We start from the raw sequence: 144,179 nt of genomic DNA on the forward strand, positions 1-144,179 counted from the left end.
AGTGGTGAGACCGAGCCAACAGCGTAGCAAAAGAGGGAGCAGTGGGCAAAAGCAGAACACCCGCCGCCAAGAGACTCCGCCTGCTACTGACCGCCGCCATCTGGGACCGAGCACCCCAAAGGCAGCTTCAAGGAGTTCCCTGGCATGGCACTTCTTCAAACAATGTGCTGACGACAAGACCCGAGTGGTTTGCACGCTGTGCCATCAGAGCCTGAAGCGAGGCATTAACGTTCTGAACCTGAGCACAACCTGCATGACCAGGCACCTGCATGCAAAGCATGAACTGCAGTGGAGTAAACACCTTAAAACCAAGGAAGTCACTCAGGCTCCCCCTGCTACCTCTTCTGCTGCTGCCGCCTCGGCCTATTCTGCTGCTGCCGCCTCGGCCTCTTCCTCCGCCTCTGGAGGAACGTTGGCACCTGCCGCCCAGCAAACAGGGGATGTACCACCAACACCACCACCACCACCTCCGTCACCAAGCGTCTCAACCATGTCACACGCCAGCGTTCAGCTCTCCATCTCACAAACATTTGATAGAAAGCGTAAATTCCCACCTAGCCACCCTCGATCCCTGGCCCTGAATGCCAGCATTTCTAAACTACTGGCCTATGAAATGCTGTCATTTAGGCTGGTGGACACAGACAGCTTCAAACAGCTCATGTCGCTTGCTGTCCCACAGTATGTTGTTCCCAGCCGGCACTACTTCTCCAAGAGAGCCGTGCCTTCCCTGCACAACCAAGTATCCGATAAAATCAAGTGTGCACTGCGCAACGCCATCTGTAGCAAGGTCCACCTAACCACAGATACGTGGACCAGTAAGCACGGCCAGGGACGCTATATCTCCCTAACTGCACACTGGGTAAATGTAGTGGCAGCTGGGCCCCAGGCGGAGAGCTGTTTGGCGCACGTCCTGCCGCCGCCAAGGATCGCAGGGCAACATTCTTTGCCTCCTGTTGCCACCTCCTCCTTCTCGGCTTCCTCCTCCTCTTCTTCCACCTGCTCATCCAGTCAGCCACACACCTTCACCACCAACTTCAGCACAGCCCGGGGTAAACGTCAGCAGGCCATTCTGAAACTCATATGTTTGGGGGACAGGCCCCACACCGCACAGGAGTTGTGGCGGGGTATTGAACAACAGACCGACGAGTGGTTGCTGCCGGTGAGCCTCAAGCCCGGCCTGGTGGTGTGTGATAATGGGCGAAATCTCGTTGCAGCTCTGGGACTAGCCAATTTGACGCACATCCCTTGCTTGGCGCATGTGCTGAATTTGGTGGTGCAGAAGTTCATTCACAACTACCCCGACATGTCAGAGCTGCTGCATAAAGTGCGGGCCGTCTGTTCGCGCTTCCGGCGTTCACATCCTGCCGCTGCTCGCCTGTCTGCGCTACAGCGTAACTTCGGCCTTCCCGCTCACCGCCTCATATGCGACGTGCCCACCAGGTGGAACTCCACCTTGCACATGCTGGACAGACTGTGCGAGCAGCAGCAGGCCATAGTGGAGTTTCAGCTGCAGCACGCACGGGTCAGTCGCACTACAGAACAGCACCACTTCACCACCAATGACTGGGCCTCCATGCGAGACCTGTGTGCCCTGTTGCGCTGTTTCGAGTACTCCACCAACATGGCCAGTGGCGATGACACCGTTATCAGCGTTACAATACCACTTCTATGTCTCCTTGAGAAAACACTTAGGGCGATGATGGAACAGGAGGTGGCCCAGGAGGAGGAGGAGGAGGATGAGGAAGAGGGGTCATTTTTAGCACTTTCAGGCCAGTCTCTTCGAAGTGACTCAGAGGGAGGTTTTTTGCAACAGCAGAGGCCAGGTACAAATGTGGCCAGCCAGGGCCCACTACTGGAGGACGAGGAGGACGAGGATGAGGAGGAGGTGGAGGAGGATGAGGATGAAGCATGGTCACAGCGGGGTGGCACCCAACGCAGCTCGGGTCCATCACTGGTGCGTGGCTGGGGGGAAAGGCAGGACGATGACGATACGCCTCCCACAGAGGACAGCTTGTCCTTACCCCTGGGCAGCCTGGCACACATGAGCGACTACATGCTGCAGTGCCTGCGCAACGACAGCAGAGTTGCCCACATTTTAACCTGTGCGGACTACTGGGTTGCCACCCTGCTGGATCCACGCTACAAAGACAATGTGCCCACCTTACTTCCTGCACTGGAGCGTGATAGGAAGATGCGCGAGTACAAGCGCACGTTGGTAGACGCGCTACTGAGAGCATTCCCAAATGTCACAGGGGAACAAGTGGAAGCCCAAGGCCAAGGCAGAGGAGGAGCAAGAGGTCGCCAAGGCAGCTGTGTCACGGCCAGCTCCTCTGAGGGCAGGGTTAGCATGGCAGAGATGTGGAAAACTTTTGTCAACACGCCACAGCTAACTGCACCACCACCTGATACGCAACGTGTTAGCAGGAGGCAACATTTCACTAACATGGTGGAACAGTACGTGTGCACACCCCTCCACGTACTGACTGATGGTTCGGCCCCATTCAACTTCTGGGTCTCTAAATTGTCCACGTGGCCAGAGCTAGCCTTTTATGCCTTGGAGGTGCTGGCCTGCCCGGCAGCCAGCGTTTTGTCTGAACGTGTATTCAGCACGGCAGGGGGCGTCATTACAGACAAACGCAGCCGCCTGTCTACAGCCAATGTGGACAAGCTGACGTTCATAAAAATGAACCAGGCATGGATCCCACAGGACCTGTCCGTCCCTTGTCCAGATTAGACATTAACTACCTCCCCATAACCATATATTATTGGACTCCAGGGCACTTCCTCATTCAATCCTATTTTTATTTTCATTTTACCATTATATTGCGATGCTACCCAAAGTTGAATGAACCTCTCCTCTGCCTGTGTGCTAGGCCTAAATATATGCCAATGGACTGTTGCAGTGGTGGCTGACATGAAGCCTGATTCTCTGCTATGACATGCAGACTAATTCTCTGCTGACATGAAGCCAGATTGTCTGTTACGGGACCTCTCTCCTCTGCCTGGGTGCTGGGCCTAAATTTATGACAATGGACTGTTGCAGTGGTGGCTGACGTGAAGCCTGATTCTCTGCTATGACATGCAGACTGATTCTCTGCTGACATGAAGCCAGATCCTCTGTTACGGGACCTCTCTCCTCTGCCTGGGTGCTGGGCCTAAATTTATGACAATGGACTGTTGCAGTGGTGGCTGACGTGAAGCCTGATTCTCTGCTATGACATGCAGACTGATTCTCTGCTGACATGAAGCCAGATCCTCTTTTACGGGACCTCTCTCCTCTGCCTGGGTGCTGGGCCTAAATTTATGACAATGGACTGTTGCAGTGGTGGCTGACGTGAAGCCTGATTCTCTGCTATGACATGCAGACTGATTCTCTGCTGTCATGAAGCCAGATTGTCTGTTACGGGACCTTTCTCCTCTACCTGGGTTCTGGGCCTAAATTTATGAAAATTGACTCTTACAGTGGTGGGTGACGTGAAGCCTGATTCTCTGCTATGATATGAAGACTGATTCTCTGCTGACATGAAGCCAGATTGTCTGTTACGGGACCTTTCTCCTCTGCCTGGGTTCTGGGCCTAAATTTATGAAAATTGACTCTTACAGTGGTGGGTGACGTGAAGCCTGATTCTCTGCTATGATATGAAGACTGATTCTCTGCTGACATGAAGCCAGATTGTCTGTTACGGGACCTTTCTCCTCTGCCTGGGTTCTGGGCCTAAATTTATGAAAATTGACTCTTACAGTGGTGGGTGACGTGAAGCCTGATTCTCTGCTATGATATGAAGACTGATTCTCTGCTGACATGAAGCCAGATTGTCTGTTACGGGACCTTTCTCCTCTGCCTGGGTTCTGGGCCTAAATTTATGAAAATTGACTCTTACAGTGGTGGGTGACGTGAAGCCTGATTCTCTGCTATGATATGAAGACTGATTCTCTGCTGACATGAAGCCAGATTGTCTGTTACGGGACCTTTCTCCTCTGCCTGGGTTCTGGGCCTAAATTTATGAAAATTGACTCTTACAGTGGTGGGTGACGTGAAGCCTGATTCTCTGCTATGATATGAAGACTGATTCTCTGCTGACATGAAGCCAGATTCTCTGTTACGGGACCTCTCTCCTCTGCCTGGGTGCTGGGCCTAAATTTATGACAATGGACTGTTGCAGTGGTGGCTGACGTGAAGCCTGATTCTCTGCTATGACATGCAGACTGATTCTCTGCTGACATGAAGCCAGATTCTCTGTTACGGGACCTCTCTCCTCTGCCTGTGTGTGTGCTGGGCCTAAATATATGCCAATGGACTGTTGCAGTGGTGGCTGACGTGAAGCCTCATTCTCTGCTATGACATGCAGACTAATTCTCTGCTGACATGAAGACAGATTCTCTGTTACGGGACCTCTCTCCTCTGCCTGGGTGCCGGGGCCTAAATATCTGAGAATGGACTGTTCCAGTGGTGGGTGACGGGAAGCCAGATTCTCTGCTATGGAACCTCTCTCCAATTGATTTTGGTTAATTTTTATTTATTTAATTTTTATTTTAATTCATTTCCCTATCCACATTTGTTTGCAGGGGATTTACCTACATGTTGCTGCCTTTTGCAGCCCTCTAGCTCTTTCCTGGGCTGTTTTACAGCCTTTTTAGTGCCGAAAAGTTCGGGTCCCCATTGACTTCAATGGGGTTCGGGTTCGGGACGAAGTTCGGATCGGGTTCGGATCCCGAACCCGAACATTTCCGGGATGTTCGGCCGAACTTCTCGAACCCGAACATCCAGGTGTTCGCTCAACTCTAATGGTGCATTATCCTGCTGGAAGTAGCCATCAGAGGATGGGTACATGGTGGTCATGAAGGGATGGATATGGTCAGAAACAATGCTCAGGTAGCCCGTGACCCCCCACACCATTACACCACCACCACCAGCCTGCACAATGGTAACAAGGCATGATGGATACATGTTCTCATTCTGTTTACGCCAAATTTGGACTCTACCATTTGAATAACAGAAATCGAGACTCATCAGACCAGGCAACATTTTTCCAGTCTTCAACAGTCCAATTTTGGTGAGCTCATGTAAATTGTAGCCTCTTTTTCCTATTTGTAGTGGAGATGAGTGGTACCCAGTGGGGTCTTCTGCTGTTGTAGCCCATCCACCTCAAGGTTGTGCGTGTTGTGGCTTCACAAATGCTTTGCTGCATACCTCGGTTGTAACGAGTGGTTATTTCAGTCAACGTTGCTCTTCTATCAGCTTGAATCAGTCGGCCCATTCTCCTCTGATCTCTAGCATCAACAAGGCATTTTTGCCCACAGGACTGCCGCATACTGGATGTTTTTCCCTTTTAACACCATTCTTTGTACACCCTAGAAATGGTTGTGCGTGTAAATCCCAGTAACTGAGCAGATTGTTAAATACTCAGACCGGCCCGTCTGGCACCAACAACCATGCCACGCTCAAAATTGCTTAAATCACCTTTCTTTCCCATTCTGACATTCAGTTTGGAGTTCAGGAGATTGTCTTGACCAGGACCACAACCCTAAATGCACTGAAGCAACTGCCATGTGATTGGTTGACTAGATAATCGCATTAATGAGAAATAGAACAGGTGTTCCTAATAATTCTTTAGGTGAGGGTATATTGAACCATATAAATGACTAGAACTGAAATCAGTTCTTCAGAGATGATACTGTGATATGTAAATATATATCAACAGTATATATTATCTATCTCCCTAGACTAAAGAGAGTACCATTGATACCCTAATTCAGTCTAGATCCTAAACACTGGATGTGATTGATTGATATATATATATATATGTATATATATATACAGTACAGACCAAAAGTTTGGACACACCTTCTCATTCAATGAGTTTTCTTTATTTTCATGACTATGAAAATTGTAGATTCACACTGAAGGCATGAAAACTATGAATTAACACATGTGGAATTATATACATAACAAAAAAGTGTGAAACAACTGAAAATATGTCGTATTCTAGGTTCTTCAAAGTAGCCATCTTTTGCTTTGATTACTGCTTTGCACACTCTTGGCATTCTCTTGATGAGCTTCAAGAGGTAGTCACCTGAAATGGTCTTCCAACAGTCTTGAAGGAGTTCCCAGAGATGCTTAGCACTTGTTGGCCCTTTTGCCTTCACTCTGCGGTCCAGCTCACCCCAAACCATCTCGATTGGGTTCAGGTCCGGTGACTGTGGAGGCCAGGTCATCTAGGGCAGCACCCCATCACTCTCCTTCATGGTCAAATAGCCCTTACATAGCCTGGAGGTGTGTTTGGGGTCATTATCCTGTTGAAAAATAAATGATGGTCCAACTAAACGCAAACAGGATGGAATAGCATGCCGCTGCAAGATGCTGTGGCAGCCATTCTGGTTCAGTATGCCTTTAATTTTGAATAAATCTCCAACAGTGTCACCAGCAAAGCACCCCCACACCATCACACCTCCTCCTCCATGCTTCACGGTGGGAACCAGGCATGTAGAGTCCATCCGTTCACCTTTTCTGCGTCGCACAAAGACACGGTGGTTGGAACCAAAGATCTCAAATTTGGAGTCATCAGACCAAAGCACAGATTTCCACTGGTCTAATGTCCATTCCTTGTGTTCTTTAGACCAAACAAGTCTCTTCTGCTTGTTGCCTGTCCTTAGCAGTGGTTTCCTAGCAGATATTCTACCATGAAGGCCTGATTCACACAGTCTCCTCTTAACAGTTGTTCTAGAGATGTGTCTGCTGCTAGAACTCTGTGTGGCATTGACCTGGTCTCTAATCTGAGCTGCTGTTAACCTGCGATTTCTGAGGCTGGTGACTCGGATGAACTTATCCTCTGCAGCAGAGGTAACCCTTGGTCTTCCTTTCCTGGGGCGGTCCGCATGTGAGCCAGTTTCTTTGTAGCGCTTGATGGTTTTTGTGACTGCACTTGGGGACACTTTCAAAGTTTTCCCAATTTTTCGGACTGACTGACCTTCATTTCTTAAAGTAATGATGGCCACTCGTTTTTATTTACTTAGCTGCTTTTTTCTTGCCATAATACAAATTCTAACAGTCTATTCAGTAGGACTATCAGCTGTGTATCCACCTGTCTTCTCCACAATGCAACTGATGGTCCCAACCCCATTTATAAGGCAAGAAATCCCACTTATTAAACCTGACAGGGCACACCTGTGAAGTGAAAACCATTTCAGGTGACTACCTCTTGAAGCTCATCAAGAGAATGCCAAGAGTGTGCAAACAGTAATCAAAGCAAAAGGTGGCTACTTTGCAGAACCTAGAATATGACATATTTTCAGTTGTTTCACACTTTTTTGTTATGTATATAACTGAAGGCATCAAAACTATGAATTAACACATGTGGTGTTAATTCATAGTTTTGATGCCTTCAGTGTGAATCTACAATTTTCATAGTCATGAAAATAAAGAAAACTCTTTGAATGAGAAGGTGTGTCCAAACTTTTGGTCTGTACTGTATATATATATATCTATATAATTTCCTAATTATATATAAATAATCGCAGCATGCTCTATATTGTGCGTTTATCACGCAACGCAAGCCCCATAGAAGTGAATGGGGCTGAGTGAAAATCGCAAGCATCCGCAAGCAAGTGTGGATGCGGTGCGATTTTCACGCATGGTTGCTAGGTGACAGTCTATTCACTGTGGTGATGGACCATGTGATTGGAGCATGTGATCTGACGTCACCACAGGTCATTTAGTTGGCAGCTCATCATTAAAGAAGTAAAGAAGAGACCGGCAACTACGTGATCAAGAGAAGAAGGTGAGTTAATTATTTTTATTTTTTTAACCCTCAATTGACCACCTACTAAGCATTCTGTATTCAGAATGCTATTATTTTCCCTTATAACCATGTTATAAGGGAAAATAATAATATCTACACAACACCGAACCCAAACCTGAACTTCTGTGAAGAAGTTCGGGTCTGGGTACCACAGTCGGTTTTTTATCACGCGCGTGCAAAACACATTGCACCTGCGCGATAAAAACTTAACATCGGAACGCAAACGCAGTCAAAACTGACTGCAATTGCGTACCTACTTGCGCGGGTTTGCCGCAATACACCGGGACGCATCCGGACCTAATACGGACACGCTCGTGTGAACCCAGCCTAAAGCTCCTGCTCTGTTCATTGGAATAAAAACTGATTTCTGTGACACTTTACTCATCTCTGTGAAGATACCTTATTTGCTTATAACACCTTATGTCTGCAATCCCCCTGAAGTAACACCTGAGAATGTGTACTTAATTACCTTTACACCATTCTACGACACTCTGCAACTACAGTGGAAATTCAACTTATTCTAACCCTAAATTAATATAATATAATTACCACAGTTCTAGTTATTTAAAACATAGAATTTTAGGACATATCATATAAAAACCAAAATCCATTCACATGATGAGTAATATGAACAGAAAAATTAGATCCTCTTTCTATTCACTGAGAATAAACTAAAACTCAGCACATTTCTACTTGGTTACCTATCTACAGACAGCATTTTATGATGCGTCTCTGTAAAGGCATGAAGACTTTTATGATATGTGTTAAACCCCCTTCTCTCAAGAGAATACATTTCTGCATAGATCCTTAACCTCGGAGTCAGTGATTTTAAGTCTCAAAAAATTTGAACTCATCTTGCCATTCTAAAGACCAGACAAGATGGCTCCCATACAGCACATATATCAGTCCATATTGTAATCTCTATACGCCTTCATAAGATGGATTCCTTTTAGATCCAATAGTTCTGACAATAGGTCATCAGTATAAAAATCTCAGAAAACCCCTTTGAATTCAGGTGTTTCATTTAGAGATGTATAATATCCAGTATGTAGCCATGCAATCTGCTTTACAAACATTTGTGAAGAATGGCTCATTTTAAAGAACTCACAGAATTTTAGTGTGGTACTGAAAAATGATGCCAACATTGTAAAAAGTCAATTGGTGAAATTTCTTCCTCCCTAGGTATTATTGCAAGGTGGAATCATTTGCAAGAGCAGGCCTGAGGTGCTGAAGTGCATAGTCCATAAACATTGCCAATGCTCTTCTGAATCAGTAACTACAGACTTTTAAACCTCTTCTGCATTATCATTAGCACAAATGGTGTGGGCGACCGCGCAGCTGCATACAAGCCTTACATCACCAAGCACAATGCAAAGTGTGGGATGGTGTGGTGGAAAGCACACCGCCACTGGACTCTGGAGCAATGAAAAAGTGTTCTGTGGAGTGATGAATCATATGGAGTGTGGCTTAACTTGTCCAGTATTTATTGTTGGGAAAGGTGGCAACCCTAGCTACCAGTGCAGAGGAGAAGACAAGGTAAGGGAAGGGCCTTTGAACATGTCATCAACATGTGACCAGTGCAGAGGAATGGTGAAAGACCTGTGGGACGTGGATGTGAGGGGGCGAAGCTCCTGTGCTGTGCATGGAGGAGATCCATCACCCAAACCACCTCCATCCCAGACTAAAATCAACCCTGAATCCAACAGTGGACTCCTGAAATTTAAGTTAAAAGCTGGAGTGCTAAGCCTGCTACATCTGTACACAAAGTGACAAATGCAATTGGAAAAAATTATTATAGCTGGTGTGATATACCAGTTGCCCACCCCCAAAAAACTGATAGAAGCGGGTTGTTATATACCAATTATATACTTTCTGTATAGTGTATTTGGGTAGTGCAGCATTTGTTTGCTGTTTTGCTGCGTTCCCTCTGCTACACACAGTGACAAACGGTATTGGAAAAAAAAATTATAACTGGTGTGCACATGTGCCTACGCGAAAATTATATTGCCGATATTTCGCATTGAAAAAAATAATGAATGGAGATCGCAAATTTGAATAATACATCTGGTATGTCACTGTCCATGTTGTGGGACTATTTGTGCACTTCTAGTAATTATATTTTGGCTGCAAATATGAGCTGAAAGTTTTTCAGGTTCGCCTGCCATTAAAATAAATGGGGCCCACTGCGAACTTGCGGTTTGCGAACATTTGATTGCGTTCGTGCGATCGTGTTCGCGAATCGTCCCGGCAGATGTTCGTACATCACTGGCCACTAGCACACCCAAACTTTGCACCAGTTTCTCAGAGGCTCTCTGTACTATTACAACCTAATTTTTTCCTGTTTTTACCGTATCTGATTCAACAAACCATAATTGTACATAAAATGCTTATTCATCTTATTTATCTTCACCCTTATTCACCCTGTGTCCTGCTTAGCACTTGCAGCATGCATATGTTCTGCAAAGAGTCCCCTATGATAGGTCTGCGGCATTAGTCATTGCCCATTGCCCCCTATAAACCTTTATGCCAGTCTTACTCATGTGTGTTAATTTTCTCACAATGCATCATTTTTCTGGCATATGCCCTAGCAGTCAAGGATCTCATTTACTTGTATCGCAGCCAGGTCTGGAAAGAAGGAAAATGTCAGAGAGCAAGCAAGCACGCTCTGCCAGCCTTACTTCATAATTTAGCTCATAGCCTGATCAGAGGCTTGTTGTCCACATACAGACAAAGGCATTTTAGGGCACTTGTACATGCTGTGTAATGACGCAGCACATACTGTAGCTGCACCAGCCCCGAATTGTGAAAACTGCGGCAAAAACTACTTGTAGAAATTTGCATTGTGCGTCATGGTCCATCAGAGGTTCTAAGATGATGCTTCTAGAATGATCTTCATGTAAAACATCATTGCACAACCACACCATAATATTTAAAGGGGTTATCTGCATTTTTCTTTTTTTTATGTTTCCACCCGATCGATCCGCCTCTTCATGTGATTAAGCTGTTTGCCAGTGATAAGGTTGAATTTATTCCTAGTGGGCCAGCGCTGATCACCCTGCGCTCCCTGATGTATGCAGACTGTGCAGACGCAACCCACATATATTGCGGGTTGTAACCGGTCTAGGATCACGTGTCGAATGTCTATGCTCTCATGACGTCAACAATAAACCAGTATCCGGCTAATTTCTTATCTGAATATCTGTGGTGCAAACTCTCAAGTAAAGATGTGTTCCGAATTTTAAAACAAGGTAGGAAAGTTACTACATTAGTGTAGCACCTGCCAATGTCAGCCAGTCAGAAAAATTTATAGCAAGAAAGAAGGGTGGAAAATGACCGTCCGATCAAAAATCTATTGAGTTCAATATTATCCTAGTGTCTACCCATAGGGCATATAATCCCCAATAAGGTAGCTGCCAATTTCCTCCTTTTAAAGGAAAGTCACTGACTCTGGAACATCAGTAATGCTACCCATTCAGTGGTGGATTTGGAATTCTTGGGCCCCCTCCCCCACTAGGACCTTGGGCAGCTGAATCAACAGCAGGGAAGGTAGTTGTTTTTTGTTTTCAGCCAACTACTTGCAGTCAGTAGGGAGTCTCTACATCTTTGTAACCCAAAACATTTGTGCCTATTACTGGGTTAAGTGGCCAGTGTGAAAACTGCAGGATTTTATGTTTTTTGTTTCAATATAGATACTGACATGGAAAAAAATCCATTAAAAAATGATTTACAAAATACGCTAAACATAAAAACCTGATTTAAAATGGGACATTTTTGGATGAAACGTTTGCTTTAAAGTGCATGTCTCCCTCTTAGTGCACAATCCATACCACACTAGATACTGTGCTACCGGTTAGCAATTCGAATACCAGGATTGCCCTCAGGACTTCTGCCATATCTGCATCACTTGTACAGTTGTATGTCCATTTACATACACTAAATTGTGGACTTTTTAGATGTGTCCATACAGCTCCAAAATAAACACAGTTCAAGTTATTTTAGGCTGTATTATATTTCACATAGCCAACTTGCTGGACCATGAAAAAACACGAGAAGCCCCTGAAAATGACCAAATGTGAAATAGTGCTTGATGAAAATAATACAAAATCTCATAAGCAGTGCTGGGTGTCATTTCCTGGACAAACTTTTGTCATGGTCTTACCTTCTTGCTGTTCTCCTTCGTTTGACATGTGCTGGCGGCCATCTTGGTTTCTGGGTTTCTTGTAGCCTCCCACCCTGCGGCTTCTCCTTCCCACTGGGAGGAGCTGGATGCCTAGCTCATATATATAGGAGGTCTGTGGCTTCAGTTCCTTGCTTGGTCCTCCTGTGTTCACATGCTTCTAAGACTGCTGCTGCTTCTGGTTCCTGATCCTGGCTTCGTCTGACTACCCTGCTGGTTCCTGATCCTGGCTTCATCTGACTACCCTTCTGGTTCCTGACCTCTGGCTTCGCAAGACCCTGCTTCGGTTTAGCCATCCGTTTGGACTTTTGCCTTACAGCTTGATTGTCAATAAAGCCTTCTTATTTCCACTTATCTCTTGTTGTACGTCTGGTTCATGGTTCCATGACATTAGGACCAAGCCATGAATTCTGACGGTACAGGGCCATCCTCGCTACCTACGCTGGTTGCCAGACTTGATCAGCAGGATCACCTGTTGGGTCGGTTCGCTGTGGCGTTGCAAACCCTGCTTGAACGCACGGCTCATTTAGCTTCCGTTGCCGATGGGTCGGTTGTCGCTCCTGGGCCCGCTCCTACTGCCGCTCCGGTTGTTGCGCCAGAGTCTACCCCGACACCTGTTGCTGCGCCTGCGGTGTTTCGGGGTATGACCGGTTCTGCCCCCCTTCCACAGCGCTTTGGGGGAGAGCCAACTCAGTGCCGAGGTTTCCTTAACCAGGTGGGCATTTATTTCGAGTTGCTGCCAAATGCCTTTCCTACTGAGAGATCAAAGGTGGGCTTCTTGATCTCGCTGCTCTTGGACAAGGCCTTGGCCTGGGCCAGCCCTTTATGGGAGAACAACAATCCGGTGGTTGCCGAGTTTTCCGGTTTTGTTGCTTCTCTTCGGAAGGTATTCGATGTGCCGGCTCGTGCTGCCTCTGCTGCGAAGCTCCTTATGTCCATCAGACAGGGTTCACGATCCGTAGCTGAATACGCCATTGAGTTTCGTACCCTGGCAGCAGAGGTGGGCTGGAATAATGAGGCTCTGGTCGCTGCTTTCTCTCATGGTCTCTCGGATGCCTTGAAGGATGAGGTTGCAGCTAAGGACCTACCAGTGGAGCTCGAGTCTCTTATTTCTTTCCTGATTTTGATTGACACCAGACTCAGGGAGAGACCTTCCTTTAAGGAGAGCCTGCGGAGGTCTTCTAACAGATTGGCGCCTACGTTTGCTGTCCCACCCGTGCCTCCCTCTCCTCCCACGCCTCCTGGGGATGACTTGTCTGGGGGTGAACCCATGCAGCTGGGGTTTGCTCGCCTGTCCGAGGGGGAGAGGGTACTCCGGAGACGCGAGGGCCGATGCATGTACTGTGGTCTTGGTGGGCATTTTCGGTTGGCATGCCCGAACCGTCCGGGAAACGCTCGCACCTGAGGTCCTGTCGGGGGCAGATCTTGGGTGGAGTCTCCTCGTCCCCGGTTTCCCGTGTTGACAAACCACTGATTACTGTTGTCCTCTCCTGGGTCGGGGGCTCGGTGACGACCCAGGCGTTGGTGGACTCTGGTGCTGGTGGTTTGTTCATTGATAGTGTGTTCGCTGCCGCCAATTCCATTCCTCTGCAGCCTCGAGGTTCCCCACTGGCTCTTGAGGCGATAGACGGCAGACCCCTTCTGCCGCCACACGTGACTCATGAGACCCTTCCAGTGGGGATGGCCATTGGTGCCGTTCACAGAGAGTCGGTCTGTCTCCAGGTTATTTCGTCTCCACACTACTCGGTGGTCTTGGGGTACCCCTGGCTCCAGAAGCATAATCCGACTTTCGATTGGAGATCGGCCGAGATCCTCTCGTGGTCACCGCAGTGTGGGGCTAGTTGCATCCATGGGCCTGTCAAGTTGCTGTGTACTTCCTCGGACTCTCTGTTGCCTCCTGAATACGAGGAGTACCGGGATGTATTCGATAAGGTGCGTGCGGTTGCCCTACCTCCGCACCGCCCATACGATTGTGCCATAGAGTTACAATCTGGTGCCGTTCCTCCTCGTGGCAAAGTCTATCCACTGTCGGTAGCGGAGAATGAGGCCATGGAGGAGTACGTGAGGGAGGCGCTTTCACGCGGACACATTCGCAAATCCTCGTCCCCGGCAGGGGCTGGATTTTTCTTTGTGAAAAAGAAGGGCGGTGAGTTGAGGCCTTGCATCGATTACAGGGGTCTCAATCGCATCACGATCAAGAACGCTTACCCGATACCCTTGATTTCCAAGCTGTTCGATCGCCTCAAAGGGGCCACGGTCTTTACCAAACTCGACCTGAGGGCGGCATATAACCTGGTAAGGATCAAGGCGGGCGATGAGTGGAAGACCGCGTTTAACACCAGGACCGGTCATTATGAATCCTTGGTTATGCCCTTTGGGTTGTGCAATGCGCCCGCAGTCTTCCAGGAATTCATCAACGATGTTTTCCGTGACCTGTTGCAGCAGTGTGTGGTGGTCTATTTGGATGACATCTTGGTATATTCTGAATCCATGGAGGCCCACATTCTGGATGTCAGACGAGTGTTGCAACGGTTACGAGAGAACAAGCTGTTCGGTAAGCTTGAGAAATGCGAATTTCACCGATCCCAGGTAACCTTCTTAGGTTACATCATTTCCGCTGAGGGGTTCTCCATGGATCCTGAGAAGGGTTCGGCTGTCTTACAGTGGCCCCAGCCCAGTGGTCTTCGTGCCCTGCAGCGCTTTTTGGGCTTCGCCAATTATTATCGGAAGTTCATCAGGAACTTTTCCATGCTAGCCAAGCCTCTCACGGATCTGACCAGGAAGGGCAGTAATCCCCAGGTCTGGCCGCTCGAGGCCATCCGAGCTTTTGAGGCTCTAAAGTCCGCCTTTGTGTCGGCTCCGATTCTGTCGCATCCCAACCCTGGATTGCCTTTTGTCCTCGAGGTGGACGCGTCTGAGACGGGAGTAGGCGCCCTTCTGTCTCAGCGTAGAACACCAGAAGGCCCTCTGCTTCCTTGTGGGTTTTACTCCCGGAAACTGTCTTCCGCGGAGTGCAACTATCAGATTGGTGACAGGGAGTTATTGGCCATCGTGCAGGCCCTTAAAGAATGGAGGCACTTGCTCGAGGGCTCGGTGGTTCCGGTTCTCATCCTGACGGACCACAAGAATCTGACCTACCTCTCTGAGGCCAAGAGATTGACACCACGTCAGGCCAGATGGGCTCTGTTCTTGTCACGTTTTAATTACGTGGTCTCCTACCTACCCGGTTCCAAGAACATCAGAGCGGATGCCTTATCACGGCAGTACTCCGAGCTGTCCGGGGAGGAGTCGATTCCGACTTCGGTCATACCTCCGAATCAGATCCTGGCCACCATTTGCACCAGCCTGACCTCTCCCCTGGGTGAGCAGATTTTGGCGGCTCAATCTGGTGCTCCCTCTGGGAGACCCAACGGCAGATGTTTTGTGCCTGAGGAGTTGCGCACTCGGTTGTTGCGAACCTACCATAACTCCAAGGCCGCGGGGCATCCTGGAAAGAATCAGCTGTCCTGGGCTGTTTCACGTCTGTTCTGGTGGCCTTCTCTACGTTCCGACATCGCCGCATATGTAGCGGCATGCTCCGTTTGTGCCCAGAGTAAGTCCCCTCGGCACCTTCCGTTGGGCCTTTTGCAACCCATAGCCACCGGGGAGCGTCCATGGTCACACCTGGGGATGGATTTCATTGTGGACCTCCCTGCATCCCGAGGCCATACGGTCATTCTCATGATTGTGGATCGGTTTTCCAAAATGTGCCACTGTGTTCCTCTCAAGAAGTTACCCTCTGCACAAGAGTTGGCCACGATTTTTGCCAGGGAGGTCTTCCGGTTGCACGGTTTGCCCAAGGAGATTGTGTCGGATCGGGGGAGTCAGTTTGTGTCCAGGTTCTGGCGCGCCTTTTGCTCCCAGTTGGGGATTCATCTCTCTTTCTCCTCGGCCTACCACCCTCAGTCCAATGGGGCCGCAGAACGATCCAATCAGGCCTTGGAGCAATTCCTTCATTGCTATGTCTCCGATCACCAAGACAATTGGGTTGACCTCCTGCCTTGGGCTGAGTTTGCCAGGAACACGGCGGTGAACTCTTCCTCTGGGACGTCTCCCTTCATGGCCAATTATGGGTTCCAACCTGCCGTGTTACCGGAGGTATTCTCTCCCCAGGATATTCCGGCTGTGGAGGATCACCTTTCCGTCCTACGTGCTTCTTGGGTACAGATCCAGAGGTCCCTTGAGGTCTCTGCGCAGCGCCAGAGACTCCAGGCTGATCGCAGACGAGCGCCCGCTCCTTCCTACCAGGTCGGAGACCGCGTATGGTTGTCCACCCGCAACCTCAACCTTCGAGTGCCCACTCCCAAGCTGGCGCCTCGCTTTGTTGGTCCCTTCCGAGTGCTTCGCAGGGTAAACCCGGTAGCCTATGCCCTTGCGCTTCCTCCTGGCATGCGGATCTCCAACGTGTTTCATGTCTCCCTGTTGAAGCCACTGGTGTGTAATCGTTTCACTTCCTCGGTTCCTCGGCCTCGTCCGGTCCAAGTGGGCAATCGTGAGGAGTATGAGGTGAGCAATATCCTGGACTCACGCCTGGTCCGCGGTCGGGTGCAGTTTTTGGTCCATTGGCGTGGTTATGGTCCAGAGGAGCGTTCCTGGGTTCCCTCCGCAGATGTCCATGCTCCTGCCTTGCTCCGAGCCTTCCACGCACGCTTCCCTCAGAAACCGTTCTTTACTCCGCGGAGGAGGGGCCCTTGAGGGGGAGGTACTGTCATGGTCTTACCTTCTTGCTGTTCTCCTTCGTTTGACATGTGCTGGCGGCCATCTTGGTTTCTGGGTTTCTTGTAGCCTCCCACCCTGCGGCTTCTCCTTCCCACTGGGAGGAGCTGGATGCCTAGCTCATATATATAGGAGGTCTGTGGCTTCAGTTCCTTGCTTGGTCCTCCTGTGTTCACATGCTTCTAAGACTGCTGCTGCTTCTGGTTCCTGATCCTGGCTTCGTCTGACTACCCTGCTGGTTCCTGATCCAGGCTTCGTCTGACTACCCTGCTGGTTCCTGATCCTGGCTTCATCTGACTACCCTTCTGGTTCCTGACCTCTGGCTTCGCAAGACCCTGTTTCGGTTTAGCCATCCGTTTGGACTTTTGCCTTACAGCTTGATTGTCAATAAAGCCTTCTTATTTCCACTTATCTCTTGTTGTACGTCTGGTTCATGGTTCCATGACAACTTTACATTGGATTCAAGTCTTTATTTGCATTACATGGCTTGAGAAGGTATGAAAAATATATTTAGTGCCATGCGTTCTGCTAGGTACCTGTGGTGTAACTATTGTAGGCATTTGCTCTGGTAGGCAGGGTAAGCGGACGCAATGCAGAGGCAAGATCACAGTTGAAAAAACAAAAGTCCAGTGTTTATTCACACAGAAAGGCAGAAAAGAAAAAACAATGCTTTACAGAGTCCTGGTGTTAGTTCACAGACCAAGAGCTCCCAAAAATAACATAAATCACCTGTCAGACCACAGCAGGCTTTAGGGCGCCTGACTCCCAGCAGGCGGCTCTCATGCAGCTCCCAAAAACACAGAGCTTTCACAGCTCCACTATCACCTGGAGGAACATTCCACACCCAGCTGAGCTGCTGGCTGGGCTTTTTAAACCCCATCCCAAAACCTGGCCAGGACATGGGGAACAGCCACCCACCCTGCTGCTCCCAATAAGAACCGGCCCGGATTGGCTTTACAGCCACACTAAGTAAAACAGTGTCAGCGAGCACTAGCTGCCGCCGACACACAAAACTACCGGTTCTTATCTCACCGAAGCCAGGAACCTCGGTGACACGTACCTTCCGTCAATGACGGACCCTTGCGCCCTCCTACACTATAGGGGTCACAGCAGTCACAATTGCAGTGGTGCACTGCAAATTACTGTATTATTCGCGTTATAGGATGCAGTGTATTCATTATTAAAGCACTCACTAGTATGCAGGATGCAGAGGGAATAAAGCACTATATTCACCCTCCCTGGTCTTCCATGTGCCTGTGCTGCACTGTCCTGACTGCGTACAGCATCAGGACGTAGTACGCGCACTATGACCTGTCACTGCATGCAGTCAGGTCACAGTGCAGGGCGGGCCTGGAGAAGACTAGGGAGCGTAACTGCAGGGGAGACCACCAAGCTGTAGAGTGGCAGCAGTGCAGGAGAGGTAAGTTAAATAAGTTATTTTGGGTCTGATTTGGGTTCTGATGGGGGTCTGATCTGAGGTCTGATATGGATGGTCTAATATGGAGGTCTAAAGGGGGTCTGCTCTAAAGTCCGATGTGGAGGTCTAACATAGAGGTCTGATGGGGTCAGATCTGAGGTTTGATATGGGAGTCTGATCAGAGGTCTGACATGGGGGTCTGATCTTAGGATCTGATATGGTGGTTTGATCTGAGGATCTGATATGGGGGTCTGATTTGAGGTCTGATATGGGAGTCTTATCCTGATCCTTGACCTGAGGAGAAGTCATCAATATCTCAAATCTCATCAATATCTCGAATCTTAATTATTTAATCTTTTTTTTATCCCTGAAACATGTTTTCTGTCACAATCTTTATGCCATTTATTAATCTTTGCAGTTAATTTGGAATTATTAGCTATGACTTTACAGCTTTGGCAAATTCAGATTGATTTTTGTTAATCATGTGCTTATTATCTTTGTTTTCACATTGCTTCAAGCATTTACTCAGTAGGATGGGGTTCACTGGTTCAACATATGATCCATGTTTAATATGAAAATTAGGAGTATGAAAATGCAAATTTGTTTGTACAAAATGCAAAGCATGACAATTGTTAGAGAAAAATGACTGCTGATTACAGCACAGCTGTGCATAAGAATAAGACGCCTCAAGAGATGGAAGCAGAGATGGAAAAATCTAGGTTATCGCCCAAGTCATAGGAGCCAAAATTTGCATTGCCATCTCCAGTAGGAAAGCCACATTTATCATGAGTTAAACTAATTATAGCCATTATTCTGGTTGATGTAGCAATCCGTCAAGAATGCCCATACTATTATTGAACTAAACAATGGTCCTTGAGAGTTGATACTATTTCATTCTGATACAGTAAGTGCAGTAGAACAGTACTCTCAGAGTGCCAGGAGTATATAGATGGCAAAACTTGTGAACTAATATAAAAAGACAATGGAGTATATACGCGCCATTCTTTGGTGGACTCAATGAAAAATTATTTCCATGGTGAGAGATTATTGCAGTATACAGCTACCAATAACCCACTGACTAGACTATATTGTTTAACCGTGAAGTCCCTGGGAGCTCAATAGCTATCTCTTAATAGAGATTACATTTTTTAATGGGGGGTCATAAATTAAATCAGAATAAAATTAGACCAGAGGAATTTATCCCAGTGGCCCACGCTCTGTGGTACATTTGTCACATCATGCTAGAAATGACAGGCACTTGTTTAGGGTTGCCAACCATCTGGAAATTCCTGTACAGTCTGTAAAAACAGGCAACTTTTTTCCTGTGTCCGTGAAAAAAAATAAACGTGTCCCTAATTTTTTATTTTTTTAGGCTGGTGGTACTTGAGCAGGTTATTTTAGTGGTGATTATTATTTCACATTATTTCCCATTTTACAGTTAATGCTGGTAATGACGTCTTATCAATATATTGACCCATAGACATATATTATATTGACCCATAGACATATATTATTTTTAATAATTATTCATTATGGTTTTCGAATTTGTCCGTAAAAAATGTCTGTCTGTGATTGTTCAATAACATTTCCAGTAAAATTAAATATTCTAGTTGGCATCCCTGTACCTCTTGGCTGTATTACTGTCCAACAGTATACTTCACCAAAAAAAAGCTGTCACGCTCATGTGTGGGAGGAAAACGCCACATCGCGCATAGAAGGGAAAGGGGATACCGGAATAAGGCTTGGAAACTAGGGAAGGAAGATGGACACCTCCTAGAGAAGACCCTAACTCCAGTCCTGACAGACTATTAGTATGAACAGGCCTCAAAGGTAAGCAAGTTCATACACCGGATACCTAGAATCCTATCTCACCCTATAGGACCCTGGAACTAATGTCAGGACTGAGTCTACCTGTTCCTCCAAAGGGAAGGGCGAACAGGAATCTCCCTCAGGCCTAATGACAAACAACAGGGAAAAGCAACAAATATATATATATATACATATATATATATATATATATATATATATAGTATAAACAAAATACAAATGGGGAAGGAAACACTTATCTTCAATTCTTCAATGAAGCTTTGGTAGCACCAGGAACTCAGCGAAGAACCAAACACAAGCTAACCACAAGTCCAACAGAAGCCATAAACCGCATAGCATAGTGGGAGAAACAACAATAAATAGAGAAGGTAAAATAACAAAAATAGCCACACCAGGGGGAAAGAAGGTGTGGCAAGCACCAGAAACAACACAGATGTAATTTGATCCAAAAGGAAAACATGTCAGATCAAACCACGTGTTGCCAGTCTCACAGATCTTCTGCCACCTGTCGCGGGAACGTCCATATGTCTCGGTACGTCTGTGACAATAACACGTGCTAGTAATAAATTGGATGCATTTTATGACACTTCTTAGCCACACACGTTTTTAGACTATTGCCTAATAAGGCATGAAAAGTGCTGAACCCCTTCCCGCATTATCGCGTACATGTACGTGAGCGAATGTGGATCCTTGCCACATCCTCACGTGCATGCTGCATGCAGCTGCACCCGCCCGATCTGCAGCACGGGCCCTGCTCTTACTGACAGCCAGGCCCCTGCTGCATCTGCCGGCATGTGCAGCAGTCAGCGCTGACCACGGCACGTGCAGGGTATACAGAGGGAGGGGGCTCCCTCTGACTCCATCGCCCCCCCCTCATGCTGGCAGGGAATCGATGGTTGCGATGGAACTGTCGGAGCTGTCAGCCTACGGGAGCTGGGTCTCCTAGGCAACTGTCAGCATCTCACTGTGTGAGACACTGACAGTTCAATTCAGTACAATACAGAATGTATTGTACTGAATTGAAACAGGGATCAAACCCTGAAAAGATGAAGTCCCACATTGGGACAAATATAAATAGTAAAATCAAGTTAAAAAAAAGTGTTTTTTATAATAAAAAAAATTAAGTTTTAAGTAAAAAAAGCATCCTTTTTCCAAAATAAAGTAAAAAAAAAAAGGGAAAAAATAGGGAAAAAAAGAAAAGTAGACATATTACATATCGCCGAGTCCAGACTGGCTCTATGAAAATATTACATGACCTAACCCCTCAGGTGAACACTGTCAAAAAAGTAAAATAAAAACTGTGCTAAAAAAAAACATTTTTTGTCACCTTACATCACTATAAGTGCAACATCAAGCGATCAAAAAGACGTATGCCCCCCCCCCCCCAAAATAGTACCAATCTAACCATCAGCTCATCCCGCAAAAAATTACACCCTACCTAAAACAATCGCCTAAAAAATAAAAAAAACTATGGCTCTTAGACTATGGAGACACTAAAACATGATTTATTTATTTTTTTGTTTTGTTTCAAAAATATTAGTGTATAAAAGTATAATAAAAAAAGTAGACATATTAGGTATTACCACGTCTGTAACAACCTGCTCTATAAAAATATCACATGATTTAACCTCTCAGATGAACACCGTAAAAATGGTGTAAAAAAAAAGCTATTTTTTGTCTCCTTACATCACAAAAAGTGTAATACCAAGCGATCAAAAAGTCATACGCACCCAAAATTATACCAATCAAACCATCATCTCATCCCGCAAAAAATTTGACCCTACCTAAGCCAATCGCCGAAAAAATAAAAAAAAACTATGACTGAGAATATGGAGACACTAAAACATGATTCTTTGTTTCAAAAATGCTGTTATTTAATTTTTATTTAAGAAATAAAAAAAGTATATATATTAGGTATCGCCTAATCCATAATCACCTGCTGTATAAAAATTTCACATGACCTAACCCCTCAGATGAACACAGTTAATAAAATAAAATAAAAACGGGGTCAAAAAAGCAATTTTTTGTCACCTTACATCACAAAAAGTGCAATACCAAGCGATCAAGAAGTCATACACACTCCAAAATTGTACTAATAAAGCAGTCATCTCATCCCGCAAACAAAGAGACCCTATATAAGACAGTCACCCAAAAATAAAAATAAAACTATGGCTTTTTAGAATATGGAGACACAAAAAAATTATTCTTCATCATGCTTTATTTTGTGAAACTGAAACAGACAACCAAAAAAGTAGTCGTATTTGGTATTGTCGCGTCGTAACAACCTGCTCTATAAAAATACCACATGATCTAACCTGTCATATGAACATTGTAAATGACAAAAATAAAAATGGTGCCAAAACAGCTATTTTTTGTTACCTTGCCTCAAAAAAAGTGTAATATAGACCAGTGTTTCCCAACCAGTGTGCCTCCAGGTGTTGCAAAACTACAACTCCCAGCATGCCTGCACAGCCAAAGGCTGTCCGGGCATGCTGGGAGTTGTAGTTTTGCAACAGCTGGAGGCACGCTGGTTGGGAAACACTGATATAGACCAACCAAAAATCATATGTACCCTAAAATAGTACCAATAAAACTGCCACCTTATCCTGGAGTTCCAAAATTGGGTCTTTTTTGGAGTTTCTACTGTAGGGGTGCATCAGGGGGTCTTCAAATGTGACATGGCCCTCTAAAAACCATATGGCATTATTTTTCTTCTGCACCCTGCTGTGTGCCCGTACAGCGGTTTACGATCACAAATGGGATGTTTCTGTAATCTAGAGAATCAGGGTAATAAATATTGAGTTTTGTTTGCTTTTAAGGCTACTTTCACACTAGCGTTCGGGCGGATCCGTTCTGAACGGATCCGCTCATAATAATGCAGACGGAGGCTCCGTTCAGAACGGATCCGTCTGCATTATATTAGCAAAAAAAAGCTAAGTGTGAAAATAGCCTGGGACGGATCCGTCCAGACTTTCAATGTAAAGTCAATGGGGGACGGATCCGCTTGAAGATTGAGCCACATTGTGGCATCTTCAAACGGATCCGTCCCCATTGACTTACATTGAAAGTCTGGACGGATCCGCACGGATCCGCACGCCTCCGAACGGCCAGGCGGACACCCGAACGCTGCAAGCAGCGTTCAGCTGTCCGCCTGTCCGTGCGGAGGCGAGCGGAGCGGAGGCTGAACGCCGCCAGACTGATGCAGTCTGAGCGGATCCGCCTCCATTCAGACTGCATCAGGGCTGGACGGCTGCGTTCGGGTCCGCTCGTGAGCTCCTTCAAACGGAGCTCACGAACGGAAACCCGAACGCTAGTGTGAAAGTAGCCTTACCCTTGCTTTGTTATTGGAAAAAATGGATTAAAATGGAAAATCTGCCAAAAGTGAAATTCTGAAATTTCATCTCCATTTTCCTTTAATGCTTGTGGAACACCTAAGGCCCCTTTCACACGAGCGAGTTTTCCGCGCGGGTGCAATGCGTGACGTGAACGCATAGCACCCGCACTGAATCCTGACCCATTCATTTCAATGGCTCTGTGTACATGAGCGTTGTTTTTCAAGCATCAGTTCTGCATTGCGTGAAAATCGCAGCATGTTCTATATCCTGCGTTTTTCACGCAGCCCTGGCCCCATAGAAGCTAATGGGGCTGCGTGAAAAACGCATTGCATCCGCAAGCAAGTGCGGGTGCGATGCGTTTTTCACTGATGGTTGCTAAGAGATGTTGTTTGTAAACCTTCAGTTTTTTATCACGCGCGTGAAAAACGCATCAAAACGCATTGCACCCGCGCGGAAAAAACTGAACAACCAAATGCAATCGCAGACAAAACTGACTGAACTTTCTTGCAAAATAGTGCGAGTTTCACTGAACGCACCCTGAACGCATCCGGACCTAATCCGTCACGCTCGTGTGAAAGAGACCTAAAGGGTTTTTGTAAAATCAGTTTTGAATACCTTGAGGGGTGTAGTTTCTAAAATGGGGTGGTTTCTATTATGTAAGCCTCCCAAACTGACTTCAGACCTGAACTGGTCCTTAAAAAGTGGGTTTTGGAAATTTTCTGAAAAATTTCAAGATTTGCTTCTAAACTTTTAAGCCTTCTAACGTCCCCAAAAAATAAATGTGCCAGAGTACCATTGCATTTGTGTTTTTGGCATTCACAAAATGATCCAAACATGAAGTAGACATATGGGGAATGTAAAGTAGTAACTATTTTTGGAAGTATTACTGTCTATTATAAAAGTAGAGAAATAGAAATTTGGAAATTTGCTAATTTTTCCAAATTTTGGGTAAATTTGGTATTTTTTTATAAATAAAAATTACATTTTTTTTACTCAATTTTACCACTGTCATGAAGTACAATATGTGACGAGAAAACTATCTCAGAACGGCCTGGATAAGTAAAAGTGTTTTAAAGTTATTACCACATAAAGTGACAAATGTCAGATTTGCTAAAAATGGCCTTGTGATGAAGGTACAAACTAGCTTGGTCTTGAAGGGGTTAAAGGGGTTGTCTCACTTCAGCAAGTGGCATTTATCATGTAGACAAAGTTAATACAAGGCACTTACTAAGTATTGTGATTGTCCATATTGCCTCCTTTGTTGGCTTGATTTCTTTTCCCATCACATTATACACTGCTTTTTTCAATGGTTACAGCCACCTTGTAATCGAGCAGCGGTGGCCGTGTGTAACGGTCATGAACACACACACACAGACAGGGGGGAGGGAGTGACCACTGCTCTCCACCCTCACCCCTGACCCTGCCTACTTGCCTTGCAAGTACTAATGACAAGGGACAACTGGACTAAAGTCCCTAAATTGGTGTAAGTGCAGGGAGGACAAACAGGCAACAAACAGAACGAATACGGACCAAGTCAAAACCAGGAAGGCAGCACAGTACAAAGGAACAAGCAGACAATGGTCAGGAGAAAGCCGAGTTTGTTTACCAGAAGCAGCTAGAAGTACCAAAGGAGTAACCAGGGATCATTTGGAGCAGGCCGGGATCAGGAGCCAGGAAAGCAGTACAGCACAGCAGGAACAGACAGGGAGACGTCGGATAAACAGGAGGTAAATACACCAGGAATCCAAGGAGACACAGGTGGAACCTAAATAACAGGCAATCTGTGGTCAGCAGATTGCCTGTTTAACTAGGGAGTCATAGGGGTCATGTGACGTGGCCAGCATCACATGACTCCACACAGACTACACAGCCGAGCGATTAGCTTGGCGCGAAGCCTTTAAACCATTTGCATAAATGCGCATAGACGTGCGGGGGGCGCACATAGTATTATCAGGAGCGCAGGCGACGCTGTATGCGCTGATGATGCGCGCGCTCCGGACATGCCCGCCTCCTATACCGCGCCGTGACACTGTGCGTGCACACTATAGGAAAAAGTGCCGTCTTCTCTGGTGGCAGGGAGCGTGGAAGCTCACATAGGCTAGTGCTTTTTACTATATTGTGCAAGTATGGCCACCGCTGATGGATTGCAGGGTAGTCGTAACCATGGAAACAAGCAGTGTATAATGTGTTGGAAAATGAATCAAGTCAGCAAATGAAGCAATCACTATACATTAGTAAGTGCCTTGTTTTACCTTTCTCTACATAATATACAATATTTTTTAAAGTGAGACAAAGCATGGCTTTATGAGGGATCGGTCATGCCAAACTAATTTAATCAGTTTCTATGAGGAGGTAAGTTCTAGACTTGACAGCAACGAATCAATGGATGTCGTGTATCTGGACTTCTCCAAAGCATTTGACACTGTACCACATAAAAGGTTAGTATATAAAATGAGAATGCTCGGACTGGGAGAAAACGTCTGTATGTGGGTAAGTAACTGGCTAAGGGATAGAAAACAGGGTGGTTATTAATGGTACACACTCAGATTGGGTCACTGTCACTAGTGGGGTACCTCAGGGGTCAGTATTGGGCCCTATTCTCGTCAATATATTTATTAATGATCTTGTAGAAGGCTTGCATAGTAAAATATCAATTTTCGCAGATGACACTAAACTGTGTAAAGTAATTAACACTGAAGAGGACAGTATACTACTACAGAGGGATCTGGATAGATTGGAGGCTTTGGCAGATAAGTGGCAGATGAGGTTTAACAAAAAATAATGCAAGTCACCCGTACATACTAAATGGTAAAACACTCGGTAACACTGACATGGAAAAGGACCTAGGAATTTTAATAAACAGCAAACTAAGCTGCAAAAAACAGTGTCAGGCAGCTGCTGCCAAGGCCAATAAGATAATGGGTTGCACCAAAAGGGGCATAGATGCCCGCGATGAGAACATAGTCCTACCACTTTACAAATCATTAGTCAGACCACACATGGAGTACTGTGTACAGTTCTGGGCTCCAGTGAACAAGGCAGACATAGCAGAGCTGGAGAGGGTCCAGAGGAGGGCAACTAAAGTAATAACTGGAATGGGGCAACTACAGTACTCTGAAAGATGATCAAAATTAGGGTTATTCACTTTAGAAAAAAGACGACTGAGGGGAGATCTAATTACTATGTATAAATATATCAGGGGTCAGTACAGAGATATATCCCATCATCTATTTATCCCCAGGACTGTAACTGTGACGAGGGGACATCCTCTGCGTTTGGAGGAAAGAAGGTTTGTACACAAACATAGAAGAGGATTCTTTACGGTAAGAGCAGCGAGACTATGGAACTCTCTGCCTGAGGAGGTGGTGATGGTGAGTACAATAAAGGAATTCAAGAGGGGCCTGGATGTATTTCTGGAGTGTAATAATATTACAGGCTATAGCTACTAGAGAGGGGTCGTTGATCCAGGGAGTTATTCTGATTGCCTGATTGGAGTCGGGAAGGAATTTTTTATTCCCCTAAAGTGGGGAAAATTGGCTTCTACCTCACAGGTTGCATCTACCTCTGGATCAACTTGCAGGATGACAGGTCGAACTGGATGGACAAATGTCTTTTTTTGGCCTTATTTACTGTTACTATGTTAACCCCTTTAAGGCCTCATGCCCACAAATGTGTGCCCTCCTTGCCTGTGCTGCGGACCACAAATTGCGGAGGCATTGATAGAAATTAATTAACTGGTGGAGTCTAAGGCCTTCAAAAAATTTGTTGCTATTGGGACACCACAGTGGAAGGTACCCGGACTAAATTTTTTTTCTAATTAGGCAATCCCAAACCTCTACTCGGTGATTGAAAAGGAAGTCATGGCATCTCTGGCATACAGTGTTGGGGCAAGGGTCCATCTGACCACTGATACCTGGTCTGCAAAGCACGGTCAGGTATATCACCTACACTGCGCATTGGGTCAACCTGCTGACGGCTGCCAAGCAAGGAATGTGTGGCTCTGCAGCGGAGTTGGTGACACCGCCACGACTTGCAGGCAGGCCTACTGCCACCTCCTCTACTCCTCCTACTCCATCCTCTTCCATAACCTCCTCGGCTGAGTCCTCTTCTGTTGCGGCGTCTGGCTGCACATCAACTGAACCCCCCAGCTCCCCAGGGGCTATTCCACATCCCGGATACGACAGTGTCATGCTGTCTTGGGGTTGACTTGTCTGAAAGCAGAGAGCCACACCAGCACTCCTGTCCGCCCTGAATGCACAGGTGAATCAGTGGCTGACCCCGCACCAACTCGAGATCGGCAAAGTGGTGTGTGACAATGGAAGCAATTTGTTGGCGGCATTGAATTTGGGCAAGTTGTCACATGTGCCGTGCATGGCACATGTGTTGAATCTCATCGTACAACGCTTTGTGTCTAAGTACCCAGGCTTACAGGACATCCTCAAGCAGGCCAGGAAGGTGTGTGGCCATTTCAGGCGTTCCTACAGGGCCATGGCGCACTTTTCAGACATTCAGCGCCGAAACAACATGCCAGTGAGGCGCTTGATTTGCGACAGCCCGACACGTTGGAATTCAACACTCCTAATGTTCGACCTCCTGCTCCAACAAGAAAAAGCCGTCAACGAGTATTTGTATGACCGGGGTGCTAGGACAGCCTCTGCGGAGCTGGGAATTTTTTTGCCACGTTACTGGACGCTCATGCGCAATGCCTGTAGGCTCATGCGTCCTTTTGAGGAGGTGACAAACCTAGTCAGTCGCACCGAAGGCACCATCAGCGACCTCATTCCATTTGTTTTCTTCCTGGACCGTGCCCTGCGAAGAGTGCTGGATCAGGCTGTAGATGAGCGTGAAGAGGAAGAGTTGTGGTCACCATCACCACCAGAAACAGCCTTGTCATTATCGCTTGCCGGACCTGCGGCAACGCTGCAAGAGGAGTATGAGGAAGAGGAGTCAGAGGAGGAATGTGGCTTTGAGGAGGAGGAAGACCAACCACAGCAGGCATCCCAGGGTGCTCGTTGTTGTCACCTATCTGCGACCCGTGGTCTTGTACGTGGCTGGGGGGAAGAACAGACCATCAATGACATCAGTGAGGAGGAGGAACGGGAAATGAGTAGCTCGGCATCCAGCCTTGTGCAAATGGGGTCTTTCATGCTGTCATGTCTGTTGAGGGACCCTCGTATAAAAAGGATGAAGGAGAACGACCTGTACTGGGTGGCCACGCTACTAGACCCCCGGTATAAGCAGAAAGTGGCGGAAATGTTACCAAATTACCGGAAGTCAGAAAGGATGCAGCAGTTCAAAACCAAACTAAAGAATATGCTTTACACAGCTTATAAGGGGGATGTCACAGAACAACGGGAATCTAACTGGGGAAGAGGTGAAAGTAATCCTCCTCCTACCACGACGGCAAGGACAGGACGCTTTAGAGATGTGTTGTTGATGGAGGACATGCAGAGCTTTTTCAGTCCTACACATCGCCACAGCCCTTCGGGACCGAGCCGTAGAGAACGACTCGACCGACAGGTGTCAGACTACCTCGCCTTAACTGCAGATATCGACACTCTGAGGACCGATGAACCCCTTGACTACTGGGTGTGCAGGCTTGACCTGTGGCCTGAGCTATCCCAGTTTGCAATAGAACTTCTGGTCTGCCCCGGTTCAAGTGTCCTGTCAGAAAGGACATTCAGTGCAGCAGGAGGCATTGTCACTGACAAGAGAAGTCGCCTCGGTCAAAAAAGTGTTGATTAGCTCACCTTCATTAAGATGAATGAGGCATGGATCCCGAAGGGACTGACAGTAGGGGATACATTTAACTAACAAAAGGCCTGATGACATGCCTTGGCCTCAAAATGGTCCCCACACTGCTGTATTTAATGTCTGCATACCGGATGACTTTCATGAATTCTCCGCCACCAACTAGGGTTCAAGCCGCAATGTTTTAGTCACCTTTCTGCCTTGAAAACATCCATTTTTCCTGCCGCTGCTACAACAGCGGCTGCAACAATAACATTGTTTTTCAGGCATGTGTACAGTCATGTGAAAAAATTAGGACACCCTTTGAAAGCATGTGGTTTTTTGTAACATTTTTAATAAAAGGTTATTTCATCTCCGTTTCAACAATACAGAGAGATTAAAGTAATCCAACTAAACAAAGAAAACTGAAGAAAAGTCTTTTCAAGATCTTCTGTAAATGTCATTCTACAAAAATGCCTATTCTAACTGAGGAAAAAGATAGGACACCCTTGCCCCTAATAGCGAGTGTTACCTCCTTTGGCTGAAATAACTGCAGTGAGACGGTTCTTGTAGCCATCTACCAGTCTTCGACATCGGTCTGAGGAAATTTTACCCCACTCCTCAATGCAGAACTTTTTCAGCTGTGAGATGTTTGAGGGGTTTCTTGCACGTACAGCCCTTTTCAAGTCACCCCACAGCATCTCAATGGGATTCAAATCTGGACTTTGACTTGGCCATTCCAGGACTCTCCATTTCTTCTTTTTCAGCCAATCTTTGGTTGATTTCCTAGTATGTTTTGGGTCATTGTCATGTTGCATGGTCCAGTTCCGCTTCAGCTTTAATTTTCTAACTGATGGTCTCACATGTTCTTCAAGCACCTTCTGATGCACAGTAGAATTCATCGTGGATTCTATGATGGTGAGCTGACCAGGTCCTGCTGCAGCAAAGCAGCCCCAAACCATGACACTTCCACCTCCATGCTTCACAGTTGGTATGAGGTTCTTTTCTTGTAATGCTGTGTTTGGTTTACGCCAAACATGTCCTCTGCTGTTGTGTCCAAATAATTCAATTTTGGACTCATCTGTCCAAAGAACATTATTCCAGAAGTCCTGGTCTTTGTCAACTTTATCTCTGGCAAATGTCAGTCTGGCCTCGATGTTTCTCTTGGAAAGCAAAGGTTTCCTCCTTGCACACCTCCCATGCAAGTTAAACTTGTACAGTCTCTTTCTGATTGTAGAGGCATGTACTTCTACATCAACAGTAGCCAGAGCCTGCTGTAGTTCTCGAGATTACACTTTAGGGTTTTTGGAGACCTCTTTTAGCATCTTGCGGTCTGCTCTTGGGGTGAACTTGCTGGGGCGACCAGTCCTGGGCATGTTGGCAGTTGTTTTGAAAGCCCTCCACTTGTAGACTATCTTCCGGACAGTGGAATGGCTGATTTCAAAATCTTTTGAGATCTTTTTAAATCCCTTCCCAGACTCATAGGCTGCTACAATCTTTTTTCTGAAGTCCTCTGACAGCTCTTTTGCTCTCACCATGGTGCTCACTCTCACTTCAACAGTCAGGAGCACACCAAACTAAATGTCTGAGGTTTAAATAGGGCAAGCCTCATTCAACATGCAGAGAAACGATCTACTAATTATGTGCACCTGGTGTGATATACCTGTGTGAGATCTGAGCCAATTTAAGAGGGAATACATGTGAGGGTGTCCTATCTTTTTCCTCAGTTAGAATAGGCATTTTTGTAGAATGACATTTACAGAAGATCTTGAAAAGACTTTTCTTCAGTTTTCTTTGTTTAGTTGGATTACTTTAATCTCTCTGTATTGTTGAAACGGAGATGAAATAACCTTTTATTAAAAATGTTACAAAAAACCACATGCTTTCAAAGGGTGTCCTAATTTTTTCACATGACTGTACGTGCCTAATTTTTCTGGTCTCTGGTGCTGCACTGTGGCTGCAAAAAGAAGACAAAAAAAAAGGCACATACAAGTGTCAATTCCCCTTTCGTGATCGTTACCTTGTTGTGGTGAAGGGGCTTGCGTATCACCATGAAGCGATCATCACCTCTATGAGTGTGTTGGCAATGTTGCCACACCCCAGATGATAAGGCCATTACTTTATTATGATCAGACCAAAAGCGATCGGGGTGGCTTGATGTTTTTTCATAGAAAAAACTTAAATTTTTATATTTATCTTTTTTTAAGTTGTATGGGTGGGTTTTTAATACATAAAATAAAAAAATCATAATAAAGTCTCTTAATAGTTTATTAGAACTAATGCAGACAAATTCCTATCAATTCCAATACAAATCAAGTACAAAGCTCAGAACTAAATTATTCCAGGATGTCGTAATGGTTCATTAATTCGACAATGGTTAATCAATTCGACACACGTCCCCGGATAGGGGACATAACAGGGATTGAACTGATAGGAATAGTACTAGTTAAGACACCACTCATATAGGGTGTCACAGCACATTGCTCCGTGCACGCGCAGTGCCCCAACTTGGGAGTAAGAGGACCAACCAAGCTGCTTTTTCCATCTCCCGATTCCTAAAATCAATTCAGTTTGGTGTATCAGAGTTTGGTCTGTCACTGTGAAGGCAGTCGAAGGTACCCCGCCTAAATTTTTTTTTACAAAAGGCAATCCCTGATATTGGACGTAACAGGGATTAAACTGATGAGAAGAGAACTACAGGAAATACCACTCATATCGGGTGGGACAGTAAATTTCACGGCGCAGACGCAGTGACCGTGGATTCAAACAAAGGGGAGGGAGCCAGCATTTTTTTAACCATCTTCCCGTTCGAAAAATCGATTTAATAAATGGACCCCAGATTGGGGACGTAACAGGCATTAAACTGATGAGAAGAGAGAACTATAGAAAATAGCACTCATATCGGGTGGGACAGTAAATTGCACGGCACAGACGCAGTGACCGTGGATTCAAGAAAAAGGGGAGGGAGCCAGCGTTTTTTTAACCATCTCCCCATTCGAGAAATCAATTCAATTCACCTTTCGGGGACCCTTGGTGTTGTACGTGGCTGGGTGGAGGAAGAAACCTTCAATGACATCAACGGGACATGGCTAGCTTGGTATCCAACCTTGTGTAAATGGGAAATTTGCGGTTGGGCAAATGGACTGTTTGCGGTGGTTTGCGGTGCATTAAAAGGGTAGTTTGGTCTGTCAATGTCTGTGAAGCGGGCGTAAACCCTTACACTACCTGATCGATACAGCATCATACCTGATCGTATACACACACTGGATGTTTTAAACCACGTTGTTAAAAAAAAATTGGATTGTTAGGTGATTATGCCCTTTATGGATTAAAATCCAACTCTGCGTCAACTATCTAATTTTCCATGGGAGTTTTGGCATGGATCACCCTCTGGCATGCCAATAGAAAAAAGAAAAAATGTAGCAGCACTACAAAAAATTGAATATTGTTCCTTACTGTGGTGGTGCCCGCTGTGTCAGAAGCCAGTCTTGTACTTCCCAGATTTAGATGCAATAGTAACAAAACTGCAGCACTCTCCAGCCTTGTTCCTTTCAATCTTTTATTCACCAATACAAATAATGCGACGTTTCGATCTATGTGATCTTTCTCAAGCTGCAGTTTTGTTACTATTACTCCCCCACTATTACTCTGGAGGAACCTTATCAAGCAAAGAGTGAACATTGAGATTTTTGAATCTTTGGTGTGGGGAAAACACCATGGATGAAATGTCTGGGGTATTTTAGAGCGAGGAAGGAGGAACTCACACCTACTAGGATATGTCCGGGAACCAATGGAATAGTGACAGGAGGAGGGGTCGGGTGACGCATTCGCCATGTAAGTTGACCGCGTCTCCATGACGACACCTACGTCACTGATAAGGGACAAGATGGATGCGCCACAATGACGTGGAGCAAAATCTGCTTCCACGCCGTTGACAACTGGTGACGTCAGCTGAAGAACTTTTTCTCATTGGCTGATAATCAAAGGGGACGCATGCGCATTGGAGCCTCCGGGACGCCGTATAAAACTTGTTCTATGAAGATCTGGAGGAGAGGGAATTAGACCCCATGGACATTATCCCCTGTAGGAGAGGTAACGGAACTTAAGATATATTGCACAAGGAAGCTATTTGTTAATGATTATGTATATGCACCAATGTTAATGAACGGATGTACCTGGGGGAGGGTTTACGTAATTGATTAGGCACTATATAAGACACATGCTTTTATATTCACTTTATTGCTTGAAAAAGACCGGGAACGGTCGAAACGTCGCATTCCCTTGCTGTTTATTATGGAATAAATCCACCTTTTTTTTGCTACAAACCGACGAGTGCTGCAGACTTTTTTATATTGCTAGTGCATGGACTTTCCAAATTGGCTTATTTTGGAGATAGGAGTGCTGCCGGACCTATTTATATTGTGATTATGGCTTCCTAGTACAATGTTATAATATACTTTCTATGTTAGAAAGTATATTATAGTGCATTTGTATTGTGTGGCGGTTGTATGCGGTTCTGCTGCGATACTGCAGCTAGATGGAAGAACTAATTGCAACTGGTGTGATATACCTATAATATACCTTCTAAAAAAGAAAGTACATTATAGTGCATTTGTATTGTGCGGCGGTTGTGTGCGGTTCTGCTGCGATACTGCAAGTATATAGAGGGACAAGCGTTATTGGAACAAATAATTTCTACTAGTGTGATATACCAGTCACCCCCCAAAAAAACTGATTGAAGCAGGGTGTTATATACCAATATACTTTCTTTATAGTGCATTTGAGTACTGTATAGTGCATTTGCGCATGCGCGTACGCAAAAATTATATTGCTGATATTTTTGCATGGAGATCGCAAATTTGAATAATACATCTGGTATGTCACTGTCCATGTTGTGGGACTATTTGTGCACTTCTAGTAATTATTTCTTTGCTACAAATATGAGCTGAAGGTTTTTCAGGTTCACCTGCCATTAAAATGAATGGGACCCCCCGCGAACATTTCATTGCGTTCGCGAACCATCCCAGCAGATGTTCGTCCATCACTACTTATTATCTACCAGTAATAAACCTCAGTTTGCTTAGTAAATTACCGGTCAGTTCTAAAACCTGAACCAAAGGAGGCATGTATAAAACATTGCTAATACTGAGAGCATTTCCTGAAATGGTTAAAAAAAGAAATCATACTCGCTTCATCCATCTGAGCACGAAGAGGCCGCCGCAGCCATCTTGATTGAAGATCCTGCTCAAAATCTTGTGCACTGTGACGTATTATATCACCATGCTGAACAGCGTGATTACGTAATCACGTGCCGCGCAAGATTTCATGTGGGATCTTCAATCAAGATTGCCGCGGTGGCCTCTTTGCGATCAAATAGATGAGGGAAGTATTATTATTATTTTTAACTGGATTAACCCCTGAAAGCCCTCACTATTATTCTCAGATGCCGCAATCAGCGATGAACATGGCATATGAGGGGTTCACATAAAAAGATATGTTTATTTTTTATTTTTTTGGGTGCGGGGGCTTATAGGAACACCCATGAACATTAAAACTGCCCAGCCCTGCACATTTATCTTCATGTGTACCACTTTTTTGGTGCAATGTTGGAGTGGGAGACGCAGTATGGGTAATGGCTCTCTTTTGAACTATATTTGAGATTGTATAACCAATTGCAGATAATTGTATCAAAGAGTTAGTTAATCTTTTTGTGCCATTTTTTTTACTTAAAGCATTAACCATCAGGTATGTGTAGTTGAATCTCTTTTATACACACGTGTATATGCATACAGCTAACATTGCCGGTCCTGTCTGTGTCCCTGCAAACGATCTTATTAACTGTTTATCATATTAACTAATAAATAATTATATGAATTATTGCAATGTCGTGCGGTCTGGTAATTTTGGTAGTTTTGGGTATGTAATCATAACCATAGACAGGAATCACTGTTTGGCCTAAAAAAGAATAAAGCTACATATGGTATTGTTGTTGTTTTTGGTTTATGTGGGAATCATTCTGGCGCAACTGAAGACTGCCGTGGATTTTATTTTGAACCTTAAAGGGGTTTTCTGAAGTAATTATATTGATGAGAACAGTGATTGGCTGCAGAAGTCATGTGCCGTATACTGTCATGTGACCGCTGCAGTTTGTAAACAAGCAGCGGTAGGAGGATGAGTGTAACATTATTTGCCATTTTAGGGCAATTGGAGAGCTTGTCCGACATTTTTAGTTTTCTCCCACAAATGTTGTTATCACACACAATTCTTGAAGCTAAATTCAAGATGTCCTGTAAGCAAATAAATGTATAAAAGGAAATACTTTTTTCTTTCAGCTCTTTTGTATCCATTCCTCCAAACGCTGCATTGAGAACTGCACAAAAACTGCAAATGTGAATCCAGCCCTGTGGCATTAATATTGATGTGCCTTTAACCTGCCAAGCATACTTAAACCTATTTTCTGCCTTCAGTTAAAGGTACTTTTGGCATTAAAAAACTAATACTTTTCAAATGTTCAAGGGGGTTTATCATTCAGTAAATTACTGTAGGACAATGCTTATATTGCCAGACGTATTATGTGTTTTAGGCCTCATGCACACGATTGCTGTTGGCTGTTGTAACCGTTCTCTTAACAGCAGTTAAGAGAACGGTTACAGATTAAGTTCAGATCTAACCTGACAAAAACGGAAAGAGATATACTAATTAAACTGAGTAGCAGAGATGAAATTACCATCAAGCCGGCTGACAAGGGTGGAGCAATTGTCATTATGGACACTGTGAAATATGAATGTGAGATAAAAAGACAACTCGATGATACCTCAGTTTACCATATGATTGATCATGACTAGGGACGAGCGAACTCGAACTGTATAGTTCGGGTTCGTACCGAATTTTGGGGTGTCCGTGACACGGACCCGAACCCGGACATTTTCGTAAAAGTCCAGGTTCGGGTTCGGTGTTCGTCGCTTTCTTGGCGCTTTTGTGACACTTTCTTGGCACTTTTTGAAAGGCTGCAAAGCAGCCAATCAACAAGCGTCATACTACTTGCCCCAAGAGGCCGTCACAGCCATGCCTACTATTGGCATGGCTGTGATTGGCCAGAGCACCATGTGACCCAGCCTCTATTTAAGCTGGAGTCACATAGCGCCGCCCGTCACTCTGCTCTGATTAGCGTAGGGAGAGGTTGCGGCTGCGACAGTAGGGCGAGATTAGGCAGATTAACTCCTCCAAAGGACTTGATTAATTGATCGATCTGCAGCTGTGGGTCATTGAGCTGCTGAAATTCAATTGCTCACTGTTTTTAGGCTGCCCAGACCGTTTGTCAGTCACTTTTTTCTGGGGTGATCGGTGGCCATTTTGTGTCTTGTGGTGCGCCAGCACAAGCTGCGACCAAGTGCATTTAACCCTCAATGGTGTGGTTGTTTTTTGGCTAAAGCCTACATCAGGGTGAAGCTGTCACACCAAGTGCATTTAACCAGCAATAGTCTGTTTATTTTTTGGCCATACACTACATCAGGGGCAAGCTGCGCCTGTCACCAAGTGCATTTAACCCTCAGTAGTGTGGTTGGTCAAGCTGTCACACCAAGTGCATTTAACCAGCAATAGTCTGTTAATTTTTTGGCCATATACTACATCAGGGGCAAGCTGCGCCCGTCACCAAGTGCATTTAACCCTCAGTAGTGTGGTTGGTCAAGCTGTCACATCAAGTGCATTTAACCAGCAATAGTCTGTTCATTTTTTGGCCATATACTACATCAGGGGCAAGCTGCGCCTGTCACCAAGTGCATTTAACCCTCAATGGTGTGGTTGTTTTTTGGCTAAAGCCTACATCAGGGTGAAGCTGTCACACCAAGTGCATTTAACCAGCAATAGTCTGTTTATTTTTTGGCCATATACTACATCAGGGGCAAGCTGCGCCCGTCACCAAGTGCATTTAACCCTCAGTAGTGTGGTTGGTCAAGCTGTCACACCAAGTGCATTTAACCAGCAATAGTCTGTTCATTTTTTGGCCATATACTACATCAGGGGCAAGCTGCGCCCGTCACCTAAGTGCATTTAACCCTCAGTAGTGTGGTTGGTCAAGCTGTCACACCAAGTGCATTTAACCAGCAATAGTGTGGTTATTTTTTGGCCATATCCCAGTCTAATTCTGTCACTAAATCCATACCGGTCACCCAGCACCTAAATACTAGGCCTCAAATTTATATCCCGCTAAATCTGTTGTTACCGCTGTACTGTTGTGGATGGGCAAGTTATTTAGTGTCCGTCAAAGCACATTTTTTGTTCTGGGTTGAAATACAATTCCCAATTTAGCAATTTCATAATTTAGTGGTTTCTGCTATATCAGAGCTATTTGAAATCTATCCCTAAAAGGGTATATAATATTCAAGGTGCACATAGGGTCATTCAGAATAACTTCACACACACGCTACTGTGCATTTCCAAGTCTAATTCTGTCACTAAATCCATACCGGTCACCCAGCGCCTAAATACTAGGCCTCAAATTTATATTCAGCTGAATTTGAATACAATACATTGGGCCAAATAATATTTTTGTTGTTGTGGTGAACCATAACAATGAGGAAAACATCTAGTAAGGGACGCGGACGTGGACATGGTCGTGGTGGTGTTAGTGGACCCTCTGGTGCTGGGAGAGGACGTGGCCGTTCTGCCACATCCACACGTCCTAGTGTACCAACTACCTCAGGTCCCAGTAGCCGCCAGAATTTACAGCGATATATGGTGGGGCCCAATGCCGTTCTAAGGATGGTAAGGCCTGAGCAGGTACAGGCATTAGTCAATTGGGTGGCCGACAGTGGATCCAGCACATTCACATTATCTCCCACCCAGTCTTCTGCAGAAAGCGCACAGATGGCGCCTGAAAACCAACCCCATCAGTCTGTCACATCACCCCCATGCATATCAGGGAAACTGTCTGAGCCTCAAGTTATGCAGCAGTCTCTTATGCTGTTTGAAGACTCTGCTGGCAGGGTTTCCCAAGGGCATCCACCTAGCCCTTCCCCAGCGGTGGAAGACATAGACTGCACTGACGCACAACCACTTATGTTTCCTGATGATGAGGACATGGGAATACCACCTCAGCATGTCTCTGATGATGACGAAACACAGGTGCCAACTGCTGCGTCTTTCTGCAGTGTGCAGACTGAACAGGAGGTCAGGGATCAAGACTGGGTGGAAGACGATGCAGGGGACGATGAGGTCCTAGACCCCACATGGAATGAAGGTCGTGCCACTGACTTTCACAGTTCGGAGGAAGAGGCAGTGGTGAGACCGAGCCAACAGCGTAGCAAAAGAGGGAGCAGTGGGCAAAAGCAGAACACCCGCCGCCAAGAGACTCCGCCTGCTACTGACCGCCGCCATCTGGGACCGAGCACCCCAAAGGCAGCTTCAAGGAGTTCCCTGGCATGGCACTTCTTCAAACAATGTGCTGACGACAAGACCCGAGTGGTTTGCACGCTGTGCCAGAAGCCTGAAGCGAGGCATTAACGTTCTGAACCTGAGCACAACCTGCATGACCAGGCACCTGCATGCAAAGCATGAACTGCAGTGGAGTAAACACCTTAAAACCAAGGAAGTCACTCAGGCTCCCCCTGCTACCTCTTCTGCTGCTGCCGCCTCGGCCTCTTCTGCTGCTGCTGCCTCGGCCTCTTCCTCCGCCTCTGGAGGAACGTTGGCACCTGCCGCCCAGCAAACAGGGGATGTACCACCAACACCACCACCACCTCCGTCACCAAGCGTCTCAACCATGTCACACAGCAGCGTTCAGCTCTCCATCTCACAAACATTTGAGAGAAAGCGTAAATTCCCACCTAGCCACCCTCGATCCCTGGCCCTGAATGCCAGCATTTCTAAACTACTGGCCTATGAAATGCTGTCATTTAGGCTGGTGGACACAGACAGCTTCAAACAGCTCATGTCGCTTGCTGTCCCACAGTATGTTGTTCCTAGCCGGCACTACTTCTCCAAGAGAGCCGTGCCTTCCCTGCACAACCAAGTATCCGATAAAATCAAGTGTGCACTGCGCAACGCTATCTGTGGCAAGGTCCACCTAACCACAGATACGTGGACCAGTAAGCACGGCCAGGGACCCTATATCTCCCTAACTGCACACTGGGTAAATGTAGTGGCAGCTGGGCCCCAGGCGGAGAGCTGTTTGGCGCACGTCCTTCCGCCGCCAAGGATCGCAGGGCAACATTCTTTGCCTACTGTTGCCACCTCCTCCTACTCGGCTTCCTCCTCCTCCTCTTCTTCCACCTGCTCATCCAGTCAGCCACACACCTTCACCACCAACTTCAGCACAGCCCGGGGTAAACGTCAGCAGGCCATTCTGAAACTCATATGTTTGGGGGACAGGCCCCACACCGCACAGGAGTTGTGGCGGGGTATAGAACAACAGACCGACGAGTGGTTGCTGCCGGTGAGCCTCAAGCCCGGCCTGGTGGTGTGTGATAATGGGCGAAATCTCGTTGCAGCTCTGGGACTAGCCAATTTGACGCACATCCCTTGCTTGGCGCATGTGCTGAATTTGGTGGTGCAGAAGTTCATTCACAACTACCCCGACATGTCAGAGCTGCTGCATAAAGTGCGGGCCGCCTGTTTGCGCTTCCGGCGTTCACATCCTGCTGCTGCTCGCCTGTCTGCGCTACAGCGTAACTTCGGCCTTCCCGCTCACCGCCTCATATGCGACGTGCCCACCAGGTGGAACTCCACCTTGCACATGCTGGACAGACTGTGCGAGCAGCAGCAGGCCATAGTGGAGTTTCAGCTGCAGCACGCACGGGTCAGTCGCACTACAGAACAGCACCACTTCACCACCAATGACTGGGCCTCCATGCGAGACCTGTGTGCCCTGTTGCGCTGTTTCGAGTACTCCAGCAACATGGCCAGTGGCGATGACGCCGTTATCAGAGTTACAATACCACTTCTATGTCTCCTTGAGAAAACACTTAGGGCGATGATGGAAGAGGAGGTGGCCCAGGAGGAGGAGGAGGAGGAGGAGGAGGAAGAGGGGTCATTTTTAGCACTTTCAGGCCAGTCTCTTCGAAGTGACTCAGAGGGAGGTTTTTGGCAACAGCAGAGGCCAGGTACAAATGTGGCCAGCCAGGGCCCACTACTGGAGGACGAGGAGGACGAGGATGAGGAGGAGGTGGAGGAGGATGAGGATGAAGCATGGTCACAGCGGGGTGGCACCCAACGCAGCTCGGGTCCATCACTGGTGCGTGGCTGGGGGGAAAGGCAGGACGATGACGATACGCCTCCCACAGAGGACAGCTTGTCCTTACCCCTGGGCAGCCTGGCACACATGAGCGACTACATGCTGCAGTGCCTGCGCAACGACATCAGAGTTGCCCACATTTTAACCTGTGCGGACTACTGGGTTGCCACCCTGCTGGATCCACGCTACAAAGACAATGTGCCCACCTTACTTCCTGCACTGGAGCGTGATAGGAAGATGCGCGAGTAGAAGCGCACGTTGGTAGACGCGCTACTGAGAGCATTCCCAAATGTCACAGGGGAACAAGTGGAAGCCCAAGGCCAAGGCAGAGGAGGAGCAAGAGGTCGCCAAGGCAGCTGTGTCACGGCCAGCTCCTCTGAGGGCAGGGTTAGCATGGCAGAGATGTGGAAAACTTTTGTCAACACGCCACAGCTAACTGCACCACCACCTGATACGCAACGTGTTAGCAGGAGGCAACATTTCACTAACATGGTGGAACAGTACGTGTGCACACCCCTCCACGTACTGACTGATGGTTCAGCCCCATTCAACTTCTGGGTCTCTAAATTGTCCACGTGGCCAGCTAGCCTTTTATGCCTTGGAGGTGCTGGCCTGCCCGGCGGCCAGCGTTTTGTCTGAACGTGTATTCAGCACGGCAGGGGGCGTCATTACAGACAAACGCAGCCGCCTGTCTACAGCCAATGTGGACAAGCTGACATTCATAAAAATAACCCAGGCATGGATCCCACAGGACCTGTCCGTCCCTTGTCCAGATTAGACATTAACTACCTCCTCTTAACCATATATTATTGGACTCCAGGGCACTTCCTCATTCAATCCTATTTTTATTTTCATTTTACCATTATATTGCGAGGCTACCCAAAGTTGAATGAACCTCTCCTCTGTCTGGGTGCCGGGGCCTAAATATATGCCAATGGACTGTTCCAATGTTGGGTGACGTGAAGCCTGATTCTCTGCTATGACATGCAGACTAATTCTCTGCTGACATGAAGCCAGATCCTCTGTTACGGGACCTCTCTCCTCTGCCTGGATGCTGGGCCTAAATATCTGACAATGGACTGTTGCAGTGGTGGCTGACGTGAAGCCTGATTTTCTGCTATGACATGCAGACTGATTCTCTGCTGACATGAAGCCAGATCCTCTGTTACGGGACCTCTCTCCTCTGCCTGTGTGCTGGGCCTAAATATATGCCAATGGACTGTTGCAGTGGTGGGTGACGTGAAGCCTGATTCTCTGCTATGACATGAAGACTGATTCTCTGCTGACATGAAGCCAGATTGTCTGTTACGGGACCTCTCTCCTCTGCCTGGGTGCTGGGCCTAAATTTATGACAATGAACTGTTGCAGTGGTGGCTGACGTGAAGCCTGATTCTCTGCTATGACATGCATACTGATTCTCTGCTGACATGAAGCCAGATCCTCTGTTACGGGACCTCTCTCCTCTGCCTGGGTGCTGGGCCTAAATTTATGAAAATGGACTGTTGCAGTGGTGGGTGACGTGAAGCCTGATTCTCTGCTATGATATGAAGACTGATTCTCTGCTGACATGAAGCCAGATTCTCTGTTACGGGACCTCTCTCCTCTGCCTGGGTGCCGGGGCCTAAATATCTGAGAATGGACTGTTCCAGTGGTGGGTGACAGGAAGCCAGATTCTCTGCTATGGGACCTCTCTCCAATTGATTTTGGTTAATTTTTATTTATTTAATTTTAATTTTAATTCATTTCCCTATCCACATTTGTTTGCAGGGGATTTACCTACATGTTGCTGCCTTTTGCAGCCCTCTAGCCCTTTCCTGGGCTGTTTTACAGCCTTTTTAGTGCCGAAAAGTTCGGGTCCCCATTGACTTCAATGGGGTTCGGGTTCGGGACGAAGTTCGGATCGGGTTCGGATCCCGAACCCGAACATTTTCGGGAAGTTCGGCCGAACTTCTCGAACCCGAACATCCAGGTGTTCGCTCAACTCTAATCATGACCAAAAGTTTGAAATATCCAGGAAGATCAAGCTTTTAGTAGACGACGCGTACGCTGAGGATATCATCGATAGTCCATTGCATGACTATTTAATTATAACACATCCAGTCACCCCGGTTCTGTACACCCTACCCAAGATTCATAAGAACGGAGTTGATCCGCCAGGACGCCCGATCGTGTCCGGCATCAACTCTGTTCTATCACGACCAGCTATGTTCTTGGATGGGGTGTTACAACCATATGTAACGAAAGCATCGTCTTATGTTAAAGATACCACCCATTTTCTGTGTAGGTTAAAGGGATTGGAGATAAAACCTGGAGATAGGCTGGTCTCGTTTGATGTAGTCAGTCTATATACAAGTATTGAACATAACAGAGGTTTGGAGGCAGTCAGACATGTTCTAAGTGATTAAGAATATACACCTGAGATGATAAATTTTATACTGACGCTATTAGAGATCATACTGACCTGTAACTATTTTAAGTTTAAGGACCAATTCTTTGTACAAACTAGGGGGACGGCGATGGGGTCCAACGCCGCACCAGTTTATGTTAACATCTACATGTCATATGTAGAGGAATTGTTTGTGTATCCATCCAGCTCCTTCAAATTTGTGAGGGGCTGGATGAGATATATCGACGATATCTTCTGCATATGGACAGGCACTGAACTGGAACTGGATACATTTAATGAACACCTTAACAACATCCATCCTGCTCTAAAATTCACGAGAGTTAGCTCTATGACCGAGCTACAATTCCTGGACACATTGGTATGTGTCCAGGATGGAAAACTGGGCACGGACATATATATAAAAAATACCGATAAAAATAATATCTTACAATATGACAGCTCACACCCCCGGGACATGATAAAATCGTTGCCATACAGTCAATTTCTACGGGTCCATAGAATTGTCAGTGATGAAGAAATAGTGGGGAGAAGGTTAGGAGAGATGAATAAAAAATTTGTGAATAGGGGATACCCTAAGCAGCTGACGAATAAACATCAGGATAGGGCACAAAAAATGAAAAGGGAGAAAAAATGTGGATAAATCAAGTGCTCAAAATAGGATCCCTTTTATTTCCAGATATACGATGGTAAGCAGGCAGGTGGCGGCGGTGATCAGGAAGAACTGGACGCTACTTACACAAGCATTTCCAGATACCCCAGAAATTAGAAATCCACCTCTGTTCTCATATAGGAGAGGACCTAATGTGAGGGACAGGCTAGTACATGCAGACAAACCTCCAAAAACACAGGTACATAAACAAACAGGATGTTATCCTTGTTTAGGATGTTGTCACTGTAATAACATGACAAAAGGGAAAACATTCGCACATCCACATACCGGAAAAAAATACAAAATCAAACAATTCTATACTTGTAACTCCTCCTTTGTTATATACACTCTCCAATGTCCATGTGGGCTTCTGTATGTAGGAGATGTCACGAACTATGGATCCGATCGCTCCGGATCCCACAGCTGTGACGTAGTGGTCTGTGACGGAGTCTGCACACACACAGAGACCTCACGTGACCGGGGTATTACCATTCGGCTAACACCCCCCACTACACTTCGGTAACTGCCACCACGTGGGTTCCCGGTCCACGAGCCGACTATCCGGGTCATTCACTATCACACAGATCAGTGGATGAACCGGATATCACTTACTGACCAACCGCAGTCAATCACCCCCAGCTACAATTCCTAAATGCAATTTAACTAACTACCTGGTAACGTCTCTTCAAAGGTAAGGTACGTTGTTCAGCAGCTTAGAATATGGAAGACTTGGCTATTTAGATTTTATAATCTTTAATAAGCGGTAAAAAGCGGTGCATACAAATCTAATGAAAATGACTATAAATCTACAGAATAATAATAACAATATAAATAATCACGACAGTTCAAATGAAAGGGAAAAAGATGAAAGAATACTTAGTTTCTCTGGAGGGTTTCAGATTGTCGTTCATATGTCCTTTTTGAATCCTGGCAAACCCCTTTTCAGTAGGTATCAGGGGAGACCCTCAAAGTTCTTCTGATACAGGGATATGCCGTCAATGTCCAATTAAGTATCTGGTGCTGTTCCATGGGTCTCTCTCCTCTGTCCTTGTGCATGGATTTTTATGAACTCTCCCATGGGCAGGAGACTTACTCCTGTCAGCCAATGGCAGCAGAGTGACTGTGAAGCCTAGGGATGGCCCCCAAGTGTTTTATGACCCCATCAAAGTTCAGTTCCTACAATGAGGATTATACTTAAGCCCGTATCTCCTTGATACATCGGCATATTTTTATACAGAATACATATTTGCGATCCTTATTTATTTACCTACAGAATGAGACCACACACGGTAATGCTGGGACCTGTAGTTCTTCTACCACCCATAGGTCAGCTACAGAATCACATCCTCTAGTCATATTTGATACCCAATTAACCACAATACTCTGTAGAGCCTGGATCTGGTGTCAGAAAGGGCATAAGTTGATTCATAAATGAAATATGAAAGTGGACTGGTTTTATGCCCAGAGCTAATTAAGGGCTATTAGCTCTCCTCAAACCAGACCTGGAAATTAATGACGTCACACTCCAGCCAGGCTTGACAGCGAGCTGATCTTATCTTACCGGACAGGATGAGCTGGGCCTGGTATAGCCTTTATGACCTTTTTATAGCTGGTCTCAAAGAGTAGTGGTAATAAAAGTGTCCATCTATATCATAGGCGACCCAGGCTTCAGGAAGATGAGAGTTCAGTTTTTTTTACATATGCCAGAAGCATATAAGATGGCTACTCAGAGGAATTATGTATGTATGCCAACATCTATATTTTCCCTTTAGGTGCTGGGATAAGGTGTGTTGGGCTAACAACTAATTAATACAAATGTCCTTTGAGGACTTATTCTTACACCTATTTTTCCCTGCACCTACCAATTGCCTAAGACATAACTTTTAATTTTATTCAATTTAAAATGTTTGGTAGTGCACCGACATAACTTTGTGTTTTAAAATTTCCAGTGACACTGGCCTTTATTTGTTCACTTTCTATCTAGATACAATGTTGCCATTACAGGCTCCGCGTTTGCCTGTCTTCAATCACGGCACTGCGTCTAGAATTAATATATATGCTTAAGCACCAGTGATTCCTGTTATTAAAAGTAGAGCCTCACGCTGCCCCCCGACATGTTTCGCCGTGTCACGGCGTCCTCAGGGGTTCGGGCAGTGTGTGAGCGTGTTCGCCTCGTTTGGGGCTTTTATGACCTAGGTTAGTGACGTGTATGCTATGCGTTTACTTGGGGGCGTGGTATACACCTTTGCTACATTGCTAATTGGATGAATCGTGGGGCTCGGCTCTATGACGACCTAGCCTCGCCCCCTGACGTCAGTTGTGTATAGTTCTTCTGCTCGCCATTGGTTCGAGTCATCATTCTGTGCCGCACTTGTTGATGACATAGGCGCTCTCACAGGTCCTGTGTCAATGCGCATATTTTCATGCTTCACTTGCAATCGGGATTTTCTAATGCGCATGCCCATGGACTTAGCTCTGGCGAGTATTACAGCTCATCTATTCCTCTGACATTCGCTGGTACATTCTACCAACTTTATTAGCTGGCGATACACTATTTGTCTCTATTCGCCATCAGCAGAGTCTATTACATCTCTGATGTCCCCTATATCTTTTCCATATTGATTTTCATTCCAATGTTTTTTGGTGTATCTCCCCTCATATTCGCATTTGTTTTGTTCTTCATGCATATTTTTATATAGTACTGTTGGACTTATTTTTACTGGTTACCCAGTTTAATAAGGAGGAAGGGGGAAAAATGAAAGGGCTGAGGCTGGTGGGCAATTCTGCTATAATTTTGTCCTTTATTTTATTTACTTATTTGATTATGATACCTCTATGTCTGTATATTTATCATCCGACTTAACATACTATCCTCTGTACTGTTCCTCAATTATTTATTCCTTACATGTATCTTGCCCTCTTCTCTGATTATCCTCTGCCCAGCTCTTTATCTAATGGGGCTCAGAGAATGATCATTTTCGATTTCTTTCATCTCTTTATTTCATTTTTTCCTCTCTCCTCTCTTTCCCCCTTGCTTTACTTAATTTGCCAACTTATTCCCATAGGGTTGATCATATTCTTCTGTTCTTTTTGTATTTTTTTCTTGCAAATATTTTTATTGTTTCGGTCTAGCCTAACTTGAGGCTGCTCTTTTTGTTATTGATATATCGTAAATCCTACTCTATAATTTTTCCCTTCTAATATTTTTCCATTTATTCTCAGGTAGGGATACCGTCTATAGGAAGGACGAATAGGTGAACCCTTCATTGAGGCCATTTGGAGATAAGCTGTTTAGTAAGTATATCCATTTCGTTTCTTCTTGTTGAAGTTTTTTGTCTATATCCCCTTTTCGTGGGCCTGTTTTGACCTTCATCACTCCCCAGACTTTTATGTTTGTGTTGTTGCCTTTATGTTTGTCTCTCATGTGTCTGGCCAAGGCTGGTGTCTTCTCCTGTACTGATACTACTCAGGTGTTTCGAAATTCGCCTTCTTAACTCCTGAATAGTCTTTCCAACATATAGTTTTGGACAGTCACATTTGATAATATACACTACCCCCTTTGTCTTGCAAGTTGATGTAATCTCTAATTTCGTAATTTTTTCCATCCACTGGATTATTGAATGTTTTCATAGCTACCATCCTACTACAGAATATACAGTCCCCACATGGATATGATCCATTGTGGGACAGCCAAGTTGTTTTTTTACTAGGTTCCATGAGGTTGGATAATGGCTGTGAACTAGTTTTTCATTTTTTTTTTTTTTTAGGTTCTGTCCTCTTCTGTATGTGATGGCGGGATATTTAGGTATCACTTGTTGTAGATCACCATCAGTTTGCAGTATGTGCCAGTGTCGTTTTAAAATTTGTTGTATAGCTCTATGTTCAGTATCGTATGTTCCTATACAACGTATAATTCTTTCCCCCTCTTTTGTTTTTTTGTCCGTCAGCAAATCCAGCCTATCGGTCTTCCTGGCTCTATTATAGGCCCGGTGCAGGCATTTTTTGGAGTATCCTCTCTCATAAAAGCGTGAGTATAAAGTTTCACACTCTTTTTGAAAAGCTTCCTCGGTGGAGCAGTTCCGCCTAGCTCTGAGGTACTGCCCCACCGGGATTCCCCTCTTAAGGGGGTCAGGATGGAAACTTTGCCAGTGTAACAAATTGTTTGTTGATGTTACTTTACGGTGTATCTCGGTTTGGATTCTGCCGTCAGGCTGCAGGTTAATCTTAAGGTCCAGGAAATTCAATGTGCTCTTATGTATTTCAGCTGTAAATCTCATACCTACCTGATTGTGGTTGAGGTGGCATACAAGCTCATGAAATTGTGCTTCAGTGGCATCCCAAAAAATTAAAATATCGTCGATATATCGACCCCAAAATAATATGTGCTTGGTGTACTTCTCCATTGTGTCCGTGAAAACTATACGGTCTTCCCACCACCCTAAAAACAAATTTGCATAACTTGGTGCACAAATCGTGCCCATAGCGGTGCCAGTGACCTGTAAATAATATTTTCCATTAAATAGAAAATAATTGTGCTCCAACAAAAATTTTAATAATGTGATTACGAAATTATTGTGCTCGTGATACTGTGTACCCTTTGTATTTAAATAATATTGAATTGCTTGTATGCCCAGATGATGTTGAATACTTGTATACAATGCCTCGACATCAAGACTAGCTATTAGTGTACATGAATTAACCTGGATTTCCTGCAGCCTCACGACAGTGTCCTTGGTATCCTTGAGATACGATGGCAAGGTTTTGACGAAGGGGGAGATGACCTGTTCTACGTATTCACTTATACTTTCGCATAGGCTTTGGTTGCCAGAGACAATGGGTCTCCCAGGAATCGGTACTCGTTGTTTATGGACTTTTGGGATAGCGTAAAACGTTGCTCTAGTTGGTCTCGGCCTGTACATGACTTTATATTCTTCCTTCGTTATTATGTTGCAATCTTTAGCACTTTTAAGTAGTTCTTTTAGCTCCAAAACATATTTTTCTGTGGGGTCTGATGTAAGCTCCCTGTACGTATTTGTCTCATTCAGGAGATCCATAACCATTCGCTCGTAATCTTTCCTTTCCAGTAATACAATATTCCCTCCCTTATCGGAAGGTTTTATAACCAGATTCTCATTTTCCATTAGATCTTTCATGGCTCTCTGTTCTTCTATACTAAGGTTACTGTATTTATTCCTTTTTGGGGCTTTCATTTTTTGTAGATCTCTGGTTACCACATCGACAAAGGTTTGGATGTTTGCATATTTGCTAAAAGGGGGGGTAAGTTTGGACTTTGGGGTTAGTGTACTGAATGGTGGGGTTGGGGTTACAACTTCCCCTTCTCCTTCCCTCAGTAGACTCTCAAGTGTCTCAACCGCTTCTCTCTCCCGTTGCTGGATGTTAATTTCTACTTGTTCCCTAGAGTTAAACTCCTTGTGTAGTGCTAATTTTCTAGCGAATAGGTTGATGTCCTTGACCCACAGGAAACGGTTGAATGATGGTGCTGGGGTAAATGAGAGGCCTTTTTGTATAAGACTTATGTGTTCTGCAGTTAGGTTAATCTGTGTTTTATTAATTATTTGCATTGCTCCATTGCTCCTCTTATCTATTAGTATGCTGGAGTCACCATTGCCTTCTACTGCTTCTAATGTTCTTATATCTACATCTTTTGGTTGTAACCCCACTTCTCCCTGTCCCGTAATCCCATCCCTTGCCCTAAAAAACCTCCCTGTACTGCATTCTGAGGCTGTAAAATGACATTTGTTGGTATAGGTAAGGAGGATGATTGCGGAAATTGTAAGTATTGCGAATACTGCATTTGTGTGTTTTGACCTGGCTCTTGAGTTGTTGTCCATGTTGTATTTCCACTTGAACTTGGATTTATGTTGGTACTTGGATTCTGTTGTGGATATCTTTTCTGTGGATATGATGGTTTGTTTTTGGGTCTACGCTTGGTCTTTACTGTAGTTCGCGTATTACTACCCTCCACTTCAGAAATTTCAGATTCGGAAATATCAGTATATTCCCTCCAGTTCTCTTTTGGTCTAACTGTGGATCGCCCTCCTTGTTTTCTAAAGTAAATATTACCAGTGTCAAAATCCCTTTTGTCTCGGTTGTATTTCCTATGTTTCCGCTCCTTAATTTCCCCCTGCAGACTCTCTACATTTTTTTGTAGTTTTTGTTCGTACTCCACAAACTCTGGTTTGGTCCTGAATGTTTGGATCTCCTGAATTTCTTTTTGTAATTGTGTTGTAATTGTCGCTAAGGATTTTTGTTCATAATCTAACAAATACGCCTGCATCCGCAGGGAGTTTTCTGTGAGAATTGTTTCCCACCCTTTAATAAACTCCACGTCTTCCTGGTGGGAATTTGGAGTGATATTTATTCTCATTCCTCTGTAGACTATTTTTTGTTGAAGGTATGTTTCCAGGCTAGCGGTTTCCCATACTCCTCGTATATATCGTTTGTATGTTTTATTGATTTCTCTAAAAGCCTGGGCTACATCCAAGCAGTCCACTGGTAGACTTTCTGTGGAGAATACTCTCCCTGCTTCAGCCAAGAATGTTTGAGTGATTGCGGGATTGGAAAGGAAGCCTGCCATTTACCTGCTAGACTTATATCTGGGTATACAGTTGTCCCTCCTATAGATTAACTCCCTGTGGTAATGGGAAATAGCTGGGATTTTGACCCTTTATTTGTACATCAACATCTATATTTTCCCTTTAGGTGCTGGGATAAGGTGTGTTGGGCTAACAACTAATTAATACAAATGTCCTTTGAGGACTTATTCTTACACCTATTTTTCCCTGCACCTACCAATTGCCTAAGACATAACTTTTAATTTTTATTCAATTTAAAATGTTTGGTAGTGCACCGACATAACTTTTGTGTTTTAAAATTTCCAGTGACACTGGCCTTTATTTGTTCACTTTCTATCTAGATACAATGTTGCCATTACAGGCTCCGCGTTTGCCTGTCTTCAATCACGGCACTGCGTCTAGAATTAATATATATGCTTAAGCACCAGTGATTCCTGTTATTAAAAGTAGAGCCTCACGCTGCCCCCCGACATGTTTCGCCGTGTCACGGCGTCCTCAGGGGTTCGGGCAGTGTGTGAGCGTGTTCGCCTCGTTTGGGGCTTTTATGACCTAGGTTAGTGACGTGTATGCTATGCGTTTACTTGGGGGCGTGGTATACACCTTTGCTACATTGCTAATTGGATGAATCGTGGGGCTCGGCTCTATGACGACCTAGCCTCGCCCCCTGACGTCAGTTGTGTATAGTTCTTCTGCTCGCCATTGGTTCGAGTCATCATTCTGTGCCGCACTTGTTGATGACATAGGCGCTCTCACAGGTCCTGTGTCAATGCGCATATTTTCATGCTTCACTTGCAATCGGGATTTTCTAATGCGCATGCCCATGGACTTAGCTCTGGCGAGTATTACAGCTCATCTATTCCTCTGACATTCGCTGGTACATTCTACCAACTTTATTAGCTGGCGATACACTATTTGTCTCTATTCGCCATCAGCAGAGTCTATTACATCTCTGATGTCCCCTATATCTTTTCCATATTGATTTTCATTCCAATGTTTTTTGGTGTATCTCCCCTCATATTCGCATTTGTTTTGTTCTTCATGCATATTTTTATATAGTACTGTTGGACTTATTTTTACTGGTTACCCAGTTTAATAAGGAGGAAGGGGGAAAAATGAAAGGGCTGAGGCTGGTGGGCAATTCTGCTATAATTTTGTCCTTTATTTTATTTACTTATTTGATTATGATACCTCTATGTCTGTATATTTATCATCCGACTTAACATACTATCCTCTGTACTGTTCCTCAATTATTTATTCCTTACATGTATCTTGCCCTCTTCTCTGATTATCCTCTGCCCAGCTCTTTATCTAATGGGGCTCAGAGAATGATCATTTTCGATTTCTTTCATCTCTTTATTTCATTTTTTCCTCTCTCCTCTCTTTCCCCCTTGCTTTACTTAATTTGCCAACTTATTCCCATAGGGTTGATCATATTCTTCTGTTCTTTTTGTATTTTTTTCTTGCAAATATTTTTATTGTTTCGGTCTAGCCTAACTTGAGGCTGCTCTTTTTGTTATTGATATATCGTAAATCCTACTCTATAATTTTTCCCTTCTAATATTTTTCCATTTATTCTCAGGTAGGGATACCGTCTATAGGAAGGACGAATAGGTGAACCCTTCATTGAGGCCATTTGGAGATAAGCTGTTTAGTAAGTATATCCATTTCGTTTCTTCTTGTTGAAGTTTTTTGTCTATATCCCCTTTTCGTGGGCCTGTTTTGACCTTCATCACTCCCCAGACTTTTATGTTTGTGTTGTTGCCTTTATGTTTGTCTCTCATGTGTCTGGCCAAACTGGTGTCTGCTCCTGTGCTGATACTACTCAGGTGTTTCGAAATTCGCCTTCTCAACTCCTGAATAGTCTTTCCAACATATAATTTTGGACAGTCACATTTGATAATATACACTACCCCCTTTGTCTTGCAGTTGATGTAATCTCTAATTTCGTAATTTTTTCCATCCACTGGATTACTGAATGTTTTCATAACTGCCATCCTACTACAGAAGATACAGTCCCCACATGGATATGATCCATTGTGGGACAGCCAAGTTGTTTTTTTACTGGTTCCCTGAGGTTGATAATGGCTGTGAACTAGTTTTTCTTTTAGGTTCTGTCCTCTTCTGTATGTGATGGCGGGATATTTAGGTATCACTTGTTGCAGATCACCATCAGTTTGCAGTATGTGCCAGTGTCGTTTTGTATGCCGGCACAGGAGAGACCACACAGGAGATAAAAAAGAGGATCACACAACACAAATCAAAGATCAGAAAGAAAGCCCTGGATCTCCCGGTGCCAGATCATTTTAACAAAATGGGACACAATCTGTCACAACTCCAATTTCAGGTTATAGATGGAATTTCACCATTACGGAGGGGAGGAGATCGGGAGACCCTCCTTAAACAATTGGAGTTGAAATGGATTCATAAATTGGATACACGTGAACCTAGGGGACTCAATAGGGATTTCAATCTGGGGGTCTTCCTATAGGGGTTTCTGTGTATCTCCTCTTAATGTAGACTGGACTTATTATTTTGTGTAACTTAAGATTGTGCCCAACTTAGTTGTGATGATTTTAAACTTTTGATTAATATTTTTGATATGTTCACTAACACGAATATTATATTCTTCCTTTTATTTTTTCCTCAGGGATGTCTATATTGGGGTCCTTCTGTCATGGTCTTACCTTCTTACTGTTCTCCTTCGTTTGACATGTGCTGGCGGCCATCTTGGTTTCTGGGTTTCTTGTAGCCTCCCACCCTGCAGCTTCTCCTTCCCACTGGGAGGAGCTGGATGCCTAGCTCATATATATAGGAGGTCTGTGGCTTCAGTTCCTTGCTTGGTCCTCCTGTGTTCACATGCTTCTAAGACTGCTGCTGCTTCTGGTTCCTGATCCTGGCCTCGTCTGACTACCCCGTTGGTTCCTGATCCTGGCTTCGTCTGACTACCCTGCTGGTTCCTGATCCAGGCTTCGTCTGACCACCCTTCTGGTTCCTGACCTCTGTCTCCGCAAGACCCTGCTTCGGTTTAGCCATCCGTTTGGACTTTTGCTTACAGCTTGATTTTCAATAAAGCCTTCTTATTTCCACTTATCTCTTGTTGTACGTCTGGTTCATGGTTCCATGACATTAGGACCAAGCCATGAATTCTGACGGTACAGGGCCATCCTCGCTACCTACGCTGGTTGCCAGACTTGATCAGCAGGATCACCTGTTGGGTCGGTTCGCTGTGGTGTTGCAAACCCTGCTTGAACGCACGGCTCATTTCACTTCCGTTGCCGATGGGTCGGTTGTCGCTCCTGGGCCCGCTCCTACTGCCTCTCCGGTTGTTGCGCCAGAGTCTACCCCGACACCTGTTGCTGCGCCTGCGGTGTCTCGGGATATGACCGGTTCTGCCCCCCTTCCACAGCGCTTTGGGGGAGAGCCAACTCAGTGCCGAGGTTTCCTTAACCAGGTGGGCATTTATTTCGAGTTGCTGCCACATGCCTTTCCTACTGAGAGATCAAAGGTGGGCTTCTTGATCTCGCTGCTCTCGGACAAGGCCTTGGCCTGGGCCAGCCCTTTATGGGAGAACAACAATCCGGTGGTTGCCGAGTTTCCCGGTTTTGTTGCTTCTCTTCGGAAGGTATTCGATGTGCCGGCTCGTGCTGCCTCTTCTGCGAAGCTCCTTATGTCCATCAGACAGGGTTCACGATCCGTAGCTGAATACGCCATTGAGTTTCATACCCTGGCAGCAGAGGTGGGCTGGAATAATGAGGCTCTGGTCGCTGCTTTCTCTCATGGTCTCTCGGATGCCTTGAAGGATGAGGTTGCAGCTAAGGACCTACCAGTGGAGCTCGAGTCTCTTATTTCTTTCCTGATTTTGATTGACACCAGACTCAGGGAGAGACCTTCCTTTAAGGAGAGCCTGCGGAGGTCTTCTAACAGATTGGCGCCTACGTTTGCTGTCCCACCCGTGCCTCCCTCTCCTCCCACGCCTCCTGGGGATGACTTGTCTGGGGGTGAACCCATGCAGCTGGGGTTTGCTCGCCTGTCCGAGGGGGAGAGGGTACTCCGGAGACGCGAGGGCCGATGCATGTACTGTGGTCTCGGTGGGCATTTTCGGTTGGCATGTCCGAACCGTCCGGGAAACGCTCGCACCTGAGATCCTGTCGGGGGCAGATCTTGGGTGGAGTCTCCTCGTCCCCGGTTTCCCGTGTTGACAAACCACTGATCACTGTTGTCCTCTCCTGGGTCGGGGGCTCGGTGACGACCCAGGCGTTGGTGGACTCTGGTGCTGGTGGTTTGTTCATTGATAGTGTGTTCGCTGCCGCCAATTCCATTCCTCTGCAGCCTCGAGGTTCCCCACTGGCTCTTGAGGCGATAGACGGCAGACCCCTTCTGCCGCCACACGTGACTCATGAGACCCTTCCAGTGGGGATAGCCATTGGTGCCGTTCACAGAGAGTCGGTCTGTCTCCAGGTGATTTCGTCTCCACACTACTCGGTGGTCTTGGGGTACCCCTGGCTCCAGAAGCATAATCCGACTTTCGATTGGAGATCGGCCGAGATCCTCTCGTGGTCACCGCAGTGTGGGGCTAGTTGCATCCATGGGCCTGTCAAGTTGCTGTGTACTTCCTCGGACTCTCTGTTGCCTCCTGAATACGAAGAGTACCGGGATGTATTCGATAAGGTGCGCGCGGTTGCCCTACCTCCGCACCGCCCATACGATTGTGCCATAGAGTTACAATCTGGTGCCGTTCCTCCTCGTGGCAAAGTCTATCTACTGTCGGTAGCGGAGAATGAAGCCATGGAGGAGTACGTGAGGGAGGCGCTTTCACGCGGACACATTCGCAAATACTCGTCCCCGGCAGGGGCTGGATTTTTCTTTGTGAAAAAGAAGGGCGGTGAGTTGAGGCCTTGCATCGATTACAGGGGTCTCAATCGCATCACGATCAAGAACGCTTACCCGATACCCTTGATTTCCGAGCTGTTCGATCGCCTCAAAGGGGCCACGGTCTTTACCAAACTCGACCTGAGGGCGGCATATAACCTGGTAAGGATCAAGGCGGGCGATGAGTGGAAGACCGCGTTTAACACCAGGACCGGTCATTATGAATCCTTGGTTATGCCCTTTGGGTTGTGCAATGCGCCCGCAGTCTTCCAGGAATTCATCAACGATGTTTTCCGTGACCTGTTGCAGCAGTGTGTGGTGGTCTATTTGGATGACATCTTGGTATATTCTGAATCCATGGAGGCCCACATTATGGATGTCAGACGAGTGTTGCAACGGTTACGAGAGAACAGGCTGTTCGGTAAGCTTGAGAAATGCGAATTTCACCGATCCCAGGTAACCTTCTTAGGTTACATCATTTCCGCTGAGGGGTTCTCCATGGATCCTGAGAAGGTTTCGGCTGTCTTACAGTGGCCCCAGCCCAGTGGTCTCCGTGCCCTGCAGCGCTTTTTGGGCTTCGCCAATTATTATCGGAAGTTCATCAGGGACTTTTCTATGCTAGCCAAGCCTCTCACGGATCTGACCAGGAAGGGCAGTAATTTCCAGGTCTGGCCGCTCGAGGCCATCCGAGCTTTTGAGGCTCTAAAGTCCGCCTTTGTGTCGGCTCCGATTCTGTCGCATCCCAACCCTGGGTTGCCCTTTGTCCTCGAGGTGGACGCGTCTGAGACGGGAGTAGGCGCCCTTCTGTCTCAGCGTAGAACACCAGAGGGTCCTCTGCTTCCTTGTGGGTTTTACTCCCGGAAACTGTCTTCCGCGGAGTGCAACTATCAGATTGGTGACAGGGAGTTATTGGCCATCGTGCAGGCCCTTAAAGAATGGAGGCACTTGCTCGAGGGTTCGGTGGTTCCGGTTCTCATCCTGACGGACCACAAGAATCTGACCTACCTTTCTGAGGCCAAGAGATTGACACCACGTCAGGCCAGATGGGCTCTGTTCTTGTCACGTTTTAATTACGTGGTCTCCTACCTACCCGGTTCCAAGAACATCAGAGCGGATGCCTTATCACGGCAGTACTCCGAGCTGTCCGGGGAGGAGTCGATTCCGACTTCGGTCATACCTCCGAATGAGATCCTGGCCGCCATTCGCACCAGCCTGACCTCTCCCCTGGGTGAGCAGATTTTGGCGGCTCAATCTGGTGCTCCCTCTGGGAGACCCAACGGCAGGTGTTTTGTGCCTGAGGAGTTGCGCACTCGGTTGTTGCGAACCTACCATAACTCCAAGGCCGCGGGGCATCCTGGAAAAAATCAGCTGTCCTGGACTTGTGGATCGGTTTTCCAAAATGTGCCACTGTGTTCCTCTCAAGAAGTTACCCTCTGCACAAGAGTTGGCCACGATTTTCGCCAGGGAGGTCTTCCGGTTGCACGGTTTGCCCAAGGAGATTGTGTCGGATCGGGGGAGTCAGTTTGTGTCCAGGTTCTGGCGCGCCTTTTGCTCCCAGTTGGGGATTCATCTCTCTTTCTCCTCGGCCTACCACCCTCAGTCCAATGGGGCTGCAGAACGATCCAATCAGGCCTTGGAGCAATTCCTTCGTTGCTATGTCTCTGATCACCAAGACAATTGGGTTGACCTCCTGCCTTGGGCTGAGTTTGCCAGGAACACGGCGGTGAACTCTTCCTCTGGGACGTCTCCCTTCATGGCCAATTATGGGTTCCAACCTGCCGTGTTACCGGAGGTATTCTCTCCCCAGGATATTCCGGCTGTGGAGGATCACCTTTCCGTCCTACGTGCTTCTTGGGTACAGATCCAGAGGTCCCTTGAGGTCTCTGCGCAGCGCCAGAGACTCCAGGCTGATCGCAGACGAGCGCCCGCTCCTTCCTACCAGGTCGGAGACCGTGTATGGTTGTCCACCCGCAACCTCAACCTTCGAGTGCCCACTCCCAAGCTGGCACCTCGCTTTGTTGGTCCCTTCCGAGTGCTTCGCAGGGTAAACCCGGTAGCCTATGCCCTTGCGCTTCCTCCTGGCATGCGGATCTCCAACGTGTTTCATGTCTCCCTGTTGAAGCCATTGGTGTGTAATCGTTTCACTTCCTCGGTTCCTCGGCCCCGTCCGGTCCAAGTGGGCAATCGTGAGGAATATGAGGTGAGCAATATCCTGGACTCACGCCTGGTCCGCGGTCGGTTGCAGTTTTTGGTCCATTGGCGTGGTTATGGTCCAGAGGAGCGTTCCTGGGTTCCCTCCGCAGATGTCCATGCTCCTGCTTTGCTCCGAGCCTTCCTCGCACGCTTCCCTCAGAAACCGTTCCTTACTCCGCGGAGGAGGGGCCCTTGAGGGGGAGGTACTGTCATGGTCTTACCTTCTTACTGTTCTCCTTCGTTTGACATGTGCTGGCGGCCATCTTGGTTTCTGGGTTTCTTGTAGCCTCCCACCCTGCGGCTTCTCCTTCCCACTGGGAGGAGCTGGATGCCTAGCTCATATATATAGGAGGTCTGTGGCTTCAGTTCCTTGCTTGGTCCTCCTGTGTTCACATGCTTCTAAGACTGCTGCTGCTTCTGGTTCCTGATCCTGGCCTCGTCTGACTACCCCGTTGGTTCCTGATCCTGGCTTCGTCTGACTACCCTGCTGGTTCCTGATCCAGGCTTCGTCTGACCACCCTTCTGGTTCCTGACCTCTGTCTCCGCAAGACCCTGCTTCGGTTTAGCCATCCGTTTGGACTTTTGCTTACAGCTTGATTTTCAATAAAGCCTTCTTATTTCCACTTATCTCTTGTTGTACGTCTGGTTCATGGTTCCATGACACCTTCTCCGTCTCGCAGTTTCCAATGCCGATGTCCCCAAGATCATTTAGCCAGTTGTCCAGAATGTAAGGTCAACGGGCATGTCCAGAGTAGGGGGTGAGTCCTATCCATGCTCTATTGCCTCTAAGTTGAAGAATATGGTTGATGGATGAATGAATTTGTAGTGCCACGGGGGTCGTTGTCACTGAATATGACTGACGCTCGGGGTATCTACGAGGACCTGAAAAAATCCCCAGTGGAGGGCATCTGCCTCGTCAAGTGATGCTGATGAGACAAGATTGCCTACGTAAAGGAATGGTCAGTGTGGGATTTGGTGTCCTCAGAGGGGTATATTGCTGAGGGGACACGGCAATTACTCTGGAGGAACCTTATCAAGCAAAGAGTGAACATAGAGATTTTTGAATCTTTGGTGTGGGGAAAACACCATGGATGAAATGTCTGGGGTATTTTAGAGCGAGGAAGGAGGAACTCACACCTACTAGGATATGTCCGGGAACCAATGAAATAATGACAGGAGGAGGAGTCGGGTGACGCGTTCGCCATGTAAGTTGACCGCGTCTCCATGACGACACCTACGTCACTGATAAGGGACAAGATGGATGCGCCACAATGACGTGGAGCAAAATCTGCTTCCACGCCGTTGACAACTGGTGACGTCAGCTGAAGAACTTTTTCTCATTGGCCGATAATCAAAGGGGACGCATGCGCATTGGAGCCTCCGGGACGCCGAATAAAACTTGTTCTAAGAAGATCTGGAGGAGAGGGAATTAGACCCCATGGACATTATCCCCTGTAGGAGAGGTAACGGAACTTAAGATATATTGCACAAGGAAGCTATTTGTTAATGATTATGTATATGCACCACTGTTAATGAACGGATGTACCTGGGGGAGGGTTTACGTAATTGATTAGGCACTATATAAGACACATGCTTTTATATTCACTTTATTGCTTGAAAAAGACCGGGAACGGTCGAAACGTCGCATTCCCTTGCTGTTTATTATGGAATAAATCCACTTTTTTTTGCTACAAACCGACGAATGCTGCAGACTTTTTTATATTGCTATTGTACAAGGAAGGCAATCCATTAGAATATACATAAAGATAAAACATAACCTTTAATAATGTTACTATGAGAGTTCATTCACATGTCCGCAAAACACGGACACCGGCAATCTGCATTCAGCAATTTACGGACCGCACATCACCGGCACTATTATAGAAAATGCCTAATCTTGTCTGCAATTGCGGACAAGAATAGGGCATGTTCTATTTTTTTGTGGAAACGGAAGCACGGATGCGGAAGTGCGGATCCGCAAATGCGAATGCGGACAGCACATTCCGGCCCCATTGAAAATGAATGGGTCTGCACCCCTTCCGCAAAATTGCGGAACGGATGCGGACCCATTTTGCGGATGTGTGAATGGAAAAGATATTCCTCAAAATGAAAATAAATTAAATTATTAAAGTTAAGCAAAAAGCATAGTAGGCAATAACAAGTGCTCGGCGGCACTAAATCAGAAACCATATGTCCTACCACAATCCGTGGGGGTACCAGGACACATCCATGAATCCCGGAGGAAAAGCAAAAAACATCTATCCCTGGACTAGATGACGATGTGGTATTGAAGGAAAGGGTGGGCAAAGAACTGTCCCTGATATTGCCCTACAGGGGGGTGCTATTCTGGCCCTAATAGCCTAACCACAGACCACCCGTTCTGATAAGAGCAACCCCGTCTGGAAACTTACCCTATATAAAAATGGCCCTAGTAAGCCCCTAGTCCCTATTAGCTAGCAATTTGTGTCCCTAACAGCCTGTCCCTGCTCCGCACAGCAACCTCTCCCTACACTGGCAAAACACTGAATGTAAAATGGCAGCCAGATCAGGTCTATTTATAAGGTAGGGGGTGTGTCCATGTGCTGAAATGTCTCAATTGGCTGTCCTGTACCACCTGATGGATGTGTCATGGGTCAAAGTTCTTCACAATGCAAAAGAATTTGGCGGGCGATTATATCTCCATATGTTCGCATGTTCGGCGAATCGCGAACACGCAAAGTTCGCCGCAAACCTCAAGGCCATCTCTAATAATAAGTATAATGAATACTAAATTATGAATTTCCAAGTAGTTCCCCCACTCTAGAAGATGGAAGATCTTTAGTTTAGGAAAAATAGATGTCCATTTGCCCATTCATTGAAGACTAAATTAACCGGGCTTAGATGTCAAGTCTCACACTTTTTCTGGCCAAAAGATAAGCCACCTCAGCTCTGGATTCTGCAACACTGATGTTCCATCCCTTAATAAAGGCTCTTTGCCATATCAAAAATAACTTCACAAAAGTAAAAATGAATGACACATACATACAGTCATAGCTATTAAAACACAAATACTGTGTAAATATAAGCTATCCTTCATAGTAATGCTGCCCTTGGGTCAATGTTTCCTGTCATTAGGCAGAGCCCTAAGGGCTCTTTCACACCTGTGTTATTGTCTTCCGGCATAGAGTTCCGTCGCCGGGGCTCTATGCCGGAAGAATCCTGATCAGGATTATCCTAATGCATTCTGAATGGAGTGAAATCCGTTCAGGATGCATCAGGATGTCTTCAGTTCCGGAACGGAACGTTTTTTGGCCGGCGAAAATACTGCAGCATGCTGCGCTTTTTTCTCCGGCCAAAAAAACTGAAGACTTGCCGCAAGGCCGGATCCGGAATGAATGCCCATTTAAAGGCATTGATCCGGCCTTAAGCTAAACGTCGTTTCGGCGCATTGCCGGATACGACGTTTAGCTTTTTTAGAGTGGTTACCATGGCTGCCGGGACGCTAAAGTCCTGGCAGCCATGGTAAAGTGTAGCGGGGAGCGGGGGAGCAGCATACTTACCGTCCGTGCGGCTCCCGGGGCGCTCCAGAGTGACGTCATTCTGGAGCGCCCCGGGAGCCGCACGGATGGTAAGTATACCGCTCCCCCGCTCCCCGCTCCTACTATGGCAACCAGGACTTTAATAGCGTCCTGGGTGCCATAGTAACACTGAAAGCATTTTGAAGACGGATCCGTCTTCAAATGCTTTCAGTACACTTGCGTTTTTCCGGATCCAGCGTGTAATTCCGGCAAGTGGAGTACACGCCGGATCCGGACAACGCAAGTCTGAAAGAGGCCTAAGAAGTAACCCTTTTTCAACTTCTATTTGCAAATATATTGTTTGATAATTTCATTGTGTTAAACTTCAGCCAAACATCTGCTTTGCGTGAGCAGAATCAAGGCTAAAACACTATCCAGGCATGGTGGTGCTGGTGTCCAAGATTTTCAGTAACAGCACAGCATACAACCTTTTAGTTTAGGCTACTTTCACATTAGCATTTTCAATTCCGCTATTGAGATCCATCATAGCATCTCAATAGCTGAAGAAAAGGCTTCAGTTTTGTCCCCATTCATTGTCAATGGAGACAAAACTGAACTGAACAAAACGGAATGCACCAAAATGCCTTTCAATGGTGTTCATGACGGATTTGTCATGGCTATAGAAGACCTAATACAACCGGATCCATTCATGATGGATGCATGCGGTTGTATTATGATAACGGAAGCGTTTTTGCAGATCCCTGACGAATCCGCAAAAAACGCTAATGTGAAAGTGGCCTTACTTCTTTCATCAGACATAAGACTTCTGTTCCCTCATTTATGTCATTTAAAGGGGCTTTCTGGGATTTTGATATTAATGGCTTATCCTGGCATCCCTGCTGTCCAGCTGTTGAGGAGTTGCTCTGTGGAGGTAATAGGTGACGCCCATTGTGTAGTGAACAGATGATTACTGCACCACTTCTCCAAAGGAAGTGATTAGGAGCAGCGCTTCAGTAACCAGCTCTGTCCACTAACAGTGGACATAGGGGTGTAGTTTCGGCATCTGTTTCTGCCAGTAGAGGTACTCCCAAACTGCTTGCCAGCAGGGTTACCTGGAGTTGGACCCCTGTCAATCTTATATTCATGGTTTATGCTGTGGATAGTCCATCAATAGAAAAATCCTGGACAACTCCTTTATAGGTAAATATCTGGGTAGACTAGAAATTGCATAAGGTTGCTGGCATCACATCATCCATGAGATGTGCAGTTGAAGGGGTTGTTCGGGTTAAGAGCTGAACCCGGACATACCCTTATTTTCACCCAGGCAGCCCCCCTGAGGCTAGCATCGGAGCATCTCATGCTCCAATGCGCTCCCTTGCCCTGCGCTAAATCGCGCAGGGCACAGTCTCTTTTGTTTACAATAACACACGGCCGGGCGGAAACTTCCACCCGGCAGTGTGTTCGGTGACCTCACCGGCTCTGATGGGCAGGCTTTAGCACTGCTCTAGCTGTTTTACTGTCTAGGGCAGCACTAAATCCCGCCCATCAGTGTCAGTGATGTCACGGGGTTCCTGGCAGCCCCATGGAGAGCCCCGGTATGTCACCGGATCTCAAAAAAATGCCTTTGCCCTGCGTGATTAAGCGCAGGGCAAAGGAGAGCATCGGAGCATGAACTGCTCCGATGCTCATGTCAGGGGGGCTGCCGGGGTGAAAATGGAAGGATGTCCAGATTCTGCTCTGAACCCGGACAACCCCTTTAATTAAATTTTTTTTAAATATTTTAATTTATTTATATAAACCTTAATGGCTATGTACACCTTCAGGGACATTTTCTTTATAATTGCATTTTACTCATATTGGGCAAAAAAATATATTGACTTCAACTATCAACTGTTGCTCCACCAGTAGTATACCACGACCTGATTCAGAACCTCACTCAGGCTCCACAACTATATCCACGTAATCCACTCAGTCATTTTCGTCTTATTCATAAGGTTATTTGTAACGTATAAATAATACTCACTCTTGTAAAGCGTTGCTGGTATTTTTTAGTTCTTCTATTTTTCTTATAAATAAATCGCTATAATGCATAGTAATCCTGAGAGCTCTGAACTGATTGCTACCCTATGCTGCAAGCATTTTATGAAAGAAAAAAGTATGTTTTACGTCCCTCTCTCAGGGGTTGGTAATGACAGACTTCACATAAACAAGGGGGTTTAAGTCCAAACGGTGCTTTATTCTGGCACTTGAGCACCAGGACAAAACATAAACAAAACTAAATAAACACCTGCCCGTCTAGGCAGTACCTAATACATAGGTCGTCTCTAGCTCACCTATAGAGCGCAGTTCACACCCAGGATAAGATCTGGCTTTTCTCAGCCGTAAGATCCAGCAGCCCCTTGGCTTTCGCGCAGCCTTGTGGCCCCCAGCCCTCCTGGCTGGAACCACCCAGACCCTCTGCAGGCTTCCTTTACCAAGTCCTCTCTGGACTCCTGCACTGAGGGCTGGTTTATCCCCCAGCTGCCCTCACCTGTGGTGGAATAGGGGTGTGGACTGAAATATCCACCCCCTCTACACTTCTATCATGTATGAGGCCTGTCACAAGGTTATCCAGGACTTCAACATTGATGGTCTATTTTTAATATAAACTATCAAAGTTTCATTAGTGGTTGTTTGATGTCAGGAACCCCAACCGATCAGCAAAGAGGACTCTTACTTCTTATATAGGCACAGAAGCTCCTCCAAATTATAGGCTGTAAAGGGGAGATTTATCATCTCCCTTGTCGCAGAAAAGTGGCTTTAAAAAGCCGCAAGCTGTGTGTTTGGGACTTTTTAAATGCAACTTTTTGAAAAAAGTCACAAATGCCTCTTTTTACACTTTTTTGCCACTTTTCCAAAAGGGGAGTGAGAAGAGCAGGAAAGGGGCGTGATCAAAAGCTGAGACAAATTTATCTTCATTTATACCGGTTTTCTGGTGCAAATAAAGCCAGAAATCTATGGCAGCTATGAGCTTGTCATAAATATGGTGCATCCTCTAGCAGTGCAGGGGATATCAAGACTGGCACAGAAAGCACCTGTCTTAATAACTCTCCCCCTGAATGTTAAAGCCCATAGAATTTGTTTAAAGGGGTTGTGCAGGAGTTTTATATTGATGACCTATCCCCAGAAGTGAGCTCTAGTAATTACACTACACCGCCGCTGCAAGGAAGACAACATATAATGTAAAGAAGAGGAAGCAGCACTTGCATGGAGTGCCCCCTCCTCTACAAACAGCTGATTGGAGGGGTGCTGGGTGTCGTACCCCTGTCAATCATATATTGATGACCTATCATGAAGATTGGTCATCAATAAAAACTCCCTGAGTAATGTTAGGCTAGGGCTACACAGCAATGTTCGGTGTGACCAAGGATCACACATTCGCCTCAACCCCAAAATCACAAAAAATCCAACCTTGCTGGATATTTTGGGATTCTGGGGTGACACTCACAGCAAGCATGCGAGTCATGCTTGGATCCCATTCATGTCTATGACCAGTGATCGTTGGTCACATGAAACCTGTCATGCCCAAGATTACCATGTAGCCCTAGCCTTAAACTGGTTGCTAGTTATGTCCTCCATAGCCAACTTTTTAAATGAACTGTAGTTGTTAGGATGTGTATGACCGGCAACTGCATGGTTTCACATGCTGTTTAGATTAAAATTGGACTGGTCTGGAATGTGTAAGGGGATCACCAGCTTTGTTGAAGTCAGGCCATTACTCTCCTCAAGCTGTTGAGTTAACAATCTAAAAATTAACTGATAAGCAGGAATTCTTGTTTTAAAAAGATCATAGAAAAGGAATCCAAGAGATGATGTGAAGGTTGATTTAAAATACGTACCCGGTAAATATTTTACTAGTACTTGCTTTATAAGATGCACTGGTATTTTCCTCCCACTTTTGGAGGGGAAAAGTGTGTACAGTATGTATCCTAGAATGTAGAGATGAGCACATTAATTATGAGCTGATGAAATTCATTACAAATTTCACAAAAACTTTGATTTGCAATTAAATTAAAGTTTTTGGGATTCATCCAGCATGAATTGATCAATATAGTGTCTGCCATTTTACATAGTGTACAGTGAAAATGAGAAGATAAAGGAGGAACACATTACCCTGTCCCAGTGAGCTTGCCCATAATGCCTTGCAGTCAGCTTCAGCCAATCGCAAAAGACTATGCCTATGATGTCCGTGCATATGTCAACACTACAGAAGATTTCAGCCAGGATCTGCCATAGTCAAAAGAGATCTTAAAGGGAACCTGTCATCAACTTTATGCTGACCTCACTGAGGGCAGCATACAATAGTGACAGAAATGCTGATGTCAGCGGTGTGTCACTCATCAGCTAAAAGTAAGTGGTTGCTGAGAACCAGGATCATAATCATTGCAGCCCAGGCCTGGAGAATAGTGTTGAGCGCGAATATTCGAATTGCGAAATTTTTTCTCGAATATCGCAATTTCGAGATTTCGCGAATATTTAGAATATCGTTCTATATATTCGCGAATTCGAATATTCGTCTTTTTTTTATTTATTATTATTATAATTTTTTCCTTTCCCACTTCCCTAAAGTTGTTCTTACCTGTCCTTTGGATTCCTGGCTTCCTGGCTGCTCCAGTCAGTGGCGTTTTCAACCTAGCACTGCTATATTCAATATTAGCTAAATTACAATCTAATCTATATGTGTATTTTACGAAATTTCGCAAAAGCCGAAATTGCGATGCGAGTAATATAATACGAAATAATCGCATGAAGATTTCAACTTAGCACTGCTATATTCCATATTCTAGCCTAATATGGAATATAGCTGTGCTAAGTTAGCACTGCTATATTCCATACTAGGCTAGAATATGGAATATAGCAGTGCTAAGTTGAAATCATCATGCGATTATTTCGTATTATATTACTCGCATCGCAATTTCGACTTTTTCAAATGTTCTTATTATTGCTCTAACTTCGTCTTTTAGAATATTCGTAATATTCTGAAAGACGAAGTTAGAGCAATATTACGAATATTCTAAAAGACGAAGTTAGAGCAATATTACGAAATTTCGTAAAATACACATATAGATTGTAATTTAGCTTATATAGTGCTATAATCCCTTTTTTTTCCTCTAATTTTTTTTGCCTCTTCTGAACTTAAGTTTTGTAAAATATGTACACTATTAAAAAATATTACTATAGCAGTATATTAGCTTAAATACAATCTATGTGTATTTTACGAAATTTCGTAATATTGCTCTAACTTCGTCTTTTCGAAATTTCGTAATATTGCTCTAACTTCGTCTTTTAGAATATTTGTAATATTCTAAAAGACGAAGTTAGAGCAATATTAAGAACATTTGCAAAAGCCGAAATTGCGATGCGAGTAATATAATACGAAATAATCGCATGAAGATTTCAACTTAGCACTGCTATATTCCATATTCTAGCCTAGTATGGAATATAGCAGTGCTAACTTAGCACAGCTATATTCCATATTAGGCTAGAATATGGAATATAGCAGTGCTAAGTTGAAATCTTCATGCGATTATTTCGTATTATATTACTCGCATCGCAATTTCGGCTTTTGCAAATGTTCTTAATATTGCTCTAACTTCGTCTTTTAGAATATTACGAATATTCTAAAAGACGAAGTTAGAGCAATATTACGAAATTTCGTAAAATACACATAGATTGTATTTAAGCTAATATACTGCTATAGTAATATTTTTTAATAGTGTACATATTTTACAAAACTTAAGTTCAGAAGAGGCAAAAAAAAATATTTGAGGAAAAAAAGGGATTATAGCGCTATATTAGCTAAATTACAATCTATATGTGTATTTTACGAAATTTCGTAATATTGCTCTAACTTCGTCTTTTAGAATATTCGTAATATTCTAAGAGACGAAGTTAGAGCAAATCACGAAATTTCGTAAAATACACATATTAGCCTAGCCATTGTCAATTAGCATAGGAACGTTGCCTTATACTATCAAGATAAATAATCGCAATACGCGGAAAATTTTATTCGTATATTATTCGCGATAATTGGAATAATTACGAATATTCGATTTCGACGAATATAACACGAATATTCATTCGAATATTCGCGAAATATCGCGAAATCGAATATGGCACCTCCCGCTCATCACTACTGGAGAAGAGTCAAATCTACTTGATAAGAGTCAGTTATTTATAATCTCCTGCTCTCCTCGCCCATCTGCTGATGATTGGCATTTATCTCCTAGAGAGAAAGGGAGAAAACTAGGTAGAAGCCGATCAGCCATCAGCAGGTGGGGGGAGAGCAGGAGATTATGTATAACCAGGACTCTTCTCAGGTGGCCGGGACTCTTTTCCAGGCCCGGTCTGCAATGATTGTGATGTTGGTTCTTGGCAACCATTTACTTTTAACTTATAAATGGCAGACCGCTGAAATCAGCTCACCTGTCTCTACTTTATTCTGCCAATAGTATGAGCAGCACAAAGTTGATGACCTTTCATGGGTCCAGACATTGTAAACTACCAGGATACGTAGGGCATAGTGCAGGGATCTAACTGCATTTAATATTTTTTCTGGGCATCGCTCCGTTCACCCACTGTGTATTCTTCTGCCTGGTATGCTAATTTTAGCATCGGAACAATGAGGAGGAGACTGAGTCTTTCTCCGTGGGCTTCTCCCTGGCTGTAGTGCTGTCCAATCGCAACGGAGAGCGTTACGTATCCTGATATTTAGTTTATAATGTTTGGACCCATGAAAGGCCCTCTTTAAAACAGAAAATAGCTAGTTTAGGGTCAGAGAGGGATTTTCACAGTGAAGAGAAGACAATATCTAGTTAGATTTAGAAATACATTTCAGATCTTGGCTTTAGAATCAGGAGTCAGTTGTCATATTGTGCAACTTAGTTAGGCTGGTAGTGGCAGCCATTTGTCAGACTGCTTACGGTATGATAGTGTGCAGAATTTAAAGCTATACTTTATTGTTAATATGAATCAGCCCAATCTTCATCATATAATTCACAATCACAGACAGTAAGGATACCTTAGGGACTACTGCAACCATAATTCTATTTAAAGTTGCATGCAGTGTTTAAAGCTAAACGACTCGATTTATTATTAATTTGCATCACCACACTCTTCATCACATAATTCAAAAACACAACAAATCTTTTAAAATATTAATAGCGCTGATAGTGTGCTGTCTGACGTAATGGTCTGCGTCATAATAACCAACCATATATTGTAGTGTCTAATTACCATCTTTTATTTTATATTTCAAAGTTGTCAATGTCAGAAACAATGACCTGAACACCAGCCAGATCTCTTTCAAGCAGGGCGGCGGTGACAGATTCTCTTGCAGACCACAGGGTTAAAGTTCAAATGATGCTTTATTTTTCGTTACTCTCCGGCAATACAGATAAACCCCAGTTATAGCTCACTGGGTAAGGTGAAGGTCCAGCACCAAAAAAAAACATAAACAAAACCAAAATAAACACCTGACCGTCTGGGCTCTGGCTAATACAGTGAAGATCCTAGCTCACCTATTGAACACAGGTCACACAAAGAAATCAGCTTCTCTAGCCCACAGGGCAGCCAGCTCCCCAGACTTTCTCCAGGCATCACTCAGAGTGACAGCCTGGACTGTGCTTTAATTCCCCTTAACAATACCAGGCTAGGGGAAAACCTGCCCCAGAATGGGGTGGACTGGGGAAGTCCCTCTACCAAGCCTACCTTCCCCAGTCCAATAAAATCCAGCCCACTTAACAAACTGTCTCAGCAACCTACACATTGCTGAGACCATTTTAACTTTCTGGATTTAATTTAACTCACCCAGTTGAGGAACCTGGGTGGGATATACACCCCTTCCAGGACTTTACCATACACATTTATGTTAACCTTACTACAATATATATATATTTTAAGGGCTCTCACTGGTAGACAGGATTAGCGGACGCAGTATAGAGGCAACAACAAGTTCTTTGGATCAAACAGTTCAGTGTTTTATTCACACTTTAGGCAAGTGACAAAACAAGCAGTCATATTCAAACAAAAAGTCACCTTGCGGTGTTGGTGGTAATTCACACCATGCGGCAATTCTGCCTTAAAAAGTCCTTGCTGATAGCAGCACCAACCTGTTTTCACGCCAAACATGTAGCAATCTTCATCCAGACACAAGGCTCCAAGATCCCAACACAGAGACCTGGCTTCTGAGCCCAGCTACCTATTTAAGGACAGCCAGGTGCTGCCAAAACCCGGAACGGCATTTAAAATCCAGTCCGGTATTGGACCTCACCTGGCTGTAAATCAGTCCAGCAGCACAAGCTGGGAGGAAAATACCTGTTTTCCCAGACCAAACCTCTCACTGTGTCACCCCCCCTTGTTCAACCCTGAGGGGGAGAACACACGCAAGACAGTTTACCCGGGACAGGGCATCCACGTTTCCCTGTAACCGGCCTGCCCTGTGTTTCACCGAAAAATTAAAGTTTTGTAGGGAGAGAAACCATCGGGTGATCTGGGCATTTCTGTCCTTGGCCTGGCTCATTCACTTGAGAGGGGAGTAGTCAGTCACCAGGTGGAATTTTCTCCCCAATAAATAATAGCGGAGAGAGTCTAGTGCCTACTTGATAGCAAGGAACTCTCTCTCCACTATACTATACCGGGTCTCGGGTGGGGTGAGCTTACAGCTAAGGAAGACAACAGGATGCTCCTCCCCATTGACTTCCAGAGACAGCACAGCACCGAGGCCTACTTCGGAGGCATCAGTCTGTATTATAAACTCCCTTTTAAAGTCGGGCGTCACCAAACCCGGTGACCCGCACTTCAAAGCGGAGAAAGCCTCTTCTGCCCGATGATCCCAGCGAACCATCATTGACTTGTGTCCCTTCAAGAGTCCTTCCTGTCAAGGGCGTGGCTAGAGTAGCAAAGTGGGGAACAAACCTCATGTAATAGCCTACCATTCCTAGGAATGACTTTATTTGCCTAGTGGTGACAGGTCGGGGCCAATTATGTATCGCCTCTATTTTGTTCACTTGGGGTTTGATGATTCTGCGCCCAATAACATACCCCAAGTACCTTAGTCTCTTCTAACACTATAGCACACATTTTGGGGTTAGCGGTTAGGCCAACTTTCCGAAGGGAGTCCACTACAGCCTGCACTTTGGTAGCCATAGTTACTGTCCATGGGCTAAACCCGATAGGAACAGTCAGCCCTTACATAACCAGGCTCCTGACACCGCCAGCAGACTAACGGAGCCAGGTCTGCTGTGGGTACTTCCTGGGTGGGTTTTATCGGCTGAAATCTCCAGGCCTGGGGTGGATATTTCTGGTGTTTGCTGACCCCCCCCCCCCCTCCCGACAGAACCCTCCCTTTAGATTCCTGGTAGCTTCATAACGTTCCCCCAGGTCCAGCATCTCAAGGGCATTGCCAGGAGACACCTGACCGATCCAGTGCTGGAGAGGGTATGGCAAAGCCCTCCAGAACATATCGGCTAACAGATGATCCAGCATAGCAGTGGGACTCAGCATGTCAGGCTGTAGCCATTTTTGCAAGAGGTGAAGTAAGTTATAATACTGGGGTCTTGCAGGCTCAGCCAGGTTGAACCCCCACTGATGCACCCGCAGGGCCTGGACCAACACATTCACCCCCAGTCTTGCCAGAATCTCACCCTTGACTTTCTGGTAGTCGGCCACTTCATTGTCCGGCAAGTCGAAATACACCTGCTGGGAATCGGATGCCTGGAACGGAGCAACAACCTCAGCCCACTGGTCACGGGGTAGCTTTTCCCTGATTGTCACTTTCTCATACATGGCCAGGTAGGTTTCGATGTCGGCTGTGGGGGTCATCTTAGGAATCGCGGCACGGACTGCTTTCCGGGCATCGTGGATGATCGGGGTTGCTCCTGCTGTCTGCAAAGCCATCACATGTTGTAGCAGCAACTGATTAGTCTCCTGCTGCTGCTTATTAGCCTCACATTTCTGCAGGTTTGTCTCTCACTGCTGCAGATTAGCCTCCATGAGGGCCTTCATAACAGCTTACATTTTGTCATGGGGCACTAGTTGTAATACAGCTGGTTTAATATACGAACAGTGCCTGAAAAATACAGAAACCAAAAATATCGGCTTTTACGCCAGCCTCACTGCTCTTGCTCGCATCCTGCACCAATTGTGGGGACTCTTTCTGGTAGACAGGATTAGCGGACGCAGTATAGAGGCAACAACAAGTTCTTTGGATCAAACAGTTCAGTGTTTCATTCACACTTTAGGCAAGTGACAAAACAAGCAGTCATATTCAAAGTCACCTTGCGGTGTTGGTGGTAATTCACACCATGTGGCAATTTTGGTAGCAAGCCTTCATCTAGATAAAAGGCTCCCAGATTCCAACACAGAGACCTGGCTTCTGAGCCCAGCTACCTATTTAAGGACAGCCAGGCGCTGCCAAAACCCAGAACGGCATTTAAAATTTAAAATCCAGTCCGATATTTGACCTCACCTGGCTGTAAATCCGCCCAACAGCACATGCTGGGAGGAAAATACCTGTTTTCCCAGACCAAACCTCTCACTGTGTCACAATATATACAGTGTGTGCGTGTATATATATATATATATATATATTGTAAGGGATTAGGTAGCGGGACTGTCGACTCCTGGGTAGACAGGCACAGTTTAGCAGGCACACCGACGAAGTTGCAGTCCACACAGCAGGAACTTCGTCTGACTGACCTCAGCCAGTTTTATTGTCAGGTTGAGGTACAGAACATAAAACATAAACCAAACTCCTAAGCCTGTCCAGCTCTAACTATACAGCATGAACCCTCCCTGACCAAGTGCCGGCCTAATACCAAGCACCTACACAAAATAGCAAAGTCCATACCTCTTGAAGTGCTCTCACAGGCTCCATGCAGGTAACCTGTTCCCAGGCTGAGAGAGCTGTGTCTGCATTCTCAGCCTTATATCAGGCCAGCACACCTGAGGAGTAATTATCTGACAGCCCAAAACCAGGACTGTCCGGATGAAGTAGGTCCCACCCTTCTCTCCCCACTCCAGCAACACAGGCCCTAAGAACAGGTTTTATGCAAACCCGAGTTGCAGAGACCTCTCCTGAACATTTACCTGGTTGCTTTTAAATGACAGAAGTGAGAAATCTTGGGCACACATAGACCCCATCCACTACTTCTCCAGACACTCTGTCACTATATATATATATATATATATATATATATATAAAAACATGGATTTTCTATTTGGGATTAAGTGCATTTATACTATTCTAAAGCAAAACTGTAGAAATTCTTACCAAATTCCATAGCTGGGATTGCCAGGAGATGGCTGAAATTATGTATACATTCCATGCAAAAATACTGTGAATAAACCAACATGATCAAAACAATGGCATGCACAATTCTCATTTTTGTCCATTCTCTATGCTTCACACAAAACTAGGGGAAATATTTTTTTTATTGTATTCTTTTACAGGTAAAGCAGGGTTTGACTTTGAACAAGGTGGGCGTTTAGTTTCCCACCCCTCTCACAACTGGTACATAACACAGTACACTTACTGCACTACATACATATATTTAATGTACAGCACCTCAACCAGCCTATGTTCATGTAAAAAACTTAGTAGATTATTAAAGAAATAAACCAGGTTTTTATTATAGACACAATCAGAGCTGAGATGACTTCTAGGTATAGAGGAAAGCTAGCAAGTATCCTCTTTTCCCTAGGACCTACCTTCTCAAAGTTTCTGCAGGGACCCCCATATTCAGTCATCTGGTAGCATCTTGCTGCTGTGTGAACATGTAATATTTGAATGTATCCGTACAGTGCGTCCCCCAGTCCAACTCTGGTCATACATATTAGATATATGTCAAATATGCTAACTGATTTTAGCTTTATTGACTGACCATCTGATGCCTCCAGACTCTGGTAGAACAGCAGATATGAGGGGAGAAAAGGATTGGATTTTCAAAATGCCCGATCCCTGTTTTGTGTCTTCCACTAGCACACCACCTCCTCAGCTCATACTCTGTTGGTGTCCCTGAAAGCTATGTTCTAGGACCCCTGTTCTTCTCAATCTACACCTTCTTCCTGAGACAGCTTGTTGAGTCACATGGCTTTCAGTATCACTTCTATGCCGACGACAGGTAAATTTACCTCATAGATCCAGATATCACCTCCTTAATATCCAGAATTCTGCAATGCATATCTGCTATATCATTCTTCTTCTTCTCTCACTTTCTAATACCTAACAAGTAGAAAACAGAATTTATCATCTTTCCCCCATCTCAAACCCCCCCCCCCCCCTCCTCCAACAGACCTATCTATCACAGTCAATGGCTGCACACTCTCCCCAGTCAACTAGGTTCGCTGCCTTGGGGTAACCTATGATTCTGCTGTGTCCTTCAAATCGCACATCCAAGCCTTTTCCACTTCTTACTCCTCCAATCTATCCTCTACTCTGTTGCCTAGCTAATCTACCTCTTCCCCTGTTACTCCTCTGTCTCTTCTATCCTCCAGTCGGTTTACTTGCTCCCCATTGCCCAGAGAATGTAGTACAAAACACTAACTTTGATATACAAGGCCGTCTACAACCAGTCTACTCCATACAGCTATGGCCCGATCTCCCCTGTACCTTCCCACGCACAATTTCCTATCCTCACAAGACCTCCTTCTCTACTCTTCTCTTATCACCCACAATCACCTTCAAGATTTCTCCCATGCATTCCCCATACTCTGGAATTCTATACCACAACATACCAGACTCTGATCTACAGTGGTGACCTTCAAAAGAAACCTAAAAAAAAACACCTCTTCAGACAAGCATACAACCTACAACTTTATATTACCAGCTTTACCCTCACCCATTGTATCCTACCTCCATCTGTAGATTATAGGCCCACACATTAAGGGGTCTCCCTCCTTCTGTACCAGTTTGTAACTCATCTTGTTCAGCATTATTGCAATTTTTTTTATATTATATATGTACACCCCTTTTCATAAATCTAGTTCACAATACTCAAATGTTTTGCTGTTCCAGTGGACAAGAATGTAAGCTTCATCAGTCTGCACATTTCCCAGGTGACTTTTTATTCCAATTTAAGGGCAGTATGTTATAAAGCAGATTAATATATAATTTTGTGGGAAAGGTTTCAGTATAATGTGATCGTTGTAAGCTTAGGAGTCCAGTGGGTGGTCCTGCTCATTGATTAACAGCCTTCCAAGTGTAAATGTGCATATATCGATAGCTGTCAATCACTGAGTAGGATTGCCCACTGGACTTCTAAGCCCAGGATGTGCAGAGGTTTAGAGCAAAAATTACAAGCTCTATAGAATCATTTTACAGAAATCTATGCAATAGTCATCTCAGCTCCTTCCACTCTATGACATGCTACCAAAGTCTAGACTGCATTTTCAATGTGACATATTTACTTTAAAGGGAACCTGTCATCAACTTTATGCTGCCTGTATTAATGGTAGCATAAAGTAGAGACAGGTGAGTTCATTTCAGCGGTCTGTCATTAAAAAGTTAAAAGTGGTTGCCGAGAACCAACATCACAATCATTGCAGACTAGGCCTGGAAAAGAGTCCCGGCCACCTGAGAAGAGTCCTGGTTATTCATGAATTCCTGCTCTCCCACCCACCTGCTGATGACTGACAGTCATCTACCTAGTTGTCTCCCTTTCTCTCTAGGAGAGAACTGCCAATTATCAGCAGATGGTGAGAGAGCAGGAGATTAGGAATAACCAGGACTCTTCTCGGGTAGATTTGACCCTTTTCAAGGCCTGGGCTGCAATGATTATGATCCTGGTTCTCAGCAACCACTTACTTTAAGCTCATTAGTGACACAGGTCAGCAGAAAGTTGATGACATGTTCCCTTTAAAGATATTGTCCAGGACTAATTTGCTTCAATACATAGTGTACTCTCTGTAATGTACCCTCCGTGTCAGTGTTCCAATTGTTTTTCATGGGCCTATGTGTTTTTATGTACACATGTACACCTATACACAAAGCCCATGGGCGAGCTGTGTACATTAAAGGGGTTTAGTGATATCAAGACTTGTTATCAATATTAAATTGTTAAAGATCCACCACACTGTTTCCAAACCGGTCAACTGTCCACTGTGCAGTGGCTTTTGCTCGGGGACTGCAGCTCAGCTCCCATTCAAGTGAAAGCAAGCTGAGCTGCAGTACCTGGTGCCAGAAACTTCGAAGTGGATAAAGCCTAGTTTCCGTTGCCGGCAGCTTTAGAAACAGCTGATCAGTGGGGGTGTAGGGTGTTGGACTCCCACTGATCTAATATTGTAGACTAGAATTGAGTAAATTGATCCTAAATTAACTGGATTCATTACGAATTTACCAAAAATTCTACTTCAATTTTTTGCAATACGATTCAAACAAATCACTTAAAGTGGTGCTTGCCATTTTACATATCAAATTCAGTACACTTTTGAGGGAAATAGGGCAGGAAAGATAAAGACGAAGGACACATGACCCCGGGCAGGGGCCTTGGCCAGCAGGCTTGACCAAATGTCTTGTAGTCAGCCTCTTAGCCAATAAAGAGTAAGGATATTTACTGGTCTATCAGGCCCTATAGATAGGGCTGGTGGGACCTAGTGCCAAAAGGACTTGGCCTTATAAAAAGGTGTGCTGTTGGCAAGACCCTGCAGGTGTTGTTCTGCAACAGTGGTGGCCAACATGTGGTGCTTCTCTAAAGTAGACTAGGGACTCACTCATGTGAGGCCACCTTGATGTGATGGGAGGGCCAATGCATTTTGATCAAAATGTATACTAAGATCCTCAATGGAGATGTTTATAAATTATGCTAAGAAGAAAGATCAATGCATAGCATGTGTGATCCATGTCTTCTTAACAGATTTGCTCTCTTTTTTATGTGCAGGAGTCAACATTTCTTTTTTCAAAAACCTGTTTCAAAACTTCTACAGTTAGGCCCCATGCACACGGCCGTTGTTCACGGCCGTGTGCGGGCCGTGGAACCGCGGCCTGGATCCCTCCTGAGAGCAGGAGCGCACGGCGTCACTGGTTGCTATGACGCCGTGCGCTCCCTGCTGCCGGCACAGTACAGTAATACACTGGTATGATCTATACCAGTGTATTACTGTACTGTGCCGGCAGCAGGGAGCGCACGGCGTCATAGCAACCAGTGACGCCGTGCGCTCCTGCTCTCAGGAGGGATCCAGGCCGCGGTTCCACGGCCCGCACACGGCCGTGAACAACGGCCGTGTGCATGGGGCCTTAGTGTACAATAAACATATTTTGCATCAGCAGCAGTGTATATTTTTGCCACACACATTGCACAATTGCACATTTAAAAAAAAAACTGTTGCAAATTGTCTGCAGTTAATATGTGTACAAATAAGTTATAACTTATTAATTAGCTAACAATTTACTGCTTCACCAGTGGGGTATGTTGTATATTGCTAATGTCTTTTGTTTTTAAAAAGCTTGAAAGGGGACCAATTGGGGCAGTTTTGATTCAGGTCAAATTTCTTTTAACCATTTTGATTCTTCCAATCAATTTATTAGATTTGATTGGAATTTCAAGAAATGTGTTCATCTCTACTAATGACCTAAATATTAAAAAAATACCTTCAAAAGATGATACAATCAAAATGATACCCCCGTAAGGATATCAATATTTTTTCAGAATAACTAACCATTGTTGGAGATGTAATAACACTGAGAAGGGTTGAACTTGATGGACCTTTGTCCTTTATCAAACTATGTAACTATATAACTCTATTTCACTGAACACTCTTTTACACCTCTTTTGGAATTGGTCAGCAATTTTTTGAGCCAAGTGTCCACATTCATAACAAAATTACTCAAACCATGTTTTACCTTGTCTCCTGCCAGAACACTGCTCTTACTATGAACTATCACAATAATTTGAAAACATTTTAACTCATGGGATGATTGCAAAACATTTGAGAAGCGCATCTCTTCCTCCCCTAAATTAAATTCTCAACTGGTTATAACTAACATGGTTGATACAAGGCAATGTCTGGCTCCTCGGAGAATATTGACTATACATTCAGCAATGAGTACTGTTATATAACGGTATGGACTTTGTCCTTTTGTATTACTAATATTATATTTGTTCAGCATTCTTTTATTCTTTATTTTCAATCCTTTATATAACATTGCCATTACTTTGAAAAAACCTTAATCAAATAAAAAATTGTCTACGTCCTCGGCATGGCCCATGGAAATGTAGTTGTCAACAGTCAGACAAGGTACAGTAGGTGCTTTATTCGAGGAATGCATGAACAAGAACATTGTAATTACACAGTCACACAACTCCCATCATGTCCATAACTAGAGATGAGCAAAGTTCTCTAAAATTCGATTCGGCTGCTTTGCCAAATTTTACAAAAAAATTTGTTCCATGACAAATTACTTTGTCGCGAAGCACTGTTCTTTGTAAATAGCAGGTGCAATGACAGGGAGCGACGATGGTGACCCCCCTATAATTGAACCCCTCAGATGCCAGCATCTGATCGCAGCATCTGTGATCTATATTCAAACATTTTAGTGTTTGCTGATTCAAAAAAAATTATTAAAATGTACTTACCTCATCCATTTGATCGCAAAGAGGCTGCCGCGGCCACCTTGCTTGAGGATCCAGCATGAAATCTCACACGGTGTATGATGACGGCCGGCGTGGTGACGTCAAACATCACCGCAAACGATATTTCACACAGGTTCTTCAAGCAAGATGGCCACGGCGGCCTCTTCGTGCTCAAACGGATGAGGTAAGTATGATTTTTTTTTTTTTACTTTTACCGCCATTTCAGAGGAAATCGATTAGTTACCATGAAGCACAAGGAAGTTCGGCTTTGCGGCGAATTGAGTTTTTCCTGAAATTTTGATCGAAGTCCACTTTTTGAACTTCATTTCGCTCAAAACTATTCATAACTACATTATTGGCAATGAATGGATCAGGACTGAGCACATTTCAAATTTATTTCATATCTTGTAAAGAAGTTTATAATAATAGCAAACCAGGTAACAGATCAGAGGAGGGAGCATTGGCAGGTCCTTTATCAGACCATACTTGACAATGCTAGGGACAGCTATAAAAAAAAAAATGTGAAAAAAAACTAACAAACACTTTGATGGCCCAAATTTTATAATTTAGTTAGATACGATAGATAAATATATAGATAGATAGATATATAGATAGGAGATAGATAGATAGATATGAGATAGATAGATACGGTAGATACATACAGTAGATAGATACAGTAGATAGAAAGATACAGTAGATAGATACGATAGATACATGATAGATAGATAGACACTGTAGATGCATACAGTAGATAGATACGATAGATAGATTGATAGATACAGTAAATACGATAGATAGATAGATAGATAGATAGATAGATAGATAGATATACGGTAGATACATGATAGATAGATATGAGATAAATAGATAGATACGGTAGATACATACAGTAAATAGATACGATAGATAGATAGATAGATAGATACAGTAGATAGATACGATAGATACATGATAGATAGACACTGTAGATACATACAGTAGATAGATAGATAGATAGATACAGTAGATAGATATGATAGATAGATACAGTAGATAGATACGATAGATAGATAGATATATAGATAGATATACAGTAGATACATGATAGATAGATAGATAGATACAGTAAATACGATAGATAGATAGATAGATAGATAGATAGATAGATAGATAGATAGATATACGGTAGATACATGATAGATAAATAGATAGATAGATATGAGATAAATAGATAGATACGGTAGATAGATACGATAGATACATGATAGATAGACACTGTAGATACATACAGTAGATAGATATGATAGATAGATAGATAGATACAGTAGATAGATATGATAGATAGATAGATAGATAGATAGATAGATAGATAGATAGATACAGTAGATAGATACGATAGATAGATAGATAGATAGATAGATAGATAGATAGAGTAAATACGATAGATAGATATATAGATAGATATACAGTAGATACATGATAGATAGATAGATAGATAGATAGATAGATAGATAGATAGATAGAAGATAGATAGATAGATAGATAGATAGATAGATATGAGATAGATAGATAGATAGATACGGTAGATACATACAGTAAATAGATACGATAGATACATGATAGATAGACACTGTAGATACATACAGTAGATAGATATGATAGATAGATAGATACAGTAGAGAGATATATAGACAACAACTTAGTTGGACAGATATGAAATAATTTTCCGTATAATACCGCTTTATACATCTAATCCACAGTGATACATTTGTCAGTGCGCCTCAGATGTTTCTCTAAAGATGCATGACCTAGGTTCTGTCTCCTTACTAAAATAAGCAGAGAAGACCCTTCTTAGTGAATATAAATGACTCATTGCTGTAAGACTTTGTTATGCGCTTACTGGAAATGGCAAACGGTAGCTGCATAACAGACAGCCAATGGAGCAGAAATGTACATAAGCAGAGCACCTAGGCAAACAGAAAGAGTATAGGATTCAAAGTTATTCTAACAACATGACCCTCGACTTGTCTGTTTGTTTCTACTGCACCGATGACGTCACATTCACAGCACATTAGAGCTACAGCGAAGTGAGGTCATAACCACCAGCATATCTGGCATATCTGGAATCAGTACATTTAACATGTATATATCTCTACTGCCTTAGTAATGTATTACACAATATTCAGAATGTATAAACCAAAAAATACATTTGTTCCCTATAATATCCAAAAAGTAAGGCTAAATTCACATTGCGTTTGGTGTTTACATTTTGCAGGACTGTTTAAAGCAGTTCTGCTGAACATATGGACAGATGTATTCAGCTACTGTTTATTCTTATGTAGCGCCATACATCTGCCATTGAATATATTGTACAGTATGATGCTATGTGTGTGTGTGTGTGTGTATACATATATATATATATATATATATATATATATATATATAATTTTAATTTGAGAACTGCTGTTAACTTTGAAGTCCTGATGCATAACAGCAAAGCCTATTCACAAAGAAAGGACACATTCTGACCTGTAACCTCTCCTGACATCTGTTTTAGAAATCATTTGCATTCCCCATGTAATAACTCTGAGGCATCTATTGAATTGCCAGTAGTTTGCAATGAAGGTCCAGAAGGGTGTTACCAGTTGGGGGAGAGAGGGTCCTCGCACGGTCTGACACTGGCAGCACTGATTAGATAGAGTGTTATTGTGCAGGGACATACTCCCAACGGGGAACACCAGGGGCGGACTGGAAACTTAAAGAGGACCTTTCATGGGTGCAGACATTGTTAAATAAGTAGGGGGTTGAGTAGGACATAATTCATGGATGTAATATAGCTTATTAGTGTGTCTGTCCGGTGCTCCCTTCCCCCGCTGTGTCTCCCGCTCACTTTGCCTGCCTGATATGATAATGAATAGAATCGGTACAGGGAGGAGGAGATGCTCTGTTTCTCAATGGGCGTCTCCTTCTTCCTGGCTGTAGCGTGATCCCCACAGCGGGGGAACAGAGCGCCGGACAGACACACTAGTAAGCTATATTACATCCACGAATTATGCCCTACACAACCCCCTACTTATTCCATAATGTCTGGACCCAGAAAGGTACTCTTTAAAGTGGCCCTGGAAAAAAACTGAAATGTGGCCCCAATGTTGTAGGTGGGTCCAAATTGACAGAAGGTGGGACAACACAAGTAGATGGGGACAATACAAGCTAGAAGGGACAGTAATACCATAGTGCAGCACAGAATACCATCCCACAGAACCAAATACCACAGTGCAGCACAGAATACCATCCCAGAAGCTATCCCTCTGTGGTGGCCATCAATAGCTGCCACATTTTGTCCTCCTCCTCATCTATTTGTTTCTAATATAGATGTGGATCGGGGGGCCACTACACCAAGCCAGCCCTACCGTCAGCATGCTGCCTGGACTTCCCCTATAGTGCCAGTGGCAGTGTGGGGGGCTCTGGTGGCCCTATGGGCATTGGCCCACCGGAAAAATTCCCGGTAGGGGACCTTTATTGCAAATTGCTAGTAATTAGAGTTGAGCGAACACCTGGATGTTCGGGTTCGAGAAGTTCGGCCGAACATCCCGGAAATGTTCGGGTTCGGGATCCGAACCCGATCCGAACTTCGTCCCGAACCCGAACCCCATTGAAGTCAATGGGGACCCGAACTTTTCGGCACTAAAAAGGCTGTAAAACAGCCCAGGAAAGAGCTAGAGGGCTGCAAAAGGCAGCAACATGTAGGTAAATCCCCTGCAAACAAATGTGGATAGGGAAATGAATTAAAATAAAAATTAAATAAATAAAAATTAACCAAAATCAATTGGAGAGAGGTCCCATAGCAGAGAATCTGGCTTCACGTCACCCACCACTGTAAGAGTCCATTTTCATAAATTTAGGCCCAGCACCCAGGCAGAGGAGAGAGGTCCCGTAACAGAGAATCTGGCTTCATGTCAGCAGAGAATTAGTCTGCATGTCATAGCAGAGAATGAGGCTTCACGTCAGCCACCACTGCAACAGTCCATTGGCATATATTTAGGCCCAGCACCCAGGCAGAGGAGGGAGGTCCCGTAACAGAGAATCTGTCTTCATGTCAGCAGAGGATCAGTCTGCATGTCATAGCAGAGAATGAGGCTTCACGTCAGCCACCACTGCAACAGTCCATTGGCATATATTTAGGCCCAGCACACACACAGGCAGAGGAGAGAGGTCCCGTAACAGAGAATCTGTCTTCATGTCAGCAGAGAATTAGTCTGCATGTCATAGCAGAGAATGAGGCTTCACGTCAGCCACCACTGCAACAGTCCATTGGCATATATTTAGGCCCAGCACCCAGGCAGAGGAGGGAGGTCTCGTAACAGAGAATCTGGCTTCATGTCAGCAGAGAATCAGTCTGCATGTCATAGCAGAGAATGAGGCTTCACGTCACCCAACATTGGAACAGTCCATTGGCATATATTTAGGCCCAGCACCACAGGCAGAGGAGGGAGGTCCCGTAACAGAGAATCTGGCTTCATGTCAGCAGAGAATCAGTCTGCATGTCATAGCAGAGAATGAGGCTTCACGTCAGCCACCACTGCAACAGTCCATTGGCATATATTTAGGCCCAGCACACACACAGGCAGAGGAGAGAGGTCCCGTAACAGAGAATCTGGCTTCATGTCAGCAGAGAATTAGTCTGCATGTCATAGCAGAGAATGAGGCTTCACGTCAGCCACCACTGCAACAGTCCATTGGCATATATTTAGGCCCAGCACACACACAGGCAGAGGAGAGAGGTCCCGTAACAGAGAATCTGGCTTCATGTCAGCAGAGAATCAGTCTGCATGTCATAGCAGAGAATGAGGCTTCACGTCAGCCACCACTGCAACAGTCCATTGGCATATATTTAGGCCCAGCACACACAGGCAGAGGAGAGAGGTCCCGTAACAGAGAATCTGTCTTCATGTCAGCAGAGAATTAGTCTGCATGTCATAGCAGAGAATGAGGCTTCACGTCAGCCACCACTGCAACAGTCCATTGGCATATATTTAGGCCCAGCACACACACAGGCAGAGGAGAGAGGTCCCGTAACAGAGAATCTGTCTTCATGTCAGCAGAGAATTAGTCTGCATGTCATAGCAGAGAATGAGGCTTCACGTCAGCCACCACTGCAACAGTCCATTGGCATATATTTAGGCCCAGCACACACACAGGCAGAGGAGAGAGGTCCCGTAACAGAGAATCTGGCTTCATGTCAGCAGAGAATCAGTCTGCATGTCATAGCAGAGAATGAGGCTTCACGTCAGCCACCACTGCAACAGTCCATTGGCATATATTTAGGCCCAGCACACCAGGCAGAGGAGAGGAGGTCCCGTAACAGAGAATCTGGCTTCATGTCAGCAGAGAATCAGTCTGCATGTCATAGCAGAGAATGAGGCTTCACGTCAGCCACCACTGCAACAGTCCATTGGCATATATTTAGGCCCAGCACACCAGGCAGAGGAGAGAGGTCCCGTAACAGAGAATCTGTCTTCATGTCAGCAGAGAATCAGTCTGCATGTCATAGCAGAGAATGAGGCTTCACGTCAGCCACCACTGCAACAGTCCATTGGCATATATTTAGGCCCAGCACACACAGGCAGAGGAGAGAGGTCCCGTAACAGAGAATCTGTCTTCATGTCAGCAGAGAATCAGTCTGCATGTCATAGCAGAGAATGAGGCTTCACGTCAGCCACCACTGCAACAGTCCATTGGCATATATTTAGGCCCAGCACACACACAGGCAGAGGAGAGAGGTCCCGTAACAGAGAATCTGGCTTCATGTCAGCAGAGAATCAGTCTGCATGTCATAGCAGAGAATGAGGCTTCACGTCAGCCACCACTGCAACAGTCCATTGGCATATATTTAGGCCCAGCACCCAGGCAGAGGAGAGAGGTCCCGTAACAGACAATCTGGCTTCATGTCAGCAGAGAATCAGTCTGCATGTCATAGCAGAGAATGAGGCTTCACGTCAGCCACCACTGCAACAGTCCATTGGCATATATTTAGGCCCAGCACACAGGCAGAGGAGAGAGGTCCCGTAACAGACAATCTGGCTTCATGTCAGCAGAGAATCATTCTGCATGTCATAGCAGAGAATCAGGCTTCACGTCACCCAACATTGGAACAGTCCATTTGCATATATTTAGGCCCAGCACACAGGCAGAGGAGGGAGGTCCCGTAACAGAGAATCTGGCTTCATGTCAGCAGAGAATCAGTCTGCATGTCATAGCAGAGAATCAGGCTTCATGTCAGCCACCACTGCAACAGTCCATTGGCATATATTTAGGCCCAGCACACAGGCAGAGGAGAGAGGTCCCGTAACAGAGAATCTGTCTTCATGTCAGCAGAGAATTAGTCTGCATGTCATAGCAGAGAATGAGGCTTCACGTCAGCCACCACTGCAACAGTCCATTGGCATATATTTAGGCCCAGCACACAGGCAGAGGAGAGAGGTCCCGTAACAGACAATCTGGCTTCATGTCAGCAGAGAATCAGTCTGCATGTCATAGCAGAGAATCAGGCTTCATGTCAGCCACCACTGCAACAGTCCATTGGCATATATTTAGGCCCAGCACACAGGCAGAGGAGAGAGGTCCCGTAACAGAGAATCTGTCTTCATGTCAGCAGAGAATTAGTCTGCATGTCATAGCAGAGAATGAGGCTTCACGTCAGCCACCACTGCAACAGTCCATTGGCATATATTTAGGCCCAGCACACAGGCAGAGGAGAGAGGTCCCGTAACAGACAATCTGGCTTCATGTCAGCAGAGAATCATTCTGCATGTCATAGCAGAGAATCAGGCTTCACGTCACCCAACATTGGAACAGTCCATTGGCATATATTTAGGCCCCGGCACCCAGACACAGGAGAGGTTCATTCAACTTTGGGTAGCCTCGCAATATAATGGTAAAATGAAAAAAAAAATAGGATTGAATGAGGAAGTGCCCTGGAGTCCAATAATATATGGTTAAGGGGAGGTAGTTAATGTCTAATCTGGACAAGGGACGGACAGATCCTGTGGGATCCATGCCTGGTTCATTTTTATGAACGTCAGCTTGTCCACATTGGCTGTAGACAGGCGGCTGCGTTTGTCTGTAATGACGCCCCCTGCCGTGCTGAATACACGTTCAGACAAAACGCTGGCCGCCGGGCAGGCCAGCACCTCCAAGGCATAAAAGGCTAGCTCTGGCCACGTGGACAATTTAGAGACCCAGTTGTTGAATGGGGCCGAACCATCAGTCAGTACGTGGAGGGGTGTGCACACGTACTGTTCCACCATGTTAGTGAAATGTTGCCTCCTGCTAACACGTTACAGGAGCTGGCATTGACACAGCTGCCTTGGCGACCTCTTGCTCCTCCTCTGCCTTGGCCTTGGGCTTCCACTTGTTCCCCTGTGACATTTGGGAATGCTCTCAGTAGCGCGTCTACCAACGTGCGCTTGTACTCGCGCATCTTCCTATCACGCTCCAGTGCAGGAAGTAAGGTGGGCACATTGTCTTTGTAGCGTGGATCCAGCAGGGTGGCAACCCAGTAGTCCGCACAGGTTAAAATGTGGGCAACTCTGCTGTCGTTGCGCAGGCACTGCAGCATGTAGTCGCTCATGTGTGCCAGGCTGCCCAGGGGTAAGGACAAGCTGTCCTCTGTGGGAGGCGTATCGTCATCGTCCTGCCTTTTCCCCCAGCCACGCACCAGTGATGGACCCAAGCTGCGTTGGGTGCCACCCCGCTGTGACCATGCTTCATCCTCATCCTCCTCCACCTCCTCCTCATCCTCGTCCTCCTCGTCCTCCAGTAGTGGGCCCTGTCTGGCCACATTTGTACCTGGCCTCTGCTGTTGCCAAAAACCTCCCTCTGAGTCACTTCGAAGAGACTGGCCTGAAAGTGCTAAAAATGACCCCTCTTCCTCCTCCTCCTCCTCCTCCTCCTGGGCCACCTCCTCTTGCATCATCACCCTAAGTGTTTTCTCAAGGAGACATAGAAGTGGTATTGTAACGCTGATAACGGCGTCATCGCCACTGGCCATGTTGGTGGAGTACTCGAAACAGCGCAACAGGGCACACAGGTCTCGCATGGAGGCCCAGTCATTGGTGGTGAAGTGGTGCTGTTCTGTAGTGCGACTGACCCGTGCGTGCTGCAGCTGAAACTCCACTATGGCCTGCTGCTGCTCGCACAGTCTGTCCAGCATGTGCAAGGTGGAGTTCCACCTGGTGGGCACGTCGCATATGAGGCGGTGAGCGGGAAGGCCGAAGTTACGCTGTAGCGCAGACAGGCGAGCAGCAGCAGGATGTGAACGCCGGAAGCGCGAACAGACGGCCCGCACTTTATGCAGCAGCTCTGACATGTCGGGGTAGTTGTGAATGAACTTCTGCACCACCAAATTCAGCACATGCGCCAAGCAAGGGATGTGCGTCAAATTGGCTAGTCCCAGAGCTGCAACGAGATTTCGCCCATTATCGCACACCACCAGGCCGGGCTTGAGGCTCACCGGCAGCAACCACTCGTCGGTCTGTTGTTCTATACCCCGCCACAACTCCTGTGCGGTGTGGGGCCTGTCCCCCAAACATATGAGTTTCAGAATGGCCTGCTGACGTTTACCCCGGGCTGTGCTGAAGTTGGTGGTGAAGGTGTGTGGCTGACTGGATGAGCAGGTGGAAGAAGAGGAGGAGGAAGCCGAGAAGGAGGAGGTGGCAACAGGAGGCAAAGAATGTTGCCCTGCGATCCTTGGCGGCGGAAGGACGTGCGCCAAACAGCTCTCCGCCTGGGGCCCAGCTGCCACTACATTTACCCAGTGTGCAGTTAGGGAGATATAGCGTCCCTGGCCGTGCTTACTGGTCCATGTATCTGTGGTTAGGTGGACCTTGCCACAGATGGCGTTGCGCAGTGCACACTTGATTTTATCGGATACTTGGTTTTGCAGGGAAGGCACAGCTCTCTTGGAGAAGTAGTGGCGGCTGGGAACAACATACTGTGGGACAGCAAGCGACATGAGCTGTTTGAAGCTGTCTGTGTCCACCAGCCTAAATGACAGCATTTCATAGGCCAGTAGTTTAGAAATGCTGGCATTCAGGGCCAGGGATCGAGGGTGGCTAGGTGGGAATTTACGCTTTCTATCAAATGTTTGTGAGATGGAGAGCTGAACGCTGCCGTGTGACATGGTTGAGACGCTTGGTGACGGAGGTGGTGGTGGTGGTGTTGGTGGTACATCCCCTGTTTGCTGGGCGGCAGGTGCCAACGTTCCTCCAGAGGCGGAGGAAGAGGCCGAGGCGGCAGCAGCAGAAGAGGCCGAGGCGGCAGCAGCAGAAGAGGTAGCAGGGGGAGCCTGAGTGACTTCCTTGGTTTTAAGGTGTTTACTCCACTGCAGTTCATGCTTTGCATGCAGGTGCCTGGTCATGCAGGTTGTGCTCAGGTTCAGAACGTTAATGCCTCGCTTAAGGCTCTGATGGCACAGCGTGCAAACCACTCGGGTCTTGTCGTCAGCACATTGTTTGAAGAAGTGCCATGCCAGGGAACTCCTTGAAGCTGCCTTTGGGGTGCTCGGTCCCAGATGGCGGCGGGCAGTAGCAGGCGGAGTCTCTTGGCGGCGGGTGTTCTGCTTTTGCCCACTGCTCCCTCTTTTGCTACGCTGTTGGCTCGGTCTCACCACTGCCTCTTCCTCCGAACTGTGAAAGTCAGTGGCACGACCTTCATTCCATGTGGGGTCTAGGACCTCATCATCCCCTGCATCGTCTTCCACCCAGTCTTGATCCCTGACCTCCTGTTCAGTCTGCACACTGCAGAAAGACGCAGCAGTTGGCACCTGTGTTTCGTCATCATAAGAGACATGCTGAGGTGGTATTCCCATGTCCTCATCATCAGGAAACATAAGTGGTTGTGCGTCAGTGCATTCTATATCTTTCACCGCTGGGGAAGGGCTAGGTGGATGCCCTTGGGAAACCCTGCCAGCGGAGTCTTCAAACAGCATAAGAGACTGCTGCATAACTTGAGGCTGAGACAGTTTCCCTGGTATGCATGGGGGTGATGTGACAGACTGATGGGGTTGGTTTTCAGGCGCCATCTGTGCGCTTTCTGCAGAAGACTGGGTGGGAGATAATGTGAACGTGCTGGATCCACTGTCGGCCACCCAATTGACTAATGCCTGTACCTGCTCAGGCCTTACCATCCTTAGAACGGCATTGGGCCCCACCATATATCGCTGTAAATTCTGGCGGCTACTGGGACCTGAGGTAGTTGGTACACTAGGACGTGTGGATGTGGCAGAACGGCCACGTCCTCTCCCAGCACCAGAGGGTCCACTAACACCACCACGACCATGTCCACGTCCGCGTCCCTTACTAGATGTTTTTCTCATTGTTATGGTTCACCACAACAACAAAAATATTATTTGGCCCAATGTATTGTATTCAAATTCAGCGGGATATAAATTTGAGGCCTAGTATTTAGGCGCTGGGTGACCGGTATGGATTTAGTGACAGAATTAGACTTGGAAATGCACAGTAGCGTGTGTGTGAAGTTATTCTGAATGACCCTATGTGCACCTTGAATATTATATACCCTTTTAGGGATAGATTTCAAATAGCTCTGATATAGCAGAAACCACTAAATTATGAAATTGCTAAATTGGGAATTGTATTTCAACCCAGAACAAAAAATGTGCTTTGACGGACACTAAATAACTTGCCCAGCCACAACAGGACAGCGGTAACGAGAGATTTAGCGGGATATAAATTTGAGGCCTAGTATTTAGGCCCTGGGTGACCGGTATGGATTTAGTGACAGAATTAGACTTGGAAATGCACAGTAGCGTGTGTGTGAAGTTATTCTGAATGACCCTATGTGCACCTTGAATATCATATACCCTTTTAGGGATAGATTTCAAACAGCTCTGATATAGCAGGAACCACTAAATTATGAAATTGCTAAATTGGGAATTGTACTTCAACCCAGAACAAAAAATGTGCTTTGACGGACACTAAATAACTTTCCCAGCCACAACAGGACAGCGGTAACGAGAGATTTAGCGGGATATAAATTTGAGGCCTAGTATTTAGGCGCTGGGTGACCGGTATGGATTTAGTGACAGAATTAGACTGGGATATGGCCAAAAAATAACCACACTATTGCTGGTTAAATGCACTTGGTGACGGGCGCAGCTTGCCCCTGATGTAGTATATGGCCAAAAAATGAACAGACTATTGCTGGTTAAATGCACTTGGTGTCACAGCTTGACCAACCACACTACTGAGGGTTAAATGCACTTGGTGACGGGCGCAGCTTGCCCCTGATGTAGTATATGGCCAAAAAATGAACAGACTATTGCTGGTTAAATGCACTTGGTGACGGGCGCAGCTTGCCCCTGATTTAGTATATGGCCAAAAAATGAACAGACTATTGCTGGTTAAATGCACTTGGTGACGGGCGCAGCTTGCCCCTGATTTAGTATATGGCCAAAAAATGAACAGACTATTGCTGGTTAAATGCACTTGGTGTGATAGCTTGACCAACCACACTACTGAGGGTTAAATGCACTTGGTGACGGGCGCAGCTTGCCCCTGATGTAGTATATGGCCAAAAAATGAACAGACTATTGTTGGTTAAATGCACTTGGTGACGGGCGCAGCTTGCCCCTGATTTAGTATATGGCCAAAAAATGAACAGACTATTGCTGGTTAAATGCACTTGGTGTGATAGCTTGACCAACCACACTACTGAGGGTTAAATGCACTTGGTGACGGGCGCAGCTTGCCCCTGATGTAGTATATGGCCAAAAAATGAACAGACTATTGCTGGTTAAATGCACTTGGTGTGACAGCTTCACCCTGATGTAGGCTTTAGCCAAAAAACAACCACACCATTGAGGGTTAAATGCACTTGGTGACAGGCGCAGCTTGCCCCTGATTTAGTATATGGCCAAAAATGAACAGACTATTGCTGGTTAAATGCACTTGGTGTGACAGCTTCACCCTGATGTAGGCTTTAGCCAAAAAACAACCACACCATTGAGGGTTAAATGCACTTGGTCGCAGCTTGGATGCACTTGGTCGCAGCACCGCACAAGACACAAAATGGCCGCCGATCACCCCAGAAAAAAGTGACTGACAAACGGTCTGGGCAGCCTAAAAACAGTGAGTGAGCATTTGAATCTCAGCAGCTCAATGATGCACAGCTGCAGATCGATCGATTAATCAAGTGAAGTCCTTTGGAGGAGTTAATCTGCCTAATCTCGCCCTACTGTCGCATCCGCAACCTCTCCCTGCGCTAATCAGAGCAGAGTGACGGGCGGCGCTATGTGACTCCAGCTTAAATAGAGGCTGGGTCACATGGTGCTCTGGCCAATCACAGCCATGCCAATAGTAGGCATGGCTGTGACGGCCTCTTGGGGCAAGTAGTATGACGCTTGTTGATTGGCTGCTTTGCAGCCTTTCAAAAAGCGCCAAGAAAGCGTCACAAAAGCGCCAAGAAAGCGACGAACACCGAACCCGAACCCGAACCCGGACTTTTACGAAAATGTCCGGGTTCGGGTCCGTGTCACGGACACCCCAAAATTCGGTACGAACCCGAACTATACAGTTCGAGTTCGCTCATCCCTACTAGTAATTTATTCAATTAATGAATTCAAACTTCTAACAGGAATAATAAAGGAATAGCATAGCACAGAGTCAAAAGAAAAGATGCTCCAGAATTGTAATTACATGGGGATGCAGGTAAAACAGACATGTCGGAGAGGTAACAGGTCTGCGTTAACGTCTATGGGCTTGAAAGCAGATTCTGCAGTGTATTACAGACACAGTGTGATTTGCTTCTTACTGTATGCATTTCAGACTTTGCTCATTCTGATTTTAGAACTATTGTAATTCTGAACAATTGATAGCATCAGGCCAATCCCAATTGTTTGTTTTTTAAATATTATTTTGTTGCATAATCCAATTATTCCTTATTTTATGGACATACGTTAAGATGTTTTTCTTATAGAGGTTCTCTCATGAATTTAATCTCTTTTTAAAACTCTTTTACTCATTTATCTGGAAGACTTTCTTTCCTTTCTGTGGGTGGGCAGCAGCTTATCAATCATGTTCATCTCCCAAGATGCATTACAAGTAGCTATTGTTAACTTCTTCCTTCACCTCAATAGAAAATAGTCCCTTACATATAGCCCGTATATGGTAAGTAATGCCCCCACGATTTCCCTCTCTCCAGATAGAGATAAAACTATATATTTCTATGAATTTAGAAAAAGGAATGAATAAATGATGTCTGAACAACTTCCACCGGCTTAACTATAAGATCACTAAGGCGGCACAAAGGGTAGGAATTAGGGAAGATACTGCGCATGTCTACCACTGAATGCAGGATATGGTGGACCAGAAGATTGAACGGCAGGGGGCGCTACCAGAGGAAAATGCAACACACATAAAACTGAACTATATTTTTATTGCATGTACAGTATGTTGCAATAATACTTGAAATGCCCTATTTATTGAATATTGATACTTTTCGTGGGATAACCCCTTTAAGAATTATTTTAGTACAGTGCCTAATTTATGGTTCCTTCAATAGCAGCAAGATATCAAGGTCCTGGGTCAACAAAGAATCCTCAAGGTTCTGTCTTTGCGAAATCCTTTATACCAGATATAATGGAATATATCAACCAAGGAGTTCCACTTTTGCCTCGTTTGCTCATAGAACGTAGAGACAGATGCATCAGTGTAATTAGGACAGTATTTAAGAGTTAATATATTGAAAATGGACCAAGTGGTATATTTATAAAATTCTCGCACCGCTATTTTTGACATGTAGTTGAAGTAGAAAAAGTAGGCAAGATATAAGAGTACCATAGAGTGGAACTAATTAACCTCTTAGTGACCACCAGTATGTATTTTTATGGTTGTCAGTAATGGGCTTTTGGCTAGGCCGCCACCTTTTTATAGCAGCCTGGTCTAAGCACTGCATGGGAGTGCAGGAACTTGGCTCTCACAGGACAGCAGGGTTCCAGCTTTAATGGCCCAGATCAGAGAAACTACCAATCCTGGTCATTTAACCCCTTAGAAGCTATGGTCAATATCAACCGTAGCATTTAAGTAGTATCAGAGGGAGTGCTCTTCTTCTGTCAGCCATTGGCAGCGCTGTAAATAAGACTTTAAGATATATACAGTTGCTTTAATTGCGTAAAAATAGTAAAACTTCAAAAACAAACTATATGTATTTGGTATTTTTGTAATCATACAGACCTAGAGAATAAGGTTATTATGTAATTTTTGCCACAAATTGAACGGCACAAAACTTACAATGTAAAAACTCTATGTCAGCATTGCTGTTTTTTTTTTCCAATCCCCACCCCCCGCCCCAGAAAGATTTCATAGAAGTTAATCAATGATCATATGTTCCTTCAAATGGTGCCATAAATGACTACCTCTTGTCCCACAAAAAACAAGCTGTCATACGGCTACATTGATGGAAAAATAAAATATGGAGAAAAAAATAATAATTATTTGGTTACCAAGGCCCAAAACAGGGTTAACAATCATCCCTATTAGGAAAGTGGCAGAAAACAACAGCAGTTCTGACCTGGTATAATGTTTAGCCTGTACCACGTATATCAACATGATATATCAACAGAGGGGGGCAAAAGTGCAGAGGAATGCTACTCCCAAGATACTAGGTGCGCATTCACACTTGAAGGTGCCACTCCCTCAAGCAAACACTACATAAACAAAAAAATCACAGAAAAAACTAAGATAAAAACATCCTGCACGATATGATACAAATTTGCGGATGTCCCTGGCCATATTATTGAAGAAAACCACAGAAATAAGATAATAATGCACTTATTAAAGCAGATGCAAGCACTATATATGGACTAAGTCCTCACTCTGATATGATAATGTCTGAGACACTTAGTCAATATATTTTGATCAAAACACATCTAAGCCCGCCTACCGAACGTCAAGGTGGTCTCAGGTCAGGCGGGTCCTACGCTAAACCTACCTAAGCCGTTGGGCTTCTATGTTCAGGAGCGCAGACGCCGCACATATGGTGTGCTGCTCCTAGTAACCTCCATGTGCATCAAGCAACCAATGGGAGGAGGAGCAAGCACAGCCATATGTACCACCTAATTAAGGCGCTCATTGTATAGGGGAGGGGGGCAAAAGTGCAGAGGAATGCTACTCCCAAGATACTAGGTGGGCATTCACACTTGAAGGTGCCACTCCCTCAAGCAAACACTACATAAACAAAAAAAATCACAGAAAAAAATAAGATAAAAACATCCTGCACGATATGATACAAATTTGCGGATGTCCCTGGCCATATTATTGAAGAAAACCACAGAAATAAGATAATAATGCACTTATTAAAGCAGATGCAAGCACTATATATGGACTAAGTCCTCACTCTGATATGATAATGTCTGAGACACTTAGTCAATATATTTTGATCAAAACACATCTAAGCCCGCCTACCGAACGTCAAGGTGGTCTCAGGTCAGGCGGGTCCTACGCTAAACCTACCTAAGCCGTTGGGCTTCTATGTTCAGGAGCGCAGGCGCCGCACATATGGTGTGCTGCTCCTAGTAACCTCCATGTGCATCAAGCAACAGTTTTTTCTGTGATTTTTTTACAGCAGCAAGTCAGCCCTACCTTCAGCATCCTGCCTAGATTTCCCTTTATTATGACCCATATAATACCCCCAGTGGTATGCTCCCCAAGTGGTCAAGGAAAGAGAAAACATAAAATATCTGAGTTCCGTTCCAAGCAGCCATCTGAGATGCAGGCCCCTTCCAGCCTGAAAGGCTTCTTCCCTGCTCAGTTTGTACACTGATTCATATAGTGGCCAGAAGCCTATGAGGGTGAATTGCATGGCAGAGAGAGCGCAGGCATCATTCCGAGCATCGCTAAATACTTTTTGTCTTTGCATATTTCTTTATTTTTTTCAACTACACTTTAGTTATTGGCCAAAGTCATTGAACATTAATACAGAGTGGGTTCAGTATATATGTGGAACCTACCTTCCCTAAATTTATTGGAGGCCAGTTGTGCTACAGAAGAGGTAGCATTTAGCATAAGTTACTGTCTGAATGCAATTTTTTTCGTTTTCACTCCCTGCCTACCCAGACCCATTACTATTTATTTTTCTGTTCACATAGCCATATGAGGGTTTGCTTTTTGCGAGACAAGTTGCACTTTCTAAGGGCACTGATTAATATTGCATATGATATAGTGAGAAGCTGAAAAAAAAATCCAAATGGGATAAAATCTGAAGACAAAAACACAAAATTTTTGCCATAGTTTTATGGGTTTTTTTTTTTGCATTCCCTTTGCGGTTAAATTGATCTTTTCCCTTCATTCTCTGGGTCAGTACAATTAGAGCAATAGCACATTCGTATAGTTTTTTCTTGTGTTTTAATACTTAAAAATTAAAACTGAAAAAAAAATCACCTTATTCTGACCCTCATAACCTTTTTATATTTACAGTGCTGCCCATAATTTATTCATACCCCTGGCAAATTTTGACTTAAAGTTACTTTTATTCAACCAGCAAGTAATTTTTTGACAGGAAATGACTTAGGTGTCTCCCAAAATATAATAAGACGATGTACAAGAGGGATTATTGTGGAAAATAAAACATTTCTCCGCTTTTATTTACATTTCAGCCAAAAGTGTCCAGTTGGCATAAAAAAGGAGAAGCCTTCAACCCAAAGAACACCATCCCCACTGTCAAACATGGTGGTGGGAACCTAATGCTTTGGGGGTGTTTTTCAGCCAATGGACCAGGGAACCTAATCACAGTAAACAGCACCATGAAAAAAGAGCAACACATGAGGATTCTCAACGACAACATCAGGCAGTCTGCAGAGAAACTTGGCCTTGGGCACCAGTTGACATTTCAGCATGACAATGACCCAAAACACACAGCAAAAGTGGAGAAGAAATGGTTAGCAGACAACAACATTAACGTTTTGGAGTGGCCCAGCCAGAGTCCAGACTTGAATCCAATTGAGAATCTGTGGAGGGAGCTAAAGATCAGGGTGATGGCAAGAAGACCCTCCAACCTGAAAGATTTGGAGCTCATTGCTAAAGATGAATGGGCAAAAATACCTGTGGAGACCTGCAAAAAGCTGGTCTGCAATTATAGGAAGGGTTTGATTGCTGTAATAGCCAATAAAGGCTTTTCTATTGATTATTGAGAAGGGTATGAATAATTTTGGACTGGACACTTTTTGCTCAAATGTAAATAAAAGCTGAGAAATGTTTTTTTTCCACAATAATGCCTCTTGTACATTGTCTTATTATCTTTTGGGAGACACCTATGTCATTTCCCGTCAAAAAATTACTTGCTGGTTGAATAAAAGTAACTTTAAGTCAAAATTTGCCAGGGGTATGAATAATTATGGGCAGCACTGTATATGGTGGAAGTCTGGAAGGGGTTAAAGTAAACCTGCCTGGAAGAGGTTAAAGCAAACATTGAAATTGTAGTGCAATCTGTAGGCAGCATGTGATAGATCGTTAGGAGCTGAGCAGATTGATATATAGTTTTGTGGGAAAAGATTCAATGTAACTTGCATTTTATTTATTTAAAACTTTGCCCTTTCTATGCTTAGGAGTCCAGTAGGTGGTCCTTCTGAATGATTGAATCTTTCTTCTTTATTACTGGCATCAGCACTCCTCCCATTCGGCACAGGTGGTTTTAATTTCGCAGAAGTCTGCATATAAGTGGTAATTGACCTGTAGCTCCTGATAGCAATGGACATGTTGTGTTAGACAACTGTTCACATGGTGCAGTATTGTGTGGCGCCTTTGTTTTTGTGGCGCTGTGCTGGTGGGTTGGTGGGACCTAGTGCCATGGGTGGCATTGTTAGACAGCAGGGTTGCTGTTTGACTCCTGGGTCCTGCCGCCTACTAGGGAAGTGCCACTTTGTCACACATTGTGCTGCGCCTTTTTTGTCAGAGTAGTTCCCACTCAAAGAGGCGACCTTGGTGTGGTGAGTGGGCTTATGCCTTTTGATCAAAACGTACACTAATGCCTCTTGTACAGCATGTAGTATGGGGGCTGTACACTTCAATATGGCGCTAAGAAGCGAGTTTAATTAGATCAAAGCATAGCATTGTGGATGTGCAATCCAGTTCTGGTTTTCTTCCCTTGATATATGACTGTGCATACACAGACAGCACTCAATCACTAAGTAGAGTTGCTGATTATTCCTTGTGGTAGCCCCAATATCTCAGAAGGATCGGAGGCTACCACAACAGTTGGTCTTATGGAGGCCTGCTGGTGCCAGGGCCCCATAGGAACATAGCAAACATGACTCGTAAGCTTAGAAAAAGCAGTTTAGATAAGTGAATTACAAGTTTTAATAAATCTTATTCCACAAAACTTGATATCAATCCATTCTGCCCCTTCTGCTCTATACCATAGTGACTGCAAATTGCATTTTCAGCATGATAGCTTCCCTATAGAAACATTTTGTGATCGCCATTTGCCATATTAAACCTCAATGTCAATAATTATTGGAACTGGGAGGCAACTATCGGTGTGCGTGAATTGCTTGTTCGGGTATTTGACATGTATGGCCACTTACTGCCACAGTGTTATATGACCTAAAAGAAAAAAATAGATAGAAGATCATTGTAAGAAGTAGATTTTGTCTGCTTTAGCTCCAATCTCATGCAGCTAGATGTACGCTCAGTCCAGTGGTCAGTGTCTCTCACAAAATCAGAATACGTTTCTGTTTCCGTAGATTAAACATGAAGGACAAATAATGAACATAGTGAGGGTGGGCTGTTAACAACATATAGACCGGTTCACATCTAGAAATCATAGGGCCCTATAGCAAAACTCAGATTTGACCCAATGTACCACTGAGGGTTTTGCCAGATGTAGTACATTTCACATGGCCACCTTTCTTCTGTCAGGGAGCCTGGCATATTACCGTGTGGACCTTTGGAAGACGATTTGGGCGCCACAATCAGACTTTCATACACTCATTTAGAGATGATATTTGCATCATCTCCTCTAAACAAAATGTTGTCCAGATCCCTTTCAAAGTTCACAGATGGATTCGCATCCAATGGCTTATAGCAATTGACATCTTTCAGCTGTCCAAACTCTTAGCAGTCACACTACTCCACAAGCCAAATCACTACAGGTCCAACCTTGTCATCTGGTTTATTTACAGCAGATTTTAAACTTTTCAACTTCTTTCATATATTTATTTGTTCACAAGCAAGATAATCATGTGGACATCTTTAAATCTGTAGGTTTTCTTACACGTGTACGGTATCAATCTGGCGATCAACAAGTGATTTTTTAGTAAAACACCAACATGTTGAGAAGTTACACAGCCCATAGGTGGAAGGACATCACATTCCTCCTGTAGGCTAAGGTTATAACAGGGGTTGTCCTTCTCACCATTGGTGGTTGGGTGTGTGTCCATATACATTACTGTACCCCTGCATAAGGGTTCTGGTAAAGACTTCAGCCTGGGAGGAGACCATGAATCTACTGGCAGCTGGTGACACAGGCACAGCAGTTCTGGAACCACAAAGTCCCTGAAGTAAGAGGAGGCTGTGCTGTAATCTCGATAATGCAGGTATGAGAGCTCCTTCATGCATGAATGTGGTCGGGCGTCATTTTGCTACTTCAAAAAATCCATGAGAACCACATGTGTTTTTCATGGCATTTTTTTGTTTGTTTGTTTTAGTCAAGTTTTTCCCCTATATAGAAGAGTACTGAAAAAGGCCTGAAAAAAGCCATAAACACACAACCATGCAACAACATGCTGTTTATATTAAAAAAGCCATGGACACAAAAAACACACCAAAATTGAAAAAAAACACATTACAATAAAAAAAAAACTGTGTGTCTCGTTTTTCAAAATCAAAGTGACTGTAGTGTCAATGACATGATGGCAGGTATGCAGGGCCACACCGTCCATTAGGTGCGGCCGGGGTGACAAGCGCTTCCATTCTGGAAGCGCTCATCTCGATATTCATCTGTATCTCCGCCCTCAGGACAGTGATACAGATGAATGGTGCGGCGGAGCAGGGAAGAGGTGTCTTCCTTCCCCGTTCCCCTGATAGGCTACAGGCACTAGGCCTGCAGCCTATCAGAAGCCGGGACATGCGACGCGATGACGCCTGAGCCATACAGGGTGGGACACAGGCCATAAGAGGCCTGCATCTTATCACTGCCAGCCTCATCGAGGTAAGTATATGTGTTTATTTTTTTATATAGCATAATACACGAAAGGAGCGCTATAGTAAGACCGCAGGGTGCACCTGTCTTTGCTAATATTATTATATTGCACTTCCTATTGGCACATCATAAGGGGCACTATGGGGGCATCCACTGATGGCAGAAAGAAGGGGTATTTTTTATGGGGAAGGGGGAGAGGAGCACTATGGGGGCATCTATTGGGGGCACTAAGAGAGTATTTTATACTGGGACATTATGGGGGGGCACTATGAGGGCATCTACTGGGGGCTCTGTATGGGGGCATTTTATACTGGGATGCATAATGGGGGCTATATGGGGAATGGGGGAGAGCAGCACTATGGGGGCACTAATAAAGGGTAATTTATACCACTAGGGGGGCATCCACTGATGGCAGAAAGAAGGGGTATTTTTTATGGGGAAGGGGGAGAGGAGCACTATGGGGGCATCTATTGGGGGCACTAAGAGAGTATTTTATACTGGGACATTATGGGGGGCTCTATGAGGGAATCTACTGGGGGCTCTGTATAGGGGCATTTTATACTGGGACGCATAATGGGGCTATATGGAGAATGGGGGAGAGCAGCACTATGGAGGCACTAATAAAGGGTATTTTATACTGACAAATTATGGGGGACACTGAGGGCATCTACTTGGGCACTATATGGGGCTTTTTATACTGGTACATTATGTGGGTTACTATGAGGAAGGGGGAGAAGAGCACTATAGGGGTATCTACTGAGGGGCGCTGTTTCAATCTTCTCCTCAGGCAGTATAAAAGCTGGGTGCACCCCTGCAGGTATGCAATACTTTTATGAGCACATTGAGGGCAGGTAGCAATAATCTTGTACAAGGGAAATGCTTACTGGTATTATTTCATGGTGATGTTTGGCAATGTAATGGCACGTGAGTGACTTCAGTGTAAGCGGCATATTTCTCTCTGTTTACTCCTCCATAAACAATGTCCATGTGTGTAAAAAAAACTACTGTATGTGCCAGGCAAAAAATGACTAGTTTTTAACCTAAACCAGATATTATCCTCCTTGTCTCATGTAAACATTAACACCATGTAATGACAAAGAGTTACCTGTAAGACAGTTACAGATTGCCGAGATTGAAATGTTATTGCATGTAGTGTATTTGTGCTCACTGTAATGCTCTGTCTGTACTGAACATAAGAGCAGTTCTACAGCCCAGAATTCCTAATTTACTATTATCTTTCCATGTTCCTCTCACCCCACTAATGTGATGTACATGAACTTGATGGGAGCTATGCCAGGTTGTAACCATTATCATGTTGTTTCAAGATTGTTCAGATAAGGCTATATGATGTTAGTTGAAATCATTGGCAGTAAATGTAAGCATGAATGTTATGCTTTTATTAAGAATTTCCTAGACATCATCCCCTCGCGGATCTTCTTAGATTTGCAGGGTGTTAGGTAAACTTGATATATGGCTAAGGCTACTTTCACACTCGCGTTTTGGGCGGATCTGCAAAAACGGATCTGTTACAATTGTACAACCGCATGCATCCGTCATGAACGGATCCGTTTGTATTGTCTGTAACATAGCCAAGACGGATCCGTCATGAACTCCACTGAAAGTGGAGATGGATCCGTTTTCTATTGTGCCAGATTGTGTCAGAGAAAACGGATCCATCACCATTGACTTACATTGTGTGTCAGGACGGATCCGTTTGGCTCTGTTTCACCAAGTGGACAGCAAAACGCTGCAGGCAGCGTTTTGGTGTCCGCCTCCAGAACAGAATGGAGACTGATCGGAGGCAAACATGCATTCTGAGCGGATCCTTTTCCATTCTGAATGCATTAGGGCAAAACTGATCCGTTTTGGACCGCTCCTGAGATCCCATGACGGATCTCACAAACGGAAAGCCAAAACGTGAGTAAGAAAGTAGCCTAAGTCATAAGTCTAAAAGTCAGCTGTGAATTGCATGAGATATATTCTTGGTATAATGTCAAAGTTTTAATCACAGTGATTTTTAATCACCACTACAATTTTTAATCATTTAGATCCTCATTTTACCAAAAGCACGAATATGTGTTTCCGATTTTATTTGATGTCTAAATAGTAGATCTGGTGGCAGGTGCACCAAACAGGGAAAATCTCTTTTAGATTTGCTTCTTACATTTTATCCACAGCTGAGAAGGAGAGGAGAGTGGCTGCAGTGGCAATAAGGGTTCTTTCACACTAGCGTTGTTAGAATCCGGAACTGCCTGCCAAATCCGGAAATCCGTATGCAAACGGATATCTTTTTTTTCCGAATTCGTATTTCCAGTATCATCTGGAATAACAGATCTGGTATTTAATTTTTTCAAATCTAGAAAGAACTGCACATGCGCAGACCGGAAAACCGGATCCAGCAATGCAGCAATTTCTGAAACACTTGGTACCGGATACAGCATTAATACATTTCAATGGAAATTAATGCCATATCCAGCAAGTGCAGTAGTGTTCTGGAATTTTGGCCGGGTAAAAGGCTTGTGGATGGTGGAAGCAGTGTCCAGGCCCGCTGACTTATAATAAAGTCTCCTGTTACTGAATAGATGATAAGGGTTGCAGTACAAATATAAGCAGTAGGCACTGTCATGATAGGTAGGTGGGGAAATAACCAAACACAGGAAGAAACAGAACAAACAACTAGGCCCAAAAGCTAGGGAGAAAAGGGTCACCTCCTAGCGATCCCTAAAAGCTTTCCCTAAACTGCTGTGCCCATGTGCATACCCTTATGGTGGATATGCACATGCCCTCGTGCCTAAACCTAAACACCCTGGACAAACCCTAAGCAGCAGGGAAAAGGGAAGAGGCAACCTGCTTCTTCAAACCAGGAGGAAGCAAGCGTCTCCCTAGAGGCCTAGATAAAACACACAAAGGGAAATAACGGAAAGGACTTATCTTGAGCAGAGCTGGAGCAGACAATCCACCACATATCAAGAGCTCCCAGGAAAGAACTATAACCCGCACAGGCCTCTGGGGGGGAAAGAGGGATAAATAGCCTCACTAACAATGAAACCCAGTACACCTGAGGGAAGGTGGATCCAGCTCAAACCCAAATCAAAACAAACAGAGAAGTCAGACATGTGCAGCCAGTCTGACAGACCTCCGCACATTCACAGGGCAAGGCGTGACAGGCACAGTCTTCAAGTATTTCACAAGACATTAATTCTACAGAAGGCTCTCTATTAGGGATAGGCAGTAGGATGTTCCCCTCTAAGAATCTCTCTCTAGATATACCATGTAATCTTTCCAAATGACCACAGGCATGCAAACTGTTTCTGTTGCAGTTCCCTATTGAGGGGTGCAGTCCTACAGCGGATGCCACATTTGTCTCAGAAGTGCGGCGTGCACCAGAAGCAATTACGCCTTACCACATGCAGTAAAGTCCAAAACCGTATGCAAGCGTTACCTTTACTGTCTCAGCAAACACAAGTTTTATGGTTCTCAACCTTCTGTATAAATGTAATGTTTTTTTTTCTCAGAATTTATCTTTAACCCCTTCAGGACCGCAATCTGTATATATACGTGATAGCTGCACATACCCCGTGCAGCTACCACGTATATAAACGTCAAACAAGCTCTTTAATCCAAGCGCTGCAAAGCGCTTGGATTAAAGCTTCTGCCCCTGCACTGTATGCTGTCACGGACAGCATACAGTGCAGTAATGCCGGCAAGGGACCAATCAGAGTGGCCCCTTGCCGGCAATCGATCCGATTGGTTAGTCTGTGCAGACTAACCAATCGGATCGCGGCAGTGTTAAAATGCCGGTTTCAGGCTCTGATCTGCGCTCTGCAGATCAGAGCCTGAAAGCCGATAGTGTTCCTCATGCACCCCCCCCCCAATCTGTGCCGCTCTAACACCATGATGCCCCACTGTGCCTCGCCGATCTGTGCCCTCATCTCCTTCCTGCCATGCGATCCGCCCCTCCCCGCCCCCTGCATTAATTTTCTAGCCGCCCCTCCTGTAGTTTGTACCCCCCGACTTATCCCCCCTCCCTTCCAGCGCTGCCCCCGATTCCCCATTCTGTGTGTGATGGCGGCGGCTCCATTCCTGAGCCGCCACCATCAGCAGAGTGTCAGCTCTATGCTGACACTCTCCTGTAACCCCATAGATGCCGCGGTTGCGGCATCCATGAGGTTAACAGAGGGAGGGAGCTCCCTCTCTCCACCATCGGGGCTGCAGCGCTGTGATTGCAGCACCCGATGGTTGCCATGGCAACCGGACGCTTTGCAAAAGCGTCCAGTTGCCATGGCAAAGGTGTCCAGTGCTGCCACCTACAGGCAATCTGGAAGTATTATACTTTGCAATGCAAGAGCATTGCAAAGTATAGTACAACTATCAGCCCCATTGGATCTTCAAGATCCAAGAGGGAACTGATAAAAAAAAAAGTGAAAATAATAAAAGTAAAAATAAATCAATAAATAAAAAAAATGTAAATAAAAAAAGACATTGCCTTTTCCTATAAAAAAAATGGAAAAATAAAATAAAATACACATATTAGGTGTCACCGCGTCCGTAACGACCATCTCTATAAATATATCACATGATGGACCCCGTCCGATAAACACCATAAAAATAAAATTAAAAAAACAGTGCCAAAAAAGCTATTTTTATCACCTTACATCACAAAAAGTGCAACAGCAAGCGATCAAAAAGGCTTATGACCCCCAAAATAGTACCAATCAAACCGTCACCTCGTCCCGCAAAAAATGATTCCCTATTTAAGACAATCGCCCAAAAAATAAAAAAGATATGGCTCTCAGACTATAGAGACACTAAAACATAATTTTTTGGGTTTCAGAAATGCTATTATTGTGTAAAACTTAAATAAATAAGAAAACGTATACATATTAGGTATTGCCACGTCCGTAACGATCTTCTCTATAAAAATATCACATGACCTAACTCCTCAGATGAACGCTGTAAAAATAAATAAATGAAAACTGTTCCAAAACAGCCAATTTTTGGGTCACCTTGCCCCATAAAGTGTAATAATGAATGATCAAAAAATCCTATGTACCCAAAAATGGCACCAATAAAAACCTCAACACTTTCTGCAAAAAACGAGCTCCTGCACAAGACAATCGGCAGAAAAACAAAAAACATATGGCGTTCAGAAAACCAATCCAGCACAATCTACCTTCCAAAAACCGTATGGCATTCCTTTCCTTCTGCGCCCTGCCGTGTGCCCGTACAGCAGTTTACGATCATATGTGGGGTGTTTCTGTAAACCGCGGAATCAGGGTAATAAATATTGAGTTTTGTTTGGCTGTTAACCCTCAATGTGTTAAAGAAAAAAAATATATAAAATGGAAAATCTGCCAAAAAAGTGAAATTTTTAAATTTCATCTCCATTTTCCTTTAATTCTTGTGGAACGCCTAAAGGGTTAACAAAGTTTGTAAAATCAGTTTTGAGTAACTTGAGGGGTGCAGTTTCTATATTGGTGTCATTTATGGGGGTTTCCACTATGTAAGCCCCACACAGGGACTTCAGACCTGAACTGGTCCTTTAAAAGTGGGTTTTGGAAATTTTCTTTAAAATTGTAAGAATTGCTTCTAAACTTCTAAGCCTTCTAACGTCCTAAAAAAATAAAATGACATTTCCAAAATGATGCCAACATAAAGTAGACATATGGGGAATGTTAAGTAATAAATATTTTATTAGGTATCACTTTCTGTTTTAGAAGCAGAGAAATTGAAATTTGGAAAATTGTGAATTTTTCAATTTTTTTTGTAAATTTGGGATCTTTTCATAAATAAAGGTGAAATATATTGACTCAAATATATGACTATCATGAAGTACAATGTGTCACGAGAAAACAATCTTAGAATGGCTTGGATAAGTAAAAGTGTTCCAAAGCTATTACCACATAAAGCGACACATGTCAGATTTGTAAATTTTGACCTGGACACTGGGGCATCAATGACCCTTGGTCATGAAAGGGTTAACATTGTTGCTTTTCTGGCAACTGTTACCTAGGCTGCCAGTTCAACTATTTCCTCTTATACATACCCTTTCTGGATAACAAGGTGCATAACTCAGTTACCATAGCACTAAACATTTTAAAGTAGTGAATCTGAGTATTAACCATTTAGCAGTGTTCCAGTGGGTCACTGTATGCAAGTCAATATAACATCCACACGACTGCCAGGACCCAAGGTTTCTCAGCAGTCACAGCATCATACTGACTCCACCAAATTGTCTTTTTCCCAAAATTCATCCTGGTGCCACCTTTTCTTGATACACACACCTAGCTGTTCATATGTTGTTAAAAAAACATGATTCATCAGACTGTACTACCTTCGTACAGGGAGGTGTTGAGGTAGCGGTCTGGTGCGGTGTTGTGGAAATTTTATTAGGATGTGTTTTTAATATATTGTGTATTGTCATCATGTCTCTCAGTGTCATGGTAAACTATTGGAGTGGATATCGTCCTGTGGATGTGGAGACACAGCTGCCGGATGCGGAGGTCTCCGTTGGCGAACGGTCCATGTGCTATGCGCTAGGCTGTGGGCCGGGGGAGATTGATGTGTTCAGCGGAGCAGTGTTTTCTTGGCAAATGTATGGACGCCGGCTTGGGTCCCCGTGCAAGACGCAGATTTATTGGCTTGGCGTGGATGCATTTGTTAAGAGAACAGCTCATATGAAAGGAACGTGTGTTTGTTGTCTCTAGTACGCCTGATCAGCCGCTGGAGATAATGACGCTGTCCTGTAAATTAGCATGCATGAGGATCATAGTAACTTTATTGGGCATTGATCACTGAGCAAGGCTGGATAAAGTTCACTCCAGTGGTAATAGGAGATTATTGTGTACAAGTGTTTTGTTAGTTGGCTATGTTATTTTAAGTAATGGTGGTTTCTCATCTTCTTGTAGATCATAACTTCCTGTATGTTTGTTACAAGAAGGAAGTGGTCGGGTGACGGGCCTGCCCCTTTCTGTTGTTACACCTTTGGTGGCTATAAAATAAAGAGACTGGGCAAGAGGAGGAGAGGTTCAACAGAAGTGTACAATGAAGCACCTTGTCTGACTCTTGAGGAGAGTGTTACCTTTCCTTACACAAAAGAGCTTGATACATGTGCTTTTAAGCACGGGGGACATTCTTTGTGGTTGGCGTACCTCGGTGCACTTTTAGCGCTGCTTGGATATGTGCATCTGATGCAAGCGAATTTCCATAACAGTGGTGCTGTATTATGCTGCAAATGGTTGGTATTTAGTGTATTGATCTCCCCACTTAGGTTTTTTTTTGCAGACTTTTGTCTTGTTTGGATGATATTAATTTGCCTCTTTGGACAACTTTGTTTTTATTTCTAATTTGTTTGTTTATTTAACTCAATATTTGCATCCAAATATATATTACCATATTTTTCGCTTTATAAGATGCACCTGATGATAAGACGCAGCCCAGATTTTAGAGTAGGAAAATAAGAATCAGAGAATCAGACCTCATATCAGCCAAGACCTCAAATTAGCCTATCAGACCCATATCAGACCTCAGATTAGCCCATTAGACCCCCATCAGACCTTAGATTAGCCCTTTAGTACCCTCCAGACCTCAGATTAGCCCATCAGTACCCCCAGACCTCAGATCAGCCCATCAGTACCCCCAGACCTCAGATCAGCCCATCAGTACCCCCCAGACCTCAGATTAGCCCATCAGCACCCCCCAGACCTCAGATTAGCCCATCAGTACCCCCAAACCTCAGGTCAGCCCATCAGTACCCCCAGACCTCAGAATAGCCCATCAGACCTCAGATCAGACTAAAATAAAAAATCATCTTACCTGTCCTGCGCCGCGGCTCCTCTTCAGCTGTCGCGCTCCTATCTTCCTGGCCTGCGCTACACTGTCACATGACTGCATGCAGTGTAAGATCATAGTGCGCGCACTACATCCTGACGCTGTAGTGGGTCAGGACAGTCACTTCGCTCCCCGCTCCTAATACATACTAGTGAGCGCTTCCATAATGGAAGCGCTCACTAGTATTCGTTTTATAAGACGCATGGACATTTCCCCCCCCCCACACTTTTTTTGGGGGGGGGAGTGCGTCTTATAAAGTGAAAAAAAAAACGGGTAACTTAACTGCTATATATATACAGTGTCCAAAAGGCTTAATGACTGTGGAATGTGTTAATTTAATGTTCCTGAGTTAAATGTTGTGATTTATTAAAGTATTTATTTATGCACTATTTATTGGAAACAGCAATGTATGGGTAATATATGGTTAATACCAAGAGACTGGTTAGGTTACCAGAGTGATTGACCAAGTCCGCCCACTGGTTAGTGAGTTAAAGCAGAGCAGGACTATACAAAACAACTGCATGTGCAAGCTCCTGCAGGCAAGGCTATTATCTCTGAGAAAAGAAGCAACTTTGTCATCAGAGTATCCCTGAAGGAAAGAGAGATGAGTCAAATCCAGAACCATAAAGGTTGTGCAAGATAAAGACAGTAAAGTATTCACTCATTTATTGCAGAAAGACTTTGCTACTGTGAAAAGGGTTAATTGCCTCCAGGACTCACCACACTTTAAGACGAACTGGCCATCCAGATCTAAATTCTGCATCCCTCAGCTCAGGAATTGCAGAAGGAGTTCGCAAGTACAGAATAACATGTCTTTGGTAATTTTGGAAAGTCGCAAAGTGTATATAGACTCAGGGACCACTACTACCATCATTGCTGCTCCCCACATACAGTAATCTCTGTATAATACAGTACCTCAGGACTGTACAAATGGCTGGTATTTGTACTGGAACTCTCATCATCCTCAGTAAAGAGACTGTTATCTGTTTCACCAAAACGGGCCTGGTCATTGACTCAATTATCCATCCACCGACCCCTACATCTGCCCTTTGCACCCTGCCAAACCTTCACCATCAAAGGAACCCCAACTACCACCAGGCAGGAGCCCTCCAAAAGGTCCAGAGTGCGCATTAAGTGAAGAAAGGGTATGCCCTACCTTCACTACCACCATCATAGCCCCTGCCACTCCATGCCACTGCAAATATTAGTTTGTACTTGGCTATTATACTGTGAATAGGTGTGTTACATTCTTACATTGCTCCATGGTGAAGTTCTGATGCCCACGTGCATATTATAGATGCTTTTATTGCTGAGCAGGAGTTACCATGGCCACTCAGTCAATTTTTCAGCAATATCTGCCACAGTAGCTCTTCTGTGGGATTGAGCCAGATGCTATTGGTTTCATTGTCCATCACTGAGCCTTGGGCACTTAGTTTGCCAGTTGTCCTTCATTGCCCCTATATTGGAATGAATCAACTCTGATGCCTGCAGAAGAATACACAGATGGGATACACAGTGCCAACATTCAGCGCAGGTTCATGCCAGGGCAGTGGGAGGTGAGAAAACCAGATAATAGAAGTTCACACTAAAGAATATATTATGTGATGAATCCCCTAAAAGTTCCAGACAAAAATATCCAACAATTTGGGCATGTATTAAATCATAGTCAATCAACAAAAGCAAATAAAATAAAAAAAATGATAGCGCTATAAGTTTTCTAGCTTTTGTTGACTAAAAGTAATGTTTAATATATGCCTCTATTGTTGGATATTTTCCATGGGAGGTGAGGGCATATTGGAGACTTGCTGAGAGCAGCTCCATTGGCAAGTTTCAGACTCCAGCGACCATTTTGGATAGAAGACATTGGGGAACCTCAGAAACCTCAGAGGCCCCATAATTCATGAGGAGGGCACTAGGTATAGTGACTATACATTTCAAATGATCATGGTCATCATTCTTCAATCTGTAATCAGTCTTAGAACTATCTATATGTATAGACATGTAAAACTTCTTACCTTAACCTAACACAGCTAATAAATAGTAAAAAGCTTATTTAAAATTAGCAAAAATCACACAAAAAACATTCATGTGAACAAAGTGCAATGTGACTTTTTCCAAGAATCTTTTACTATGAGATATATCGATGGTGCACATTAAAGAAGAAAGTGATAAGGAACAATACCAGTAAGAGTTTAGCCGTCAAATATAGGGCCGTTCTGTTTTAGTTGGCAGTACCTTCTCCCTGTTCCCGATAACTGTGACTTATGTCTGTGCCAACAAGATTACAGCGTGACCTCACAATCTACAATTTGCTTAGGACTGCTAGCATTTAACTGTTGAGACTAACTTTTGTGGGAAATATATAACAAATAATTGTATTTAGTTTATTTTTACTTATTTTTCTCTGGCTTTGGAGATGATGGTAGGTTGCAGAGTAACAAAATGTAAGCTGACTGTTGGTGAATCTGTTTGAGAATATTCGGGGATACATTCATCTCATATATAGTGGGTTTTCTTGTTGTCATGGTTCTTGTAAAATGTCCCCTTTTCTGGAAGATTGATCACTGGTCCATGTCTTAAATGGCATATGTCGTCAGATTTGTACCTATGACACTGGTTGACCTGTTACATGTGCATTTGGCAGCTGAAGGCATCTGTGTTGGCCCCATGTACATATGTGTCCGCATTGCTGAGAAAAATGATGTTTCAATATATGCAAATGAGCCTCTAGGAGCAACGGGGGTGTTGCCATTACACCTAGAGGCTCTGCTCTCTCTGCAACTGCCACGCCCCCTGCACTTTGATTGACAGGTCCAGGCAAGCGTGATCACATTTACACCACCTGGCCCTGTCAATCAAAGTGCAGATGGCCCGGCAGTTGCAGAGAGAGCAGAGCCTCCAGGTGAAATGGCAACGCCCCAGCTTTAATCGTTCTCATTGAAGCTTCATGGAGCAACAGAGTCTCCACATTGGGCTTGTAACCCTTTCCAGACTGACTTTTATTTTTACAAATCATTTTGATTGTGATCAATTATGATTGTGATGTTCTTGTAAAATAAGAGCTTTGTGATTCTTTGCGATAATTAGTGCACTCTATAGTGTGTATTCATCTGAAAGACTAACACAAAATGGTGGTGTTACCCATCATTAATGAGCAGTTACCTTTTTTTCATTGTGGCTATGAATTGAATACAAATTAACCCTGTGTAGTTTGATTCTGCAGCCATATATCCATTCTGACGGTCTATTTTTTTGCTAGCGTGCCACATTTTCAAAAGGTAGGGGGCAGGGGGGCAGGTGGGAGGGAGCGAGACTGCAGGGTCAGACTGCACAACATTGGCTTGTAGTCTGTCACCATGGAGAAACATATGACTATATGGTGCAGACAGAAAATAATAGAATCATTTCATTACAGGTTGTTTGTAAAAATGTATTCAAGTTTAGTTATACAGCAGATTCATTGGATCAATAAAGTAACATAATAATAGTGAAATTCCTGTTTCAGAAGAGGTTGTCAATATCAGATCGGTGGGATCCGACACTCAGTACTTGCGCTCAACAGCTGTTTGAAGGGGCTGTGGTGCTCGTGTGAGCACTGCTGCATCTACATTGCTTACTTTAGTCTGCCTACCTGTACGCCCAGGCATGGGATTCAGCCAGTTCCTTCCAGTTCTCCAGATGCGGTTGTTAAAATGACAACTGGATCGGAGAACCGTGTTACCGGCTGAGTCCCGATCCAGTGCTCTGGTGGCGACAGGGCAGCTGGAGATGTTCACTTCCATTGCTTCGCGCACCACTGATAGTTTAGCTCCTTTGTTGGGTGGTATGTGTGTGTGTAGTGTATATATAGTGTGTTTATGTATGTATACCATATATATGGTGTATTTATTAGGGGAACAGATAGGGAAATCTGTCACAAAGACCGTGATTGCCGAACAGTGTGCTGTCTTCCTGGCGCTAGAGTTCGACACATCGCGGATCGGGTTGACAGATTACTGGGAGGGGCTGGAGAAGATCCAGCGGTCATAGTACATATCGGAACGAATGACAAAGTTAGGGGTAGGTGGAGAGTCGTTAAAAATGATTTCAGGGATTTAGGTCAAAAGCTTAGGGCAAGGACCTCAAAGGTAGTATTTTCCGAAAAACTACCTGTACCACGGACCACACAAGAAAGGTAGTGGGAGATTAGGGACATTAACAAGTGGCTCAAGAACTGGTGTAGAAAGGAGGGGTTTGGGTTCCTGGAGAACTGGGCCGACTTCTCTATCGGCTACAGGCTCTATCATAGGGACGGGCTGCACCTCAATGGGGAAGGGGCAGCTGTGTTGGGGAAGAAGATGGCTAGAAGGTTGGAGGAGTGTTTTAACTAAGGACTGGGGGGGAGGGTAATTATGTTATAGGATGGGAAGATAGTGCAGATAGAGACCGGGGGCAAGGTAGTGAGACTGGGGGAGGAATGGAAGGGGGGACTAGAACAGTTCAGAAGGAAAGGTGTAGGGTAAAAAATATATTAACCTCTCAAATGTATGTATACTAATGCCAGAAGCCTGACTAATAAAACTGAAAAAAATAGAACATGTAAAAAACTAATAAAAGCGGCCAAACTAGAGACCGAGAGATTAATTGCCAAAGAGAGTAAAACTAACCCTAAAATGTTTTTCAATTATATAAATGTTAAAAAGTATAAAACTGAAGGTGTCGGCCCGTTAAAGAGTAATGAGGGGGGAGTCGCAGAGAGCGACGAGGAGAAAGCAAAGCTGTTAAATATTTTTTTTCTCCAATGTATTCACTGAGGAAAATAAACTGTCAGATGACATGCCGAATGTTGAAATAAATTCCCCATTAAAAGTGTCCTGTCTGACCCAGGAAGAAGTACAACAGCGACTTAAAAAGAATAAAATAGACAAATCGCCAGGAGCGGATGGCATACACCCCCGTATCCTAAGGGAATTAAGTAATGTCATAGCCAGACCCTTATTTCTGATATTTGCAGACTCTATACTGACAGGGAATGTCCCACAGGATTGGCGCATAGCAAATGTGGTGCCAATATTCAAAAAGGGTCTAAAAACAGAAACTGGAAACTATAGGCCGGTAAGTTTAACATCTGTTGTGGGTAAACTGTTTGAAGGTTTTCTGAGAGATGCTATGTTAGAGCATCTTAACGGAAATAAGCAAATAACGCCATATCAGCATGGCTTCATGAGGGATCGGTCATGTCAAACAAATTTAATCAGTTTCTATGAGGAGGTAAGTTCTAGACTTGACAGCAGCGAATCAATGGATGTCGTATATCTGGACTTCTCCAAAGCATTTGACACTGTACCACATAAAAGGTTAGTATATAAAATGAGAATGCTCAGACTGGGAGAAAACATCTGTTAGGCTACTTTCACACTAGCGTTCGGGCGGATCCGTTCTGAACGGATCCGCTCATAATAATGCAGACGGAGGCTCCGTTCAGAACGGATCCGTCTGCATTAAAATGGCAAAAAAAAAGCTAAGTGTGAAAATAGCCTCGGACGGATCCGTCCAGACTTTCAATGTAAAGTCAATGGGGGACGGATCCGCTTGAAGATTGAGCCACATTGTGGCATCTTCAAACGGATCCGTCCCCATTGACTTACATTGTAAGTCTGGACGGATCCGCACGGATCCGCACCCCTTCGCACGGCCAGGCGGATACCCGAACGCTGCAAGCAGCGTTCAGCTGTCCGCCTGTCCGTGCGGAGGCGAGCGGAGCGGAGGCTGAACGCCGCCAGACTGATGCAGTCTGAGCGGATCCGCTCCATTCAGACTGCATCAGGGCTGGACGGCTGCGTTCGGGTCCGCTCGTGAGCCCCTTCAAACGGAGCTCACGAGCGGACACCCAAACGCTAGTGTGAAAGTAGCCTAAGTGGGTAAGTAACTGGCTCAATGATAGAAAACAGAGGGTGGTTATCAGGGGCGTAACTATAGGGGAAGCAGGGGAAGCGGCTTCTTTGGGGCCCTGACCCCGAAGGGGCCCATCCAGGAGGAGTAGGACTAAAAGATTTTGTCAGGGCCCCCTCAACAGTATTACACAATGAAATTATATCAAGTGACAGTATAGACAGTGTATAAAACAGATGGAACACCTGCCGGGACTGGTCTGAGAGAGCGATCTTTACTAGCCACAGGAATGGGGGCGGCATGAAAGGAAGGGGTCACTAAAAAATTGCTAGGGGAGGGGGGCCCCATTCAAAAATATGCTGTGGGGCCCAGTCATTTCTAGCTACGCCACTGGTGGTTATTAATGGTAGATACTCAGATTAGGTCACTGTCACTAGTGGGGTACCTCAGGGGTCAGTATTGGGCCCTATTCTCTTCAATATATTTATTAATGATCTTGTAGAAGGCTTGCATAGTAAAATATCAATTTTTGCAGATGACACTAAACTGTGTAAAGTAATTAACACTGAAGAGAACAGTATTACTACTACAGAGCGATCTGGATAGATTGGAGGCTTGAGCAGATAAGTGGCAGATGAGGTTTAACACTGACAAATGTAAAGTTATGCACATGGGAAGGAATAATGCAAGTCACCCGTACTTATTAAATGGTAAAACACTCGGTAACACTGACATGGAAAAGGATCTAGGAATTTTAATAAACAGCAAACTAAGCTGCAAAAACCAGTGTCAGGCAGCTGCTGCCAAGGCCAATAAGATAATGGGTTGCATCAAAAGGGGCATAGATGCCCGTAATGAGAACATAGTCCTACCACTTTACAAATCATTAGTCAGACCACACATGGAGTACTGTGTACAGTTCTGGGTTCCAGTGAACAAAGCAGACATAGCAGAGCTGGAGAGGGTCCAGAGGAGGGCAACTAAAGTAATAACTGGAATGGGGCAACTACAGTACCCTGAAAGATTATCAAAATTAGGGTTATTCACTTTAGAAAAAAGACGACTGAGGGGAGATCTAATTACTATGTATAAATATATCAGGGGTCAGTACATAGATCTCTCCCATCAGCTATTTATCCCCAGGACTGTGACGAGGGGACATCCTCTGCGTCTGGAGGAAAGAAGGTTTGTACACAAACATAGAAGAGGATTCTTTACGGTAAGAGCAGTGAGACTATGGAACTCTCTGCCTGAGGAGGCGGTGATGGTGAGTACAATAAAGGAATTCAAGAGGGGCCTGGATGTATTTCTGGAGCTTAATAATATTACAGGCTATAGCTACTAGAGAGGGGTCGTTGATCCAGGGATTTATTCTGATTGCCTGATTGGAGTCGGGAAGGATTTTTTATTCCCCTAAAGTGAGGAAAATTGGCTTCTACCTCACAGGGTTTTTTTGCCTTCCTCTGGATCAACTTGCAGGATGACAGGCCGAATTGGATGGACAAATGTCTTTTTTCGGCCTTATGTACTATGTTACTATGTGTGTTGCATATATATGGTGCATGTATATGTAAACATGTGTCATGACGCCGTGTGTCCGCCCTTGAGTAGGGAACCTGTTGTTAAAAATCTGAATCCCACCCCTGTGTACTCCATCTACTTAGTAGCATTGCATGGCAATGCAGCTTTATTTTGTCAAGTAGATGGGACAAACTTGCTGCTACAAAGTAGCTGACATGCAAGTAGACAGCTCATTAGCGCTCACTAGTACAGGAATGGGGAGCGGTGAATGCAGCACTCCCCATGCGGGCTCTGTATTCACCGCTTCCTGGTCTTTCTTGGCCGTACGTTGTGCTGTGACCTGTGCACAGCGTGAGAACATCAGCATGTTCTGTGACCTCATGCTGTGCGATATCGGGAAAAAGCACAGCGCAGCAGGAAGAACAGGGAGAGCACTGGATTTCCGAAGCAGTAGCGACATCCAGAGCAGGATAAGGTAAGTAGATTTTTTTTTTCTGCTCTTAGCTTTGATTAACATGGGTGTCTGATGTAAGGTCTGTATGGGGGTCAGTCACATTTAGGGTCTGATTTGGGGTCTGATTTGGGGTCTTATTCACATTGGGGCTCTGATCTGCGGTCTAATTGGGGGTCATTCACATTGGGGGTCTGATCTGAGACCTGAATGGAGCATCTTATTCACATTAGGACTCTGATCTGAGGTCTGATTGAGGCTCTTATAAACATTGGGGGTCTAATATGAGGTCTGATTGAGGTCTTATTAACATTGGAGGACTGATCTGACGTCTAATTGGGCATCTCATTAACATTAGGTGTCTGATCTGAGGTCTGAATAACATTGAGGGTTTGATTTGTGCTCTGATCTGAGGTTTAATGAAAAACATTTTTTTTCTTATTTTCCTCCTCTAAAACATGTCTTATGGGCAGGTGCATCTTTTAGGGTGAAAAATATTATATATTAATATTATTACTTCATTAATTAAATGGGTTATCCAATTTGTCAAACAGCCAATGTCAGACGGAGACGAGCCGTCCTAGCATCGCGGGTGATGCTACGGAGGCTTGTCCCCATTCCCGCCGGCCATGTTTTTATCCGTGTGCAGGGAGAAGCAGCAGCGGCGGTGTGGGAACCAGGTGCGGCACCGGTAGCGGAGAGCGTGGGAAGTTTATTACCTGTGAGAGGCCCGGCATATGTGGGAATGGTTTTGAGAAATTGGATAACCCCTTTAAGTTCATGGGGGACTTTTAGTTTGTGCAGAGAAATAATTTATGAAACACCTGATATGCTGCAGGAGTTTGTCTGAAATCTTTCCGTGAACACACTGACTTCAACTTTTAAATCATGGCTTTCACAATTGATGTTTTGTTATCTTGCCAAAGTAATAATACATTAAAACATCGTATTGGATTTCTCTGCAAACAATGGCATCAGTGCAGATGTATTTTTCTTGGAAGTACAGTTGAACTCTTACAAGAATTATATATATTTTTTTAATTGTACTTTCACTAAATTTAATAGGGAATATCAACAGCCTTTCTTGTTAACAGGCTTAGCCCAGGAATCCTCATCGTGTCCCAGGTCGAAGTGTTGTGGTGGACACGAGGACCCAATGTTAATGTGGTCTCAAGAGAAATAGTTTGTGTGGTCATCAAGTCCCAGCTCTGAATTGTTTGTCCTGAAAATGTTACTGCACTTTTTCAGTGAAACTAAAATGTCCTTAAGGGTCCATTCACACGTCTGTAGTGTATTGCAGATCCGCAAATTGCAGATCCGCAGTACACCCGGCCGGCACCCCTACAGAACTTCCTATTCTTGTCCGCAATTGCGGACAAGAATAGGACATGTTCTATCTTTTTCCGGAGCAGACCGGAAGATCGGGGGCGCGCTCTGGAAATGCGGATGCGGACAGCACACTGTGTGCTGTCCGCATCCATTCCTGCCCCATAGAGAATGAATGGGTCCGCACCCGTTCCGCAGGCTGAGATACAGGGCCATTGCAAGCATCTTACAAAATCGGATCAAAAGTATGTCCCCCTATGCCACCAAAAAGTGTATTAAAGACAGTATAGCTATAAAACAAAATATAATAATACTCAATGGCACTGTTAAATCCAATGACTCATGAGTGATATCTTCTTTGATTGGAGTTGCTATTGCCATAAACTTATCTATAACAATCAGTAGGTGTGGAACTATTCAGTCAACCAACCGGTTTGACTTTGGATGTTACCCTGGCAGTCGTCTGGTATTCATCCTATAACCTCTATACAGGGATCTGGAGTTTGCTGAAGGGGAAGCACAGGGTGCTACTAGTCTCTAGTTGATAGCTGACCCATATGAGTAAGAGACACCGTAGTGGGTAACCTAGGTATTAGAGATGGCCTTGCGGTTCACCCAGCAGTTGTTTTGCGGTGAACTTTGCTCGTTCGCGATTCGCCGAACGGGTGAACATATGGCGATGTCCGCCAGTGCCATATTCTTTTACATTGTGAAAAACTTTGACCCATGACACATCCATCAGGTGGTACAGGACAGCCAATTGAAAAGTTTCAGCACATGGACACACCCCCTACCTTATAAATAAACCTGATCTGGCCGCCATTTTACATTCTGTCTTTTGCTAGTGTAGGGAGAGGTTGCTGTGTGGAGCAGGGACAGACTGTTAGGGACACCAAACGCTAGCTAATAGGGCCACAAAAGTCATTTTAAGGACTGGTATAGGTGTGCTATCGATAGGTGTGATATACCGAGGGGTGTGATATACTTATAATATATAGTACTTTCTAACATAGATAGTATATTATAGTGCATTTGTATTGTGCAGCAGTTGTGTGTGGGTCTGCTGCGATACCGCAGCTATACAGAGGGACAAACGCTATTGGAACAAATAATTTCTACTTGTGTGATCTACCAGTTGCCCCCCAAAAAAACTGACTGAAGCAGGGGTTTGTTTACCTATAATATACTTTCTATATAATGCATTTAGGTAGTGCAGCATTTGTTTGAGGTTTTGCTGCGTTTCCTCAGCTACAGATAGTGACAAACGCTATTGGAACAAATAATTACTGATGTGATATATCATTTGCCCCCCAAAAAAAGTGGGAAAAAAAGTGGGCTACAGTAAAATTGTTATTCAGTGACCGCATAATGTACCTTGAGCCACATAATTAGAATTTCTTTTATGTCAGGTGATTGCCTAATTTTTAAGGCCCGTACTCCTCTGGCCTAAAATAAAAAAATTCTAGGCTCCAACAGGGCACATTTCAGAGAATTTCCCTTTAAGACGCATAAAAATGTCCCCTGATTAAGATACATATTTTTTGTTGTAATCTTTGTCATTGATCCCCCTCTAGTATGTCACTGTCCATGTTGTGGGACTATTGGTACACTTCTACTAAGTATTTGGTGGCTGCAAATATGAGCTGAAGGTTTTTCAGGTTCGCCTGCCATTAAAGTGAATGGGGCCCGCCACAAACTTGCTGTTCGCGAACATTTGATTGCTTTCACGCGTTTGCTTTCGCGAACCGTCCCGACCGATGTTTGTCCATCACTACTAGGGATCAGGCAATACTCGTAGTCAGTAACAGGCTGAGCTCAGGGCAGGCAGCTCAGAGCCAGTATGGTGATCTGGCATGGGTCAGGTCAGGGAGAAGACAGTCAAAACTCAAGTATCAAGCAGAAGTCAGTACATGGGTAGACAAGCAGACTGTGGCATTCCAAATTCAGAGATATAAAGGGCACTCAGCACATGCTAAAATAATAGGTGATAGCACTTTTGGATGATCTAGCAAGCCATTAATATTATTGCTCATGCAGAGAGTGAGACAAACAGCACAGCATACATAACAGAGCTGATTAACACATTAGAGGCAGCTGCAAACAGAACCAAAGGAGGCTTAAGGCCTCTTTCACACAAATGATACGGATTGTGTCACGATGCCTTCAGGGTGCCTTCAGTGAAACTCACACGATTTCGCAAGCAAGTTCAGTCCGTTTTGTCTGCAGTTGCGTTCAGTGTTTCAGTATTTTTTCGTACGGGTGAAATCAATTTTGATGCATTTTTCATATGCGTGAAAAAAAAACGGAAGGTTTACTAACAAACATCTCCAAGCAACCTTCAGTGAAAAACGCATTGCACCTGGACTGCATCCGAATTACATCCAGATGCAATGCGTTTTTCACTGAAGCCCCATTTACTTCTATGGAGCCAGGGCTGCGTGAAAAATGCAGAATATAGAACATGCTGTGACTCTCACGCAACGCAGAACTGATGCGTGAAAAAAACGCTCATGTACACAGACGCATTGAAAGGAATGAGTCAGGATTCTGTGCAGGTGCTATGCGTTCACTTGACATGTCGCACCCACGTGGAAAACTCACTTGTGTGAAAAGGGCCTAACAAGGGCCTAGCCCTTGCAATACTGCAGAATATGGTGATTCTCAATTAATAATATCTCAAGTAGACACATAGGACTCAGGTGCCAAAAACAGTTGCTGGAATGATGGATCTGTGACAGACACAGGGTTGAGTGGATCAGCACGTTTCCCCCCGAAGCAGCGGGACATTGGCAGGCACAGGTTACCAATGTAACATTATCTCTGCTACCCTCTTTATCATTTCTCTCTTGCTGCAAAACTAGTACTACATAGATATTGCAAACAGATAGTACCCCAGATGAGAGTGCCCAACTAACGCTCCCCAAGTGCCCTACACAGTAATAGTGCCTCACGCAGTAACAGTGCCTACTCTTGTGTTGCACATAGTCATAAGGACTCGTTAGTTCTGCCCACACAGTAATAGTGCACCATCTGTACTCCACACAGGAATAGTGCCTCTGTAGTGTCCCCTACAATTGTGTTTCTCTATTGCCCATCCACATTATTAGTACTCCCTTAGTCCTCTGCACAATATAGGTGCCTCTTAAAATAGTAAAATTATCACTTACAATACCTAGCCCATTCTAATGATATACAAAGCCTCCTCCCAGCTGTTCAGGTAGGCGGAATGACATTCCTTCATCGGACTGGCCTGCGTTGGTGCTCCATCCTGGGATCATGTTAGCTACTGCCCAATTTAGGCCTGTAGCCTAAAGACAGCAGAACAAGATGGCAGAAGACCTAAGACATCAGAACAAGACTGCAGCACAGACCATCATGATAAAATAACATCATTGCTCCTGCCTGAAATGGGCCATCGATGGCAGAGTGGTTGGAGTAGAGAGCTGATTGCACCCTGCTCTTTTAAAGTATTCAACTGTATCTGCATCCTAAGGATGTTGACAAGTTGAGAATATGGAAGTCTTCCATCCTGGATGCCAGGTGCTAGTGATGCTCTTGCTGGGACCACATGAAGTTACACCTGGTATGTAGTACCTTTTTTTTATATTTCTGTGTACAAGCACAATTAATTTTGTGGGGGGGAAGGAATGTATAAATAAAATAATTAGACAGATTTGTTTTTCAATAGAATACTGTAACATACTTACATAAATGGGCTCCAGCGACAAAAGTCTCACTTTGGTCTTAATTTAGAGGAAGGTCTGTTGCCTAAATTCATTACGAATTTTCAGGATGTTTTTTTCTAAAAAAAGCATCTGAGTCCTTATATCTGCATTGAGATTATAGCTGTGCTATGGAACTTTTCGCCAATGCCAAATTCCTAAGGGAAAGATCTATAATATTTCTGGACCCGAACGACAGGCCATGAAAGATTATATTCATGATAATCTAAAGAAAGGACATATTCAGCCATCTATATACCCTATGGGAGCTGGTTTCTTTTTTGTTGGGAAGAAAGACAACGGATTACACCCTTGTATTGACTATAGGGAATTAAATAATATCTCTGACCAATTTGCAGCCATGTGCATTCTTTTCTAGGACATTTTCCTCTGCGGAAAGCAAATATGACTTCGGCAAACTAGAATTATTAGCTATCAAATGAGCATTCGAGGAATGGAATAATTTCCTTGAAGGGGCTAGTCAGCAAATTATTGTACTGGATAGTGCTAAACGCTTGAATCTGAGACAAGCATTTTGGGCCTTGTTCTTTGGTTTCCAGACTGTAATGGCAGCCTACTTGATTAAGAGATGTGTTTGCATTTGTCTCTGCATGTGAGGTTTGCACAAAATCCAGGGTACCCAGGAGACGTCCTGAAGGTTTACGTTGCTCCTTCCCATTCCTCAGCGACCTTGGTCCCACATCTCTATGGATTTCATAATTGACCTTCCTCCCTCCCAGGAGAGGACGATCATCTGGGTGGTTATTGACAGGTTCTTAAAGATGTGTCATCTTATTCCATTAAAGAAACTCCATTATGCTAAAGAATTGGCCAATTTGTTTATTGACAATATTGTCTCAAATAGAGGAGAGCAGTTTGTCTCAAAATTCTTGAGCGAATTTAGTATAATATTGGGGATAAAACATTCATTCTCCTCTGTGTTCCATCCTTAGACAAATGTTCAAACTAAAGTGTCAACCAGGTTTTGGAGCTGTTCTTGAGGTGTTTTGTGTCTGATTGTCAAAACAATTGGAAAACACGTTTTTGTCTCTGGCAGAGTTTGCTATCAACAACTATGTCAGCTGCTCTAGGGCATTTCACCTTTTTACTGCAATTATGGGTTTAATAAGTATTTTCTTCTGTGTCTGAGTCCTACAGTGAATGCCATCTTGAATGATCTGTGCACAGTTTGGTTCCAGGCTCACAAGAGCCTGGAAAGAGCTCAAAGCATCCAGTATGAATGAACAAGCCAATAAGAAATGTTCCTTGGGTCCAAATTTTGTTCTGGGAGAACTTGTATGGCTTTCTACTTTTGCGTCTTAGGGTCCCTTCTGATAAACTGTCTCCTAAATTTATTGGCCCATAAAAGATCACTTCTATTATTAACCCGGTATCTTTCAGTCTTCGATCAGGATACATAATACTTTTCATAAATCATTGCTCAAGAAATACATTCCTCTGGTGATTCCTCCAATTAAACCTTCTGATCCAGTTGTAATCCAAGGTGAGTTGGAGTATGAAGTAGAGAAAATTATTGACTCACGAAAAATTCAGGGTTCTCTGTAGTACCTTATCCATTGGAAGGTATATGGTGCTGAGGAGAGATCATGGGTTGCAGCTCAGGATGTTCATGCTCCTCGCCTAATTAGGAAGTTTCATCTTGAGTTCCATTGAAGCCCCCTATGTTAAGGGTCAGGTGGCCCCTCTTAAGGGGGGGTAATGTAACATACTTACCTAACCAGACTCAGCATTGCGAGTCTCAGCTCTGGCACCTGCACATCAGGAGAGACACGCTGCTGAGCCACACCCCCAAGTGACGCCCCTAGCAAGAACAATGCACAAAGAATGACAGTCGAGCTGCCCAGTTACTGTATAGTTTGTATCCTGTCCTATGGAACACCGAGTCCATGGACCTATCAGTCTCTGATCCAGGGACTCGGCTCTCTATTTAAATCCCCTCGTGGCCATACACCTTTGCCAGTGATAGTCATTGGACTCACTACACTAGCTGTGTTCCTGGTAGGGACTGACAACCAGTTGTGGTCTAGCTATCTAGGCTTGTACTGCAAGTAGGTAGGAAAAGCAGGCTGGGTTCTAGCATTAGGACTCACTGTCATTGTCTGCCCTACCTACAGTTGTTCCCCATAGTTATCACCGGACGAACAAGTAACATTTACACTTATTTTAGGTCGGCAATGAACAATGGAAATACATTTAAAATAGAGATGAGTGAACTTCTTGAAATTTATTTTGCATCCGATTCATCAAATTTATCAAAAGTATTTGTGTCCTAATCGATTCTACACAAATTAAATATGCTTCAGTTGGCCTGAAAATTGGTATATGACAATCTGAGGTCTCCTTTATATCTTTTTGTTATTGTTTTTTTTTTAAACACAAAAAACTTTTTACGTGTTTTTGCTCTTTCTCTCCCCCCTCCCCTTAAGCTCTTTAACACAATGACAGTAATAGCAAATAATTAGTAATAATGATATATAGCTTTAGATAAATACATGGTTGGCATTAATAACAAACAGCGCATCTAAAAATACACTGTGTTGTCACATGTAATTCTTTTTGATATTAGATGTTCCTATAGAGGCCTAAATCTCAGATGATAAGGCCTGGGTCTTTAGTTTTGCACTCTTACATTTTCCAGACAATTTGTTATGAGGCCCACAAATAGGTGTCCTATAAATACAAGCAGCCTGCTGGCCACAGGTTGCCTGTTAATTCTAAGTTCCTGGCTATTTGTTGGACTACTGAATACTCACCTGGTCCTGTTCCCTGACGATCCCTGCGTATCCGTCCTGGTATTGTGACCTCGGCTCCCACCTGACTACTCTTTGCAGACTCCTCTGGTACTTCTCTACTCTCCTAGTATTTGACCCCGGATTCTCCTGACTATTCTTTGCTTAACCCTTTGTACTGCGTAGCTCTCTTGGTTCTGACCCGGTCCATTCACGTTCCGTATTTTGTCTTGTCTGTCTTCCCTGCACCTATCCTAAGTAAGGGACTGTCGTCCAGTTGTCCCCTGTCATCAGGACTCGTGAGGCAAGTAGGCAGGGCCAGGGGTGAGGGTGGAGCGCAGTGGTCACTATCCTTCCCCCTGTGTGTGTGTGGACGTGACAGTTACAGATTAACAGGCCTAATAGCCACTGTATCATGAATCCTCTTATGACCCTGACTGACCGTGTCTCTAACCTGACACAGATGGAGCAGGAGCTAGGAGAGAAACTTTGTTCTTTTGAGTTAGGGCAAGGTTCTTCCACTCCTCAGTCCTCTAGTCCACATTTTGAGCCCCAGATCAAGCTTCCAGAACCCTTTTCTGGAGACCGGAAGAGGTTTCTCTCCTTTAAGGAGAGTTGCAAACTCTACTTCCGTTTGCGCCCTGTGTCCTCTGGTCCCGAGAGCCAATGCGTGGGGATTATCATTTCTCTACTACAGGGTGATCCCCAGGACTGGGCATTCTCGTTACTTTCAGGCCCTGGGTACCCTCTATGGCGAACCAGACAGGGCCCTGGTAGCCAAGACGGCTCTAAGGGCACTGGTTCAGGGCCATCTCCCTGCGAAGGAGTATTGCACCCAATTCAGACGGTGGTGTGTCCCCTCAGGATGGAATGAACCAGCCCTGAAGAGTCAGTTTAGGTCTGGTCTGTCTGATAATTTAAAAGATCTATTAGTCAGTTATCAAATTCCAGAGACCTTAGAGGAGATGATGACCCTAGTTGTCCGACTTGACCAACGAGTTAGAGAGAGACGACAAGAACGACAGTTCTGTTCTGAGATGGTGGTCCAGCCAGAGGCTTTTTCCAGGGACAACACTGAGGTCTCCACCGAGAAACCCATGAGGGTTGGCATGACCCGGGGTAATCTTCATCGCAGACGCGGAGAGTGCTTCTACTGTGGAGATCCTGGCCATTGGATCAACAAGTGTCCTAAGAGGGTCCTCTCTGACAAGTCTCCTAAGGCAAGACAACCTAAAGACTAGGTATACCCTGACTTTTCTAAATGTAAGCTTTTGGTACCCATAACTATTTCTCTGGGGGTTAATAAGTGGCCGGTTAAGGCCTTTATTGATTCCGGTTCAGCGGCCAGCTTTATTGACTTTGAATATGCTAGTAAATTGGGTATTCCAATGTTTGCTTTACCTACACCTATCCATGTCATGGCTATTGATGCTACTCCCCTGATTGGTGGTACGGTGAGGTCATGTACCTCTGAAATTTCTCTAACCGTGGGTGTGTGCCACTCTGAGAGATGTTCTCTTTTAGTCCTGAAGAACCTACCAGTTGAGGTGGTACTAGGGTTGCCTTGGCTCCGTTTATATAACCCACCAATAGATTGGTCCAAAGGAGAGTTGGTGAAATGGGGACCTAAGTGTGACTCATGCTTGTCCGTGGTCCAGGCTGGGGTTTCAGTAAGGTCTAATACATTACCCTCAGTTATTAAGGAATATTCTGATGTATTCTCATCCCCTACTCCAGAGGTTCTACCCCCCCATAGACCTTATGAATGCGCCATAGAGCTAATAGAGGGTGCCAAATTTCCTAAAGGGCGAATTTATAATCTTTCTATGCCCGAACGCAAGGCTATGGAAGATTATATTAAGGAGAGCCTTGCTAAAGGGCATATTAGACCTTCAGTCTCTCCTATGGGAGCAGGGTTTTTCTTTGTTAAGAAGAAGGATGGTGGTCTTAGGCCTTGTATTGATTACCGGAGATTAAATAAAATCACTGTCCAAAATAGATACTCTATCCCATTGATTCCGGATTTATTTAACCAGGTTCTGGGGGCAACCTGGTTTTCCAAGATTGACCTGAAAGGGGCATACAATCTAATCCGAATCAAGGAGGGAGAAGAATGGAAGACAGCGTTCAATACTTTGATAGGACACTTTGAATATCAGGTGATGCCTTTTGGAATCAGCAATGCCCCAGCTGTGTTCCAAAACTTAATGAACGATATTCTTAGGGAGTTCTTAGGTAAATTTATTATTGTCTGTCTTGACGACATTTTGATATTCTCTCCTGATTTCGAATCTCATGTGTCTCATGTCAAACAAGTATTAGAGGTGTTGAGGGAGAACAAGCTATCCGCTAAGCAAGAGAAATGTGTCTTTGGTGTACAGGAGATACTGTTTCTAGGGCATGTTCTGACTCCTCACGCCTTTAAGATGGATCCTGGTAAGGTTTTGGCAATTAAGGAATGGGTAAGGCCTTCATCCTTAAAGGCCTTACAACGGTTTTTGGGTTTCGCTAATTACTATCGTAAATTTATCATAAATTCATTTGAAACATTAAAAAAGGCATTTAGTAGCGCTCCTATTCTGATCCAGCCTGATCAGGAGAGACCCTTTATTGTAGAGGTGGATGCGTCCGAGGATGGCGCAGGAGCAGTCCTTTCACAATGTCCTGCTAGCCTCACTAACCTGAGACCGTGTGCCTTCTTCTCCAGGAAATTCTCTCCCACAGAGAGAAACTACGACATAGGGAATAGGGAGCTGCTGGCTATTAAATGGGCATTTAAGGAGTGGAGGCATTTTTTGGAGGGGGCAAGGCATCGGGTAACTGTTGTCACTGACCATAAAAACCTAATGTTTCTCGAGTCTGCTAAGAGGTTGAATCCCCGACAAGCCCGATGGGCTCTGTTTTTTACCCGTTTTGATTTCTCCATTACGTTCAGGCCGGGAAGTAAAAATGTGAAGGCAGACGCATTATCTCGGGGCTTCCATGCTTTTCAACCCACTGAGGCACCGCCGGAATCCATCCTACCAGAAAACATCTTCTTAGCGGCTCTAACCCAGGATATCTTGGCTCGCATTAAGGCTGAACAACATCTGGCACCGGCATCCACCCCAACAGATAAGTTGTTTGTTCCCGTACAATTTCGTCTCCAGCTGTTGAGGGAGTGTCACGATTCTGCCTTTTGTGGACATCCAGGTTTTGACGGCACTAAGGATCTGGTTTCTAGATCTTATTGGTGGCCCACTCTGACCAGGGATGTCAAGTCCTATGTGTCAGCCTGTGAGGTTTGTGCCAGGTCTAAGACACCTAGGACTCACCCTGCTGGTAACCTACGACCCCTACCCATTCCCAGTAGACCCTAGTCCCATATCTCGATGGACTTTATAACTGACCTACCGCTGGCGGAGGGTAAGACTGTGGTTTGGGTAGTGGTCGATAAGTTTAGCAAGATGATTCATTTCCCCTGTCTAAACTTCCGAATGCAAAAACCCTGGCTTCTATTTTTGTGAGAAAGATTGTTCGTTTACATGGCATCCCGGAAAATATTGTTTCTGACAGGGGTGTGCAGTTTGTGTCCAAATTCTGGAGGGCCTTCTGTCAAAGATGTAAAATTTCATTTTTCTTTTTCTTCCGCCTACCATCCTGAGAGTAATGGGCAGACTGAACGCCTTAATCAGTCTGTGGAACAATTCTTGAGGTTGTATGTTGCTGATGACCAGCAATTATGGGTCAAATTCCTTCCATTGGCTGAATTTGCTTTGAATAACTGTGTCAATTCTTCTGCTGGGGTCTCCCCTTTCTTCTGTAACCATGGTTTTCATCCCCGTTTTCTTTCTTGGTCGTCCGTCTCCTCCTCTAATCCTGAAGCGGATAAACTCTCCTCCGAACTGTGCACAGTTTGGGCCCGGGTTCAATCGAACCTAGAAAAGGCTCAAAGTTCTCAAAAACTCAAGGCAGATAGGAGACGTTCAAGGGGGGTGAACTTTCAGGTTGGGGATAAAGTATGGTTGTCCTCCAAAAATCTATCTCTCAAGGTAGCTTCCAGAAAATTTGCTCCTCATTTTATTGGACCGTATAGATCACGGAGGTGATTAATCCGTTATCGTTTAAGTTAGGGCTGCCCGAGTCATTCCACATTCATAATATATATCATAAATCTCAACTTAAAAAGTATTTTGAACCTGTTGTACCGTTGAAAGCCTCGCCACCACCGATCTTGTTAGTGATGCTGTCAAGTATGTGGTGTCTAAGATAGTGGATGTCAGGAGAGTGCATAATTCCTTACAGTACCTGATCAAAAGGTAAATGGTGTCCACTGGGTCCTTCCCTTTCTTGTTGTCTGGGGGACTTCAGCTGAGAAATGTTGTCCTGGTACAACATGGCCACTGTGACTTACAGAAGTACTGGGGCCCTCTTCTGCTCGGTTTGGAAGACTTAGGGCCTTGATCACTACTTCTTGAAAGTGAAGAAATGTTCCTGTGTGTCCGCTAGACTTATATAGCACGTACGCATTGTACATTGCCGTCTGTACAATGTGTACGGCCAGATTTTTGTACCACACTTTTGTTTTTTGTGTGGTACTTGAACTTGATCTGAAAGATCAACCCCGCCCATTTGCCTGTTGTAATACAGAATATAATCTGGTTTGGGGACAGTGGTAGTGGTACCACGTACAGTGGCAGGGGAGCTGGCATTACTGTGAATAGTGGTCAGTACAAGGACGTCCCTCTTGTTCTTGTACTTAAACACCAGCATGTTCTCATTGCAGAGAGCCCTGCTTTCACCCTTTCTAAGTGGTTGCCCTACCAGGGATCTAAGGGGGTCTCTCTGATTTTTGCATACTCTGCTGCAAGCCACAGTATTTCTGGTAGTTAGGGACATGAATAGAGGTATGCTGGTATAATAGTTATCCACATAGAGGTGGTAACCCTTATCCAGCAGTGGGTGCAGTAAGTCCCACACAATCTTACCACTAACTCCTAGGAAGGGGGACGGGGAGGATGGAAGCATTCGGGGGGTTCTATCCGGGAATCTTTCCCTTCATAAACCCGAAACCTATAGGTGTACCCGGAGCTACTCTCACAGAGTTTATACATTTGTATGCCATACCTTTCACAATCTTACCCTCCCCTTGAAATGTACCGCGGACTCATCTTTACAGATATTTTTTCTGGGGTGTACAGCAAACTTGGTGCTGAAGTGGTCAAGGACGGGCCTAATTTTAAAATGCTGATCAAATGTTGGGTCATTTTGTGGTGGACACTGTGCATTATTGTAATGCAAAAACTTCAGAATCGACTTAAATCTATTCCGGGCCATGGAATTACTGAATATTGGAGTGTGGTACAAGACATCCGCACTCCAATACTGTCTAATTTCATTTTTTTTTAACAAGCCCCATATGCAGCAGAAGCCCCCAGAAGATTTTCATTTCTGCTGCTATAAATGGGGTCCAATCAAGGGATCTTGCGAATGGCGATGTGGGGTAATAAACTGCTGGGCATATAAATTTGTTTGGGTGACGATAAAATTTAATAAATCTTCACTGAAAAAGATTTTGAAAAAATCTATTTCTGTGAAGCCTGTGCAGTCAATTTGGATTCCAGAGTTTCCCACAAACTCTGGAATTTGGGGTTGATAATCGTCAGGGGGTGGGGTCCATATGGGGTGACTCTGGGGGGCTGCCTCCGCTGCTACCCTGGGGCGCCTTCTAGAGGGTCCCTCATCAGCGGATGATGATAATGATGAGGGGGTAAAGGCGTAGAGGAAAATGGCATCCTCTTCTCCCTCGCTAGGAGTCTTGGTATCGGAGGAAAGAATGGCTTATGCCTCTTACAGCTGAGTACACTCGTTGGGTTGGACGGGCCATTTTTATTTTATTGGGGTGTGATGTGTGAAATGTGTAAAACTTTATTTAGTGTGAGGTGCGTATGTAGTGTTTTCACACGTGAAGGGGCTTGTAATTGTAATAAATTTTAATTTAGAAGAAAAGTTGTGTAAAAAAAGTATTTTGCACAAAAAAAGTCTTCCAAAAAAAAAGTATTTTCTGCAGAAAAAAACTTTTTCTGCAACAAAAAATAAACTTTCAGTGCAAACTGAGCAGACGTGATCAGTAACAGACACTACTGATCGGTGCCTAAACTGCCACTAACTGAAACTTTTTATATATCTAGATATAAATATATATATATATATATATATATATATATAAAACTACCTCTAACTGAACCTCTCTTTACACACCTAAAAATGTAAAAATAAATAAATAAACAAAACCTCAAAAATGTGCAGATGCTACTGAGCACACTACTGATTGGTGCTCTGCACACGCACGCACACAGATCGTGCATACGTGCAAAAACTGTAGTATAAAACTGTAGTATAAAAATTCACTACAGTGAACACTGGCTAAAAATGTTACTTATATCTATATATATAGAAATATAGAACTCTATATATATATATTTATATAAAGTTCTAACTTTGCGCATGCCTGTGGAATCCAGACAATAGCAGCGATCGGGGCTACAGAGGGGTGGAAATACCTCCCGCAGCCCTTAGCTAACATGGCTGCCAGCTCAGCTGAGCAGCCATCACACCCCGATTCGCGAGCGATTATGCCCAGGAGCCAGGGGTTTGTCGTGCCGTAATAGTACAGTGCTGGGCGGTAAGTCACGGCCCACTGTACTATTACGGTGAAGGTCGGGAAGGGGTTAAAGAGAGGCGCAATATGCCCCTTCCCTTTTACAACACACTGCACACTGTTATTGACAATTATTAATCCAGTTTTTGCAGTAAAATGTGTTTTCTTTAAGATTGAACTTTTTTTTAAGTAATATCTGACGCATTTACTAACGTACTGTCAAAAAGGCAAAGATGATGGGCTTGAAATATGCCAAAACAAGTGTAGTTACAATTTATATATTATAAAATCCTCTTTACCTCAACCCCCTTACCAGGCACACGAAAATAACTATTTTAAACTACTTGCTATGTGTGAACTGGGAAGTAATATTTCTCATAGCTGAGAATTTACAATAATTTACATCTAATATTCAGTATAAACAGCTAAACACAGCAGCACATCCTGCCTGATAGCTTGGTGCAATGTATCCATCGTAGGTCCTGGCTTTAGTGCAGATAAGATTACCTGGACTAAGTATCAACCTGAACTGTGTAGTGACTGAAACAAAAGTATATTTGAAAGTTTCATAATTTGTCACAATAAAGTGTTTAAGGCGGTTTTCCGGGATTACTAATGTTTTTAACAGATATTCTCATGTAGTTGCTTATGTCATGTACATCTTCCTCATGCTTTGTTCTTTTTCATTTTGGACTGTCCTGACCTGTTGTCACCATGTAAATAAATCCTGCTGGTTTGTTTACATCATATATGTAGAATTACTGTTGCTGTATCCATTCAAACCCATGATGCACTTCTCCTTTCCCTACCAAAGCTCTATCACTGCTCCAAACATGGCCTCCATGGTGCACTTGCTGCCTGAGTGTCACGGAAGGTGTACAGGAAACTAGAAGACACAATATGAATATCCGACGGACTGGATCCAAAACTAAGGACCAAAAGGGAAAGCCCTGCATCAGACCTGGCACTCTCCCTGACTGCTCAGCCTATGCGAAAATCCCAATGGTACATGATCGCATATCCTCGTACCTCGATTGTATAACACCTGAACATCCTATAATAGTGAGGAGACACGGCCACCGGCTCCCTACACTTGATACGGAGGGAGTCAGGGTCCCCTGGGATCCAGCAAACAGAAAAACACAAATGAATGAACAAAACTTATCTGTAGAAGACTCAGAAGTAGGATCAGCATGCACACACTCCAGGAAGGAATATAAACCGCAAAGTGAAGCAGTCTGGGAAGGGATTTAAAGGGATGCAATCAGTGCAACTACATGACAGCTGAGAGAGGCTAACGAGATGAGAAATGAAAGCAAAACAAAAGAAAGCTCAAGGAGGAGGTTCTGAAAGGCATCTGTCAGAGCTTCTCAGATGTCTGGTGGTGACAGTACCCCTCCTTCTATAAGTGGACTCCGGACACTCAGAGCCCACCTTCTCAGGATGGGACCTATGGAAAGCCCTGATGAGACGAGTGGCCTTAATGTCCGTCACTGGGACCCACATCCTCTCCTCAGGACCATAACCCTCCAATGAATGAGGTACTGAAAAGAACCGCGGACAACACGAGAATCCACAATCCTAGAGACCTGAAATTCAAGATTACCATCAACCACAATTGGAGGAGGAGGCAAAGACGAGGGTACAATGGGTTGGACATAAGGTTTTAATAAGGACTTATGAAAAACATTATGGATCTTCCAAGTCTGAGGAAGATCAAGACGGTAGGCAACAGGATTGATGACGGACAAGATTTTGTAAGGCCTAATAAACTTAGGACCCAACTTCCAGGAGGGAACCTTCAATTTGATATTCTTAGTAGACAACCACACCAGATCACCAACATTCAGGTCCGGACCAGGCACACGTCTCTTATCTGCCACACACTTATATCTCTCACTCATGCTCTTTAGATTATCCTGAATCTTTTGCCAAATAGATGACAAAGACGAGGAGAATCTGTCCTCATCAGGTAAACCAGAAGACCCCTCTCCAGAGAATGTCCCAAACTGCGGATGAAACCCATATGCACCAAAAAATGGTGACTTATCAGAGGACTCCTGACAACGGTTATTTAAAGCAAACTCAGCAAGGGACAAAAAAGAACACCAATCCTCCTGATTCTCCGCCACAAAACAGCGCAGATATGTCTCCAGATTCTGATTGATGCGCTCTGTCTGGCCATTCGACTGCGGGTGGAAATCAGAAGAGAATGACAACCGAACCCCCAAGCGAGAACAGAAAGCCTTCCAGAATCTGGAAACAAACTGCGTGCCCCTATCAGAGATTATGTCTGAAGGAATACCATGCAATTTGACAATGTGATCAATAAATGCCTGCGCCAGCGTCTTAGCATTGGGCAAGCCAGGAAAAGGGATGAAATGCACCATTTTGCTAAAACGGTCCACCACCACCAGGATCACAGTCTTCCCCGAGGAACGAGGCAGGTCCATAATGAAGTCCATGGACAGATGTGTCCAAGGACGGGAAGGAATGGGTAAGGGAAGGAGAGGACCTGACAGGCCGTGAATGAGGGACTTTAGCACGAGCGCAGGTCTCGCAGGCTGCCGCAAAACCCTCAACCGACTTACGAAGTGCCGGCCACCAGAATCTCCGAGCGATGAGATCCACTGTGGCTCTTGCCCCCAGGTGCCCAGCAAGGACAGTATCGTGGTGTTCCTTAAAAATCTTGTGTCTTAAAGCGAGAGGCACAAGCAAACTCCCTGGAGGACAAAGATCAGGAGCCTCTGACTGGGCTACCTGAACCTCTGCCTCCAATTCAGGATAAAGAGCAGATACCACCACACCTTCAGCCAAAATGGGACCCGGGTCTTCAAAATTCCCACCTCCCAGAAAACAACGTGACAGGGCATCCGCCTTCACATTCTTAACCCCAGGGCGGAACGTGACAACAAAATTAAACCTGGAAAAGAACAAAGACCATCTGGCCTGTCTCGGGTTCAGACGCTTGGCTGACTCCAAGTAGGCCAGATTCTTATGGTCAGTATATATGGTAATAGGGTGTCTGGCTCCCTCTAGCCAATGGCGCCATTCCTCAAAAGCCAACTTGATGGACAACAACTCCCTATCTCCCACATCGTAATTTCTCTCTGCAGAGGAGAGTTTCTTCGAGAAAAAGGCACACGGTCGCCATTTGGCAGGAGAGGGACCCTGAGACAAGACCGCACCCACACCCACCTCAGAAGCATCAACCTCAACTATGAAGGGTAGAGAAATATCAGGTTGTACCAAGATAGGAGCGGAAGCAAAACTCTCCTTGATATTAGAAAAGGCCTTACGCGCCTCTACCGACCAAGAGGAAAAATCTACCCCCTTTCTAGTCATATCAGTGAGTGGTTTAACAACAGAGGAATAATTCAAAATAAACTTCCTGTAATAATTGGCAAAGCCCAAAAAACGCATCAGCTCCTTCTGATTCTCAGGAAGCTCCCACTCAAGCACAGCGCGGACCTTCTCGGGGTCCATGCGAAAACCAGAAGCGGAGAGAAGAAACCCCAGAAATTGAATTTCTGGAACCGCAATTTTTCCAGTTTAGCGTACTATTTATTTTCCCGCAGGATGAGCAAGACCTGACGTAAGTGTTCCTTATGAGTTTTGAAATCAGGAGAAAAAATCAAAATGTCATCTAGATACACTAATACAAATTTCCCCATTAAATGATAAAAAATGCTGTTCACAAAATGCTGAAAGACGGCTGGAGCATTCATCAAATCAAAAGGCATAACCAAATTCTCAAAATGGCCCTCAGGGGTATTGAAGGCTGTCTTCCATTCGTCTCCTTCTCTGACCCTGACCAGGTTGTATGCCCCTCTTAGATCCAACTTGGAAAAAACTTTAGCCCCAACAATCTGGTTAAACAGGTCCGGGATCAGAGGAAGCGGATAAGGGTCACGAATTGTGATACTGTTCAGCTCCCTGAAATCCAGACATGGTCTTAAAGAACCATCTTTTTTCTTAACAAAGAAAAAAACAGTGGCAACAGGTGACTTCGAGGGTCGTATGTGTCCTTTTCTCAGACTCTCAGAGATATAGGCACGCATAGCGACCCTTTCAGGTTGGCAGAGATTGTATAAACGAGATTTAGGCAGCTTGGCGCCTGGGGTGAGATTAATAGGGCAATTGTACTCCCTGTGCGGGGGCAAGTCCTAAACACCACTCTCAGAGAAGACATCCGACAATTCAGAGAGAAAAGATGGTACAGTCTTAGTAGAAACCTCAGAAACAGATGTTGTGAGGCAATTCTCTCAGCAAAAGTCACTCCAACCATTTATTTGCCTCGCTTGCCAATCAATGGTGGGGTTATGTTTGGTGAGCCAGGGTAACCCCAACACTAGAGGAGTAGGCAACCCGCTAAGGACGAAACATGACACATCCTCAACATGAGCATCACTCACAATCAAACGGATATTGTGAACTATGCCCTTTAACGATTTCTGAGAAAGTGGAACAGAATCAATAGCAAAAACAGGTATAACCTTTCCCAAAGTGCATACCTGGAAACCATGAGTTATAGCAAATTGACTATCAATGAGATTGACAGCTGCTCCACTATCTACAAAATTCTCACAAAAAATGTTCATGCTCTCTAGCGCCACCCTGGCAGGTAGGACAAAACGGGAACTACAAGCAAATGGAAAACCTTCAATTTCCGCATCAACCTTGCCAATAGTAACAGATGGAACGTTTTTAGAGGATTTTTTTCTTTTTGTTACTTTATTACTCTCAAAAAACTGCCTGAATCTCCTAGAGGGACAAACATTTGACAAATGATTTATACCCCCACAACAGAAACAAACCTTCCCATGAGGGCTGAATCTTCTATTGTCAGAGGTAATCAAACCCAGCTGCATGGGCTCTTGCTCAGAAGGGATTGAGAGCGACTGAGACCCCTGTGCACTGAATGAGACCCCCGCACTGTCCTGGGACTGAGTATGACAGGGAGGAGTGATCTCTCCTCTCTCTCTAAGACGCCTGTCAATACAAACGGCCCGAGACATGGCAGAGTCCAAGGAGGTAGGTCTCTCATGAAAGGCAAATGCATCTTTCAATCCCTCTGAAAGACCATGGCAAAATTGACTTCGGAGTGCAGCATCATTCCAACCAGTATCAGCTGCCCATCTCCAAAATTCTGAACAGTATATCTCTGCGGACTGTTTATCCTGGCATAAAAGACGTAGTCTAGACTCAGCCAAAGCAATACGATCCGGATCATCATATATCTGACCCAGGGCTAAAAAGAATTAATCCACTGAACGGAGGGGCCGTGCCCCTACCGGCAGCGAAAAGGCCCAGGACTGAGCGTTATCCCTGAGCAGCGATATGATGATCCCCACCCTCCGCTCCTCATCACCAGAGGAATGGGGAAGTAGGCGAAAATGGACTTTGCAAGCCTCTCTAAAACAAACTAAATTCTCACTACCCCCGGAGAACGTATCCGGAAGCGAGATTTTAGGCTCAGAACAAACTCCATGAACGTAAGCAGAAACGGTCACCTCAAACTGAGAGACAGTTTTCCGGAGATCTTCTACCTCCAGTGAAAGACCCTGCATGCGGTCAATCAAGGTTGAAACCGGATTCATGCTTAAGACGGTTTTGGCGGTTTATAATGTCACGGAAGGTGTACAGGAAACTAGAAGACACAATATGAATATCCGACTGACTGGATCCAAAACTAAGGAACAAAAGGGAGAGCCCTGCATCAGACCTGGCACTCTCCCTGACTGCTCAGCCTATGCGAAAATCCCAATGGTAGATGATTGCATATCCTCGTACCTCGACTGTATAACACCTGAACACCCTATAATAGTAAGGGGACACGGCCACCGGCTCCCTACACTTGATACGGAGGGAGTCAGGGTCCCCTGGGATCCAGCAAACAGAAAAACACAAATGAATGAACAAAACTTATCTGTAGAAGACTCAGAAGTAGGATCAGCATGCACACACTCCAGGAAGGAATATAAATCCCTGTCATGGTCTTACCTTCTTACTGTTCTCCTTCGTTTGACATGTGCTGGCGGCCATCTTGGTTTCTGGGTTTCTTGTAGCCTCCCACCCTGCGGCTTCTCCTTCCCACTGGGAGGAGCTGGATGCCTAGCTCATATATATAGGAGGTCTGTGGCTTCAGTTCCTTGCTTGGTCCTCCTGTGTTCACATGCTTCTAAGACTGCTGCTGCTTCTGGTTCCTGATCCTGGCCTCGTCTGACTACCCCGTTGGTTCCTGATCCCGGCTTCGTCTGACTACCCTGCTGGTTCCTGATCCAGGCTTCGTCTGACTACCCTTCTGGTTCCTGACCTCTGTCTACGCAAGACCCTGCTTCGGTTTAGCCATCCGTTTGGACTTTTGCTTACAGCTTGATTTTCAATAAAGCCTTCTTATTTCCACTTATCTCTTGTTGTACGTCTGGTTCATGGTTCCATGACATTAGGACCAAGCCATGAATTTTGACGGTACAGGGCCATCCTCGCTACCTACGCTGGTTGCCAGACTTGATCAGCAGGATCACCTGTTGGGTCGGTTCGCTGTGGCGTTGCAAACCCTGCTTGAACGCACGGCTCATTTCGCTTCCGTTGCCGATGGGTCGGTTGTCGCTCCTGGGCCCGCTCCTACTGCTGCTCCAGTTGTTGCGCCAGAGTCTACCCCGACACCTGTTGCTGCGCCTGCGGTGTCTCGGGGTATGACCGGTTCTGCCCCCCTTCCACAGCGCTTTGGGGGAGAGCCAACTCAGTGCCGAGGTTTCCTTAACCAGGTGGGCATTTATTTCGAGTTGCTGCCACATGCCTTTCCTACTGAGAGATCAAAGATGGGCTTCTTGATCTCGCTGCTCTCGGACAAGGCCTTGGCCTGGGCCAGCCCTTTATGGGAGAACAACAATCCGGTGGTTGCCGAGTTTTCCGGTTTTGTTGCTTCTCTTCGGAAGGTATTCGATGTGCCGGCTCGTGCTGCCTCTGCTGCGAAGCTCCTTATGTCCATCAGACAGGGTTCACGATCCGTAGCTGAATACGCCATTGAGTTTCGTACCCTGGCAGCAGAGGTGGGCTGGAATAATGAGGCTCTGGTCGCTGCTTTCTCTCATGGTCTCTCGGATGCCTTGAAGGATGAGGTTGCAGCTAAGGACCTACCAGTGGAGCTCGAGTCTCTTATTTCTTTCCTGATTTTGATTGACACCAGACTCAGGGAGAGACCTTCCTTTAAGGAGAGCCTGCGGAGGTCTTCTAACAGATTGGCGCCTACGTTTGCTGTCCCACCCGTGCCTCCCTCTCCTCCCACGCCTCCTGGGGATGACTCGTCTGGGGGTGAACCCATGCAGCTGGGGTTTGCTCGCCTGTCCGAGGGGGAGAGGGTACTCCGGAGACGCGAGGGCCGATGCATGTACTGTGGTCTCGGTGGGCATTTTCGGTTGGCATGTCCGAACCGTCCGGGAAACGCTCGCACCTGAGATCCTGTCGGGGGCAGATCTTGGGTGGAGTCTCCTCGTCCCCGGTTTCCCGTGTTGACAAACCACTGATCACTGTTGTCCTCTCCTGGGTCGGGGGCTCGGTGACGACCCAGGCGTTGGTGGACTCTGGTGCTGGTGGTTTGTTCATTGATAGTGTGTTCGCTGCCGCCAATTCCATTCCTCTGCAGCCTCGAGGTTCCCCACTGGCTCTTGAGGCGATAGACGGCAGACCCCTTCTGCCGCCACACGTGACTCATGAGACCCTTCCAGTGGGGATAGCCATTGGTGCCGTTCACAGAGAGTCGGTCTGTCTCCAGGTGATTTCGTCTCCACACTACTCGGTGGTCTTGGGGTACCCCTGGCTCCAGAAGCATAATCCGACTTTCGATTGGAGATCGGCCGAGATCCTCTCGTGGTCACCGCAGTGTGGGGCTAGTTGCATCCATGGGCCTGTCAAGTTGCTGTGTACTTCCTCGGACTCTCTGTTGCCTCCTGAATACGAAGAGTACCGGGATGTATTCGATAAGGTGCGCGCGGTTGCCCTACCTCCGCACCGCCCATACGATTGTGCCATAGAGTTACAATGTGGTGCCGTTCCTCCTCGTGGCAAAGTCTATCCACTGTCGGTAGCGGAGAATGAGGCCATGGAGGAGTACGTGAGGGAGGTACTTTCACGCGGACACATTCGCAAATCCTCGTCCCCGGCAGGGGCTGGATTTTTCTTTGTGAAAAAGAAGGGCGGTGAGTTGAGGCCTTGCATCGATTACAGGGGTCTCAATCGCATCACGATCAAGAACGCTTACCCGATACCCTTGATTTCCGAGCTGTTCGATCGCCTCAAAGGGGCCACGGTCTTTACCAAACTCGACCTGAGGGCGGCATATAACCTGGTAAGGATCAAGGCGGGCGATGAGTGGAAGACCGCGTTTAACACCAGGACCGGTCATTATGAATCCTTGGTTATGCCCTTTGGGTTGTGCAATGTGCCCGCAGTCTTCCAGGAATTCATCAACAATGTTTTCCGTGACCTGTTGCAGCAGTGTGTGGTGGTCTATTTGGATGACATCTTGGTATATTCTGAATCCATGGAGGCCCACATTATGGATGTCAGACGAGTGTTGCAACGGTTACGAGAGAACAGGCTGTTCGGTAAGCTTGAGAAATGCGAATTTCACCGATCCCAGGTAACCTTCTTAGGTTACATCATTTCCGCTGAGGGGTTCTCCATGGATCCTGAGAAGGTTTCGGCTGTCTTACAGTGGCCCCAGCCCAGTGGTCTCGGTGCCCTGCATCGCTTTTTGGGCTTCGCCAATTATTATCGGCAGTTCATCAGGGACTTTTCTATGCTAGCCAAGCCTCTCACGGATCTGACCAGGAAGGGCAGTGATTTCCAGGTCTGGCCGCTCGAGGCCATCCGAGCTTTTGAGGCTCTAAAGTCCGCCTTTGTGTCGGCTCCGATTCTGTCGCATCCCAACCCTGGGTTGCCCTTTGTCCTCGAGGTGGACGCGTCTGAGACGGGAGTAGGCGCCCTTCTGTCTCAGCGTAGAACACCAGAGGGTCCTCTGCTTCCTTGTGGGTTTTACTCCCGGAAACTGTCTTCCGCGGAGTGCAACTATCAGATTGGTGACAGGGAGTTATTGGCCATCGTGCAGGCCCTTAAAGAATGGAGGCACTTGCTCGAGGGTTCGGTGGTTCCGGTTCTCATCCTGACGGACCACAAGAATCTGACCTACCTTTCTGAGGCCAAGAGATTGACACCACGTCAGGCCAGATGGGCTCTGTTCTTGTCACGTTTTAATTACGTGGTCTCCTACCTACCCGGTTCCAAGAACATCAGAGCGGATGCCTTATCACGGCAGTACTCCGAGCTGTCCGGGGAGGAGTCGATTCCGACTTCGGTCATACCTCCGAATCAGATCCTGGCCGCCATTCGCACCAGCCTGACCTCTCCCCTGGGTGAGCAGATTTTGGCGGCTCAATCTGGTGCTCCCTCTGGGAGACCTAACGGCAGGTGTTTTGTGCCTGAGGAGTTGCGCACTCGGTTGTTGCGAACCTACCATAACTCCAAGGCCGCGGGGCATCCTGGAAAGAATCAGCTGTCCTGGGCTGTTTCACGTCTGTTCTGGTGGCCTTCTCTACGTTCCGACATCGCCGCATATGTAGCGGCATGCTCCGTTTGTGCCCAGAGTAAGTCCCCTCGGCACCTTCCGTTGGGCCTTTTGCAACCCATAGCCACCGGGGAGCGCCCATGGTCACACCTGGGGATGGATTTCATTGTGGACCTCCCTGCATCCCGAGGCCATACGGTCATTCTCATGATTGTGGATCGGTTTTCCAAAATGTGCCACTGTGTTCCTCTCAAGAAGTTACCCTCTGCACAAGAGTTGGCCACGATTTTCGCCAGGGAGGTCTTCCGGTTGCACGGTTTGCCCAAGGAGATTGTGTCGGATCGGGGGAGTCAGTTTGTGTCCAGGTTCTGGCGCGCCTTTTGCTCCCAGTTGGGGATTCATCTCTCTTTCTCCTCGGCCTACCACCCTCAGTCCAATGGGGCCGCAGAACGATCCAATCAGGCCTTGGAGCAATTCCTTCGTTGCTATGTCTCCGATCACCAAGACAATTGGGTTGACCTCCTGCCTTGGGCTGAGTTTGCCAGGAACACGGAGGTGAACTCTTCCTCTGGGACGTCTCCCTTCATGGCCAATTATGGGTTCCAACCTGCCGTGTTACCGGAGGTATTCTCTCCCCAGGATATTCCGGCTGTGGAGGATCACCTTTCCGTCCTACGTGCTTCTTGGGTACAGATCCAGAGGTCCCTTGAGGTCTCTGCGCAGCGCCAGAGACTCCAGGCTGATCGCAGACGAGCGCCCGCTCCTTCCTACCAGGTCGGAGACCGTGTATGGTTGTCCACCCGCAACCTCAACCTTCGAGTGCCCACTCCCAAGCTGGCGCCTCGCTTTGTTGGTCCCTTCCGAGTGCTTCGCAGGGTAAACCCGGTAGCCTATGCCCTTGTGCTTCCTCCTGGCATGCGGATCTCCAACGTGTTTCATGTCTCCCTGTTGAAGCCATTGGTGTGTAATCGTTTCACTTCCTCGGTTCCTCGGCCCCGTCCGGTCCAAGTGGGCAATCGTGAGGAATATGAGGTGAGCAATATCCTGGACTCACGCCTGGTCCGTGGTCGGTTGCAGTTTTTGGTCCATTGGCGTGGTTATGGTCCAGAGGAGCGTTCCTGGGTTCCCTCCGCAGATGTCCATGCTCCTGCTTTGCTCCGAGCCTTCCACGCACGCTTCCCTCAGAAACCGTTCCTTACTCCGCGGAGGAGGGGCCCTTGAGGGGGAGGTACTGTCATGGTCTTACCTTCTTACTGTTCTCCTTCGTTTGACATGTGCTGGCGGCCATCTTGGTTTCTGGGTTTCTTGTAGCCTCCCACCCTGCGGCTTCTCCTTCCCACTGGGAGGAGCTGGATGCCTAGCTCATATATATAGGAGGTCTGTGGCTTCAGTTCCTTGCTTGGTCCTCCTGTGTTCACATGCTTCTAAGTCTGCTGCTGCTTCTGGTTCCTGATCCTGGCCTCGTCTGACTACCCCGTTGGTTCCTGATCCCGGCTTCGTCTGACTACCCTGCTGGTTCCTGATCCAGGCTTCGTCTGACTACCCTTCTGGTTCCTGACCTCTGTCTACGCAAGACCCTGCTTCGGTTTAGCCATCCGTTTGGACTTTTGCTTACAGCTTGATTTTCAATAAAGCCTTCTTATTTCCACTTATCTCTTGTTGTACGTCTGGTTCATGGTTCCATGAAAATCCCAAAGTGAAGCAGTCTGGGAAGGGATTTAAAGGGATGCAATCAGTGCAACTACATGACAGCTGAGAGAGGCTAATGAGATGAGAAAATGAAAGCAAAACAAAAGGAAGCTCAAGGAGGAGGTTCTGAAAGGCATCTGTCAGAGCTTCTCAGATGTCTGGTGGTGACACTGAGATGAATTGCCTGCCCACTTTTCTAGTTAATCATTTAGCATCTGAAAGGTTTCCACTTCCATATTACATTAAACATATACATGTGTGGTTGATACAAATGATTGGCATATGATTTATCCATTACAAGGAGTTTACAAAGGACTAGGTAACATTTTTTATTTGTGGAGTAAAGACAATTTTGACACCAATACAGAAAAGGAACCTTTACAGTTAGAGTATGGAATACCCTACCCCAAGAGGTGGGAAATGGCAGATACTATGCATGTCAGCATCAGGGGGCCTGGTGCAAGAGTTCAGCCTGGCCCCCCTTCCCTCAGTCCGTTTTGGCCAGGGTCAGGGAAGCACATAAGCTTCATTCTTCCTGAGGCAAAAAAAAAAAAAAAAAAGAACAGCACCTTCCCATGCCAAATTTTTGACCTAACCCCTTCCCTCCAGCCAGAGGTGTAACTTGAGCTGCATGCACTTTCTATAACACGGGTGTCTTCTTATGCAGGACAGGGGTCCCTGGGCCCAGTAGAGACTGCTACATTTGCACCCCCCATAGCTACGCCCCTGGTCAGCATTTAAAATAGTCTAGAAGATGCCAATATAATAGGAATAGCCGTGATGGTTATAATCAATCTAACAAGAAAAACTACATAAATGTGGTATCGCTGTAATCATACTAACCTGGATAATGAAGGTAATAGGTAAGTTTTACCGCAGAAGGAACACTGTAAAAACAAAACCCCTAAAAACTGTGGCCTTTTTTCCAATTCCACCCCATTTTTTCCCCAGCTTTCCATTACATCATATGCAATATTAAATGGTGCAATTAGAAAGTACATGTCATGCAAAAATGAAGGCAGAGAGTAAAAAAAAACAAAAGCGCACAAACGGAAAATGGCAAGATGCTGAAGGGCGTTAATAAATTTGGTGGAAATGTTGATAACTGCAACCTCCATGTTGACTGGCCTAAAATATGCTGTGTGGGCCAAGTTCTGTCAGGTTATGTAGCAGTTTTGTCATTGACACATACAAGCAATACATGGTATTGAAAATAGCTACATGTACCGTATAATACGCGGCAATGAAAATATTTCCACTAACATGCCTGTAAAAATAGAGGTTTTGTATGGCTTTTATATGGTCATGAAAACTCCTTGGTGTCTTTTTTTATTATCTGCATTTAAGATAGTGTAAGTCAATAATTTGCAAGTTGAAGTAAAATTTCTACGTCGCATGCGACCCTGAGGTAAAGCATGACATCAACAGAATGTATCTGATCTGCTCCACATAGTTTATATATCACATAAGAGATATAAAACTAACTTTACCCAACTGACTGACATTCGTGTTAGTTTTAGTCATCCTGAGACTGCCACTGAAGAATCTGCGCCAGCAAGACGGTCAAAAGCACTGTTTTCGTTTCTTTCCAGAAAGTGGAAAATGTCTGGTACAGTACCTTACTGACATCACCTGCAGTGTTGTGCCAGATGCAGTCAGAAAAGGGTCTTGCAGCCAGTGCAGCTGTTGGCAAGAACATAAATGCTGAACTATACAGGGAAAAAAAACATTATCGATCTGTGTCTGAAATCCAAAACATTCTAACCATTTCATCATATAAGGTACATATACAATGTATAATACTGTAAGTACTATGAGATAGCAGACAAGTTCTTACTTTACGCAGTGGTTCAATGGCAAAAAAACATTGATATGACATGTGATGACTGAGACTCGAGGGATCTGACTCCTGGGTCAAGGACCAGGGATTCTTACTTGTTGCCTTTGCTGAGCACCTTCCATAGAACAGGTTGTAAACTGGAAGATATCTGGGGTGACATCACTGCATAGTCCACATTGGAGATTCCAGAGCCAGAAAACATGAACTTAAGTTTCTGTATACCTACAGGGCTTAAGTGAAAATGGATTTTGTGAGAAAGGAGTTTTCCAAAATCCACACAGATCTCTGAAAAGTCAAGTATATTGATCTTCTATTCAAGGCTATATCTGCCTTTGGAACCATTTTCTAATGCTCCCAAATCAAAAGCGAAGCTGATATTCATATAGCAATGGTTTAAAGGGCTATTTCCATCTGAGACAATAGGGGTATATCGCTAGAATATGCCCCCATTGTCTGATAGGTGCGGGTCTGACCTCTGGGACCCGCTCCTACACTAAGAATGGAGTGGGGAAGGTGGTGGCTGGAGGACCCTGGGTTTCCCCAGGTCCGGCCACCGACAAGCACTCTCCCCATAGTACTGAAGGGGAGCACACCTTGCTTGTGGGGCCAGCGCTCCTATTCATTTCTATGGGGCCGACTGAAATAGCCGAGCCGGTGTTCAATTATTTTAGGCAGCTCCATAGAAATAAATGGAGGGAGGCTGCGAATGCGCAGTGTGCCCACCACAACTTTCAGGCTCCGTTCTCAGTGTATCTTAGCCAGGGCCATCTTTAATGTGGGGCAAAAGGGGCAGTTTCCCCGGGCATAGTTGCTCCTGGGGGGACCTATTGAGCCCCGCTGGCCACTGCCTACAAATTCAATGACATCAAGTGGCGTGCCTAGAGGGGGTCGTCCGCCCCGAGTGTCAGGCTACACAGGGGGGTGTGGACACTCCAGGCAGCAAACTGAGAGAGAGTGGGAGCTGTGATTCCTTTAGGAGAAAGGACCTTAGATGACATAATCACCATGTGACCAGTAACATAGCGATATTACTGGTCACATGGCTATGAGGTAATCAAAGGTCCTTTCTTTCTACCAGGAGTGTTGCTGCAGCCTGCAATAGAAGTTTGCCATAATTGTGGAACTTTATACTGTGGGGTGCTGTATATTGTGGGGTGCTATACTGCTGTACTGTATACTGTGGGGTGCTGTATATTGTGGAGAGCTATACTGCTCTACTGTATAATGTGGGGTGCTGTATAGTGTGGGGTGCTGTATAGTGTGGGGTCCTGTATAGTGTGGGGTGCTGTATACTATATACTGTGGGGTGCTATACTGTATGCTATAGGATGCTATACTGCATACTGTGGGGTTTTATACTATGTATTGCATACTGTGGGGTACTATATACTGTGGGGTGTTGTATACTGTGGGGTGCGATACTATATATTGCATACTGTGTGGTACTGTATACTATAGGGTGCTATACTGCATACTGTGGTGTTCTGTATACTATAGGGTGCTACACTGCATACTGTGGGGTGCTGTATACTATAAAGGGCTATACTGCATACTGTGGGATGCTGTATACTATAGAGTGTTATACTGCATACTGTGGGGTGCTGTATACTATAGGGTGCTATACTGCATACTTTGGGGTGCTATACTGCATAATGTGGGATGTTGTATACTATAGAGTGTTAAACTGTGGGGTGCTGTATACTATAGGGTTCTATACTGCATAATGCGGTTTGCTGTATACTATAGGGTGCTATACTGCATACTGTGGGGTGCTGTATACTATAGGGTGCTATAGTGCATACTGTGGGGTGCTGGGGTGCACTGCAATGCTATGGTGGGCCGAGCCCCGGTCTCCTTCCTGAACTGCAGAGCGGTGCCCACTTCCAGCCTGAGCCCAACTGCCCAGAGCACTGATCCTGAGCCGCTGGAGTCTTCAGAACTGGAAGTATTTACAGTCATTCACTGGACTCTACCAGATGTGTGGATTTTGTGTGTGTGTGTGTGTGTTATGGTGGAGGGCGTGATTGCATGCTAGGGTGTGGGAAGACGGGATCCAGGGGGCCCAAGTAAATTCTTGCCCAGGGTCCAATCAATATTAAAGACGGCCCTGATCCTAGCAATATGCCCCCATTGTCTGAGATAGGGAAAACCCATTTAACATCTCCTATCATTTTGTGTCTACAACTCATATGCAGGCCAATGTGTCTCCATTGTTACAGGCTACAAACAAACACAGTGTCGTCTAGAATGAGCTTATTACACTTGAATGAATGACACTTTTATCTTTCTGACACCTTGAATGTTTTATGTACAGGACCTACACCAATCGCTCATCGTGAACTAAACTGCGGTTGTATAACCTTGAGTATAATACCGGTATGTATAATTACATTGGGCGTGCACTGCCATTATAGGGATTGGTCACTTTCTGGGTGCTGTGAACCAATGTGTTTGCAAAATAAACACTTACTAATAATACAAGCCCTTGTTGAATTGTCTGCCATTTTCTATATTTCATAAGTTATGCCCCATTGTTTGCCAAGTTTGTTATGCTGTCCGCATAGAGGTCCTGGCCATAAAATGGATGCTAATGGAGGTTATCTGATGAGGCAAATCACCTCCATGTGATGTCTCCTCCATTTAAATATACTGCACCATAATCCACATGCAATTTATATTATTTATGTCGAAATTGCCTTTTATTTGTGATATTTCAATAAAAATCACATTAACTAAAAATACTGCACCTGCCATCTGTACTAAGATTTAAAGAGGACCTTTCACTTGTATAAACTATGTGAACTGAGTATGCTGCCATATAGAGTGGCGCCCGGGGTTCTCACTGCACTTACTATTATCCCTGGGAAAAAAACCTCCCAGGCTGTGAGCTGTGCGCTGCGATTGGCCAGCGCTGCAGCCTAGGAGAAGGAGACGCCCAGAGGACAAGGGAAGACCCGCCTACTATAACTTAAGGAGCAAAGGTACCGGAGCCTATAACGGGAGAACGGAGCGGCGCCCGGGGATAATAGTAAGTGCAGTGAGTTCCCCGGGCGCCGCTCTATATGGCAGCATACTCAGTTCACATAGTTTATACAAGTGAAAGGTCCTCTTTAAGAAATTTAGTGCAGGTGTAGTGTTTGAATGGAGGAGGCTGAGTGATGTGCCTGGTCACATGAACCTCCATCTGTGGCCATCTTATGGACAGAACCTCTATATCAGGGAGGTCCAACCTGAGACTCTCCAGCTGTTTCAAAACTACAACTCCCAGCATGCCCACACTGCCTACAGTTATCAGCCTAAAGCAGGGCATGGTGGGAGTTGTAGTTTTACAGCAGCTGGAGAGCGCAGGTTCAGCCATCCCTGCTCTATATGGACTGCCGATTAAAGGGATAAGGCTTCTAAAATATAGAAAATGGTACAGAATATCGACAAAGGCTATATTAGTAAGTGCTATATAGTCATCATCTTATGTACTCTAGCCAGAAAATTACCAACCCTACAATGTAATAGAGTGGGAAATGCTATTTATAGCTAGAAATTTCATCCCAGGAAAGTTTTTCTCTGCCTAAACACCCCTAAATTGGGGCTCCTAAAGTGTTAGTTATAATTCTTCATTAATATGTACAGATGTGTTCTCTATTACCGTTTGTCTTAGCTTACCATACTGTGTCCTGACATGTGTGACAT

The sequence above is a fragment of the Bufo gargarizans genome, chromosome 5 (assembly GCF_014858855.1).
Source record: "Bufo gargarizans isolate SCDJY-AF-19 chromosome 5, ASM1485885v1, whole genome shotgun sequence".
In the NCBI taxonomy this organism is placed as follows: Eukaryota; Metazoa; Chordata; class Amphibia; order Anura; family Bufonidae; genus Bufo; species Bufo gargarizans.